This window comes from Carya illinoinensis, chromosome 13, assembly GCF_018687715.1.
Source record: "Carya illinoinensis cultivar Pawnee chromosome 13, C.illinoinensisPawnee_v1, whole genome shotgun sequence".
NCBI lineage: Eukaryota > Viridiplantae > Streptophyta > Magnoliopsida > Fagales > Juglandaceae > Carya > Carya illinoinensis.
In genome coordinates, this window is record NC_056764.1 from 26996675 (window position 1) to 27140853 (window position 144179).

At 36.9% G+C, this 144179-nt stretch overlaps 5 protein-coding genes and 1 long non-coding RNA gene across 10 annotated transcripts; 3 read left to right on the plus strand and 3 right to left on the minus strand.

Moving 5' to 3' along the window:
• Positions 1-19236: 19236 nt before the first annotated feature.
• Positions 19237-26299, plus strand: LOC122292059 (1-deoxyxylulose-5-phosphate synthase YajO). 4 transcript variants are annotated; one of them, XM_043100250.1, is made up of 11 exons: positions 19258-19374; positions 22018-22155; positions 23017-23360; positions 23588-23672; positions 23885-24001; positions 24698-24762; positions 24851-24939; positions 25037-25116; positions 25500-25611; positions 25794-25913; positions 26016-26299. In XM_043100250.1, the coding sequence occupies exons 3-11, from the start codon at positions 23051-23053 to the stop codon at positions 26199-26201; spliced, it is 1164 nt and encodes a 387-aa protein (XP_042956184.1). In that variant the 5' UTR covers positions 19258-19374; positions 22018-22155; positions 23017-23050; the 3' UTR covers positions 26202-26299. The 4 variants fall into 4 exon arrangements, with proteins under 4 accessions (XP_042956183.1, XP_042956186.1, XP_042956184.1 ...); XM_043100249.1 differs by lacking the exon at positions 22018-22155 and having other exon boundaries at positions 19237-19374; positions 23027-23360; XM_043100252.1 differs by lacking the exon at positions 22018-22155 and having other exon boundaries at positions 19243-19374.
• LOC122292057 lies at positions 19238-21606 on the plus strand. The gene is made up of 2 exons (XM_043100248.1): positions 19238-19374; positions 20088-21606. The coding sequence occupies exon 2, from the start codon at positions 20159-20161 to the stop codon at positions 21377-21379; it is 1221 nt and encodes a 406-aa protein (XP_042956182.1). The 5' UTR covers positions 19238-19374; positions 20088-20158; the 3' UTR covers positions 21380-21606.
• A 311-nt stretch (positions 26300-26610) lies between the features above and the next one.
• Positions 26611-88041, minus strand: LOC122292056 (DNA polymerase epsilon catalytic subunit A-like). The gene is made up of 41 exons (XM_043100247.1): positions 87511-88041; positions 86916-86981; positions 86747-86806; positions 86543-86638; positions 85420-85580; positions 85105-85193; positions 84745-84962; positions 83756-83842; positions 77764-77898; positions 73676-73798; positions 70426-70509; positions 69319-69483; positions 69029-69205; positions 68062-68175; positions 67654-67758; positions 66555-66673; positions 66313-66454; positions 66142-66236; positions 65454-65559; positions 65287-65366; positions 65006-65182; positions 64696-64783; positions 64478-64558; positions 64247-64390; positions 63291-63386; positions 58414-58614; positions 56526-56580; positions 56294-56436; positions 55738-56210; positions 54943-55090; positions 54663-54860; positions 54473-54547; positions 46648-47804; positions 46521-46569; positions 46108-46268; positions 45966-46032; positions 29685-29795; positions 29339-29509; positions 29031-29243; positions 27718-27824; positions 26611-27156 (listed from the first exon to the last, which is right to left on the minus strand). The coding sequence occupies exons 1-41, from the start codon at positions 87667-87669 to the stop codon at positions 26796-26798; spliced, it is 6657 nt and encodes a 2218-aa protein (XP_042956181.1). The 5' UTR covers positions 87670-88041; the 3' UTR covers positions 26611-26795.
• A 13467-nt stretch (positions 88042-101508) lies between these two features.
• On the plus strand, positions 101509-103487 carry LOC122292937 (60S acidic ribosomal protein P2-like). 2 transcript variants are annotated; one of them, XM_043101502.1, is made up of 4 exons: positions 101509-101670; positions 101775-101864; positions 102817-103040; positions 103203-103487. In XM_043101502.1, the coding sequence occupies exons 2-4, from the start codon at positions 101777-101779 to the stop codon at positions 103227-103229; spliced, it is 339 nt and encodes a 112-aa protein (XP_042957436.1). In that variant the 5' UTR covers positions 101509-101670; positions 101775-101776; the 3' UTR covers positions 103230-103487. The 2 variants fall into 2 exon arrangements, with proteins under 2 accessions (XP_042957436.1, XP_042957437.1); XM_043101503.1 differs by having other exon boundaries at positions 101510-101670; positions 101772-101864.
• A 12599-nt stretch (positions 103488-116086) lies between these two features.
• Positions 116087-120076, minus strand: LOC122290839 (histidine-containing phosphotransfer protein 1-like). The gene is made up of 6 exons (XM_043098506.1): positions 118808-120076; positions 118146-118276; positions 117974-118042; positions 117053-117124; positions 116777-116849; positions 116087-116363 (listed from the first exon to the last, which is right to left on the minus strand). The coding sequence occupies exons 1-6, from the start codon at positions 118865-118867 to the stop codon at positions 116316-116318; spliced, it is 453 nt and encodes a 150-aa protein (XP_042954440.1). The 5' UTR covers positions 118868-120076; the 3' UTR covers positions 116087-116315.
• Positions 120077-120435: 359 nt separating this feature from the next.
• Positions 120436-127717, minus strand: LOC122290840. The gene is made up of 4 exons (XR_006236566.1): positions 127486-127717; positions 127137-127222; positions 125468-125527; positions 120436-125321 (listed from the first exon to the last, which is right to left on the minus strand). It is a non-coding gene; the product is annotated as an uncharacterized LOC122290840 (long non-coding RNA).
• Positions 127718-144179: the final 16462 nt, after the last annotated feature.

A 144179-nucleotide genomic window follows, 5' to 3' on the forward strand; every position in this document is an offset into this window, starting at 1 on the left:
TATATTTTTACAGTAGCCGATTATATATAGTGTTAATCCTACTATACTAGCTAGCCAGAGAGAACAAGCAAAAAAGATCACCATGATTCCAGCATTCTACCGTTACAAAATCAAGATGATGCTCCTCATGCCATATATAACTCAAATTTTTAGTTGTACAGAATATATGTATTTATTACATGATTTGATATAATCTCTTATATATATATATATATATATTCATGTGTATAAGAAACTATCAATATAAATGAAATGGTTCTATAACTTTAAGTTCCAATACCTTGTTCAAAGGGGCAGCAAGACAGATCTTCTGCAAATAAAGGATCAATGCATCCACTCAGCTTTAACAAAAAGAATGAACTCCTTTAAAGTCTTAAAAGAAAATGAAAATGATTACATCAAACCCTAAATAATATACTGGGAGCAAACACTTTCATGGAAACATAAATAACTCAAAGATACAAGAATAGGTTCTTTAGCAATCCACTCATCTCACAAAAATCGGTTCTAGAATGGGTTTTCCTTGGAGAGAAAGAGGATAGAGAGAAAGTTAGGGGTGTAAAAAAACTGATAAACCGGACTGGCCCGGACCAGACCGACTGGGCCGATTTTGGACCAGTTCGGTCTTGAACCGGTTTCTATAAATGGAAAACTAGCCAGAACCGGTCCGGTTTCGGTTCCAGTTAGTTTTGGCCCGGACCAAAGTGGACCGGATCGGTCTTGTTTATATATTAATATTATATATAATATATTTTATATTATATATAGTTTTTATATAGAATATATATAATAATATAAATTATAATTATATATAAGATAATGTTGTTATAATTTATAAAATAAATGTTTAATCTTAAACATAAAAATTTAATTCATTATATGCTTTAAATATATAATATTATAAATATATATATTACTTATTAATAACATTTTATCATAAGAAGTAAGAACCAAGAAGAAAAAAAAAATTACTCAAATATTATTACCAAATTTTGATGGCCTAATAAACTTAAAACTTTCAATATTTTTTTTTATAAGTACATAAGGCATTAGTAGATAAATATAAATTATATATATTATTATATAATTTATACTTATACAATTTACATTTTATGACCTAATACTAAATACCAATAATCTAATACTATATTACTAATTTACTATTAGTATTATACTTTAAGTCTATGTATAAATTAGTATATAAATCATTATACTAAATAATCACATATATAATAATGATATAGTAACACTAATACTAAATTAATATATATACTAATACTATCAATATAGTCTATCAATAATATAGTTATAATAAAATAAACTCACTATAAAAATTAACAAATATTAATATATAGTTAATAGTTATTCTAATCACTATAATGAATACTAATATTTATAATGATACTAATAGTCTAATATAATATTATACTATTAGTAATATACTTTAAGTCTATTTATAAAGTAGTATATAAATCATTATACTAAATAATCACATATATACTAATACTAATATTTTAAGAGTAATGCTACATACAGTCATTTTTGCGCACTCCCTGCGCACTCCACTAATATGATTGGCTGGATTAATTTTTTTTTAATACATAACCAATCATATCACTGGAGTGCACAAAGGAGTCCGCAAAAATGACTGCACATAGAATTTTCCATATTTTAATTTAGACTATAGTTATACTCATTCTAATATAGTTATACTAAATCACCATAACTAATACTAATATATAGCTATACTAACAGTCTAATATTAATACTATTATATTGTCTAATATATTATATAGCTATAACTAATACTAATATATATATATACTAATACTAATCGTCTAGCAGATTTTTTTTACACTAGATTTCTTATTTTAGTTTTTATTTTATAGCAGTTTTTATATAGCAGAATGTTATTTATATAGCAGATTTTTTTATAAAACATATTTTTTATAACATAATGTTTTTACATAGCAAATTTTTTTTATAAAGTAGATTTTTTATAGCAGAATTTTTTTACATAGCAGAATTTTTTTGTAAAGAAAATATTTGTAAATAGTAATAGATTTTTAATAAAACATAATTTTTATGACAAATTTGTATGTCATTAAAACCAAAGAACAAGACCAAACCGAACCGGAAATCGGTAAAACCGGAGTACCGATTTAAGAAGAAAACCAGTGTGTAATCGGTTTTGAAAAATGAAAAACCGGTGCCTACTAGTTCAGTCCTAAATTTTGTCCAAAACTGGACCGAACCGGACCGGTTACACCCCTAGAGAGAGCAAGGGAGTTAGGGTGGAGCTAGGGCTCAACGAGAGGGAATGAGGGAGGGAGTGGGTGGGACTCGAGCTTGACGGGAGGGAGGGAGTGGGTGGGCTCAGGCTCGATGGGAGGGAAGGAGGGGGTGGGGCTTGGGCTTGAGGGAATGGTTCTTGAGAGAGAGACGAGAAAGAGAGGGAGAGAGATAGAAAATGGAGTGTTCAATCCTCTATAGTGTGGCCACAGGGTTGGTAAATAGAGTGTCTACGTGTTACATTCCTATTGGAGGTAGCTTTTTAGGGGAGAGCAGTTTTGCCGTGGGAAGTTATTATCTTATTTTTAATACGAAAATATAATAAATGAGCATTAGTAGTGGTCTAGTCAAAGTCAAATTTTGGCCAAACTATAGTTAAGTTGCTTGAAGATTTCCTACACTAAACTCAACAAATGTAAAGTAAATTTAGCCTTTCCCTTTTTCACTAAAAAAATACATCAATACACTAAAAATTATTTTCTTAATTATTAAATAAAAAAATTAAAAATAATGAGCGGTACATTTGAGTGGTACAATGCGGACGATAGCGTAGTGTTTTCCATATTATAAAGGTCATGTGGTTGTGTCTTATGAATGGGTGTAAATATCATATAAAAAATATATAAAATGATTAATTTATAATTCTTTTATAATTGTATTGTATTTTTTTAATTAAATAAAAAACTTTTAAAATAAAATTTATTTTTAGTGGAAAGACATATTTGCATTAGTTGATTGGGTGTAAAAGAATTGCTATTGCATTATTGCTTCGTATTGTTAGCACAGAGCTAGTCTTGTTGGTCAGCTTTGGAGGGTGGTTTTTTTTTTTTTTTTTTTTTTTTACTGAATTGAACTGAGACTGACCAAATGTGTAATTATATAAGTTAATTATGTAATTTTCATCCAAAAGATTACCATTGACTATATATAAAACAAAATTATTTAATATTCATTAACCATATATAAAATGTTAAAAGAGATCACTTAATTTTAATTTTACTAATTTAATTAATTTTTTTGTATTAATTTTTCTTTAAAAAAGAGAAAAAAAATGTCAATGGATCGACCGGACCGATAGCTAACTGTTCGACTCGGCAAAATGATGGACTAAAATCTTTCATCCGTGACTCTTCGGATTGGACCAATTACACACTTAATTATGCAGGTGAATAATATATTTTGTTTTGGATGGTGTCATGGGTATCGATTATCAAATTGATAGCACATTTTAACTTTTTTTTTAATATTAAAAAAGATAAAATATTACATCGTTAAGATGCAGCGGTTCCCTCAGCATTTTCCTTTTATTTTTGTTGTGAATAGCTTTTAACTATAAGTGCTGCTAAAGTGCCGCCAATAGTGACAATTAGATGTGTCCTTAAACAAAATTTATTTTTTAATTTATTTTATTCATTTTTTATATTATTTAAACATTTTTAGAAAATATAAAAAAAGAAAAAAAGCTACACAGCATCCACTATTCGACTGCATCCAATATACACATGACATGGAGACCGGTTCACTAACACCACTGAACCAACCGGTCCGTTCCATTTCTTAGCCCTCATTCCTTTCGTTGTATCATTCTCTCCCCTACCAAACACCCCCCGAGCTCTCTCTCTTGCCATCGAAGCCAGCCAAGCATAGCTTTCCCCACCACGATCTCAGCCTTCTCCCACCACGACCTTAGCCCTCCCCACCTATTTGTTAAGCCCTACACACCACGAGCTCAGCCCTCCCATCAGCACCAAGCTGGCAGTCCCTCAGTCCACCATCGAAGCCCTAATACACGTATCAACAACTCATGCTTTCTTCTTTGTCGTCCATCCGATCTCAAATTCTCATCATTTTGATACCTAGGGCAAAATAAAATCTTGCTTCCTGGACCATCTTTCAGAGACTTCCACTCGAGCATATTTCGGTAAATAATTCTTTGCCCTTTCTCCTGGTTTTGGATTTTCGGATTTCGCAATTAATTTGGTTTTCGTGGGGAGAATAGGGTTGCAATTCTTGGGTTTATTTTGCTGCTTTCATGTACATGTGTTCATAGTTGAGTTTGTGGGTGGATTTTGTTACAAGCTTCGAGAATTTTTAATTTTTGGGCTATTTGCTTTACCATGTGGGGTCAGTGATTGGCAATTACAAACTACGGATTAGTATTGATTTTAAGATTAATAGGGTTTCAATTCCAATAATTAAATAAAAGGCTTGAATTTTATCAACCTTAATGTGATCCAATAGCTTAGACGTATTGATTGTTTACGTAAGGTTGGAAGATGCCAAATTGTGAGCCTTTAAAAAAACAAAATCTAATTGAAAAGATGTTTTACTAAGATTGCTTCTTTTTTGTGGTAAGCATAATTGGTCAAACATAATCAAGGACTAACACCATTCATATACAAATATACTTTAGAAAGATTTTCAGCTTTGTCAATTGGGTGTGGCTCTTATTCTAATTCATGTATCATCCTCTTTCTGTAGTTTGAACTTAAATTTTGCATCCCTAATCTAAGCTCAAATCCATGACTTTGGATATCTGAGCAGTAATGCCAACCATTGTAGTAATATTTTCACCTTGTTTTCATTTGAATTTTTGCATCCAAATAATTATTCCCTTATTTCCACCACTCTTACCAACTGTTCTACCACCATAATCAAACTTGGACTTTCTTTTCAATCAATCAATTCAAACAAGTTTGCTTCTGCTTATAGTGAAACTTGGAAAGCAATCCAAACATGGAGAATTCTCACATGGAAATGAGTTTGTTATTGAAAGGGAAATGGTTGACCAAGCTGACATGTTAACATTTTGGACTTTCCAATTCAAATACTGATTCTAGTTTTAGGTATTTTCAGATTGAATCATGTAAAAAGTATGTATAGGTGGGCCTATATATTTCTATCAATTGTTGATACAACTTTTATCGCTCGTGAGAAAAGATGAACCAAAACTAATATGTCATTGAAGTTTCAAATCCTACCTGTTAAGGGTGATAATCAGCCGGTCCGGACTGGCAAAACTATCCGCACCAGCCACTTCAAATCAGATCAGTACTGGTCCCGGTTGGTCTTGGTTTGAATTTTATTGGACCAAAGTCATTCAGTCCGGTTCACGGTCTAGGAGTTTTTCACCCGGATTAGACCTAACCGAACCGAATGAAATTTAATTTTTTTTTATTTTATAATTTATATATATTGATTATATAATAATTTTATATAATTTTGATTTAATCTAATTCTATCACTAACTCGCCATTAAGTAATTATTAACTAATACTATTATTTATAATTTTATACTAATATTAATACTTATACTAAATTACTAATACTAATTGAGTAATAGTCTAGACTCTAGACTCTAATATGGTATAAAAATAAAATAAATACTAATAGTCTAATGCAGACTATAGTTATACAACTTATACTAATAATTAATATAGTTATAACTTATACTAAATCACTAATACACTAATACACTATAACTAATATTACTAATATATAGCGATACTATATTACTAGTAGTCTAATACTAATACAGTAATACTATTATATAGTTATACTAATTATAATAAATAATCACTATAAGTCTATAACTATATATATTTAGTATTAAAGTATTATTATATTCTTTAATGTATTACTAATACTATTAAGTATTAAGAGTTATGGTCTAAATTATAATATATGTATAATTTTATAATATGTAATATATATTCCATAATGTATTTGTATCAATGTATAATATCTAATAACACTATAGTAGTATAATTAATAATATATAGTATTAGTATATATTATAAGAGTTAAAGGATTATAGCATAATATAATTAATATTATATATATGTATAATAGTATAGTATTAATATCACTATAACTATATATAATTAATAAGCTTATAGGCTAATACAATGATTTATTAATCATTTACCTAATACAATGATTTATTAATGATACTAAATATACAAAATGTAAAAACTTAAAAGTTTAATATATTGAAAATTTGAAAATTTTCATAGATTCATAGAATCATAAAATATAATACATTGAGTCATTGACATACTCTAAGTTAGTAACAAATTAGCAATTAACATTTAACATCATGAAATGTAGGTTGTGTTTAGAGGCATGTAGCCACACCAATAGGCTCACATGGAGGAACCAGAAAAGCTTATGGGTGATTTGTCCTAAAATCAGTAAACTTCTCTGATCACACACACATCTTCTATTTTTTTTTAAATAATTAATGATTTGAAAAGAAATAAATTGAGCAATATTGTGAATCTGTGATGTACAAATCTGTTTATGTTTCTTTTTTTTTTTTTTTAATTTCTACCTATTATCATTATGAGACAACAAATCTGTTTTTTCTTGTTTTTCCTGTGAATTTAAGTTAAATATCTCTATTTTTCTAGATGGAGTCTTCTACAAATGATGTGCAAGAGTCAACACAAGACATGCCTCCACCTCCACTCCTATCCAATATAAGTAATAGATCGGTTGGTGGGTCACAAAGTGGTAGAGTTAAGTCAATGGTTTGAGATCACTTTATACCAAAAGGTGATCTCACTAAATTTAGGGCTGCTTGCAATTATTGTGGTGTTTCGTATGTATGTGATACAAAGACATACGGTATGATATCTATGAAGTATCACATTGAGAAGTAATGTAAAAAATGTTCGTTTAAGAACGATAATTCCCATACGACTCTAAGTTGGAAGGTAGAGGGAGGAATTAGTAGTGGGGGGCTTGTGCCCATTTCATTTTGTGTTGAGGCTTGCCGACAAGCCTAGTAGAGATGATTATTCTTTAGAAGTTGCCTTTTAGGCATGCTAAAGGGGAGGGTTTCAAAAAGTTTATGCTTGTGGTTTGCCTTAAGTGGATAGGGATTCATCTCGTATGATGGTTATCAAGTACTGCTTTAGTTTATTTTTGAAGAAAAATAAAAGTTGAAAAATGCTCTTTGAGGGCAACGTATTTCTCTCATCACGGATACATGGGCATCCATGAAAAACTTAAACTATATGTGTTTGACAGCACACTTTATTGATTATGACTGAAAATTATACAAGAGGATTCTTTCCTTTTCTTTGGTTGAAAATCACAAGGGTGGATACACTTGGTAAGGGTATAGAGATATGTTTGCATGATTGGGGGCGACCAAAAATACTTGCAATCACTCTTGATAATGCAAATTCTAATAATGAGACCGTTTCCTTTTTGAAAAAAAAAAAATCAAGTATAAGAGAGACACGGTTTGGGAACATGAATTCTTACATATTCGATGTTGTGTCCACGTTTTGAATTTAATTGTTCGTGATGAGTTGAAAGAATATGATGAGTCTATTGTGAAGGTAAGAGGTGTTGTGAAATATGTTAAATCCTCCCCTCAAAAGTGGAGTATATTTAAGAAATGTCTGGGTTTGGAAGATATTCAATCCAAAAGCCAAGTTTGTTTAGATGTACCGACTAGGTGGAACTCCACCTATCTTATGTTGGAGAAGGCTTCAAAATTTAGAAAGATTTTGATCAATTGGAAGAAGAAGATCCATGTTTCCTTGGTAGTATTCAAGATAATGATGATGACGATGTTGAAGATGAAGATGTGGTGAATAGAAGAAAGTCAATGAAGTTAGGGCCTCCCAATGCATCCGATTGGGAGAAGATAAAGTTATTTGTGAGGTTTTTTCAATTATTTCATGATGCAACGTAACGCTTCTCAATAGGTGAGTAGGTAACTTGTAATATTTTTTTTCCAGAGTTGGTTAGTATTAAATATGCTATTAACATGGAGCGTGAATAAAGAAGACCTGTGGTGGGATTAATGGCCACAAATATGTTGAAAAAGTTTGAAAAGTATTGGGACAATTTGGAAAATTAGAATACGTTGTTGTATGTTGGGGTTCTTCTTGATCCTTGCTTCAAGATGCGATATCTTGATTTTGGATTGGGACAAATGTATGAACATGATCCTACAAAAAAATTGATTTCAGTTGGAGGGTGAGAAATGTATTTATCCATATGTACAAGGCATATAGGGAAAATGAAGAAGAGATTTCTCCTCAGCGCACAAGTTCCCCATATGAAAATATAGGTCCTTTAGCTGACAAAAATGAGAATAAAAATGCACAATTGATGGCATAATTTAATCAACAGTTACAGTCAGAAGATAGTTTGGAAAGTAAGTCAGAGGTTGATATATATCTAGTTGAAAGATGTGAGGATCAAGATGATAATTTTGACATTCTAAATTGGTGGAAGGTGAAGTCAATTAGATATCATGTACTTTCAAAGGTTGCACGCGATATACTTGCAATACAGGTATCTACTGTGGCTTTTGAATCTACATTTAGCACTGCTGATCGTGTGCTTGACCCTTTCAGAAGTAGTTTAAATCCGGTAATTGTTAAGGATCTCATATGTGCACAAAATTAACTTCGTTCTTCTTCTACTCCAATAAGCCTTAGGACTTTAATAGATGAAGTGGAGGAATTTGAGAAGCAGTTGGATATGGGTATGTAATGCATTTATCTTGTTGTTTATTTTGTTTTATAATATATGTTGTGTAACTTTATTTAACTTGTTTTGTTTTAAACTTTTAGAAAAATTTTCTAATTTTGTGGAGGTATCAAATTCAATGCCTACTGGCCCAAATTCCAATGCTAATTAAAGACTAAAGGTGTGAGAAGATTATTGGTTATAGTTTTTCTTAAAGGCTTTGTTCATGTGGGCCATTGTCATAAATTTATTTTTTAATGTTTGAACTTTAAAACTGCTTATGTTTTTAATTATTTTTGTAATAAAGTGGCTGATGTTGCATTTATATGCCATGTATCAAATGCATCATTAAATTAATTATATGCTTTATTATATTGATGTATATTTTTGACATTGCAAATGCAATATATATATATATATGTGTGTGTGTGTGTGTGTGTGCGCATAATAATACTTGGATTATTATACATTTAATTTGAGGTTTGTTTGGCACTTTGGTGAATGGTGTGTATTTTTTTAGTTGTTCCAGACTTCCAGTAATGAAATCACATGGGTCTAATACTATTAGACACCTAAATGATTAGTTTGAACTCTATTTTTTTAAGCAACTTGAAAGCTCTTCATGTAAATATATATGTTTTTTGCTAACATAATATTTATTGTATCTGATTATTATAATTATTTTTTATTTTTTATAAGGGTAAGAGACCATAACATATTTTGGTTGCTCATAACTTGTATGATCAAACTCTCACTATAAGTGGCATGTATAATCTATAGTACATCAGTAGCAAGAAGTAGCAGCTTTGTGGCAGTAGCAGGGAAGTAGCAGCAACGCTGGAAGCCTGGAGGCAGCAACTTTGTGGCTTTGATTTTATTATGTGTTTTGTTATTTTGTAGCAATAGGTTGTAGTAGGGAAGGAACTTCATTTGGTTGCTAGTCTAGATATATTTATATATATATTTGTGTTTTGTATTGATGTAAATCAGTAACTATGATAGGCTAAGAGCCTAAGAAAGTGACAACTGTGTATTTATGTAATTGTTACTTGTATTTTTTTTTTTTATCTTTTTTCTATTCACACTTTTTAACATAGAATAAATTTAATACTTATATTAGTTATAACTTATTACTTATTAAGGATTTTACTGATTAGGGATTGTTTTTAATTTCTTTATTTCTATTTTTTTTAATTTTATTACTATGAATGATGGATAATCTTGTTTAAATTGTTTGCAATGGATGGAATTAGAGAAACCAGGACTTCTCTCAAAGGCAAAGGAAATAGGAGACCTTTCTACACTAACATGAAATCATGGATATAGAAAATTTATATTCTTTTGTAAGTAAATCCTTTTATTCAAATTTATTGTATATAGATGATCTTTTTTAATGATTTTTTTTTTTTTATTTTCCCTTCAAGATCTTTTTTTTTTTTTTTGGGACTTAAAATTAGATAAAATGTTTAGTGGGTCGAAAAAATTAAACATAGGATACAGGGATTGGGACTGGGGTGAATCAACCAGATCGACCTCCCTGAATGGGACCGAGAGACCAATCGGACTGGCCTGTCCCGAATGGGACCAAACCGAAGTGGTCCTTATTCATTTCGGTTTGATCCAGGGTGGAAAAATCCTAGGCCGAATAGGTCTGGTTCGGTCCACAAAACCTCCTCCAGATTGACCGAACCGGACCGAAATCACCCCTACTACCCATGTTTCATTACTGTCAAAGCTTTTGGTGCAAGAGGTAGCTATAGTTACTCACTTACTCACAAATTGTATTTGAATTTGAATTTGTCTTTAGTTTTGTAGAAGTAGCCATGGCATCATCCCAGTCATCATCTTTAGTTAATGATTTTGTGATGGAGCCACCAACTTGTTGGTGTGGTTTGAAAACACCACTAAAGATGTCCCACACTAACAAAAATCCTAGAAGGAGATTTTTTGCCTGCCCAAATTATAATACAGTTACAACCATTTATTTGTGATATTTGCATATCAATTTGCTGCTTGCAGGGGTATATTTTATCATGTTCATTAGGAGTTCGCACTGTGTGCAGGGAGATGCGAGGTGTGCATTTTTGGTATAGGAGTATATACTTCATCTGCTAGAAGAGAATTTTCATGCAAGAGAGAATAAGCTTTCGAAGACATGAGATGATGTACTACAACGCGAGTACTTTATTCGAAAAAGGGAAGCTAAAGCAAGAGAGATAGCGAAGAACTTGAAAAAAGAAATGCAACAATTGTTGTGTTTGTACTGAGTTCTCACATTTGTAATAGTGTTTGCTTGGTTCAGATAGATGTCATATAAAAAGCACATAGTATCGATTAGATGGATTAGATTTTGGAAACAGCTTGTTAACACCATATTTTGAAAACCATGTAAATTGTATATTGCTAAATCAACTTTTTGTAGGATTTTGTATGTTTTGAAAACCATGTAAATTGCAATGAAAACAAATTGTGCTCTTATTCTAATTCAATGAACTTTGTAAACTTTAGATGTCCGATATTGCTATTGCTTTCCAATTTCCATTCAGATTGTAAAATCCATTTTGAAGGGAAATGAAATCTATCCAGAAAAAAGATATTAAATAACAAAGGTTGTAACTATTATCTTATTCGTTCTTTGTTTATTTTAATGTGGGAGATAATAGCATAATCACTGCTTTATGCCAAATCCATGCCAAATACATTCTTTTATGTTGTGCTTGTCATAATCAAGCAAATGAAAAATACTACATCTACTTGCATCGGCAATTATGTAGTCCTATATGGAATGGACGAATTAATATTTTCCTCCTAATGAAGCCAAGAATAAATAAGCATATATAAATTGCATTAAATCATTTTTCCATTAATATAACATGAATAAACTGCATTATAAATACTGCATTATATCAATGCATGAATAGACTGCATTATATCAATTTTTAGTTGAAATAAACGGCAACCTAATCTTCATTTATAGTCTTCATGCAATATTAGCACATAAGTTTTGAAGCCTTCATGGTTTCATCAACATTTTCTGACATACACAACAACTTCCTTCACATTGAAATAGGGGAATAGCCTGACCACAACTCAGTCTAAAAAAATTCAAAAAATACAGTTTTTCATGAAGGGAACTAATTCTACTTTGTTTGAAGTATGAACATACACTTATACAAACTACATCAGGAGTACAAAAAATTCACCCCCTGCCCCCCCACATTTACAAACTACACCAAGAGTACAAAAAATTTACTCTACCCACATCCACAAACTACACCATACCCTCTCTAAGAGTTTCAAAACATGTTTCTTCTCATCACCATGGAATTACAAGTGTGCATCAATAGGGTCACACATCTGAAAGAAAACATCTATAATTAAAATAACTATAATAAAAAATGATATAATTAAAAGACACATTTAACCTCATTTCCTAGTGGAGTTGATTGTATAAGAATGCTAGTTTGTGTTCCAAGAGCAATCCCATTATCAAGTTGGTGTTGTTGAGATTTCGGTATATCACCCAATCATGTTTCATCTATCAAGATTTTCTTGTAAGTCTAAGTTCCAAAACAAAAATAGACATATATTAGATTTGTAATACTAAATATTTAAGAAGTAATAATTTCAATTTTCTTACCAGTTTCTTTCTCTTTGTTGCCATCTTTTTTACGAGTGGAATCTTCCTCTTACTTGGAGGTTTCCCTTTCCCTCAAACCACGTTGGGGCTTAATATTTTCTTACCCTTATCCGTACCCACTTTTGGTTTGGTCTTCATTTGTGGGAATGTCGACTCTAGTGTTGAACCTTCACATTTTCTCTCAAACTCGTCAACAACATGCATGAATGCACTAAAATTTTCATTATTTGAGGATATTTTGGTTGCTAATTGGAGACATCTTTTAACCATAAGCTCATAATTTTGTGCGTCTGATCTATCTCGCTGGTCATCGTAACTACTTCTGAGTAATGTGTATCTTCTCTTTAAATCATTTCTCCAACGATCCAAGATGTATACATTTGGCAACACATTAATCTTTTTCAACTAATAAACTTGAAGTGTATGCCTACATAGAATCCCCCTAGTCTCAAACAGTGCACACGTGCATTTTACCTCCACCTCATCTTCGTTATAGTAAACTGAGAAATTGACTGTTTTGATGTGGTCATCAGTAGATATTTCATCCAACACATAGTATTTTAAAATGCCCCTTTGTGTGCTTACCAACGAACAATTACAATACATTAGGCTCAACAACTTTTTTTTGAACCTCTTTGAACTTTGTATTTGTATATATGCTTTGAAATTGCTTCTCAATGTTAAAGTGAGACACGTGGGGAATAGTTTGATTGATAGAATTAAAATCAAGATTATTAAATTGGTCAACAAATTCCTTCAACGTCATTCCGGAATGGACATACCTGTCGAAAAATGAATTCATACTTTCCGACCTTTGGTTCGTGCTCATACCAGCTCAAAATACACTTTTCAAGTAAGTTGGAACCCAAAAAGACTTTTCCTCGTATAAGGATTGAAGCCATTTAGTGTCGACCAAATCATACTTGGCAAGTAGTTCACCCTAGCTCTCCTCAAGTTCTATAGTGGTCTATGAGTCATATAATGCAATCTGAATGTCAGTTTTCAATCCCGCATTGAATTTTGCATGAGATCCTAACTTCTCTGAAAGTTTGTGCATTATGTGCCGTAAACAATATCTATGATGCGTTTAGGGGAATACAATGGAAATAGTACACTTCATTCCCGATCTTGGTAAGTTATGATAGCTTTCAGCGCCCGACTATTCATGCAATCCAACCACATTTAGAACAACTACACAAAAGTATTTGTGTCCTCACTTGAAAGCAATCCCGCCCTAATAATATGGATTGCCCATGATGGTTAATACCAACGAATAAAGCAAAAGACATTCTGCACCTATTTGTTAGGTATGTTATATCGAAGATTACAACGTTGCTGAAATACTCATAGGCCGCTCGACTCCGAGCATCAGCCCAAAACACATTTTGTAACCTTCCATCATCATCCATGTCAATGTTAGAACCGAAACCAAATCTCTCATTTTTTTGAAATATTGATTAAGTGCATCGCCACCTCCTTTACCTAACCGTAAATGTCTAGCTTTGTAAATGAAATTCCAACAATCAAAGATTCTTAAACGCCCCGCATCAACAGCATGTTCATTCATATACTAGCTCGATCATTCAGGTCGAGGATCCTCTAACTATATTCATCGAGATACTTGTGAGATCGTAAGAGTCTTGTCTTCTTAGGGCTCACAGTTACGTAATTGTGTACATTTTCAATAGTGGTGAGAACCACTTGTCATTCTTGCTCAATGTCTCATTTACTCTCGCCTTACAATCCATTCTAGTTGTTGGTCGTGGCTTTGAGATATTACTGTTCTTAGGTTGGTACTTTCCGCCACGGGTACAACCAACGGTCATATACACGGGCCTTCCATCATCATCTCTCTTAGTGCTCTGTATCTGTACATCAAAACCCTCTTACTTTGCATATTGCTTATAGTAGGTTGTCAGCTCTTTCACACTTTCAAATTTCATACCAAATCTTGGTGCTTTAAATCGTACCTCATCATTTTGGACAACAGTGGTATCATCTAAATCTTCATTTATATCGAAGACCATTTCTACATTTATTCACATATGGATGGATTAGCATGAAAACAATATTACATAAACTATAATCAAGACAAAGAAAACTATAATACCATTAGCGTCATGAATACTTTCATCACTCATCCGTGACGTACTTCCAATATTTTGTTCAAATTCAGTAGCAATTGGCATAGTTGACACGGGGGGCAGTTTTTGCCTCAGATCCTCCAAATTACTCAATGGAGGGTAAGGCATATAAGGTGGCATCTACTAAAAAATACATGTTGTTAGGTAAAATAGAAGTTCTCACTAAACAAAACAAATTAACATGTTAATTTATGGAATTTAAATTTTCAAACAAATATATCTTAAATGAATTATTAAATGGGATAAAGTCTACCGGACTTCTCGGCGAAGGGTAGCCCATATTTACATCAAAAGGATGCTGCAATTATGCACTTAGTTAGAATAATAGGCATGTCAAACAAACTTTATTAAAAAGTGTTGAACCCAAGATTTCAAGTTTTGTGTAATTATATATTTATACATGGATTTTGATGATAACAAATGAATTCAAAGAATAAAGATGTTTCAAGCTTAAGTTGTCTACAAAATGGAGTCAAGCACATCAAAAAAACAAGCATGAGCAAGAAGGAAACAAGTTCACATTAAAATTATAGAGTAATGTTGTAAATCTCTTCAAAATTCGAAATTAGGATTAATGCTCAAAATTAATATTTTATCATAAAGTATTAAAATACATTTTTCACATGTGCATGAATATTTTTGAAAATTAAATTTGAAAATTTTGAAAGATAATTGATTGTCATCTTTTACATGTGCATGCCTTGATTAAAGGGTTGAACTTTGAAAATATTAAAGATGATTGATTGTCATCTTTCACATGTGCATATTTTATTTGAATATTTTCAAAAGTGATTGATGCTTTTTTAGACTTATACAAAAGGTAGATGATTTTGTTTGAAAAATTTGAAAAGTAAAGTGTGCTCCTTTTGTCATATACAAAAAGTAAAAGATTAGGTTTGAATTTTTTGAAAAGGAAAGTGTGTTCTTTTTGTCATATGCAAAAAGTAAAAGATTAGGTTTGAATTTTTTAAAAATGAAAGTGTGCTCCTTTTGTCATATGCCAAAAGTAAAATATTAGATTTAATTTTTTTTGAAAAAGTGAATGATGTTGTCTTTGACAATTGAAAAATAAGAACATTTTATTTGAATTTTTTGAAAAAGTGAATGATGTTGTTTTTGACATGTGAATCTTTTTTAATTTGAATATGAAGTCTCATATGCCTATAAATAGATCATTTGAGAGCTTCACATACACAACACCAAGAGCATACAACATTCATTCAAAGCTTTCATTCTCTCTTCTCTAAGTATTGAGCCTTGATCCTTATTCATTTTGAAAGATATAGTTTGCGCTGTATTGTTCTTATTTCACTCATTGAGGAGTGTTTTCTGATATCCTACCCACTATCAGCTCTTGTATCAGTAAAAAGATGTATATAACCCTTGTGTGTGTAGAAAGTGTTCTACACAGGGAATAGTTAAATCACCACGTGTAAGGTGATTGCAAGTGTAGAGGGTGATCTACACGGATCCTTTGTAGCGGTGTTGTTCAAAGGTGTAATAGGTTTCTATCTCCACCTGAATGAGGTTAAATAGTGAATTTGGGGATCCTCAAGGGGTAGCTTGAGGCGAGGACGTAGGCAGTAGGGCCGAACCTCGTTAACATACTGAGTTTGCTTCTCTCTTACCCTTACTCTTTATATTTATTACTGTTTCGTATTTTGTTTGTATTTTATATTGTATATTTGATTTATAATTGTTATTTTTTTTAAATAAAACTCAATTCACCCCCCTCTTGTGTTAGTCATCTGGGCAACAAAAAATAAATTTGATCTCAACATCACAATAATGCTGCAATTATGGGATTAGTTAGATCCATGAGCACGTCAAACAATCGTTATTAAAAACTTGGGTAGGTCCAACTTAAATGAGAGGATCAATCAAATGAATGAAAGATGAATAAATGTTTATTTTAAACAAAAAATTACATGAAAGGAATTGATGCCTTGGTGACTACCAATGAACCTATAGGATTCCAAGTAAGATCTTTTGCTGAAAACTATTTGACTGATGAACTCAACATCCCATAGCGTAGACTAGTTGCTCTGGCTATGGCTGTGGTTGATGAACGGCCATATATGGTTACTTTTTTCATTTCTATACTTGTTTGATCAAGTTGGTTTGTTAATTTCAAATTTACATGGCCTTGATATAAACTTGGATTTTTTTTTTTTTTTTTTGGATTCTAACTACTTGCAGCTTGATGGTTATGCATGTTAGTTATAACAAAAGTGAATTGAAAAGCATAGAAGATATTAACAAATAAAAGTAAAATAAAAATTATGCAAAATATTTATGCATAGTAATTAAGTAGGACAGAACCATATTCTTGTAATAATTAGATTGGAAGAATGTGAACTGTCAACCTATAAAAAAAACATATATATGACCACTTAGTTAGTGATTGAAGTATTTACACACCAAGACCTAGTGGCATTCGTCTCTTCAAGAGAAATAAATGAATGATCATTAAGACTTTTTTCTGTTAAAGGTTGACCCTATCCTCCCCCTAGGTGTTGTTGCTGTGGAAAATATTAAATAAAGCACTGAAAAACTCATGTTCAATATTGGCATTGGATTACATCTTTGCTCAATTTGATTTCTTCTTAAGCATAGTTAATCTTTCATTAAACCATAGACCAGTAGAAATGGAACACATTTAAATGTCCATACTAAATATTCATTGTGCAGTTGTCATGGACTTTTGACAAGGAATGCACAACACTAGAATGGCGGTGGAAATGTCAATTGTTACCTAATAGTAAGGAAACTACGGCAGGGATATTGGACTTTCTCATGGATGCAAATATAAGGCTAATTGTATCATTGTACATTTTGTTTCGCTACTTTATAGAGACTCAGTGAAGTTTCCATATTTACTTTTTGTTGAGATTAGGATAACTATCAAATACTGCAAAACTATTAAAAAGAACGCAAGCAATTTACATGTTTATCTCAATGCGAAGTATTTCTACCAGTGGAGACAAATCCATGAACCAAAAACAGAGGGCAAGATGATGGTTAAGGAAAATCTCTCAAAACCAATATGAGATCGATCTTGTTCAACAAATCCTAAGTGTATTATTAAATTACTTGCCACTTTTATTTTATTATATTTTATTTCTAAGGTATTTTTCTGGAATTGAGATATATTTTATTTCTAAGGTATTCCAAAAGCATTATGTGTACAATCAACAAAGAGTCATTCATGAATTATCTATCTTATAACATGGTCTATCATTAATCCCAAGAAGAAACATGCATGCACTCCTACTAGTACTTAATTTATAAGCAAAATTAAGGAGCTGGATGATAATATACTAGCTAGTATATATTGCCATGTATCATAATAGAAGAAAGAAAATGTATTGTAAGAAAGTAAACAGAAAAACAGAGTCTTGGATTGGAAAATGATCAAAAACTTATATTGTATTTTTTGTATATCTTTACATGAATTAGACCTCTATTTATACACATACATTGATAGCTAACTAACATAACTGACTTGTACACGTGTAACTCTACTAACCTGTATCATTTTTTACTTATATTTTAACACCATGATACAAATCATGAAACACGTACACACACAACCACACCCATTTATTTAGATTTTATTTTTCATTGCAGCAAGAGAAGGATCATTATCAAAATCCATGTAAGAATGAATTTCAAAATTTAAGCTATTAAATAACAACCATCTTAAATATTTAACCTCACTGCTCTTATATAACAACCACGCTAAATATTTAATCTCAATGCTCATATACGTATGTACATTGTTGGTAGAAAAAGCTAAGTATTGCATTCCTCCATATTCAAAACTAATAGAAACGAAGCAAAAGTTGATATTTTTATATTACAATCCACAATCATTCAAGCCTAACAGAAGCCAAGCAAAAGCTGAGATTTTTCTCCATGCCCTAAGCTACCATACCAATCTTAAAAAACAAAGAAGTCAAATCTTGATGTACACATGAAGAACATAATGTTATGGATGGGGAAAATAGTAAAATATTTACCTACGAAACTTCTCAATCCATTTGCCGAAATAGAGCTATTGGAACTTAGCTCATTTGGTCTATTAAATCAACTCATGGAGAGTGGCGGTGCTGGGTAGACATAGGAGACTCGAGAGGTGGCGTTGAATAGAGTCACCGTCGCAAGGTGGTGCTGGGAAGAGGAAAAAGACGCGGGTTCTTGGTGAGGAAGGGTGATGGGTTTCGGGGGATGTTGACCTGGTTTGCTCCGCTCAACGAACTCGTGGAGAACGGCAGTGCTGGGCTGACGGAGAAGCGATGCAAAAGAAATGCATTGACGAGAGACATGTCATCGTCGGGAGGTGTTGGGTAGGTGAAGCAATCCACGGGTTGCTATAGAGGGAGGAGGGTGATTCGCAAACTGATTTCGAATAGGGATGAAAAATGAAACAATATTTCAAATTGATTCAAAACGATACGTTTTGATTTTTATTTATTTTTTAAATAGAAGAAGCCACGAAGTGAGTCCACTACTACATTGGCTTCTATATAGAAGAACTCATAAAAAAATCAATGTACTAATAATCATTTTCTCAATCAGTAAATAAAAAGGAAAAAATTAAAAAAAAAAATTTAAATACGGTTAAAATGAGAGGGAAAATAGCATTGTTTATTTAATATCTTTATTTACTAATTTTGAGATCCTACCGTTTGCTTATCTTTTCAGTTCCACAGCATTCATATCTTTCAGGCTTTCGACTTCTCTCCACTTCATTTCAGTCCGTTTGTCTTCACGCCGAGCACCACCAACGCCTTGCCACAGGTAATTTCTCTCTCTCTCTCTCTCTCTCTCTCTCTCTCTCTCTCTCTCTCTAAGATCTAACTTGTCTCCATGTTTCATTCTGAGTCATTGACTCTCTTGAACGTTTCGTTCCGTTGATTTTTGCTATATTTCTGTTTGATGATATTTGCCATTGGGAGTTGCTATTTTTCTTTGGGGCATATTGCATGCACAATTATGGGAAAAAAAAAAAAAAAACCGCCCGCTCTGGGCGGCTGGGGGCGGTTTCGATTGCTGGATTAGGGCTGATTACGGTCGACCTTTTCTCTGACAGCGTACTGCACTGTTCAGTTACTTCACAACCATGCTTTTCAAACCCTTTACTGGTAGCAACAGTTGTCCACTTTTTACCGTTTTGTCCAGCATAATTAGAACACTGCTGATACTTATCTAATTTAAAACTATCCAAGTAGCTTTAGATGCTCCTTAAATGCCAATGATTTAGCTCAAACATGGCCTGCTCATATATTATTTGAGCCCAATTTGAGTTCAAACATGCCCCAGCATATCCAAGCCGAACTTGAAAATCCTGAATAGTTGGCTCGGATGGTTTTCACCTCTAGGCACAAACTATTCTATACAGACATTTGACATGGTAGAATGACACTGTCTTAGCACTATAGAACACATAAATGATAAAACAATAACAGAAACTAGTTTCTACCAAAGCAAGATTAAACCCAGGCTTATTTCAGACAACAATTGCAAGATCAGAGACACAAACTGAGTTCAAGGAAGTAAGCGAGAGCTAGATTGTATTCGAGAAATGGAATTTGCCATGTGCTCTGCTATGGGTATGAAATACAGAAGCATCTCCCCAAAAAATCTCACCAGGCATTATGGACACAAATTCTCTCCTACTGCTCCCAGAAATGGAACGGTTGTAGCAGCAAGCCGGCCCTCCTCCTCCTCCACCTCCTTTGGTCTGACTACCAATGGGCATGTCTATGAGGTGAGCAGCAGCAGCTCCCAAATTACTTCCAATAATGGTAGGTTTTATAGGAGGCAAGATTCCTGTTTGGTGATTGCTCCACCCAGTGGTACAAAGCCACGTGCAATTATCAAGTTCCTGGGCGGTGCATTCATTGGAGCTGTTCCTGAAGTCACCTACAGCTACCTAATCGAGCAATTGGCACAGGAAGGGTTTCTCATCATTTTGGTACCTTACAATGTAACTTTCGACCACGCCCAGGCTGCTGCACAGGTTTACGAGAGGTTCAATGCCTGCTTGGACTCGGTGCTCGCTTCTGGATTGCCTCATGCCAATTTAACACCTGCCCAACTTGCTGGCCTTCCTCTTTTTTCTGTCGGCCATAGCAATGGTGCGCTTCTCCAGGTACTTGTGGGAAGCTATTTCTCTGAGAAAGTACCAAAGGCAAATGTCATAATCTCGTACAACAACAAGCCAGCAACAGAGGCAGTGCCTTACTTTGAGCAGCTGGGTCCTTTGGTTCGTCAAATCATGCCAGTTGTTGAAGCATCTCCCGTTTATGCGATGACTAGGAGTGCCTCGGAAGATGCATGGAAGATGCTACTTGATGTAGCTGGAGCAATGATTCCTGAAGGTGATCGGGAATCCTTAGTTTCACTAAACAAATTTGTTGATCAGTTGCCATCGGTACTAAATCAGGTCACTCAAGGGATATCAGAGTTCAGGCCAAATCCATCTGAGAATCGTGATCGTTGCAAGAGCTCATACAATGTCCAACACACCCTGTTGGTAAAGTTCAGCTTTGACACCATAGATGAGACGGACCTTCTGGAGGAGGCATTGAAGTCTCGTGTGGAGTTCATGGGTGGGACACTGGAAAAGGTTCAATTGAGTGGTAATCACATCACGCCATGTGCACAGGAACCAAAGTGGCAAGTGGGTTATGTGTATACTCCAGCAGATGCCATTGCTCAGGGGCTTAAAACTCTTTCCTTGAATGAGACTAGACAACTTGCTAGAACCATAACCAACTGGTTGGGTCGTTTTGAAGACTAAAGTGTCGAAGTTTCTATTACAAATGATAAAGTGTATTTTGTGTACAAAAGTTGAGTTACGTAGCAAAAACAAGTTAGTAGAACTGAGCTTGTTTCTGTGTAAGGGTAGCTGGACAAAAAGTATTACTTGATAAGCATGATTGTGATGATCCATAGAGTTAGAACCCAATTGTTATATAATTTTGAACTTATCAAATGGCCATATATTAGAGTAGAACTTTTCCATCCCTTGATTGAGTGGCTATCCTTTTCTTTTTGGCATTTTGGTTTCCATATTCTTCTCAATATGCTTCTATGCATAGGGCTGTCAATGGTTAAAATTTGGATCCAAATGTGATTGAATCTGTCCTTATCAATTTGAAGCTTCCGCTGCTCAAGTTACAAACTACTGCATTTGAATTTTATTCTACTGCACTGAATAGAGATAGATCTGATTCTATTAGAATCCAGGTTTGATTGATTTTATTCCATATATAAGGTACATATAAAAGAATTGTATATATACATGTTGCGAGGATATCAAAGGAAGTTATGAGAAACAATGTTTATCTGTTACCCAGCCAATGAACTAAAAATGCAATACTTACAGAGGAATAGAATTCTCAGAATCCCATCACATAAATCAACTCCTTTGAGCAGGTGTGAGGCAAAGTCTGGTCAAATGAGAGGTGACGGTGGGCCCAACACCAGATCATCACCAACCAGAATAGTCTCCTCCATAGCAGGCTGTGAATCCACTGGAGTCCAAAAACACAATAACAAATCTTAGTTATACCGGTAGTTAAATATTAATTTTCACCTAACTATTTTGTCTGGCATTAGTTTTGGTGTTGAAAGATGGCAACTTATTTTCATCAGATGTTTAGGGGTCGATCTTATTATGTGATGAAAGTTTCCTGTGCCATCCATGATTGTTTTCTTATTACCCTATTACAGAGACCCAAGGGTTCAATTAAATCACAAGTGGTTGAAACCTGGAAACTACCAGACACACAACACATGAACACAGAATAAGAAGAAACTCAAGAATTTTTTTTTTTTTTTAATAATTAACTCTAAGAAAATATCTTCAGTTAAGTTTCTGGCGATGTACTAGTTTTTCCTACTCACATGCTCCAGTCACTTTCACCGGCATTCTCTCTCTCTCTCTCTCTCTCTCTCTCTCTCTCTCTCTCTCTCTCTCTCTCTCTCTCTCTCTCTCTCTCTCTCTCTCTCTCTGTGTCTGTGCCACATGGGGTCTTAATTTACACTATGTTGATCCGCAGTCACATTGAAAACCTGTAGAAACAGCTTCATTTCAAAGCATATAGGATTGGAATTCTATGGCTTGGTTTTCTTGAATCATGATGCGGTACTCCAAACTGGGTTTAAGCTATGCCATTTATCTGTTAATTGCTTCAATATTAGAGACCGGACTATAGGATCGGAATTTTATGGCTTGGTTTTCTTGAATTGTGATGCAGTTCTCTAAACTTGGTTTACGCTATGCCGTTTATTTGTTAAATAAATTGCTTCAATAACTCTTTGTTTAGAAGAAAACTAAAACAGGTTATTAGAGACCCAAATATGCAACCCCCCCCCGCGGGTGCCATCCTTGTATTTTCTTGAGTTTCTTCTTATTCAGTGTTGTGTGTTTAGTTGTTTCCAGGTTTCAACTGCCCCACTTGTGCGGATGGCAATGGCAGTGACCCTACACCCAACTATCTTCACCAATATCACCCATCTCAAATCCACCACTACCAGGGCGAAGACCGCAACTCGTCGTAAGTCGCAAGCAAACTCGGTGAGGTGCTTTGAGGGAACCGTGGAGGCCCAGCGAGTCACTGTCCAGAACGGGAATGATTCGCTGGATATATGCCGAGTCCTGAATGGGATGTGGCAGACTAGTGGTGGTTGGGGCCGAATTGATCGAGATGACGCTGTCGAGGCCATGCTCCGATACGCTGATGCAGGCCTCTCCACCTTCGACATGGCTGATCACTGTAAGTGGAGGGTCTCTATGTATGCTGCTCACTGCTGCTCTCTCAGGCAAAAATGGTCGAAGTTCTTGCCTCACCTTTTTTTTAGTTTACATGGGAGATTTTGATTGGGCCATATCCAACTTTCTGTGACAGATTGTTGCCTAAATAACCAGACCACATGGCCTCTCGTTTGTCACTGCTTGACCAAGAATTAGGGTTTGTCTCTAATTGTTATTATGATATTGTAGATGGGCCTGCTGAAGACTTATATGGCATCTTTATCAATCGAGTTCGTCGAGAGCGCCCGCCAGAGTTTTTGGATAAGGTCAGAGGGTGAGTTACTACCAGTATATTGGACATAGATATTACATGCCATCATTATCCTGTAATTATATTTATTGGAGCAACATCAATCCAGTTTACATCGTTTGTTGCATAGAAAGAAGTTAAAGCCTTTTGATTCATTATTCTGCATGTTGTGGACAATGTAGAAATGAAACTTTACAGTATGTTTGCCTCATTGTCTGTTCTATTATGTGATGCAGTCTTACAAAATGGGTGCCACCACCAGTTAAGATGACAAGTAGCTATGTGAGGGAGAGCATCAATGTTTCGCGGAAGAGAATGGACGTGGCTTCCTTGGATATGCTTCAGTTTCATTGGTACCCACACACACATATTCCATTCCTAGCATATCTTTTTAAGTTGATTGATATGGTAGCATGGTTTTTCTAGTGATGCAATTACTCAATTACCCAATATCATGTTTTGTTGTCTAGTTTGAAAATGATTCCAAACCAACCATTATTATTTATAGCTGCGAAATTACAAACGTAGACTAAGTAATAATGCTTATCTCAGCTATGCATGACAGGGTAATAATTTTTATTGGAGTGCCCATGCTACAAAACCTACAAGTGTTCTAAATTGCGCCTACAAAAAATAAGCATTCAGAAGGGCAGTATCTGTTAACTTCAAGCCCTACAAACCTCAACAGGATTTGATAATGACATAAATTTCCTACACAATTATGGTGAAACTAACTTATACACGAAGGTAAATCTAAATAATGATTTCAAAAAATCCCACTAGTATCTAGTTTGATGTAGAATGGAATACTCTGCCATGTATAAGTCACCATCACTCTGTAGATTGTCATTCATGATTTGTTTTGCTTGGTGCTATCCTGCCCCATACAACTTAGTTTATTTGTGTTCTTTGATTTGATTAACTCAAAAAAAGACAATTTATGGCTTTTTACTTGCATTCCAACGTATATGAAATAATAGACAGCGAAGAGTAAGCTAGTTTCTTTCCAGTGTATTGTCTGATAGTAGTCTTCTGTATTTCTGAAATAGGTGGGACTATTCAAATCCTGGTTACCTCGATGCACTAAAACACCTTGCAGATCTGAAAGCAGAAGGTAGTGTCATTTCTCTCATTAATTTGCAATTAATACCAGAGATCGCATTCCTCGACTTGATTAGATTATTTCAGCAAGTGGTTTACAGGTAAAATCAAGACAGTTGCTTTAACAAATTTTGATACAGAAAGATTGCAAATAATCCTTGAAAATGAAATTCCCATTGTAAGCAATCAGGTAATACTAGATATATTGTTTCTTTTCTTAAATATGTTTTCATAATTCCTTGTGTTGCATTTTATATTCTAATGCATTATTAATACAATCTTTTTAGGTGCAACATTCAATTGTTGACATGCGTCCTCAACAGAAAATGGCAGAGCTTTGTCAGCTTACAGGAGTCAAACTTATAACGTTTCTCTCTCTCTCTTTCTCTCTCTCTCTCTCTCTCTCACACACACACACACACACACACACACAAATGCATATGCGCACACAACAATATTATCTAGTCAATCATCCCCAACCCCCCCCCCCCCCCCCCCCCCCTCCCCTTCTGCAGTAGGTTCAAATCAAGACAATCCTATAATTAAAAATGAATGACAGTAGGTTCAAATCAAGACAATCCTATAATTTAAACATAAGTCATTCATCTTGGTTTGATGACCAAAATATAGCCCTTTAGGGGGATGCCCAACTTAGATGTTCAGATTGATGTAGGGTTTTTTTATATTGTCCCTGCTAGACAACTAAACATTCCTTCACATTTCTCTTTCTGTAATGTAATATTAATGCAGGTATGGAACAGTAATGGGCGGTCTGTTATCTGAGAAGTTTCTTGACACCAACTTAGCAATCCCTTTTGCTGGCCCTCCATTAAACACACCCTCCCTCCAGAAGTACAAAAGGGTATAAAGTCTTTTAACACAACTACCCAGTCATAGCGATTCTGAAAATTGTAAAACTCTGTTAGGTAATGCAAATTTTGTAAAATTATTTTGGGGAGGGGGGAATGGGTTAGTGGAATTTGAATTTTGTGCATGATGTTGATATATCCAAATCTTTGTTTAAAACTTTGCAATATATGGCAGATGGTTGATGCCTGGGGAGGATGGAGCCTGTTCCAAGCCCTGCTTCAAACGCTTAAAAAAGTAGCATCTAAACACAAGGTTTCGATCCCAACTGTTGCAGTGAAATATATTCTAGATCAGGTAAAATCAGTTTCCACATTTTTTTATTTTTCCCCTTTTTTTGGATAGGCCACATTGAGAAGTACCCCCGTTTTTATTTTTATTTGCTTTCGGATATGGCAGCCCACAGTGGCAGGATCAATGATTGGCGTTAGACTTGGGCTGTCAGAACACATCAACGACGCAAATGCTATCTTTTCTCTTGATCTCGACGAGGACGATATAAACAGCATACAAGAAGTCACAAAAAAAGGGAAAGATCTCCTTCGTGTAATTGGTGACTGTGGAGATGAATATAGGCGTATATGAGACTAGACAGTGTAGACTTACATGTTCTTCTCACTTTAATTGCCTTTATTCGAGTATAAAAAAATAAAAATAAAATACTTCGCTCATTTTTGTGTTAACGTGTGTTGTAAATCTTACTTGAATTTGTTCGTTGTACTTTCCTTTTTGGTTCTACCCAGAATTTTGTTTTTTTTTTTTATTTTTTTTGGTTAAAAAAAATTATAGACGTAATGTTTGGGGCACAATATTATTCAGTGGAATATGGTAAATTGTTTACTATATTTTCTTCAGCCTTCACTTCGAAGCATTGTTTCGTCAGTTCAACTTTAAAACATTATTAATTTCAAAAACTGAATAAATCCCCTCTACTTTTCTGCTCTATTACATCATACGAAATATACAAAAAATAAAAGTTGTAGCGACAACAATCTTTAACCAACTACCTCACCGTTTTCATTTTGCCTTGATTTTCAATATTACTTAAAATTATTCCTCAGTACTTTGGTATCCAACAATTCTACACTCCGCCATTCCAGTTTTAATTTCTTTATTGTAACTGCCAACCTTGATCAATCATATATAAGAATTCACAAGGGCAAAGGCAAACACGAAGAGCTAACGAAGTTCTAAAATCCATGAGGTACACTCTTGGAGAAGTTGAAATTTCTGATGAATAGCAATGTTCAAGAAAATCTGCATTTTACTACGGAAGTCATTCAAATCTTCCTTGCATCTAAATGAGCCAGCACATGCGCATTGCTCAGCTAAATGTGCAGCTTTCACCTGTTGGCACCTAAGGCACACCAGATCCTGCAAGTGGTAGATGCGTTCTCTTTGTCGTACAATTTGAAGAAGAGCGTTCTCCATGACCTCACGATCATAAGGCTGGCCACATTGTGGCACGGCACAGCGCCACTCCTGATCCACTAAAACTGAGTCACGGCATAAGTCTAGGTCTCTGCAGTCATTGCAGTAGCTGCAAGAAAAATGATCAATAATCAGCAATTTCTTCAAAGTTGAGAAGAGGTTAAATGTGAAAATTTGATACAAGGATTTAAAAGAGAGTGAAGGAAAGAATAACTTGTTTTTTTTTACTCTTATCAAACAAGGATTAAGCACGTCTGAGCTTAAATTCAAGAAGCCCCCAAATAAATTGAGCATAATTCACATAATCCAACCATCCACAGTTCCTCCTGCCACAATACTTCCTCTAGTTTTGCCATGATTCAGAGTCACACAAGTCTCTTAAGGAAATGTCTCCTGTCTATTAATAATGATAAACTGAATTGTTGAATTTATTCGAGGCTCGTTCAAATGTAGTTTAACAAATTTCACTCTTTTCCCATAAATTTTCTCCAGGAGTACTTGTACCAACAATACAGTTTTAGTATCTGGAGCATATATTACTTGGATTACTGTGGCAATGCAACAATAAACATGAGCGAGTTGTGTATATTTCCATTAGTATAATTAGCCCAAAACTTAGGAAACGAAAAAACACTTCTATTCTTCAGAATCCTTTTAAGAAAAATCTAACCTGCATATGACATTTGGCAAGATGAAGGATGGGCAAGGATCATGAAACTCAGCTTCTGGAGCAAACTCCCTCACATGAATGTATTTTAATAGATTCTTTCTCATCACCTGTAGAATAGGGGCAGATCATCAAAATATCACTTCAGAGCCCAAGCAGACTCAAATAGAACATTTCAACTCGTTCCAATTGTCAGAAAGAGCTGATATTCTGAAGATGGGGGAAGTCCAGAAGATTTCAGTTGCAAATAATATATAACTTAGAAGCTGAAGAGGCAAAAATCTGAAAGTTGCATGAGAAAAGAAAACTCCATCAGTCCAACATCACATGCACACTGATTCATAAATAAAGTTTTGTCCTTGGTATATATGAACTACTCTGGTTACCTTGATCCTATTCCTCAATCTTTCAATTTCTAGAGCCGTCTCTAAGTCAATTGCCAACCAGTCAGCCTACAAAAGCCCTTACTGTGTATCTGGGGTTTACTCCCCAGGATGGGTCTGAAGGACCATACCTTAGTGAGGTTCCAGGTCAGTTAAAAAGGAGGAATGCTACACATCATCCCACACCACACTTTATATATTAAAATATTATTTTTTATTTTTTTTATTTTATTCTTATTAAACTAATTAAATTATTCTATTTATCATCCACATACTACATATTTATTATAGAAAAAATGAAAAAAAAAATTAAAATAAATGTAGTGTGTGAAGTGTGAGGATGACAAGAAGATTTTTCCGTTAAAAAAAGACTTTGGAGGTGCATTAATTGTCCAAGAACAACCTTGCCACAGCCAGAATTCCAGATAAGATATTTTGGTCCTCAATACTGGCTATAAAAATCATATGATTCTAAAATTAAAATAAATTCAATAATTCGATATAAGAAAATCTCCAAGTAATTAAAAACCTCGAGTGAAGCAGATAAGATTGAGCAAGTACTACATATGTGTGTTTTAGTCTGTGTGTGTACCTTCGGTCATAGACCCAAGGAAAAGCCAAAGAAATCAAATAGGCGTGCATTATACTAAAAAACTATTAGGTACCACTTAAACCTTTTCTAATGAGCAATTACTACTAGAAGTAGGATTGCCGTTCGGAGCAATAATAACAATGAAAAAGGTTGAAAATAATAGCAAACGGTAAACCCACTAATCACTGGATGAAACATCTATTTACAACGTTTCTCTGCAAATGCGAAGATGTGAAGCATACAGCACAAATGTTCCTATGAGTCAAAATTATATTAAATTGAAATACTGACTGAATTTGATTTTTACAATATAATGACTTGATCAGTAGAACAAGTATTACCAGAACATCGTGTTGGACATTTTCATCCAGGGCCAGAACAGCACACACATGCTTAATGAACTCCAGCCCAGCATCCCCTTTGTGGGTTTTATCAGTGAATTGTTGAAGGCCAGAAGACGTATGCAGGTCATTTTCAGCATTGCTCACTCCCTTCATATGAAGAATGGTATCACGAAGGGTACCCAGAAGTTTGTCTGTGAAGTAAGAGCTGATCTGCAGAATTTTAATGATAAAAAACAATTACTATATACACACAAAGAGGAATCAAAGGGCGTCCAACCTCTGGATATTAGCATTCCCATTTGTACCTGCTCTCTAAGATATTCTGTCATATGTGATTCAAAAGTGTCATTAGCTGCAACAGTTACAGATGGTGTGCAGGAGTTGCCATCCCGCAAAGAGGCTCTTATTGCAACTTGCTTTTGTGCATAACTCCAAGGAATATACAAGAACTGTGAGACAATGAAAACAAAATGATCCTGCAGGAAGAACAGAATAACTACTCAGCATGGGAAGAAGATGAATCCCCCAAAATCAATTGTATGGTAAGTATCACATTTAACTGATAGAACTAAAGCACAGTATATTACTTTACTGGGAAGTTCATCAAGGTTGCATCCCGTTGGACCGCAAAAATATTATAGAGAAGCTTACCTGGATTTTCTTGGGCAAATATTCAGCGATATTCCAGCATGACACAATATCCACTTGAGAATCATCATGTATGATATCATCAGCTTTGGCCGGAATTCCACCATAGTTATACTATAAAATTAAAACAACCAAATATTTTAGGTCTATATGCATTGATGGACGATGGACATGATCAAGGTGAACAAAGAAAATGAGAATAATCTTAATAGCCAAGGCATAACAGCTCCAAGTCACAAATATCCTAATGCTTTGTTTTTGTCGTTACTCCTCTCAATTTTCACACCAAGTTGGAAGATTTTGTCAGTAAGGCATTGATGCTTAAGTTATATCAACTGAGGAAGGATGATAATATAAACAATTTATTTTACTCAGTTTTTCACTCCAGTTAAACAAAAAGACAAGACATGTCTTCTTTATTATTAAGATGCATACTCCAGCATAAGGATCTTAAAAGTCAATTCTAGAAACATACAGGACTGACCCATCCCCAAACAGATACAGATATCCGGGCATGACTGTAGCAGCTAGTATTTAGCTCTGGGTCACGCAACCTAAAGCCTAAACAACCCTAAAAATTTAAAATGATAAATTACACCAAAATTTATGGTATTCCATATTTATGAAGTGCAAAATATAGGGTGAACTATAAAGTGAGATGGATACAGATATAATATATTAGAAAAACTCAAAGGTAAGGATCCATGCAAGGTACACTGTATCCATTGCACATTGTCACTAATAACCATGGTAAATACTTGGCCATTCACGAGTATGATAGAGGTGGGATAAGGGGCTAATAGCCATACCAGAAGGTCCCGCATGTAAGGGGTGGATAACCTTAGAGGAAACAGGGTGGCAAATTCTTTTGTAAATGCGGTTTGCTTTGGGTAAGCAAAACGTTTCAGCCTTGGCTTCACACTTTGTGCTAAAGCGTGCTTTTATCAATGCTGATTGTATGGAGAATTAAAACAGGGAGTAGGAGCAGCCCCAAGGGTTCTAGGTCTAGTTCTCCCGACTCAAGATACAATGGAGAAGAATAGAAAATCTCCAGCCTTCAGCAACAATGGTAGAGGGAATGTGGGTCAGAAAATGCCAACAACCCTCTATCAATGCTCTATTTGTGCAGAGGAAGTAATGCTCAAAGTTGAGGAAGCCAAAGCCAACCTCTCTATGGATCTCAATGAATACTGAAAAGGAGGTTATGCCAAGGATCATAAGCATAGAACCAGAGAACATCTCTGAGGGGAATGAGTGTGATGGGGCATCTGAAGGCAGGCATGACAGTTGATATGAAAGGGGTAGGTTGTGAGAGTCAAACACAAAGTGCCAAACAGAGATATCTTTTGTTGGGGTTGGGGGGGGGGGGGGGGGGGGGGGGGGTCTTTTCGGCCCCCCTGGGGGGCGGGGCCAGGGATTGTAACCAGTGTTGGTGGTCCCGAGATTTGATGGGCATGGGATGTGTAATGAAGTAACTGAATGGAAAATTAGAATGGGGGAAAGGCAGCAGCTGGGGAAGGTAGTTCCAGAAAATCTCAAAGAGCTGGCTGTGTTAAAAGATCGCAGAAAACAAACATCCTCCTCTGCTGATTTGATTCCTATCGATGAGAATGAGAAGAATTTCTATGAGCCATTAAACCCTCTGAGCCCACGAGCCCAGGTTCCTCAGTCTGGCTGTTGCAAAAGGGACAGTATCTTTGAGATGGAATAAAGATTGGTGAGGTGGAAGCGGCTTTACCTGTCAAAAGGAGGCCAGATCACATTTATCAAGAGCATCCTCTCTAACCTTCCTGCATATTTGTTGTACCTTTTTCCCCATCCCAAAGATGTGATCAAACAGTTTGAGAAAACGTCAACGAGATTTCATTTGTGGTGGTGTAGATGGCAAGTACAACTACCATCTACTTAATTGGCGTACTTGGTTGTGTTTGATCGAGCATTACTAGGCAAATAGTTGTCACAGTTTGCAACAGAGAGGGAGCACATGTGGTGATCGGTGGTGGAAATATTTTTTTATAGGCAATTAAAAGTTTTATTGAGACAAGTAAATAGGCATAGCTCAACATGCAACAAGTATACAAATACAGTAACCTCGTTACAAGTCAAGAACTAAAAAAAGAAACAAGGAAATCATGGACACTAGTTCCATTGAATACAATGGCTGAAGCCCAAAAAAATAAGGTGTTAAAAAAGAAACATCCATGTTCATCCACTAAGCGGTATTTATCTTCAAAACAATTGAACCAAATAAACCACACAAGACAAAGGGAACATGTTCAAAACAGCGGCAATTTGAGAGTTATCCCTAAGACCTTCCCAACAAGCGAAAAGATCAACCCAGACACCACCCACACCACTCCAATCCTATTAAAGACCTCATACCATAACACCCTCGCCATCACAATGAAGTAACGAATGATCCACTGATTCGCCACATTTGTCCACATGTAGTACCAATCCATAACAATTAATCCATGCTTCCTAAGATTGTCCAGCGTCAGAATTTTCCCAACAGAAGCAGTCCAACAAAGAAATCAACCTTTGAAGGCACCTTACTGCTCCATACACACTCCCAAGGAAAAGAGTGCACAACATTCTGGGTAGACAACAGATTGTACATAAAGCGTATTGTGAACTTCTTATTTCCGGTATGAATCCAAACCGTCTTGTCTGTCTCAGCCCAACCAATACTTGTATCATACAAAAAATTCAAACAGATCATAAATTGCATCCATTTTCCAATCATTCGCTGCTCTAGAAAAATGTGCATTCCATTGAGGGGAAACCACTCGAGCAATCCAAAACATCTGCCACTAAAGCATCCTGATTCTGAGTGATCCCCAGAAGACTTGGAAAAGCAACCTTAAGGTCCCCTACCACCACACCATGAATCATGCCAAAAACTAATCCTAGAACCAACACCAACTACAAAACTAACATATTTGGCAAAATCTCTCCAACCACTCCTAATATTTTTCCACACCCCCACACCATGTGCACCTCTAACCTCATTATAGCACCTCTCATTTAGAATTCACTTTGGCATGATGTATGGGAGGAGATCAAGTGTTGGAGGAAATATATTCAAAACTATTCAAAATATCTAGTAGGGAGGCCTTAGTGGCTGATGTCTACCGAGTTAATAATCACAGTCAACATTGGAGACTATTACAAGACCAATACAAGATTGGTAAGTGGAATCAGTCTATCCAATTCTCAATCTCCTAACTTCTTTAAAAGTAAAGCAAAACTGAAAGGGCCAATTGTAACGACCCGGCCCAATAATTCTAATTCGGAATATTGATAATTTTTATTGGGCCTAAATTATATCAAATGGGCCATATTGGATAAGCCCAAGAGTGATAAATTATTGAGGTTGATTAAGAGTTTTAATTAAGCTCAATAACTAAGTTAAATCTCATTTATTATTTATTGAATGAGTTAAACTCCTTTTAGAATTCGGCCATTCGAAATTTATTTCAATTAAAAATCATCACTGATTGAAGTCTCCTACGCAGTGTCAATCATCGCTAATCCTACATTGAATGAACTACTAGATCATGTTTTTAAATTCAAACTCGCTTCTTGAATGATCGTGACCGAGTCCAACTCGAACTCGAACTCAAACTCGTCGACATCCTATTCCAACAGAGATACAACTCTACAAGCCATCTTCATGTTAAAACTCTTTAACCAACTGCCTTCTCAAACTCTAAGCCATGCACGTCTCCACCTTCCACTAGGATTCATGCCCCAATAGAACTCTTGTACAATTCTACAAATCATCTTCCAATTAAAACTCTTAAACCAACTCCTTATGTACATACAATCAGCCCCATGCACTTTACATATATCTCATTCTTCTTCAAGCCTGAGTGTAGTTTCTGCTTACCCAAAATCACGCAAAGCACCTCTAGTCCACCAGCATCCCTCACGTTTTCAATTCCATTATGGAAATATTGGATTAACGCTGCGAGGTAAGTAGCATGATCATACCCTTACACGTATGTACGGTAAACGGCATGCATTTTATAAAAATATTATGCATGTACGCCCTACATTGGAAGCTCCTTTTTATGTACCCCAATCATAAATATCATTATTTTTTATGCATAAGTTTCGTGTTAGTTGCAAGACATGCATTAAGTATTTTATTAAAATTCATGATTTATGTGAAGATTTATGTATTAAATTATTTATGAAAATTCATAGTTTTATGAAAGGAGTTGTGCATCAAAATATTTATGAAAAATCATGATTTTATGTGAGGAACATGTGTCACGACATTTTATGACAGAATGCGATTTCACTTGAAATCTATGATATGACAAGAATGCAAGTATGATTATGATGAAGTATGAATGATAAAATATGTAATGGCCTATGTTATGGTATGAAGACAGTACCATATATTATCAGCATATTGCATTGCCAGGTTGTATATGTTGGTAGTGTACCCAATGTGTCTTCCTTATGTATGGATTCCACAACCCATGGCCATTGGCAAAATCAGAATCTACTTAGATTCGCTAGCCCTAACTCACGGGGGCCAACAATGGGTACCGACCTATGACCAATGAAAGATAAGTTCATGTTCTTGTCATTTACGTATGTATTATTGAGTATGCATATTTTCAAGAAAACCCTATGTTTATTATGTTTTTTGGATACGTAAGAAGTAAATTATATTGATATTGTTAGAATATATTGTCTATAATGTGTTTGTATAGGGGTATATGTGTCTCTTGCTTTTAGGGTATATATATGTGCTTGTGTGTACACTGTGGATATAATAAAGTGAATATTGTTTTCTCCCCATTTCATCTACATGGTATCAGAGCCGATTCTCACGAATCCGAGTTCTGAATGGGTTGAGAGTGTTTTCGAGTGTAGTTTGTGAGCTCATCGTGTTCTCCGGCGTGTTTCTGTGTGGTATTTGTGCTCGCCGGCGCCGTGTGGTGGTTGAAGTGTTTTCCGGCCAATTTCCGGCATCATCTCGGGTACTGGACACCAGGGGTGAGCTCGCCGGCCGAGTCTGTTGTCCCCGAGCTTGGTTGCCGTCGTCTCCAGCCGCCGGAAGGGGTTACCGTCCGCCGATCCAGTTCCGTTTGGTTGCAGGTAAACTCGTATTCCAGTTCTGGAGTAGGAATACTCCTGAACCTGTGTAGAGATTTATTCCGGGTTGGAATAAAACGTGTTTGGTAACACGGATAGATTAAACCTATCCTCGGTTAGGATAGGCTTATCCGACGCAGCCCAAACAAGCCAGACCCGGACCCGATCCGAGACCGACCCGGACCCGATCCGAGTCCGACCCGGACCCGATCCGAGACAGTGCATATCGGCCTTATACTGGGTCCGATCCGAGACAGGCACATATCGGCCATATACCGGCCGAAACAAGCCCGATACCGGCCGAAACAGAGCCGATTTCGGCCGATACAGTCCGGTTCCGGCCACTTTCAGGCCGATACATACCGGTTCCGAACCGGTACAACGCTTTTTTGACCGGTTCAGACTTATTTCACCTGATACAGGCTCGGGATTTGGGTTTTTAATCTGGATTTCTACGTTTCCAGATTGTTTTTTTCCAGTTTTGGTCCACGTTTCATGATTTTTATGTGAAATCTTTGTTTCTAAGTGGATTGTTGTGATATATTGGTATATTTCCCATGGCAAACAAATTTGAGTCAATGTCACTTGCACCAAATATTAGTATGCCTATGACTTCGGTGAAGTTAAATGGAAAGAATTACATGTTGTGGTCAAGATCCGTTGAGATGTTTTTAAAAGGCAAGGGTCTTCGTCGTACTCATCTGATTGATCCTATTCCTGCTTCGACTAGTCCTACATTTGCTCAATGGGAGCAGGAAGATGCTCAAATATTATCTCTGATGTTGACTAGTATTGAACCTAGTATCTGCTCAAGTTTAATACATTTTGACACTGCTCAAGAGGTGTGGGGGCATCTTAAACAGATGTATTCAGGTGCTGGAAACATAACTCGTATTTATGAGTTGTGTAAACAATTCTTCGCGTTGGAACAAAATGCTTTGGGCCTGGAAGAATATTATTCTCAAGTGATGGGCATATGTGAAGAACTCAAAGTGTATCAACCCGTCACTTCTGATGTTCCAAGTATGCTAAAACAACGAGAAGATTTTAATATTGTTCGCTTTCTTGTTGGCTTAAAACCGGAATATGAGTCAGTGCGTTCTCAGATTTTGGCAAGTCCACAGCTTCCGTCATTTCCTGATGTATTCTCTCGACTTCAACGAGCTACATTATCTTCTGATCAGAGTAACGAGAGATCTGCTTTAACTGCTTCCTATGTTGCTCCTGCTGGACGTGGAGGTCAGAGTGGAAGAGGTGCACGTGGGGGTGCACGTGGGGGAAGAGATAATCGCACTCGAGGTCGTGAATTTCATAAGTGCACCCATTGTGGTCGCACTAACCACTCAGTGGATTATTGTTGGGATCTACATGGTAGACCATCTGGGTCTGCTAATCGGAATCTACATGGTAGACCATCTGGGTCTGCTAATCAAGCCACTGTTCAAGATGATCCACAGTCAACGAGCTCCAACAGATCTTCAGATATGATCAGTATATCAAAGGATGAGTATGAGCGGTTTTTGGGTCACACATGGGCTTCATCTTCCACAGCTACTCTTACCCACTCAGGTATAGCATCTGCATGTCTTGTCTCACCCACTCAAGGTCCATGGATCATTGATTCAGGAGCTAACGAACATTTAACTGGTTTGTCTTCTGTCCTGTCTAAGTTAAATACTGTACCATCTGTAAAAAGTGTCACTCTTGCTAATGGTTCTCTTGCTAAAGTTACAGGCATTGGATCCACTAAACTCACTGATTCCATATCCTTGTCATCTGTCCTACATGCTCCGAGTTTTCCTTTTAGTTTGTTGTCTATTAGTAGGATTACTCAAAGTCTACAATGTTCAGTGACTTTTTATCCCTCTTCATTTGTTTTTTAGGATCTCAAGACGGGGAACAAGATTGGTACGGGGCATGAAGCTGGTGGTCTGTATTATCTTGATGTTCAACAGTCACCCACTCGAGCTCTTACAACCCCCTCATCATCTGCTTTTGAATGGCACTGTCGCCTGGGTCATCCCTCACTTTCTCTTTTGAAGTGTCAAATTAAGAACTTGGGGAGTGTGTCTCCCTTTTCTTGTGAAGCGTGTCAACTTAGTAAACACCATCGTGTGTCTTTTGTTCCTCATATTGATAAACGTGCATGGAGTCCTTTTGAATTGGTTCACTCTGATATATGGGGACCAATCAACATTGAATCAAACAAGTTTCAATATTTTGTTACATTTGTTGATGACTACTCTCGTGTGACATGGTTGTTTTTGATAAAGGCTAGATCTGAACTTCTTTCCATATTTCAAATGTTCTGGAAACAAATTAAAACTAAGTTTAATAAAAAGGTTCAGATTTTGCATTCTGCTAATGGTAGAGAATATCTATCTGGTGCCTTTGCCACTTACCTAAGTGACAAAGGAATTGTTCATCAAACATCATGTTCATATACACCCCAACAGAATGGGGTGGCAGAACGCAAAAATCGGCATTTGTTAGATGTAACCCGAGCACTATTGCTACATATGCATGTTCCTAAACGTTTTTGGAGTGATGGTGTTCTTACTGCTTGTCATCTTATTAATCGTCTGCCTTCATGTTCTTAATTGTTCATCTCCCTTCTCCGTCTTGTTTCCGTCATCTTCACCTTTTTCTCTTCCACCAAAAATCTTTGGATGTGTTTGCTTTGTTCATAACCTTGGTCCAGGCTTTGATAAACTTGACCCCCGTTCTACCAAGTGTCTCTTTGTTGGTTATTCTCGGACTCAAAAAGGATATCGCTGCTATAGTCCTACTCTTAGACGCTATTTCACAAGTGCTGATGTTACCTTCTTTGAGTCCATACCTTTTTTTTCAAATACATCTTTGAGTGTTGAGTGTGACCCTCTACCATTACCTACTCTTACATTATCTCCCTCACAATCTCCCTCACAACCGCAGGTTTACTCACGTCGCTTGCGGCCGCCGGCTCCCATGCCCCAACCAGTCGTGCCTCCATCTTCAGATCTTGAGTTGCCCCAACCAGTTGTGCCTCCATCTTCAGATCTTGAGTTGCCCCAACCAGTCGTGCCTCCATCTTCCGATCTTGAGTTACCCAGTACTTCAGACTCTCTACCTATTGCTCTTCGCAAAGGTAGTCGTTCTTGTGTTACTCAACATCCTATTAGTCAATTTGTTTCATATCATGCCTTATCCCCTTCATTCTCATGTTTTACATCTCAAGTTTCAAAACTCTCTATTCCTAAGACACTTCAGGATGCATTATCTGATCCGAGATAAAGGACAGCTATGGAAAGTGAAATGGATGCTCTTCATCATAATGGCACATGGGATCTTGTTCCACTACCACCTAGTAAACAACCTGTTGGCTGTAAATGGGTATACACTATCAAATTTCATCCTAATGGTTCTGTGGAACGTCTGAAAGCCCGCCTGGTTGCAAAGGGCTATACTCAAACCTATGGCATTGACTACGAAGAGACATTCTCTCCAGTTGCCAAAATCTCTTCTGTCCGACTGCTAATCTCTCTGGCTGCTAATTTAGACTGGCTCTTATTTCAGCTGGATGTAAAAAATGCATTCCTCCATGGCGACTTGCATGAGGAAGTTTATATGGAGCAACCACCTGGGTTTGTTGCTCAGGGGGAGTATCGAGGTACTGTATGCAGGTTGAAAAAGGCATTATACGGCTTGAAACAATCTCCTCGAGCATGGTTTGGAAGGTTCTCTGATGCTGTATTGAACAGTGGCTTGATTAGCAGACCCAGATGGTCTACCATGTAGATTCCGATTAGCAGACCCAGATGGTCTACCATGTAGATCCCAACAATAATCCACTGAGTGGTTAGTGCGACCACAATGGGTGCACTTACGAAATTCACGACCTCGGGTGCTGTATGCAGGTTGAAAAAGGCATTATACGGCTTGAAACAATCTCCTCGAGCATGGTTTGGAAGGTTCTCTGATGCTGTATTGAACTTTGGTCTTCACAGATGCCAAACAGACCACTCGGTATTTCACTTGCATAGTGATGCAGGTCACATTTTATTGGTTGTATACGTGGATGATATTGTAATTACTGGGAGTGACTCTGCTGGAATTATTAGACTAAAGCAATTTTTACATGATCAGTTTCAGACGAAAGACTTGGGCAAGCTTAGATATTTCCTTGGAATTGAAGTCAGTAGATCTAAAGAGGGCATCAACCTATCTCAGAGGAAATATGTACTTGATTTGTTAGAAGAAACCGGCATGTTGGGTGCACGACCTATTGACACCCCTATGGATCCCAATCGTAAATTCTTGAAAGAAGAAGGGGAGCTGTTTAAAGATCCAAGTATGTATCAAAGACTTGTTGGGAAATTGAACTATCTTACCATCACTAGACCAGACATCTCTTATGCAGTGAGTGACTGAGTCAATTTTTACAAACGCCTAGGATCTCACATTGGGATGCTGTAGTTCATATTCTTCGTTATCTCAAGCGAGCACCTGGTCTTGGAATACTATATCGACCCAATGGACATCTTAGAGTTGAAGCATTTTCAGATGCTGATTGGGCAGGATCTCCTTCAGATAGAAGATCTACTACTGGATATTGTACCTTTGTAGGAGGTAACTTGGTTACATGGAAGAGTAAGAAACAAACAATAGTAGCTCGTTCTAGTGCGGAAGCAGAATACAGGGCAATGGCACATACTACTAGTGAGCTGACATGGTTACAAAACTTTCTTCAAGAGATTGAGTTTCCAGCTCCTATCCCTCTCCAGCTATTTTGTGATAATCAAGCTGCACTGCATATTGCCTCTAACCCGGTATTTCATGAGAGGACTAAACATATAGAGATTGATTGTCACTTCATTCGAGATAAGATACTAAGTGGTGACATTGCTACGCCTTTTGTGAAGTCCGCAGATCAACTCGCAGATGTGTTTACTAAATCCTTGTGTTGGAGTCGATTAAAACCTATTTGTTTCAAACTGGGTTTATATGATGTATATGCCCCAGCTTGAGGGGGTGTGTTAGAATATATTGTCTATAATGTGTTTGTATAGGGGTATATGTGTCTCTTGCTTTTAGGGTATATATATGTGCTTGTGTGTACACTGTGGATATAATAAAGTGAATATTGTTTTCTCCCCATTTCATCTACAGATATGAATGAAATAGGCATAGCCCATGTACACAGGAAGTATACAGAAGAACACCTAAATACATTCTAAATTAAAGACAAAAAGTCATGAACATTGTTTCCGTCAAGTACAATGGCTGAAAACCAAAGCATTAAACTGTGCATAAAAAAGTTCTCAAATTCCACCATAGTGCGTTCCCTATCTTCAAAGCATCGCTCTTTTCTTTCCAACCAAGTACACCACATGATACACAATGGGATCATCTTCCACACTTTTGCCACTTGAGGATAGCCTTGAATTTCCTTCCAGCAGGCCAATAAATCCACTACTCGGCATCACCCAAGCAACATCCACCCTTTTGAAAATCTCATTCCATAGCCCCCTTGTCACCTCATAATGCAAGAGTAGATGATCCACGGATTCTCCTTGCTTTTTACACAAATAGCACCAATCCATCACAATGAGTCCCCTTTTTTTTAGATTGTCCGTGATCAAAATCTTCCCAATAGCAGCAGTCCATACAAAGAAAACTACCTTGGAAGGCACACGAGACCTCCAAATCCTCTTCCAAGGGAATGAAACATGGTCTTGTGCTGTCAAGATCTTGTAGTATCCTCTTAACTATACATTTCTTGCTACCATTGGCCCTCCACTGTATCGTATCCTCCTGCGGCGTAGTGTTCCCCAAGGAGTATAGTAACCTGAAAAATTCTGATACAATGTGCAATTCCTAGTCGTGAATGTCCCTGTTGAAGAGAACATTCCACTGGTAAGAGCCATGGGAAAAAACCCGCATCTCTGCCATTGAAGCCTCACGGTTAGTTGCAATACGATACAAAGCTGGAAATGCCTTGTGAAGAGCGTAATCACCGCACCAAACATCATTCCAAAACCTGACTCATGTTCCCTCACCTACCACAAACCGGATTTGATCCTTGAAACTCTGCCATCCCTGCTGAGTAAATTTCCAAAGACCCACACCATATCCCACCCTCACTACATTAGAACACCAACCCCCCTAGGCACTTCCATATCTAGCATTAAGAATCACCCTCCATAGCGAGTCTTCCTCTAAATGATACCTCCATAACCATTTTCCGAACAAAGTTTTATTGAAAGTCCTCAAATTGCAAACACCCAAGCCCCCATAAGGTATCGGGAAACAAACTTTGCTCCAATTAACAAGGTGAAATTTCGTTTCCTACACCATTCCTCCCCACAAGAAAAGTTCGACATAATTTTTCAATCCTATTCACCACCCCTGCAGGCAGTGGAAATAGAGAAAGAAAATATGTAGCAAGATTGGTTAAAGTACTCTTGATCAAAGTGAGTCTTCCTCCTTTCGATAAATACATCCGTTTCCAACCAACAATCATTTTCTCTACTTTTTCCACGACCTCGTCCCAAATAGCTTGAGCCTTAAAAGTCGCCCCCAAAGGAAGTCCCAAATATTTCATAGGCAGAGACGACACTTTGAAATCTAAGGGGTGTGCCAAGCAAGTGATATTAGGCACCACACCCACCGCCACCATCTCGGATTTTTCAAGGTTCACCTTAAGCCCCGAAACTGCTTCAAAACATAACAGCATGGCATGCAACACTTGAATCTGCCCATGATCCGCTTTGCAGAAGAGGAGAGTGTCATCTTCCAAAGAGAGGTGTGAGAGCGAAATAGATCCATTAGTGCCATTACCCACCAAGAAACTAGACATGAACCCTCCTCCAACAGCTGCCTTCACCAACCGCCCAAGTACTTCCATAATAATAACAAAGAGAAGCGGAGACAGAGGGTTGTCTTGTCTCAAACTGTGTGAGCTGTTAAAAAAACCAGCTGGAGTACCATTTACTAACACCAAAAAGTGTGCAGTAGAGACACAATGTCAAATCTAGGAAATCCACGTATTCCCAAAGCCACACCTCCCCAACAAGTAAAAGAGAGAATCTCAGTTCACATGGTCATAAGTCTTTTCCATGTCAAGCTTGCATAGAATACCAGGCACACCTTCCCGCAACTGATGATCTACGCATTGGTTGGCAATAAGAACCGAGTTAAGAATTTGTCTCCCCCGAATAATGCATTTTGTGGCTTGGAAATAATATGTTCCAGAACCGGGCTAACACAGTTAGCAAGAAGCTTCGCAATGATCTTATATACTATGCTCTCAAGACTTAGGAGACGAAAATCCTCAATGGTTGTAACCCCATGTTTCTTCAAGATAAGTGTGATGAAGGTCGCATTAAGGCTTTTCTCAAACTTCATGAAAGAGTAGAATTCCAAGAAAACTTGCATAACATCACCTTTCACATTATCCCAACAAGTTTGAAAGAATCCCATCGAGAAGCCATCTGGACCTGGAGCTTTACCCTTGGCCATGCCACAAATTACCTTATAAATCTCATCTTCAGCAAACGGTCGTTCCAACCAACTCACACTCTGTGAATCAATAGTTTCAAACAACAAACGATCAAGCTTCGGCCTCCAGCCGGTTGGATCCGAGGAGGTTCTCATAGTAGTGCACAATATGATTGTCTAAATCAGTAGGGGAAGATAGCACATGAGTACCTGACTAAAGAACTTCGATAGCATTGGAATCTATGAGAATTGGCCACTTTATGGAAGAACTTCGTACATTTATCGCCTTCTTTTAGCCAAAGGGCCCTGGATTTTTGTCATCATGACATCCCTTCCATCAATAACACTCTCCAATTCAGTCCCAAATAAATTCTTCCTCAATATGGTCTCCTCCGAAGTGTCTCCCAACAATTCCTTTTCCTTTAACTCCTGTAGTTCCTCCATAAGAGAAGTTTTCCGATTATCAATGCTACCGAACACTTACCAATTTCACTTCTTGAGGGCTTGCTTCAACGCCTTAAGTTTACAGGCTAGAATAAAACTGGGAGTACCTGTGAACTGAAAGGAAAGCCACCAAGTGCACACCTTCTCTACAAAACCATCAGTTGCTAACCACATTTTCGAATTTGAAGTGTCAGCGTCCCCCATGAATACCTCCACAATCTAGCACAATAAGAAAGTGATCGGAGCATATCTAAGGCAAACACCGCTGTGACAGCTCAGGAAAGAGGGCTTTCCATGATGAAGAAACAAGGAACCTATCCAATTTCGACCATCCCCGGCTATTTGACCAGGTGAACTCACCCCCAGAGAGGGGGAGATCCATAAGGTCCAAATCAAAAATGAACTCAAAGAATTCTTCCATGGCTGACAAGTTGCGATAGTTCCCCAACCGCTCACTAGGAAAACAAACAATGTTGAAATCCCCACCTAAACACCGCGACACCTCCCATTAATAATATAGACCCGCCAACTCCTCCCAAAGTCCTCTTCTATCTCTATCCAAGTTTGGGCCATAAATGCCCGCAAAGGCTCATTCCCCACCATCTAGAAGATGCTTGAATAAACAAGCAACTGAAAAATTCCCCACACAATCCTCAACTGCCTCCACCACCCTTTTATCCCACATTAAAAGCACACCACCCGATGCGCCCAAAGAGGCCAAGACAAACCAGACCAATACGGACACCCCCACAAGCTACGAATGATTCTTCTATCAATAACCCGTAATTTGGTTTCTTGAAAGCAAACCACATCCACCCCCCATGACTGCAATAAGGTTTTTCTATAGAGACACTTATTGTGATCGTTAAGCCCCCGCACATTCCAAGAAAGGATCTTACGCTTCATAAGTACACAACGTGCCCCTCCCCTTCAGTCTATCCCTTCCACCGCCCCCCTCCTTCGCTTCCTTTGCATCATAATTTATTGAACAGGTAAGCCTTTTGAGTTTTCCATCACGTTTTGTTGCCTTTTGAGTTCTCCATCACGTTTTCAATAGCAATAATGAGAGCTCTAAACTATTCTTCAAAACCAACACAAGAAATACCAAAGCAAGCTTGAAGTTCCACCACTTTCTTGAAGAGCCAATCTGAATCTACCTCCTATGGGTGAATGATACATAATGGAGTAGGGTCCACAATCCCCCACTCGATTGTTCATTTTGGGAAAAAGGCACTACAATCCCTGAATCTCCCATGTCCCTCTCCACTTGACTGTCCATCTCCTCTGTAACCCAAGAAATCACCCCACCCAAGGGCAGAACAAAACCCATCAGGAACTCTACTGATAAAACACCACTTTCCAGCAGGCTAGCTGATTCCATTGATGCAGCCGAACCTTTGGCACCCACAGTTGAGCTGGTCTATGTTTGACCCACCACGACGAGGGCGAGGGAAGTGCACAGAGTTGCCAAACTCAACTCCGGTCCCACCACAATGGGTGTCGCCTGAGCCGTTAAGGGTTTTGATGTCCTCATCAGCACCATCTGGCACTTCGTCGGCATAGCTGACTGTGACCTATCATCGTCGATGGTGGCACGGGAGGCTAGTTCACACTTCCTCCAAACAACCCTGTTTGTTGCAACCCGTGAACCGTTTAGATTGACCCGTGAGGTTTGGGTCCAATGACCTAGATTCTGGCCCTTAAGCCCACACGCAGGCCAATTAGCTGTCCCCCTTAAGCCCAATGACCCAGCTTTGTTGACTGGCCCTAGAGAAGGCCCGATGCTGGGCTATTTACCTCTGGAAGAAGAGGCCTCACCTGGGCCAGGGCTTAGGCCCACCCCCAACCCTCTATCTTTCTCAACCATGCGTCTAAGCCAATTTAAGTTAGATTGCAGCTCCCCCATTTGTTTCTGCACGTCGATCATTACCCAAAGGATAATTTCCTTTTGGAGGCCAGCAACTTCCTCAAGTCCCTAAGTGCATGCAGAAACGGCGCTTGCTATAGCACTGATATCCTGCCAGTCACATTGACGAGACGAGTCCAAGCCTCTCCTAAGTTGAAGAGCTTCCATGTATGCTTAAATCTTTGTATGAATGGTCAACCATCCACAACACTACTATATTCTCTTCTTTTGTGGACTTTAAACTCTCATTCTCTTTCCCCCTCTTAGATAGGCATTCTCCAATGTATACTTCTAGTGTACTTGGTAGCACCCTTCCGCGCTCCTCATGAAATTCTATATTGTTACTTATAAAAAATTTTTGGCATGATGTATGGTGCGGCGACGGGGCACTCAAAGAAGTTTATCCACAAGTTTATGGCTTAGCAAGAATGAAAGAAGCCTCAATTGTAGATCTATCAATCATCACCAATGGTATTCCCTAGTGGAATGTTACATTCCTCAGAGATGAACAAGATTGGGAAATTGATGCTTTTTCGGCATTCTTTGACCTTGTGTATTCCACCTGTTTGTTTAGGGGAAGCTGAAGACAAGATCTTTGGTGCCCCTCTAAGAAAGAGACATTCATAGTCTACTCTTTCTACCAAACCATGACCACACACAACACGAATCCATTCCCATGGAAGAGCATTTGGAAGACGACACCTCCAAAGGCAGCATTTTTTATATGGATGGCTTCTTTGGGGAAGATTCTCACTCTAGGCAACTTGAGGAAACGTTGAATCATACTCACGGATTGGTGTTATATGTGTAAGAAGAGCGGAGAGCATCATCTATGACTTCATTGTGAGATTGTCATGACTTTGTGGAATTAAGTCTTTGATCAATTGGGACTAGCTTGGACAATGCCGAGAAGGGTAAGCGACCTCCTAGCTTCTTGGAGAGGCATTGGAGTCAACTCTCAAATTGCATTAATATGGAAGATGGTCCCAATATGCCTATGGTGGTACGTTTAGAGGGAGAGGAATGAAAGAAGTTTTGAAGACAGAGTGGTCAATCGATGAGATTAGAGATTTATTTTTTAATACTTTACTCCATTGGTCAATTGTAATTGATTTTCATGGCATGAGCTTTCATGAATTCCTTGTACCACTAAACTAGCATGCTTAGGTGTTGCTCTTGTATATGTCCTATATACTTGGGATCTTGCCTACACTTTTGATTAATAAAAAATTGTTTACAAATAAAAAAAAAAACTTATTAAAATAAAAGATAATAAAAAAAAACTCAAAAAATCGAATTTAGCACAAACTAAGTTACAAACAAGGCGAAGGTGACAAAACCTGATCCATGAAAAGCAGGGAATGCCAGAAATTCAGCGGCTCAAACTCAATCCACTCGAATAGGTCTCTGTAAACGAAGATAAAAAATTATGGGGTTGACGAAAATTGCTATAATCTAGTTAAAATTCTTGTGGAGACCTACCTAGTTTTCAGAGTTTTAAGCAAGCTATCACAGTAAGCCTTGGCAGCAGAGAGATCAAATTTGCCCGTGTCTATAATAATCTTTGAGAAGTTTGCAAAAACAATTTTGGCACCCAATTTGCGAAATTCTGCCAATAATAGTGCAAACACTTTCCGCATCACCTGTAGGTGTTAAGAAGAATCAAAAGCAGTCATAAATCATTTGCACTCCTACTTTTAGATGTAGGACAGAATCTAAATCATTGTAATCATTCTTTTGATTGCTTCTCTGTAAGAGGAATATGAGACATTTTGTCAAGAGAATGAAAAAGTACAAGGAAAAAAAAAGCCTAGTGAGCAACCTTATAGTCTGTGCACCCTAGAACATTTTTCATGTCACAAGGAAACACCCTGTGTAATCCAACAAGTACTTACCTTGTGAAGAATGCGGTGAAGAGCTGGGTCGTGAAGTTTTGATTGAGGGCTGCAATATAAAAGAGAAAGAGGTAATTACTTGAACCAAAAACAAGAACCATTCAAATCAAAGTTAAGATACTGCAACCTGCAGAGCCATCGATATAGATGTTGCAATATTGCATCAGCATATACATTTCCAAATGTGACTGCATCCGCAAGGCACCTTTGGATCAACTGTTTTAGGATACGAAATGCAGGTGCACATGCAGTATCCTCATCAAAGCCACCTTGTTCATTCAGAATATGTACTCCAGAAGTCATGTCCTGGTCATATCCTAACAAAGCACCGCCTTCCATTTCATTCACTTGGTTACTTTTTAAAAGACCATTTACAGCCAGGTGATGAATCTTTAGCTCTACTGTTATTTTTCTATATGCGCCAGGGTATGTAATAACAGGTTGATGGACCTCATCAACAAAACAGGTCTCTTCTTCATTAATGCCTCCTAGATCCGGAACACCATCATCAGATATCCAAAGTACCTGTTGCTGATCATGTAGTGCTCTTGAAAAGAAAATATCTGCTGTAAAGATAAGCCAGTCGAGTTCAAAATTCCCTACTGGTACATGGGCATATTTCGAGAGAGAAATTCTCTCATTCAACCACTGGGATGATGCTGCACACCGTTGCATCCCAATTTTTGCAGCCACTTGTTGCCACCCAAGAACTTGATAGTGACTATCACGAGCATTGGAAGGAATGTTCACACATGGGAAATCATCTAGAGCTCGGATACCTGACTTCATTGATTGAGGATGTGGGCATTCAATAACAGCAATTGTAGGCCCAGGGTGCTGATGTCTGTGCTCATTGATTGCCCTTTGCAAAATCTTTTCAGCATCCTTAACATATCCAACATAGTCCAACTTGATAACAACACCATTACTTGAAGGCTGCTTATCAATAGACACAGCTTGGCAAGCTTCACGGAATTGTTTTTCAAGAAATAATGGTGATAAATCTTTATTTTGGTAAGGATTAACCACCACAACAAATATTGTTCTTGATGCAGGAAAATACCCAATGCATATAGCCCGCCTTTCTGAGATGCTGTGATACAAGTAAAAGAAAGAGATGGAATGTTCCAGATAAGCGCATTCCGTTGTAGTCTTCATGTGAAGTTCACTTAGACTCCAGCCATCCTGAACGTTTCGTTTCTTGGCTGTTTTTTCCACCTTACAGACACAACCAATCTGGAGGATAGCATTGAACTCCAATGGAACCTTCGTCTCATATATCCCCTGACAAAGGATTGCATTGTAATCAAACTAATATATGCAATTAAACCACTCAAATAGATATTTCAAATGAGCACTCCAATTGGTAGCACATAAGTTATTCTAGCCCTACTCATAAGAAGTTCAAAATCTCAATATACTAACCTTAAAGTTGAATCTTCTAAAAAATATTACTTCCTTTGTCCTCATAAAAATTTTCATTTCTTTAAAAATGCTTGAAAATTATGACATGAATATGTGGAAGCTTTAAGCACATAAATAGCACAGATATAGGTTTTACCAGCATTTGGAGGAAAAATGATGATGTGCAGAAGCTTTTAAGGCTGAAAAATATTTTTTATTGGCATATGTGACTCAATGGTCCTTGGGTTACCCCCATGTGGTTTGGCATGTACTAGTTCCTGAGTTCAAATCCGAAAATGGATTTGCCTTAGACCGTTAGTATTAGTCACCTAGGGATTCATGAATGTCCCAGTAGGGCTAGGATTTGGGCTATAGCTCAAACCCGACTTCAATGAGCCCTATGGCTTCTCATCATCTAGGCCTCTCCTATCTGGTTCCGAGCAAGTAGGGTGCTACCATGGCCACGCTTTGCTAGAGAGGTTGCCTCTGGTTTCCCCTCCAACCCTTTATTATTCATAAAAATAAATAAAAAGTTAAGGCCCAAGCCCCAATTGGACGTATACTCAAATTCACCACCCTTCTATATTCAATCTTAAGCATTACAATCCCTTCCCTTTAAATCCCTAGTGCTTTCTTTAGACCATTCCAAATTCTGGGAAAAAAAAAAAAGGCTCAAAAACCAAAGATAGGTGGCATAATTGAAGTCCCACACTTCTACTAGGACTAGCTTTGATACCATCAGCAACAAACTAAGAAAATTCAAAGTCACATTTGGGTTTATACTCCAATAGGACTAGTTAAGGTTGCAATTGGAGCCCTTTTGAATCATTATAAACCACAATAATGTCTCCTGACTCCCGCATAGGCAATGTAGGATTTCTATTCACCTTCATCATATACTCAATCTGAGATAGTTGTTTTTAAAAGTTAACCTGAGATATTACAAGCTATCATGTTTTAATCTCACTTACAAGCAACTTGAGAACAAAAGATGGAACCCATAATAAAAATGCACTCACCTTGCAAATGTGTTGGTAGGAGTATTTATCTAAGACTCCATCCCTTGCCAAAAATGTTACAGTAAGAACACTAGTTGGGAATGCACATTCTACAGCAACTTAGAATGCATGAAAAAATGTTTCGACCAAAAAGTTCACCCAAGGTTTCTAAAGTCTAAGATAAAATTTAAGAATCCCTTAAAAATTAGCATTGGGGGTGGAGATTTTATATTACATATAACCTCTCATCTCTAAAGCTTCCACAAATAAATTGTCCTAAATTAGAATTTTAAACAAATGCATATAATGCTTCTATCGGGCCGTAATCCTATGTCCACTTAAACTAAGGTTGGTGGAACTTTCCCTTAAAAAAACCAGTTGGTGGAACTTGCCACATCCTTGGTGGCTTGTTATGCATTGCAATTTAATCATGCAGTCAAGAGTTGTACTCAAAAGTCTATTTTCTTTTCTTTTCTTTTCTTTTCTTTTTCTTTCTTCTTCTTCTTCTTTAATCATGGAGGAAGAATATATCTCAATATACATATGATTCAAAATCTCCCTCCCTCCCTTTTCTTTCTTCTTCTTTAATCATGGAGGAAGAATATATCTCAATATACATATGATTCAAAAGGAAGAATATATCTCAATATACATACGATTCAAAATCTCCCTCAATATACATATGAGTCAAAATCTCCCTCCCTCCCTCCCTCCCTCCCTCCCTCTCTCTCTCTGTGTGACTATGTCCTTTCATATTCTATTTTCAGCACTTCTCGCAAGAAATAATCGTTAATCTTTTTCTGCTTTTTACATATTTTCATCGTTACTCTTCAGTTATTATTCCTTAGTTTTGAGATGAGATGGAGGGTTGTTTTTGGATTGAAGCCAAGTTTTTTGATGTCAGTAGTAAGGGCGGTCATTTTTTCTGTATCTCTGAGAAGAGTAGGAAGAGTACAGAGACTCTTTCTCTCAATGGAGATATGATTCTCTGAATGGCTAAAGTGGTGGACTGTTTGAGACAAGTGGGAAGTATGGAACCTTACTAGACTAGAAGGTAAGGTAACAAAGTCCTCTTGGTCCAAAGATGTCGAAACTCCTATGGTAGTTTTGTGAAGTTGGTAGAGTTTGCCAAGGGTAACGGGCAGGGTATACTAGTGATCCCTGAAGGTAAGAAAGGGAGTGAGTGGGAAGTCTGTGAGGATAATGAGAGAGCTGATGGGCTCGAATTCCACTGGTTCAATCAAGGTGGGAAGTAAGGTGTTGAATAATAACGCCAAAGAGAGGAATGCAACCTCTTCTTCTAGAGTAGAAAATACTTCTCGGGAAGTTTTGTATCTTGATGCAGTTTTGAATACTGAGAGGAAACCAGTTTCTCAACAGTCTGAAGAAGATAACATCTCTTGAAAATAAAATCAGCGGTCGGTGAAAAGGAACAGGGAGGAGCGTTGGCCTTCCACAGTGTTGCAGAGGTTTGGAGAAGTTGAAGGGTCACTTTGGCATATTCGGACAAAGCTCTTAGGATGGTATCTAAAGGTTGCATCTTTGTTGAAGTCTGTGGATGGGGGGGCCTACACTTATTGATGGGCTTGGGCCAGGATTTATTGGGCACTAACGACAAGAAGGAAGTGGGATGGGTAATAATAGTTATGGACCCATGGGAAATAACAGGAATGGTCTGGGACAAGGCCCAGATTCGAAGTCAGTTCAATGGAGAAGAAAGAACTATGATGGGCCGCGACAATCTAGAAGCCCAACAGTTGAGGAGGCCCAGCCAAAGGCTTCGGCGGTTCCTCTACCAAGACGTCAGGCGATGCAACAGCTGAGGAGTTGGATAGGAAGGGGTGGTTGCTGAACTGAAAAAGATCACATTAATGGAGGAGATTTCATGGAGGCAAAAATCTAGGGTTTGATGATTGGAAGAAGGTGACAGGTGTACAAAATTTTTTCAACAAATGGCGAACCTCATATGTAGGATCAAGAGGCCATCAAGGAACATGCTGTCAATTTTTATAAAAAGTATTTCAAGGAAGAATATTCATGGAGAACAAAGCTAGATGGTTTGTCTTTTGATGCAATTGATCAAGAAAGTGCAGCATGGATGGAGAGTGTTTCTGAAGAAGTGCTTGATGTCGTCAAAGGAATGGCTAAAGACAAGACTCCGGGTCGGAACAGGTTTTCTAAAGCTTTTTCCAAGCATGTTGGGACATTGCGAAGGAAGACATTATGAAGGTATTTCTGGAATTTCATGCTTTTATGAAATTCAAGAAAAGTATCAATTTTACTTTTATAGCTTTGATTCCTAAAAAGGTGGAGGCAGCAACTATGCAGGATTTCAGGCCAATTAGTTTGGTTAATGGGGTTTACAAGATAATTTCTAAGGTGCTGGCCAATTGGATGAGTGCAGTAATGGGAAGAATTATATTGAAGTCACAAAATGCTATTGTGAGAGGAAGACAAATATTAGATTCAGTTTTAACGGCTAATGAATGTTTGGATCACAGTTAAAATGGGCGAATCTGGAGTTTTGGTTCAATTGGATATGGAAAAGGTGTTTGATCATGTTTGCTGGAATTTTCTGTTGTATTTACTTGGTCGATATCGTTTCAATAAGAGGTGGTGTATGTGGAAAAAGATTTGAATTCTTTTTTTTTTTAATAAATAAGAAGTAAATTTTATTCATTCGAATGAAATAGACATAGTCTGTGTACATAGGAAGTATACAAAAGAACACCTAAATACATTCTAAATTAAGGAAAGAACATCATGAACATTGTTTCCATCAAGTACAATAGCATAGAACCAAAGCATCAAGGTGCGCATAAAAAAAATTTGAAGCTCCGCCATCATGCGTTCCCTATCCTCAAAGCAAATCTCTTTTCTTTCCAACCATGTACACCACATGATACACAACGGGATCATCTTCCACACTGCTGCCACTTAAGGGCAACCTTGAAGTTCCTTCTAACAGGCCAATAAATCCACCACTTTCGAAGGCATTACCCAAGCAATATCCATTCTTCTAAAGATCTCATCCCAAAGCCCCCTTGTAACCTCACAATGCAATAATAGGTGATCTACAGATTCTCCATGCTTTTTACACAGATAACACCAATCCATCACAATAAGTCCCCTCTTTCTCAGATTGTCCGTAGTCAAGATCTTCCCAAAAGCCACAGTCCAAACAAAGAAAGCTACTTTAGTAGGCACTCGGAACCTCCAAATTCTCTTCCATGGGAATGGAACATGACCTTGGCCTGACAAAATCTTATAGTATGTCCTGACTGAATGTTTTTTTACTGTCAATGGCCCTCCACTGTACCTTATCCTCCTGTGCCATGGTATTTCCCATAGAAAAAGCTTTGTATTTCTACATCAAGATTCTCCATTTTGGTGAATGGTAACCTGGTTGGTTTCTTTAATAGTTCACGTGGTTTGAGACAAGAAGATCCAATATCTCCTTTTCTCTTTATTCTTGTCATGGATGCATTGAGTATAATGATTGAAGCAGTAGTGGGAGGTAACTTTTTGTCAGGTTTTGAAGTGGGCTGTGATTCTCGGAGTAGTGTGATTGTTTCTCACCTACTTTTCGCCGACGACACATTAATTTTCAGTGAAGCTAATCAAGACCAACTTCAGTCCTTAAGAGCTCTTTGGCTATGTTTTTAAGCCGTGTCAGGATTCAGAATTAACTTTACCAAGTCTGAAATAGTTCCGGTGGGCTCAGCGTCAAATATCTCAGATATGGATAATATTTAGGGGTGTAAAATATCATCGCTGCCTATGACGTATCTTGGTCTTCCCCTGGGTGCCTCACATAAATCTGTTTCGATTTGGGAAGGAGTGATTGAGAAGATTGAGAGAAGGTTAGCAAGTTGGAAAAAATTATATTTGTCTAAAGGGGGTAGAATCACTTTAATCAAGAGTACACTGTCCAATCTTCCAACATATTTCCTTTCTCTCTTTCCTTTACCAATTGTGGTTTCTATGAAAATTGAAAAGATCTATAGGAATTTCTTGTGAGGAGGTAAAGGGGAGGATAAGAAATATCATTTGATGAGTTGGGATAAGGTATGTCAACCGATTTCTGATGGTGGCTTGGGTGTGTGTAACTTGAGGCTTTTTAATAAAGCTCTTTGTGGGAAATAATTATGGAGATATCATTTTAGAAAGAGATGCATTATGGACAAATGTGATATATGTTAAATATGGGGGTATGTCGGGTAGTTGGTGTTCAAATGAAGTAAAAGGAGCTTATGGGATGGGATTATGAGGTCAATTCGAATGGGTTGGGAGGAGTTTGTTAAACATATCAAATTTGAGGTGGAGGATGGATCAAGAATTCACTTTTGGCAGGATAATTGGTGCAGAGAGTTAACTCTCAAGAATGAAATTCCTTCACTTTTGCAGATTGCAAGGCAGCAAGATGCAACTGTGGCTGATTCATTTTCTTTTTCGAATAATAGCATTCAATGAACTGTGGACTTCGTGAGAAATGTAAGTGATTGGGATGTTAATGTTATTTCAGATTTTCTCAGCAGATTATATGAATTGAAGATTGTCCAAGGTGTAGACAGACTGTTGTGGATTCATGAAAGAAATTCCAGATTCTCAGTAAATTCCTTTTATAATGCTTTAACCTGCCAAGGTGTATGTGATTACCCCTGGAAAAGTATTCGGAAAGTTAAAGTGCCGAGTATGGTAGCTTTCTTCTGTTGGTGGGTGTCTCATGATAAAATTCTGACTTCAGAAAATCTATGAAAGCATGGTCTTTGTATTGTTGATTGGTGTTCTATGTGCAAGAAAGATGGCGAGTCAGTTAATCACTTGTTCTCCATTGTGAGGTGGCTAATAGTTTGTGGAATGTCATTTTTGGAAGGATGGGTATTTCTTGGGTGATGCCAAAGCGTTTGGTGAATTTACTAGCTTGTTGGAGGTATGCTGGGCAGAGTCTACCTATTGCAGCCATTTCATAAATGATTCCTTCGTGCTTGATGTGGTGTTTATGGCTAGAAAGGAATGGGAGATGTTTTGAAGACAAAGAACGATCGATGGAAGAAATTAGGGAATTTTTCTTTGAAAATCTATGTCTACGGGCTAAGGCTAATGTAATGAATGGTGATGATGTGTTGGAGTTAATCTAGTTTTTTAACTTGACAAAAAAAAAAAAAAAAAAGGTTAATCTAGTTTTTTATCTTTTTAGTCACTGTGTATAGGTATTTCCTCTTGTGTACTTCCTATGTAATCGGGCTATGCCTATTCATGGTAATAAAATTCTTATTAATTATTAAATATAATACCCCTCATTACTGTCAATGCACAATAAGAAAACACTGAACTAAAAACCATAAAATAGATTTGCTAAAAATGTCATAGTGATTCATGCCATCATGACAAATGCATGCAGAAATACCATGAAAGAAGTCCAAGAAACTTGTAACATTTACCATAAATGATGACCAGTAATATGAACGAGGTACACAAGCAAGAATCAAATATTATTATTTTTTTTTTTAATGAAATGATTAATGTACTTGGTTACCGAGTGCTAACCTCAACTTCCGGGTCTGCCAGGAGGGCTGCAAGTTTTTTACTATATTTTCTAAATTGATCTTCATCGATTGTAACCTATTAAAATCCATTAAAGCAGAAGAAAATAAAAAACTCAGGCCTTGAATGCGAAAAATAAAATCAGATGAAAGGACCATTATAAAAACTATAAAAGCCACAACACCAGGCATACCTCGTATAAGTTATAGCTATGCCTTCCATGTGGAAGAATCTTGTTAACACGCCTTCCCAGAAACTCTTCAGTTACAGGTGCTTTTGAGTTGAGGTAAAATACTCTGGGAACAGTTACAGGAATCTTATGCATGAATCCTTCTACAACAACCCAAGCAAAAAATTGGCCATTCTCTGAACTCCGAACTAGCTGTACAACCTGAACCGTAGAAAGAAGAGATCAAGCTTTCACATACTAATCATTCAGCCCAAACATTTAAAAGGAATTAAAGTCATATTACCTGCCAGTGGCAGCGCGTCAGGGCTATTTCATGCCTCCTAAAATATGAACTGACACCAGATTTTTCCAGAGTATCTTTCTGATTTATCACACCACCCAGCAGTTCAGAAACACCAGTACCATAGTCTCGAGTCTTTGAGTTGCTCAATCTGTCAAAGCCAGTGCCATAACATAATGTAGTAGATTATTACTACCATAGGGTAAAACATATCTAAGCTCACAATAAGGAGGCACACAAACAAATCAGTCATCCAGATCTGCATCCAATTGGTGAGTAGAACCACATATTTGATCAATCCAAAATAAATTATCAAGCTTGTGTTTGTTTTCCCCTGAAATTTGGATGGTAATACTGACATACAACCTAAACAACATCAACCATCTTGAAGTCATTGACAATAGTTGATGATATGGATTGAGTTTAATAAATTATGGAAGTTCCTTATTTTTTTTATGTTCATGCTATCCACTTTTGAATTGTCACTAGTCATGATAGATTTTTTCACAAGAGCATACCACCTAGCATCCTTTGAAGCTAATAAGGATGATCAACCCCTCTGAACTTTCAGATGGAGCACAAATAAGTGTGGCCTTTTAGATAAATATTTAAACCTAACTATAAATCACATCCCATTCTATAAACAATTATATGTAAACTCTGGTTCTCAGAATGAAGGTTGTACTAGAAAAATCTCTGAATCTGTAGAACAACATTTTGTACCATATCTCAATCTGCATGGAAACTTCCAAGCCATCAAAATGGGCCTTCATATGTAGGCAACAAAGAACAGCATACCTTTGCCTCTTCCTTCTCTCTAGAGTATCTTTCCACTTTCTTTTCTTCAGTTCAAGCCATCCCTGGTAATCCACATTCCTGTCAATATTTTCAGAAGAGAGAGAATTTTGGTGCAATTGTGGAGAGTCTTGAAGCACATGTTCACTATGACCAGTTTTGTTTTGCACAGAGTGTACTTGTCCATTTTTCTTGACCAAATTCTGTTCATCATTAACTTTATAGCTACGAACAATCGGTCTGAGTCCATTTACAGAACTGCTGCTTTTGTTTCGAAAGTCTTCCAAATCTTCAACAATTTCTTCATTCCTCACAGCATTGGTGCCAACAGGATCACTGTTCTTTCTTAACAGATCATCTCTGTTCAATGAGTAGAAGATGTCAACTAATTTACGTTGTCGAAACTTGTCCTCCTTCTCACGAACCTTCTTATACAGCCAATCGGGATGTACAACCCTAGGGACAGGATTTGCAACCTGAAGAACTCAAATAATATTACACGAGGCATGCAAAAGAGAAAGGGAGGTAAATAACCTCAACAAAGAAAAAGCAACAAAACCTTTTGCATTGCTGCCGGAATGGTGATAATTTTCTGAATTGCTGAACTAAGCCTTTGCTTGTAATAAGACCAGTCAATAATGGATCGAATGCCAACATCCGATGAGATCTTGCACCATTTTCTTACATAAAACTTCATTATTTCTGCAAATTTGAACATTTTACCCCCTTTCTTCAATAAACAAACAAACAAACAGAAAATGAAGTTCAAGAAAACAATGGAAGAACTTTACCAGCATCAGTTTCAAATATTGCAACAGGAACAGCACGCTCACTTACAGGTGTCCCCTACTCAGCCAACATAAAAAATATTTCAATCAAAATGCCCCCAAGAAAAGCAAAAGAAAAAGGGAAAGGAAACTGAACATAACCATGCCATTTATTAGAATAACAGTTTCTGAGATAGCAAATAGAGATGAAACTTTGCATACCAGTGATCCATAATACTGAGGAAAAACAAAAAAAGGTAATGACATCACATCATGAGTAGTACTCCATAAATTTAGGAAGTGATATGCAAAAACAAATGGCTTAATTAAAAGACACTGAGAAAAAATGTTTCCATATGTGAACTTACAATTACTTATCAAAAAAATTGCGAACTTACAATTATAAGGCATATAAAATCTCTCTGAGAAGTTGCAGAGAAGAATAAAGAAAAGCATTGAGAGGAAAGAGAGAAGAATCCACAATGACTATCAGGCTAAGTAGTGATGTAGGAATTTTGAAGGCATCGTTTTCTAATTACCAAGAAGAAGACGAGGAGCTGAAATTTTCTGTCAAATGATTAGATAGTGGATGTGTTATTGAGCAAAGACTGACTAACCTTGACAGAGTAAACCTTTTACACAATAGGGTTCACCAGTGTAATAGCAAAAGAGCAACTTAAATCAAGGAGAGTTCCATATAATTTTAGCTGGGGTCAAGGCATGGATGAAGTGAGTCAAAAAGGCTGATGAAATTACCAAGGCAAAGAAGTATTTTTGCGACAAATAACAATGTCTCCGATGGTGACATTGTCACCAAAATAAACATGATGCAATTGAACATGTTGGCTTTGCTGCCACTATTGCTTATTATTCACAAGGTCCAGAAGAGAATAAAATTGCTCTTTCTTTCCTTATGACATTTAGAACAACTTTCCCATTGCATCTTATCTCAGTAGTGCATATTAGATCAGTAATCCATTTTGGGTGAAAGACAACAAAAAGAACAAAACGCAAAATCTACTATCACAACACCCTTTCAGGTCAATCAAAGAGTATATATAACTAACCACCCCTACAGAACTCATGTCAATGTAACACTGATAATATTAATGTATATAGAGCTGCAATATTGCCCATGATAATTCACCTAAACACTGCAGAAATAAGAATGTGACACAGCCTTCCCTCCGTTTTTCACTGCCAGTGAGGAGTTTTCAGCCATGAACTCCAAACTACAATTATATAGACCGGCTTCAGTACAAAAATAAATGCTTGTACACTTAACTTGCAATGTTATGCCAACAAAATCCTGAATCCAACCAGTACTGTTGGCCACTTTAACCTGTTCCCAACGACATAAACTTATCTCTCTTTCAGGATAAATAGCACTTTCCTTCCCTTGAACTATCATCCCTTTTTCACTTACACCCAAAGACTTTTATTCAGTGCAACTTCAACCCTATGCCGTAGTTTTTGGTGACATTTTACCTCATTATATAAAACAATAATTAACTCAAATGAAACACCTGAGAAAAGATCATTCTTAAAGGACTTGCTTTTAATTTAGGGGCATTTTTGTCTTTTTGACATATTTCTGTCCAGATTAATGTCGGTTAATACTTGATAAAGGGGCCAAATTGAGACAGAAATTACTAGTGGGGGGTCCAAGTCGCTCTTAATGGAAGTTTAAGGTGTAAGAAAAAGATGGTAGATAGCTCATGAGGGAAGTATCATGTACCCTCTCATTACGTACGGATCCCTATTATCAATACAGTAACCTATTTCTGATTGTTCCCTTGATTTGCCACTGAAAATTCCTAATGAATATCAGATGATAAGAAACTGCATATGCCAAGTAAAACATGAAAAGACCCATCATGACAGATTCACAGCCTTAGAATGAAGAACGTACCTTAGGTTCACATGCAACTATATACTGGCAACGAAGTCCTTTATCTTTAACCATTGTATCACCAAGAAAATCAGCAAGGCGTTTTGCAGTAGTTACTGCACATGACTTTTGTACACCATAGTCAGCTAATGACTTGCTCATAGTGCTTGACTCTGATATGTAATCAAGTAGCTCACTGTCCACAATATCTTTTCCTTGATTCTGACAGAAGAAATGAAAGAAAAGGGCATAAAAACTGAGCAATCCTGACTGACTTGAAGATATCCAATTGCCAATAAAATAAAAAGAGAGAGAAAAAAAGAGTTCCACAACAAATCCCAGTGCTATACTTTAAGCAAAGAAATACGCGATACTAAATGCAATTCATTAATGTTAGAATATATTGTCTATAATGTGTTTGTATAAGGGTATATGTGTCTCTTGCTTTTAGTGTATATATTGTCAGATTTGGCTGAATAATCCATTTGAGGTGCTTCCTTCTCATTATATAGAAATAATTACAAAGATAAGATTGAGAATTCAAATTTGAATCTCAACAAACTACATCTTTATCTCTATCTAATCTCAACAAACTAAATCTTTATCTCTATCTAAACTAATCTGATTTTATCCTATCTAAATATGTACAAGTTGAATTTAAATACAAGATAACTATTAGAAAACATATCCTATTAGGAGACTGCCACATCTTAAGAAAAGAAAACCCTAGTTTCCTTTGATATATATATACTTGTGTGTACACTGTGGATGTAATAAAGTGAGTAATATTTTCTCTCAATCTCGTCTACATGGTATTAGAGACGATTCTCACGAATCCGAGTTCTATAAATGGGTTGAGAGTGTTTTTCAGGTGTAGTTTGTGAGCTCACCGTGTTCCCCGGCGTGTTTCCGTGTGGTTTCCGTGTGGTATTTGTGCTCGCCGGCGCCGTGTGGTGGTTGAAGCGTTTTTCGGCCACTTTCCAGCATCATCTCGGGTACTGGACACCAAGGGTGAACTCGCCAGCAGATTCTGTTGTTCCCGAGCTTGGTTGCCGTCGTCTCCAGCCGCCGGAAGGGGTCACTGTCGCCGATCCAGTTCCGTTTGGTTGCAGGTAAACTCGTATTCCAGTTCTGGAGTAGGAATACTCCTGAACCTGTATAGGGTTTTATTCCGGGTTGGAATAAAACGTGTTTGGTAACACGGATAGCTTAAACCTATCCTGGGTTAGGATAGGCTTATCCGAGACAGACCCAAACGAGCCAGACCCGGACCCGATCCAAGACCGACCCGGATCCGATCCGAGTCCGACCCGGGCCCAATCCGAGACAGTGCATATCGGCCATATACCGGATCCGATCCGATACACGCCCATATCGGCCATATACCGGCCGAAACAGACCCGATACCGGCCGAAACAGACCCGATTTCGGCCGATACAGTCCGGTTCCTGCCACTTTCAGGCCGATACATACCGGTTCTGAACCGGTACAACACATTTTTGACCGGTTCAGACTTATTTCATCCGATACAGGCCCGGGATTTGGGTTTTTAATCTGGATTTCTACGTTTCCAGATTGTATTTTCCAGTTCTTGGTCCATGTTTCATGATTTTTATGTGAAATCTTTGTTTCTAAGTGGATTGTTATAATATATTGGTATATTTTCCATGGCAACTAAATTTGAGTCAATGTCACTTGCACCAAATATTAGTATGCCTATGACTTCGGTGAAGTTAAATGGAAAGAATTACATGTTGTGGTCAAGATCCGTTGAAATGTTTTTGAAAGGCAAGGGTCTTCGTCGTACTCATCTGATTGATCCAATTCCTGATTCGACTAGTTCTACATTTGCTCAATGGGAGCAGGAAGATGCTCAAATATTATCTCTGATGTTGACTAGTATTGAACCTAGTATCTGCTCAAATTTAATACATTTTGACACTGCTCAAGAGCTGTGGGGGCATCTCAAACAGATGTATTCAAGTGCTGGAAACATAACTCGTATTTATGAGTTGTGTAAACAATTCTTCGTGTTGGAACAGAATGCTTTGGGCCTAGAAGAATATTATTCTCAAGTGATGGGCATATGTGAAGTGTCAAATTAGGAACTTGGGAAGTGTGTCTCCCTTTTCTTGTGAAGCGTGTCAACTTAGTAAACACCATCGTGTGTCTTTTGTTCCTCGTATTGATAAACGTGCATCGAGTCCTTTTGAATTGGTTCACTCTGATATATGGGGACCAATCAACATTGAATCAAATAAGTTTCAATATTTTGTTACACTTGTTGGTGACTACTCTCGTGTGACATGGTTGTTTTTGATAAAGGCCAGATCTGAACTTCTTTCCATATTTCAAATGTTCTGGAAACAAATTAAAACTCAGTTTAACAAAAAGGTTCAGATTTTGCATTCTGATAATGGTAGAGAATATCTATCTGGTGCCTTTGCTACTTACCTAAGTGACAAAGGAATTGTTCATCAAACATCATGTTCATATACACCCCAACAGAATGCGGTAGCTGAACGCAAAAACCAGCATTTGTTAGATGTAACCCGAGCACTATTGCTACATATGTATGTTCCTAAACGGTTTTGGAGTGATGGTGTTCTTACTGCTTGTCATCTTATTAATCGTATGCCTTCATCAGTTCTTAATGGTTCATCTCCCTTCTCCGTCTTGTTTCCATCATCTCCACCTTTTTCTCTTCCACCAAAAATCTTTGGATGTGTTTGCTTTGTTCATAACCTTGGTCCAGGCTTTGATAAACTTGACCTCCGTTCTACCAAGGGTCTCTTTGTTGGTTATTCTCGGACTCAAAAAGGATATCGCTGCTATAGTCCTACTCTTAGATGCTATTTCACGAGTGCTGATGTTACCTTCTTTGAGTCCATACCTTTTTTTTCAAATACATCTTCGAGTGTTGAGTGTGACCCTCTACCATTACCTACTCTTACATTATCTCCCTCACAATCTCCCTCACAACCGAAGGTTTACTCACGTCGCTTGCGGCCGCCAGCTCCCATGCTCCAACCAGTCGTGCCTCCATCTTCAGATCTTGAGTTGCCCAGTACTTCAGACTCTCTACCTATTGCTCTTCGCAAAGGTAATCGTTCTTGTATTATTCAACATCCTATTAGTCAATTTGTTTCATATCATGCCTTATCCCCTTCATTCTCATGTTTTACATCTCAAGTTTCAAAACTCTCTATTCCTAAGACACTTCAAGATGCATTATCTGATCCGGGATGGAGGACAGCTATGGAAAGTGAAATGGATACTCTTCATCATAATGGCACATGGGATCTTGTTCCACTACCACCTAGTAAACAACCTGTTGGCTGTAAATGGGTATACACTATCAAATTTCATCCTAATGGTTCTGTAGAACGTCTGAAAGCCCGCCTGATTGCAAAGGGCTACACTCAAACCTATGGCATTGACTACGAAGAGACATTCTCTCTAGTTGCCAAAATCTCTTCTGTACGAGTGCTAATCTCTCTTGCTGCTAATTTAGACTGGCCCTTATTTCAGCTGGATGTAAAAAATGCATTCCTCCATGGCGACTTGCATGAGGAAGTTTATATGGAGCAACCACCTGGGTTTATTGCTCAGGGGGAGTATCGAGGTACTGTATGCAGGTTGAAAAAGGCATTATACGGCTTGAAACAATCTCCTCGAGCATGGTTTGGAAGGTTCTCTGATGCTGTATGGAACTTTGGTCTTCACAGATGCCAAACAAACCACTCGGTATTTCACTTGCATAGTGATGCAGGTCACATTTTGTTGGTTGTATACGTGGATGATATTATAATTACTGGGAGTGACTCTGCTGGAATTATTAGACTAAAGCAATTTTTACATGATCAGTTTCAGACGAAAGACTTGGGCAAGCTTAGATATTTCCTTGGAATTGAAATCAGTAGATCTAAAGAGGGCATCAACCTATCTCAGAGGAAATATGTACTTGATCTTTTAGAAGAAACCGGCATGTTGGGTGCACGACCTATTGACACCCCTATGGATTCCAATCGTAAATTCTTGAAAGAAGAAGGGGAGTTGTTTAGAAATCCAGGTATGTATCAAAGACTTGTTGGGAAATTGAACTATCTTACCATCACTAGACCAGACATCTCTTATGCAGTGAGTGTACTGAGTCAATTTTTACAAACGCCTAGGATCTCACATTGGGATGTTGTAGTTCATATTCTTCGTTATCTCAAGCGAGCACCTGGTCTTGGAATACTATATCGACCAAATGGACATCTTAGAGTTGAAGCATTTTCAGATGCTGATTGGCCAGGATCTCCTTCAGATAGAAGATCTACTACTGGATATTGTACCTTTGTAGGAGGTAACTTGGTTACATGGAAGAGTAAGAAACAAACAGTAGTAGCTCGTTCTAGTGCAGAAGCTGAATACAGGGCAATGGCACATACTATTAGTGAGCTGACATGGTTACAACACTTTCTTCAAGAGATTGGGTTTCCAGCTCCTATCCCTCTCCAGCTATTTTGTGATAATCAAGCTGCACTGCATATTGCCTCTAACCCTGTATTTCATGAGAGGACTAAACATATAGAGATTGATTGTCACTTCATTCGAGATAAGATACTAAGTGGTGACATTGCTACGCCTTTTGTGAAGTCCGCAGATCAACTCGCATATGTGTTTACTAAATCCTTGTGTTGGAGTCGATTAAAACCTATTTGTTTCAAACTGGGTTTATATGATGTATATGCCCCAGCTTGAGGGGGAGTGTTAGAATATATTGTCTATAATGTGTTTGTATAAGGGTATATGTGTCTCTTGCTTTTAGTGTATATATATACTTGTGTGTACACTGTGGATGTAATAAAGTGAGTAATATTTTCTCCCAATCTCGTCTACAATTAACATACATCAAGAAGATCAAGCCAACGGTTTGCAACAGAAGCTACAGCTGAATAACACTCCTCTAAGGTGGATCCATGGAGGAACTTATCGAAGAGCTCAGCCTGCAAAAAAAGATTTTTTTTTTTATATAAGTAAAAAGAAATATACTAATCCACGTAATTAGGCATAACCCAAGTACGCAGCAAGCATACAAGAGAAAACACCTAATTCCAAGCTAAGAAATAGAAAAAGCAACATAGAAATCATGAAAACAGGTCGCATCCAATACAAAAGCCGATGCCCACAGTAATAACTTACAGAAGAAAAAATCTCTAATCCCTCCCAATGAACACTCTGTAGCCAATGCCCGAAGCAAAAAAGAGATTATTATATGCATTGAAGAAGACAATCTGGAAAAACATATTAACAGATTCATCTAAAGCAACTGCAAAAATGAACGTAGAATTTCTTTTCCAGTTTCCTCAGAAGGAAAAGTTGGTTCCATAAAGCAACGACATGAGTCTTTGAAAAAAAAAAAAAAGTTGGTAGGGTAACAAAGGTCTATCAAATTTTATTTTTTTTTCTAAAGTAAAAATTTATTAATATTAATAGGTGTAACCAAGTACACTAGGTGTATACAAGAGAGAACACCTAGCCCTTATTAATAGAGAACCCTTAATGACCAGTAACTCCATCCAATGTACACCAAATCCGATTGGGACAAAACTCTCCTCCCCACAGCAAAGCAAATCACTGTAACTACCCCAAACCCTTTTTTCCACAAAACTAAGACACCACCCGAAACTCCCTTAGAAGCAACATTCTACATGCTACACCCAAAACTAATGCTACACCCCTTCCTACAAGGATGGAGGAAGGCTTCATAATACAACAGATCTCGCAAAATATACCACTGGCAAGAAGAAAAAAGACCAATTATATAGCAGGTAACAAACAGCTGAATATCCAAATAAGAGGTTACCTGGAAAACTTTGATGAGCTTCAGTTCACCTCTTCGTTTGATCTCAAAACCTTTAAGCTCAGCAAGGGTTCCATCATCATTAAAAACAGCATATCGCTTCTTAATAAGGATCCCTTCTTCCTTAGAGGCAGGAAGAATCATTGCCTACATGGATTAGTGATGATAAGGGTAATGCAAAGACAATGAAGAACAAATAAGTTGTTAAAATCCAATCATAACTATCAACATTACCTTGTATGGACCATCCACTTCAAATTCAATTGAGCATTCACTATGAGTTATATACGTTTTATTGATAGAATCTGTCAGCGTCTGTAAAACACAGTAGTTAGAACTTCAAGAAATGTCGCAGTTAGCATACTCAGCATGAGTACAAGTATATACAATTATGCAGAATGGAACAAAATACATCAGGAAGTACACACTCTAGAAAAAGATCCCATGCTGACCTGGTATTGATCATTTGTATTGTTTCTAGCCACATCAACATTAAGCATAACACATGGATATGAGATTGTCAGCTTCTTCTTGAGGTCTCTGAAATGTGTTCCCATATGATGTAGTCAGTGTCTTTAGATACCCAACAACCATATTTTCACAAATCAAGATGAAACATTGGATAACACCATTAAATTTGAATATGTACAAGTAATGCATATCAAAATATCAATGAATGCCATATAAGTGATAAGGACTTTGACACCTGCTGTAGTTAATAGATACCAATGACTACTTAAACCATGAAGAGCCAGATCATACTTGGTTTTGAAAGTAAAGTTCTCTGGAAAAGACCCAGGAAGCACACACCAGATACCATCTGTGTCTAATTCAAGTGGTTTTCCAATTTTATCAACCAATAACCGAGCATTCTGAATTATTTTTGCTCCTGTATACGTAACTACTCCAGCCATTTCCATTGAGTACCATCTTGCACCCCTGAAAGAAAAATAACTTTGAAGATAAGACCAGCATAGAAGCCACTGTAACAGCAGACTGAATATAATAAGAATTTCAAACAAAATGGAAGTCCCCAAACTCACTTGCGCATGACATATCCATAGAACGAATTAAGAATACACTTATGAGCAAGTTGTAATGAATCATAAAGCACTACCATATCCTGCAATAACAATACAAGACTTGTAACTTGTCATTACTAAAATGGCTATTTTCCAATTACTCTACAAGCTGAAGAATAATTCCATACTTGTGCTTCCTGGATTTTTATAGAATTTCCACTGGCCTTGGCTTCTGACAACTTCCCTTTCCAAACCTTGTTAAGTCCTTTGTATTCATACCTTCGATCCCGAAAGCTTGAGCAGGAACAAAAGCAATATAAGTGGAAAAGAGAGAAAGAGAGAGAGAGAAAAGAAGTAACAAAAGTAATTCTGGAATGCAGGTGTACACAAACGATTCATCTTATCTGTCAACCTCATGTCTATCAAATGCATATCCAAGTGAGCATTCACTTCCAGTGCTTTGTTATTATCTTTCTTAATAAGATTGAGACCTCGTTTGGTTACACAGTTCAGATGAGATGAGATGAGATGAGATGAGATATTTTGTTAAACGTTGAACAAAATCTTGTTATAATATAATTTTTCAATATTAGTTTTGTTTTGGAATTTGAAAAAGTTGAATTTTTTATTATATTTTGTGTGGAAATTTGTGAAAGTTGTAATGATTTTATATGAAATGAGATGAGATAGTTTGGGTTTGGGTATCCAAACCAACCCTGAGAATAAGCATAGCCCAAGTACACAGGATATATACAAGACAAGACACCTAGTCACCTTCACTGTTTCATCACCATTATCTACACTTACATAGTAAAGATTATCTTTTTCAATATATAGTATACAAAACTTATGACATAACAAATTTTAACCGCTCACCTACGAACAGTGTCAACATAAAATGGGTTTTCCCGCATGCAGATTCCTGCTTCTCGGAGTTCAGTGACTGGCTTTTCAAGTACCCTTTTATATGCCTGCAGAAGAAAGTAAAGTTTAATCTCTTGGGCATCAGTTAAGCAAACATATCTACCAAGACAGTGAGAAATATACCTTCTGACTGTATTTTTTTAGACGTTCTTTTAGCCTTGACTGTTGTTCTGTCTTAGGAAGGTCAAGAAAAGATTTTTTCAACTGACCATCGGCACCATCAACAAACTCAGACTCAATTTGCCTCTTCAAATGGTAATAGTCACTGAAGTTATTCAAGGTGATGTCCAGGCAAAATCATCAGTTAGTCTTTTTATGGATACAGCCTATAGATATATTGGAAGATCTAAACACAGAAATGATACCTTTTCTTTGCCATAAATGTCTCTCCCCGCCAAACCCATTCAAGTTTTCGTAGACAAGTTTTGCCTGGACGGTTGAAATCACATGCAGTGCACACCTCATCTGTAACTATTGATGGTGGCTAGAAATAAAACAAGGAGAAACCTTAATGTACATTGATGGTAAAGGTATAGGCAGAGGGGGCAGAGAGACAAAAACAACAATTTGAGGACACAAGTGGGCAAAAATTAAGGCATTTTGTAAAACAAAGAATAAATCAGCTACAATTTGACAGGAAGAAACTGTAAAATATGCCGATCAGGAGACAACTCAATTAAAAGTAAAAGCCACTAACAGCCCTTGCTTTAAGTGGCAATAAAGTTTTGTGTTCATTCTCTTTATTACACACGGAGAGAGCCAATTTGACTAATGTTCCCTTGGAATTACAGGTGTTCCTCAGGAGGTTTCCTTTTTCATTTGAACAGCTGCATTGGGGAAGATCTTGATAAGAGACAATCTTTATAAAAGGGAAGCTGTCATAGTTGATAGGTGTTACACGTGTAAAACCAATGGAGAGCCTGTTGATGACCTATTACTCCATTGTTTGGCATCAACGGAGACCAGTTCACTTGTCAGTACTCTTTCTAGGGTTATATGAGCAATGCCAAGGAATGTGATCTAATTACAGGCTTTCAAGGGAAGCATCTTTTATGTAGAAGCAGACAAGAGAATATGGAAAGCTACTCCAGCATGCCTATAGACAATTTAGAGAGAAAAATAACCTGATGGTTTTGAGCTACATAGAGCATCCATTTCCACGTCTTTTTAGAATTTCTTAGCTTTTGGACTTAGAATGAAGTATTTTTGGAGCAATGAAGTGTTTTAGGAGCATTTCTTGTATATTTCGGTTATTTCAGCCTTCTGCTTTGATATATGATTATTTTTCACATTATTGTGATAAAACAACGCCTTAAAGATATTCTCCAGTTACACTGTCATATACTTCATACTATAGTCTAACGCACTGCACCCTTGCAACATATTTTATAAGTGAATGTCAAATAAACCCCAAAAAAAGGGGGGGTTGATCATAATTGATTAAAGCATTTATTACCAGCGTACCTGAAGCCTGTTTGTTAAAATAATATTTGGATACATTGCAGCCACATCGAGATGATATATTAGGGGGCCTTCTTCGCGTATAGGTTCATCTCGCAATCTCACAAGCTGCAGATGAGTGAATAAAAGAAAAACAGTTCTTCCAGAAATCACTTTTAAGGTTCAGATGTTAATGTCATGGAAAAACTTCTTTTTATAAGCATTTAGGTCAAAAAGTATTTGATAAAAAATAATATTAAGAATGTATCGCAGGCTTTGTAGATGCAACAAAAGCTTTAAATATTAACAGAAAAATGAAGCATTATGGACACTAATGCCCCTTTGTAAAGAAATTAGCTGAACACATTTGGATGAGTCCAAGCCCTATAATTAGAGATGAGCTTATATGCTTGAAAGAGAAATAATCAGCACCTTTCCCATTATAGAATCCTTCACTTCATCATAATTAGACACCGATTCCAATTCCATCTTACCCTCTACCCTTATAGCATATTGTAAATCCCGGTCAAGGTTGTTGATCAGTTGCTGCAATTCAAAATAGCATATTCACGAAGCATGAACAACAAACTAAATAATTATTCCAAAATCGTGATTGAGTAGCATCTAATTAGACCCAGAAAGTTCTTTTTCTCAAAGGAAAATGATTGCAAATATTTCAGTAAAGCAGCTTCCATGGAATCTTACAAAAGGAATGGATCAATCTTGAAGGAAGTTGTTGGAAAGAAATGTCTAAAAGTAGAAAGTATAGCATCAAAAGTGAAGTGATTAGCAACTTAAACAGTATCTCAACGACGTACACCTCAGTAATACCAAGACCATAAGGTTAAAGAACATCTAGTTTGTTAGCACTTGTATGCACATACAAATTGCTTTTTTGGTGTACATCAAAATATTTTGACTTTGAATAATTATACAGTAGAAATTTTTTTTTCATATGTAATCAAAAATTTTATTCATAAGAGAAAAGGGCACAGCCCAAGTACACAGGAAGTATAAATGAGAGTGCCTAACTATGGTTTACAACCGAAAGTAGAAAATCGTGGACATTTAGTCCATTGAAATCAATGACCCCCGTGCAACAACACATACATATAGGGGACCATTGGAAATAAAAGAACCATTAGAGTTGCTTGGAAAACCCGTCACACAAAATAGAAAAAATTTGCCAGACAATGGCCTATGAATGTTGCAGACAGAAAAACAATAAAAAGGTACAAGTATCTGGATAGATGTGTACCAGGTTTTATCAATTTTTGGTAAAGACTGGCTCAAGCCAAACTAGGATAGCAGACAATGTAGAGATATAGGATGAGCACTTCTTGAAACCAGAACTATCAGTCATTTTCAAGTTATATAAACAAATAAAGAAACTGCATACCTCATAAGCAGATGGATCAAGCTTAAAACTGGTAGGAATATCGGATCTAAAAACCCCACTCTCAAGGCATTCCACATGGCCACCTATATAAGTCTCACTCTCAAGAAGGTGATGATTATAAAACTTCTCTGGATCAGATTGGTGTTTGTTAGGACAGATAACATTAGCCTTGTATGCCTGTAAAGGTAGCAAAACTACAAATGAGACTTGGAGAACCATAATTGTTTAGTGGTGGAGAACTTGCTTTGCAAAGTGTAAAAGCCTCAGAATGCATGTGCACAAGAACTCACCTGAACCATTAGAAGCATTTCACAAAGGGTCCCACTACCTTTGCGTAAAACCTCATCAGGTGACATGGGTATGATAGTAGCAAGAGAGAATATGAAGGGATGAACATAGGTCATATATAGGTAGTAAGTAGCAACAGCATCAGAAACAGAATAGGAGGCCATCATCTGTAACACCATTTTCAACAACAGACTAAAAGTATTAGCAATGTTCCCCAGAAGGCAACGTACAAAAGAAAGAAAGAAAAAGAGGCTAAAAATAAACACGTTTAAACTTTAAAAAAAAAAAATAACTAACAGGAATTAGCAGGCACAATGCATAAGAAAATAGTTTGACATTGCTGACTGCCAAGCATAAGAGTTATCGTATATACCCTTCCTAGTTCCTATGCACCAAAACATTAACACTTGGGATGGAGCATCTAATACGTTGGCAGCCAGCAACTTCCATAAACACATGTATGTGTATCGAAATAAGAGGAAGGCAGGGCAGCTGGTGGTGTTTCTTGCATTTGTTGGCTTATAAATTGCTAAAAAAAGACAGGCAGTCCAAGTGCAAGGGTATTTTATAGCAGGATTACACTCAGCCCCCATCAGCCTGATGTCATATACCGTTTGTAATAGAACCAAGCACATGACAATTCCCTACTTGCCATTGAGTCATAACTAGCAGCTGGTCCCTCTAGAATATCAACGAATTATCATTGGATCACATCAGTAAAACTTTGTAAAAGTCAAAGATTTGCTTATGCATCTGCTTCTCTATAACCCTATATATACTTGCTGAAAGACACTGAGTTCAACCAAGTAACCATATCACTTACTCCAAAAGACCAACAAAGAAGTAAATTTCACACCTAATGCACATGGTGGAAGCACCCACTTTCTACAGATGTAAATGGCCGATCATACGATTTGCACTCGAAGCAACCCCCCCCCCCCCCCAAAAAGAAAAAACAACAAAAAAAAGGGCAAAAATCTACAGGACTTCATATAGCGATCCTTTTACCTTCATCATCATTTTCATATAACATTATCCTCATGTTCTATTACAAAACCCCAGTAAACCTGCCACTGCTACATCAGAAAGACTATTTCAGTCTGTCATACCTGAGGCTTTTCCTTCGCAAAGCAAACCATATCCTCAGGATTCACCTCCAGCGGATCATAACCCAACTTTGCTTTAGTAACAGCCTGACATCAGTTCAAGGAAATGGAAACGCATAAGCTTTCATATTGTAAGGGAAAAACATGGATATTTGAAACTAAAAATAATGAAACAAAGAATTGTATCACAACCATTACAAACTCAGGTAGAGAAATGTACTGTATTGGTGACGGAAGAACCTGAATATGGCAATCAAGCTGAACTTGTGTTTATATGTTAATCGAGCAATAATTACTTGTCATTTAGATTCGTCATGGTAACTCCCATCTTGTTATATTAAAATTTTAATTGAGCAGAGCCTACTCAAGTACTATATAAATAGACAACCAAGCCATAAATACACATTAATACATTATGAAGAAGCACTAGGTGAACCTATGATATCACTTTTGGTTTTGTAATATTCTCTAGGATTTTATCTGAGTGGTCTAGGATAGGGTATAAAAAACTGTCAGGCATCCAGCATCTGGCAAAACATGACATAAAATTCTGAGTGCCTTCATTCAATAAAACTGTTAACTTTCCTGATCCTAATAAAGATACAAAAGCCAACAAGAATAAAGCTTAGTAAAAAGTCCTCTACATTAGTTGAAATGATAATTGCTCTTGCAATATGCAATTTCCTTTTTTTTTTCTATATTCAGTCAACAACAAGAATTACACCTAAAAGCCCTCCCAAGCCCCACCCCTATAATTGCCATTAACACTGCACTATGGCAGCTTTGGCATTAAACTTAGAAGGCATTCATTCAAGAATCTCAAGAACACAAGCGTGTTCAAACTGTGAGAGCCACAAAAAGTTCAACCTCACATGAGAACCCATTCCAATGGGTGTTGGCAATTTTTAAAATAGATTCCAACTGGCAACTAGTCACTGACAAACTGGTACAAGCAAATCTAGTGTTACAAGGACAGCTAAAATTTTGTTCTAGGAGTGTAGCGACCCAAAAAACCAAGTCACATCTGGGCTTTTATACCCCAAAAGTAGTCATAGTTACAATTGGAGCCTCTTATAATTATTATAAGAGGCAATAACTTCTTCCCCAAGCAATGTGTCATCCCATTCACCACCCTCTTATACTCCATCCCGGGTATCACAATCCCTCCCTTTAAATCCATGGCATTCTCAAAGTCATTCCATCGTAGGTGGCATAGCTAAAGACCCACACTGGCTGCGATGTGGAGGATGATCCCTTTGTGTTTACTGTGGTGCCCATGGATGGAAAGAAATGAGAGATGCTTCAACAACAAGGAGAGAACAGTGGGGGAAATCTGGAATTTTTTTGTATTTTCTTTGGTCCAATGGTTTTCGGCTATTGCACTAAAGGGAGGGGATGTTCATGAGTTTTTGATTTCCTCTCAGCTTGCTAGAGTGTAATTAGGTGTCTCTTTTGTATGCCCCTTGTGTACATGGGCTTTGCCTAGTTGCATTTGATCAATAAGTTTATTACTTATCAAAAAAAAAAAGACCCACACTTCTAATTAATGTTCACTTTGATACCATTTTAAAAACCTAAGAGAAGTCCAAGCCACATCTAAGTTTATACTCCAAAATAACTTGTCACTGTAACTATTGGAGCTCCTCACATCATTATAAAGGACAGGAACTTCTCCCTGAAGCAAGTAGGATCTCATTCACCACCCTCCATTACTCAATCTTGGATATTTACTACAAGGGAGCCGAACTAGACTGAATTTTGTCTTGGGGCGCCACTAATAAAATATTAAAAGTCACGAATAATTCAATTTTGAATTTTGAGGGCCGAAAGATTTCTTTTCCCCCAGATTTTGGGGGCACCTGAGATTTGTCCCTAATGTCCAGTCCCATTTTTGGAACATCACGTAAAGCTAGATGCCAGAAACTCAAAAATAAATATATTACATATCACTAGCATGCAATACGTCTATTAGTCATTTCAGACCTCAAAAATAGATAGTACAAAAATAATATTAAATATATTTGTTTCTTATGTCTACCAATAGTAATCAGGATGAAAAGAATTTTTTTTATAAGAAAATAATCAGAATGAAGATATTTATATGTCAAAACATATAAATGTGTGGCTGGGAGACACGGTCCTGAAGGATGCTTATCCTAATATTTTCAGAATTGCTCGGGATAAAGAAGTTGTGGTGGCTAATTTGAGGGTAATAATCAATGACACACAGGAGTGGAACATAAGTCTTACTTAGGATGCACATGATTGGGAAGTTATTGAGATGGTGGAGTTTCTCAGCTTGCTGTACAACACTGTTATTGATGCCATAAATGAAGATAAGATGGTATGGAGACCTTCTAGGAAAGGAGATTTTTGCGTGTGCTCCTTTTATGATACAATTACTATGCATCAAAGACACAATAATTTTCCTTGGAATAACATTTGGAGGAGCAAAGCATCTACTAAGGTTGCATTCTTTGTATGGACAGCAACTTAGGGAAGATTCTCACTATGGACAACCTAAGAAGGCGAGGCCTTATCATAACAGAATGGTGCTGTATGTGCAGAAAGAATGGTGAATCGGTGGACCATCTATTTTTACATTGTGAGTTTGCTCAGGAAATCGGGAATTATTTCTTCAGCAGAATGGGTATAGCATGGGTCATGCCGGGAAGAGTGGTAGAACTACTAGCAAGCTGGAGAGGAATTGCGGGGACATCACAGATCGCAGCCATATGGAAGATGGCTCCTCTTTGTATTCTTTGGTGTATTTGGAGTGAAAGAAACGGTAGACTTTTTGAGGATCAGGCATGCTCCCTGGAAGAGTTTAGGAGGTTTTTTTAGAAGACTTTATTTATGCAGGTCATCGCTTTAGAGTTGAATGGTCCCAGCTTCCATGATTTCCTTGTATCAGTTAGTAGATCCTAAATAGGTGTATTCACATGTATACTTCCAGTGTACCTAAACTATGCTTATCAATAAAATTTCTTATTATTTATCCAAAAAACAAATAAAAGCTCATTAACCATGAGAAACCCTCTCGTGATATACATTTTTTTTTATACATATTCTATCTAAGAGGACTTTTTTAGTGGGAAAAGAAAAGAAATAAGAGCACTTATAACAAACACAAGCAGAACTAATAAGAAACAAATTCCTGTTTTTTAGCTTAGTAAATAAAATTAAATTAAATTAAATTTAAAAAAAAAAAAAAAAAAAAAAAAAAAAAAAAACCCAAGATGGAAGTTTGTACCTTTAGGCCCTGGCTTCCTTGTGGGAGATAACTATCACGTTTGACCCAAGCAAAACAATCCAGATGACAAGCAAATTTAGCACGACATTCCCCTTGATTCTTGTCACATTGAAATCCTAACTCCTGCATGACCAAAAAGAAAAACAAAGTTTAGATTGAGAGGGAAGAAAGCAATAACTTTCTTTTTTATAGGTAAATCAATAACTTTTTACAAGTAGCATGAGCTTAAATAAAGAAACCCATTGACAACTGAAAAGAGAGTATCTCCAAAATCCAGCATATATAAGAACAAGATTAATCTAATACTATACTTATAAGAAGAATAATGTCAAACTCACATCAAGCCAAAAAGCATTGAGGTCCAATGAAACAAAAGATATTGAATTGTCATGACCTACTTCAAAATACTACCCTGTAGTTTTTTATATGATATTAATACAAAACCATAAGTTCAAAGTATAATTCTTGCTATTCAAAATACCAACAGTCAAAAAAATTCATGTGTGTCAAATGCAATTAAATGCTCAAAAAGCTAAGCATAAAAATAAATAAATAAATAAAGCACCACATATCTGAAAATCCTAGGCATAATCTAGACAACTAAAGTAACACAAATTTTTTTTTTTTTGATAAGTAATAAGAAATTCTATTAATATGCATAGTCCAGGTACACTGGAAGTATACATGTGAATACATCTATTTAGGATCTAGTAACTGATACAAGGAAATCTTGGAAACTGAGACCATTCAGCTCTAAAGTAACACAAATTTATAGGAAAAACAGATGCAGGCAGAAACATGGACAACAATATGGAGCCAGGTCCTTTTTCTTTTGGTAGAATGATTCCTGAAATCTTCTTCTACAAGCTAGAAGTCATAGGCAATGGTCACTTACTATGATGATACTATTTACAGTTGATTATGTTTACATACTACGAATTGTGCAGTACTATTTACAGCCATTGATCATAGGGGGACCTATGGAGTGGGGCTATGGAAGTACATACGGAAAGGCTGGTGCTCCTTTGCTAGTAATACTCGGTTGTGTGTGGAGGATGGTAGTAGGATCAGCTTCTGGAAGGATGTGTGGGTGGGAGACACGGCCTTGAAGGATGTTTACCCCACAATTTTCAGTATTGCAAGGGAAAAAGAAGCTATGGTGGCTGATTTGCGGGTAATCAATCAAGGTTCTCAGTAGTGGAACATTAGTCTTAATAGGGATGCCCATGATTGGGAAGTGACTGTTTTGGTGGAGTTTTTGAACTTGCTGTACAACACTCCTATTGCTGCCACAACTGAAAACTTGCTAGAATGGAGATCCTCTAGGAAAGGGAAGTTCTCAGTACACTCCTTTTATGACTATTACTATGCAACAAAAGCACAACTTCCCTTGGAAGAACGTATGGAGGAGTAAAGCACCAACCAATGCTGCATTCTTTGTCTGGACAGCAGCTCTAGGGAAGATTATGACCATAAACAATCTTAGACGACGTGGCCTTATAATCACAGATTGGTGTTGTTTGTGTAAAAATAGTGGTGAAACGGCAGACCATCTACATTTACATTGTGTTGTTACTCGAGACATTTGGAACTACTTTTTCAGCAAAATGGGAAAAGCATGGGTAATGCCGAGCAGAGTGGTTGAACTGTTAGCCAGCTGGAGAGGAATCATTGAGACACCACATATCGCAACTGTGTGAAAAATGGCTCCTATATGTATTTTTTGTTGTATGTGGTGTGAAAGAAATGGGAGGCTTTTTGAGGATAATGAGCATTCCTTGGATGAGTTTAGGAGTTTTTTCTAGAAGACTTTGTTTTTGTGGGCCATTGCTTTAGATTTGAATGGTCTCAGCTTCCATGATTTCCTTGTAACTGTTTCTAATTCCTAAATAGGTGTATTCACATGTATACTTCCAGTGTACCTAGGCTATGCCTATCTTTATATCAATGAAATAACTTATTACTTATCAAAAACACAAAAGGTGGTAAAAATTATGAGCAGTACAAAGCACCAGGCCCAAATGGTTTTACAATGGCTTTCTTTCAAGCTTGCAAGGATGTGATTAAAGACAACATTATGCAGGAATTCCAGAATTTTCAAACAAGTTTGAAAAAAGTGTTGATGGCATTTTCTCAACTCTCATTTCTAGAAAGCTGGGGTAATGGGTTTTAAAGATAACCAACCAATTAGGTTGTGAAGAGAATGTACAAGCTAATTGTCGAAGTCCAGGCTAATCGGTTGAGTATGCTTATTGAGAAGATTCTTTCAAAACCAGAGCATGCATTTGTCAAAGGTAAACAAATTTTATACTCAGTGCTTATAGATAAGACATTCTTGGATAGTAGGCTTAGCTCAAGTGAGCCAAGGGTACTTTGGAATTAGATATTGAGAAGGCCTACAATCATGTTAACTGCGAGTTTCTTTATTATTTACTTGGCACATATGATTTCTTTCTATTTTGATTGGTAAGTCTTGGGAGATAAGATTTTGGGAGCAATGACTGTCTTGGATAGTGTAATGTATCCACTCAGTGCGCTTTATGTATTGGTTAATGGTATTCCCTCTTAGATTTTTCAATAGCTCTTGCCTCTCGTGGTCTAAGACCGGTGAGCTCTTGTCTTTGTTACTGATTGTTCATTTCATGAAGGCCTCAGCAAAATGTTGTCAACAACTGTTGATGAAGGCTTTCTCTAAGGACTGATATGGGGGATAGCAATTTTGTTGTACTCAACATTTCCCATCAATTGTTTGCAAATGATACCTTGAGATTTTGTAGGGCAAACCCATGCCACCTTTGCCCTTTGAGGGCACTTTTTTTGTACTTCAAAGATGTTTCTATGTTGAAAGTGAAATTGGGATGTGGGTAATGTTTCTAAAGTGGATAGTCTAGCTAGCATGTTAGGTTGCAAGGTATCCTCTTTGCCTATGAAATATCTTCGCCTCCCCTTGGGAGCCTCTTAAAAAGCCAAGTCCATTTCGAGTGGTGTGATAGAGAAGACTAAGCATTGATTGGCCAATGGAATTAAAAAGTTATAGCAAGATTTTTTATTGAGAAAGATAGGTGAAGAGTTCAAATTTCGCTTATCAAATTAGGCAAAGATAAGTTCCCCGATTTCCAAGTGAGGTTTGGTAGTTCAAAATTTGTTCTTGGTCAATCAAGTTCTTCTTGGATAGTGGCTTTGGCGTTACTAACATGAGGAAGGCCTTGTGTAAAATTGTAGCGGCTTCTCGATTTGGTTGTACTTAAGGTGAGCATTCTAATGAGAGGCACATGGATTGTATGAGAGGTTGTGAAAAAATCTCAAAAGAGGGGGAGTTTTCTCCTGTCACACTAGACTTGAGGTGGGTGATGGCTCTAAGATTAGATTTTGGCATGACATAAGGTACATAGACAAGGCCTGCATGCATGTGCATAAGGCTTCGGTAGCTAATTTATTGTAGTTCTCCAGTGTCTCACCTCAATAGAATGTTAGTTTTATCAGAGTGGCTCGTGAATGGAAATTTGATATCATCACGGAATTTTTCAATCTTTTGTACTCCACTAGATTATGTCTTGGAGGTCAAAGTTAAAACTCTTTCATCCCTTCCAAGAAAGGGAGTTCACTGTTAGATCTTTTATTGGGTCCTTATGGCCCCAAGACAGTAACTCTTCCTATGAGGGCATTTGGCAGACTAAGGCACCTCTAAGAACAACTTTTTTCACTTTGAAAGGAATTTGAAGGATGATGAGTGGATGTTGAAGGAGCTTAAACTTTTCTTTTCCAATCCTTTGTTTCTTTGGTCAGCCACCATAGATTTTAGCGGGCTGAATTCCCATGATCTTCTTGTATCTTTTTCTATTTCTAATTAGGAACCAATTTCATAGACCTCCAATGTACTTGAGCTATACTTTTCACATTTTTTAATAAAATCTTCAATTATTTAAAAGAAATACTACAAATAAAAGAATGTTATAGAATAACATAGAGAAAGTAAACCTTATGCAGGCAGCTAATAATAACTATGTTTTTTCCTTCTCAATAATTCAAAGAGCTAAAATTTTAAGATGATGATGTTGAAATTCAATTAACAGAAATAAACAACGCACTTCACTCATTTTAATGCCATGATAGACTGCTCTGCTTTCCAGGAATGGCCAGTCAAAAAAATCACCATTGTATGTGACATAAATACCGGGCTTGAGCTCTTGCATATGGGCAAACCACTGTCTAAGAAGCTCTACCTGCAAGCAGTACCAGATAACAAAACTTGACTTGTATATAAGCACCGTAATTGATGTAAATACATATGCGTGTATACATGGTGAATTTTTTTTTTTTTATAAGTAAAAGATAGATATTATTGATATGTGTACACCGGAAGTATACAGAAAAAGACCTAAATACATTCTAACTATGCTGAATTAAAGACAAAAAATCATGAACATTGTCCCCATTTAGTACAATAGCAGAAAACCAAAGCATTAAAGTGTGGAGAAAAATATTCTTCAGCTCCTCCCTTGTACGTTCCTTATCATAAAAAACAACGCGCATTCCTTTCTGACCAAATACACCACATGATGCATAGCGGAATCATCTTCCACACCGTAGCCACTTGAGATCGACCTTGTAGCTTCGTCTAGCATCCCAACAAATCCACCACCCTTTTGGGCATCACCCAAGAAACATCCACCCTTCGAAAGGTCTCCCTCCCACAACCCCCTTGCTACCTCACAATGCAATAGAAGATGGTCTACAGTTTCTCCATTCTTTTTGCACATATAGCACTAATCTACCACAACACAACCCATCTTCCTCAAATTATCCAAAGTCAAGATCTTCCCAAGAGCCGCATTCCATACAAAGAAAGCAACTTTCGATGGTACCCTAGACCTCCATATATTTTTCCAAGGGAACAGAGCATGATCTTGTGATGTCAAGATTTTGTAATATTCCTTAACCATGCATTTCTTATTATTAGCCCTCCACTTCAATCTATCCCTTTGTGTCGAAAGCAACCCCCTGGAATATAGTAGGCTGAAAAACTCTGCAACAATGGTTAGTTCCCAATCATGAAAGTTCCTACTAAAAAGAATATTCCAATGGTGGGAACCATTCGAGAAGAGACGCATGTCTGCCATAGAAGCCTCTTTATTCACAGCAATACTATAGAGAACCGGAAATGCCCTTTTCAATGCATGGTTTCCACACCACACGTCCCGCCAAAAACTGATGCAATTGCCCTCACCTGCTACAAAACAAATCTGGTTTTCAAAACATGGCCACCCCCCCCCCTTTATAAACTTCCATAAGCCCACTCCATACCCCCCTCTCACTTCATTAGAGCACCACCCACCCCAAGCTGTCCCATATCTAGCGTCGATAATTGCTTTCCACAAAGATCCCCCCTCCGCATAATATCTCCACAACCATTTCCCCAATAACGCTTTATTAAAAGTTCTCAAATCACGCACTCCCAATCCCCCATGTACCACAGGATCACACACTGTCTTCCATTTAACCAGATGAAATTTCTTCTCCTCCCCCATACCCCCCCATAAGAACGCCTTAAATATCTTCTCGATCCTATTCACCACCCCTACCGGCATAGGAAATAAGGATAAAAAATATGTAGGGAGATTAGAGAGTGTACTCTTAATAAGAGTGAGACGACCCCCTTTCGATAAATACATCCGTTTCCACCCACCCAACCTTTTCTCTATCTTCTCCACCACCCCATCCCAAATAGCTCTTGCTTTAAAAGTTGCACCCAATGATAGGCCCAGATACTTCATTGGCAAAGAGGATACCTTACACTCCAACATGCTTGCTAAGCTGTGAATATTAAAGACCGCACCCACTGGAACCATCTCAGACTTCCCAAGATTCATCTTGAGTCCCGACGCAGCTTCAAAACAACGTAAGAGTGCCCGTAGAGTTTGAATCTGGCTAGTATCCGCATCACAAAAGAGAAGAGTGTCATCTGCAAATAAAAGATGTGAAATGGTAATGGATTCACCAGTGCCATTACCCACCTAGTAACCAGATAAAAGACCCCCCTCCACTGCAGCCTTTACCATCCTACTAAAAGCCTCCATGACTATAACAAACAAGAGAGGAGATAATGGATCTCCTTGTTGCAAACCCCGAGAGCTACTAAAGAAACCAACAGGTGTGCCATTAACAAGCACTGAGAACCTTGCAGTAAAGATACAATGCCTCATCCATGAGATCCACCTCTCACCAAATCCACACCTTCCAAGCAGATATAATAAGAAATTCCAATTCACATGATCATAAGCCTTTTCCATGTCTAGCTTACATAATAAACCAGGATCTCCCTCCCTCAATCTGTGGTCTAAACACTCATTTGCAATGAGCACAGAATCAAGGATTTGTCTCCCATGAATAAATGCATTTTGTGACTTGGAGATAATCTGTTCCATCACAGGACGAAACCGATTTGCTAGCACTTTCGAAATTATTTTGTAAATACCACTCACCAGGCTTATAGGATGAAAATCCTCAATAATCGATGCCCCAGGTTTCTTGGGAATAGGAGCAATAAAAGTCGCATTAAGAGATCTTTCAAACTTTTGAAAAGAGTGAAATTCACTAAATACCTGCATCACATCACCTTTCACTATGTCCCAACAAGTTTGGAAGAAACCCATAGAGAATCCATCTGGTCCCGGTGCTTTATCCTTTGCCATCCCAGAAATAACCTTGTAGATTTCATCTTCATCAAAATGTCTCTCCAGCTCACTCACCCTCTGAGAGTCAATAGTCTCAAAAGACAGGCCATCAAGTTTCGATCTCCAATCAACCGATTCAGTGAGAAGGGATTCATAATATTGCACAATATGGTTCTCTATAATAGTTGGTGAAGTCATTACCTCCGGACCAGAATGTAACACCTCAATAGCATTACTACGCCGATGAGAGTTTGCCACTTTATGAAAATACTTCGTGCACCTATCCCCCCCTTTCAACCAAAGAGCCCTAGATTTTTTACGCCAAGAGATCTCCTCCGCCAACAAAACTCTCTCCAGATTTGACATAACCATGCCCTTTCTCAGCTGCCCCTCCTCTAAGATATCTCCCTGTAACTCCTATTCCTCTAACCTTTGCAATTCCTCCAGTAGGGCTGACTTCTGATTGTCAATGTGACCATAGACTTCCAAATTCCACCTCTTCAAATTTTGTTTTAGAGCCTTTAGCTTTCCTGCAAGAATGAAACTTGGAGTACCCAAGAACTGGTACGAAGACCACCTCTCCCTCACCAACTCAACAAACCCCTCCGCTGTAAGCCACATATTTTCAAATTTGAAGTGCCAGCGACCATTATGGATGCCCCCACAGTCTAGAAGAATAGGGAAATGATCAGAGCTGACTCGAGGTAACTGTTTCTGACATACCCCAGGAAAGTGGGCTTCCCATTCAGGAGAGACAAGAAATCTGTCCAATTTTGACCAAACTCGACCGTTTGACCAAGTGTACTCGCCCCCTACCAGCGGGAGATCCATGAGATTCAAATCAAAAATAAAATCTGAAAACTCCTCCATGGCCATAGTATGTCTATACTGCCCTGAGCGCTCACTCTGAAAACGGATAATGTTAAAATCACCCCCCATGCACCACGACACCTCCCATAAAGAATAAAAACCCGCCAATTCCTCCCACAACCTTCTTCGATCCCTGTCCACATTAGGACCGTAAGTACCTACAAATGCCCAAACCCATCCATCCTCCACATTTTTAAATTTAGTTGCTACCGAGAAGTCACCAATACACTCTTCTAACACCTCCACCGCTCTTTTATCCCACATAAGTAAAACCCCTCCTAAAGCTCCCACTGAAGCCAAATAAGCCCAACCCACATAAGAACATCCCCATAAACTACGAACAATGCTTCTATCAATACTTTGCAATTTTGTTTCTTGCAAACACACCACATCACCCTTCCACATCCTCAATAAAGCTTTGATTTGAAGCCGTTTATTGCTCTCATTAAGCCCCCGCACATTCCATGATATAATCTTAGGATGCATGTAAACTTAAATTGCCCCTCCCTTTCAATTTCTCCCTTCCACCACTTCCTTCATAATTAATTGAACAAGTTAGCCTTTTCAGTTCTCTATCCCTCTTTACTGCAGATTTTGAGTGGCTTTCTTCCAAAGCCACTAAAAGAGCCTCAAATTGTTCCTCCTTTCCTGCACAAGAGATCCCAATTACCGCTTGGATCTCTTTCACTTTCTTCAAAACCCATGACGAGTAGCAACTCCCCACTTTAGGACTGGGAGGGAGTGCACACAGAGGTGTTAGGACAGCCCCCTCTCCCCCATCATAATCATCAACAAACAAGGCCACTTGCAAATCAGCCTCAACACAAGCCGCCTCCCCCAAAGACCCCCTCATTTCTGAAGGACAAGATGCTACTGAAATCCCAACTAATTCCTTCCCCAAATTGTTCCCGTTGGCACCCCCCTCCTCCTGTGTAACAAGACTTTTCGGAGACCCCAAGACCACAAACCCACTTTCCAATGTTTCAACAAGTACAGAAGAGATCTCCGTGCATCCTCCCAACTCCGGCGACCCTTTCTGTGCCAAGATTTTCGCCGGGATGAGCCTCTCCTCACTCCCCACCGTCGGAACTATGTCTCTGGACAATGTCAGCCCACTAGCCTTTTCAACAGACCTCGCCGGCAAACCCATCTCTGTCGTCAGCGTCCCCTGCTCCGTTACCGACGATGAAGAAAGAGACCCACTCAACGGAACAGAAAAAATCTCACTAAGCTCACTCAGACTGTGCTCTGCTGGCGTGTATTCCGGCACCCCTGACCTCTCGACGTTGTCACCACCTTCGGTGGTGGCCTCTGATCCAACGCCGGCGGTGGGAGTTGAGATCCACCCACCAACGAAGGAGTATCGAGGGTCTCCGTTGAAATCCTCTACAACCCGTAACCATCAGGCTTCAATGGCTGGGTTGGCTCGATGGATGGGTGGGCAGGCCAGATGGGTGAGTGGGCTTGCGTGAAAGAACTCTGGGTCCCTTTAAGCCCAGCACACGCCGGGCCCTTGCCTTTCTCTTCATACCCCACAAGATGAGGCTGCAAATCCCCATCTAACTTAAAGCCTTCTAACTGACCCAGGCCCACATCCCTCATCACACCCTCTTGAACGCATCGTTTAACTAATGCCATATTATCTTGCAACTCTACCACCTGCTTTTCCATTGCCACCAACGCATGCAGTAGAGTTTCTAAATTCAACCCCGACACGCTCCTGCCCCCTTCTACGCAAATCAGGCTCTTCATCAAAGAGGAAAGATCTCCTGTCTTCTCTACCATTTTTGGAGCTCGAGATAGGAACTCTTTATACGATAGGGACTGCTGCCCCTACGATGGCGAAGGAGGCTTCCATGGGAGGTTGCCTCTGTATTCCCCTCCCGGAGCATAACCCATTGAAACTAACTCCTGTAGCAAGTCCCCGAGATTCCTCCAACGTACTCCTTTCCTCCCTTCCGGAATTACTAACAGCCCACTTCTTCTATGTTGTCCGAACTCTGAAAGAGAGAAAAATCTCCCATGGGAGTTATGTTTTCTCTGCAACACCAGAACCTGAGACCCACTTCTCCGTGTTCTATGAAACTCAACTAGCCCCCCCTGAACTGCACCTTCATTTACCATGGACGCCAACCACCCCAAAGAGGCTTGATCAATGGAGACGTGATTCACTGCTCGACAACTGCTCTCTGTAACTCTCCACCATCTCTCATTAACCTTCCTAAACTCAAAGCACTTCTGGTCAATGATAACGTTCCTAATCGACCCCATCTCACATAAACAACTCCTAAAAAATCAGTAAAACAACTATACTAAACTCCACTGTTTACACTCAAAATCAACCACTAAGATCCATCGCACTGAACCATTGTATTTTCTCAGGAATGTACGGAGAGAAAATACTATAAGTGACATTAATTACATGGTGAAATTATGCATACATAAAAGACGTAAGTGAACATATGCCTAGATAAATACATAAATACACATACTTAAATTGATATGTATATATGTGTGTGAGTTTGTGTGTCATTACCTCATTTTTAACATTTGTCACTTTAAAATACCCTTCAAATTCTGGTTTCGGAGTGTACTCTAGGTCCTCTATATCATCTCCAACACACTGGATATAAACAACAGAAATGATGGATATTTATAACAATTGCCAATGAAGAAATCAAGTCTATGATCACATCCAATTAAATCTCAACTAAGAGATCAATTGATACTGGGCAAAGGCAATAATGAGGCCTACATGGATACAAAACAAATAAATGATCATTAAGCCCCATCAGTCATTTGAGAAGAAAATCAACAGACAGAGTAATTAATTCCAAAAAGCACTTGCAACAACCATATACCGGCCATAATCAATTCTACCATCAACTTGGGTTAATTAAATAGAAATACAAACATACCATTGTATCACAAATTGTCTAAAAACATAAGTTTATTGTAACTAAAAGAGTACATCTTGGACGTTGCAAAAAGGCCGTCTTCAAAGCTTATAAGCAAACTTAATCCATGGTATCAGAATGTTAATTTTTCAACACACATGGAAGAGCTCTAGATATCATTCACTAGAAATGGTCATACAAAGAGTCTTACAGAGACTTCTTTATATAATATCTCCGATTACAAAATTAGTAGTAAAACCAGAAAATCACTATCTGAGAGTTTATTCCTATGCCCTTATCATCTCAACTTCATCCAGCACTAAAACCCCACCCCCCAACCTTAGATGTTAAACAGGCATTTATGAGAGGAATCAACTTTTACCAATAAATCTCAAACTTCAGAATCAAAACGCAGATTATAGTCATTCAATACATTTTAGAATGATCACAGTTATACAGAAAACAGATGCAAGATTAAGTTCAAGCATGTATGCCATAAAATGCTAGTTAGAACGTTATGCAACTCTTACGTCTGAACATATGCTGCAGACTAGGAATCACAAGATCTTGTTAAGGAACAAGTGAAGAAATACTGAAAATGCATTAAGCTTAAGCCTATCATATGTACCTCTCTGTTAATGATCAGGTACCCTTGTCCATCAACCATGTATGAGATCATCATTATCAAATCATATTCAGCATCAGGAAATTTCAAAGGAAGCTTTGTGGTCTCAATATCAAATGCACAAACATGCACTTCAGCACGTTGCAAAAGATCTGTTCTCTTCTCTAGCATAAGACCAGTACTAGATACAGTAACATTGTACCACTGCCCACATCGTACATCTGAATCATATGAAATTCTCAATGTCTCAAAAAAAAGATATGCAAATAAAACATAACTTCTTAATCTTCATAAAAATTCTTATCAAAATCTTCATAAAAAGTAAGTAGAATCTCAAAACCAGCATCAAGAGATAAGAATCACCTTTGTCAATGGCAAATCTAACATGGTAAGGAACATCATACTCACGGAGGTCAAAAATGCAATCTAGAAAATCTTGAGGTCTTTGATCTCTGCAAATGGTCTTGAAATCATCAAAGAGATAACACTTATGATGAGAGGAAAAGGTCAGGTGCTCGATCCAGAAAGAGAAGCAACGGAAACAGCAGTTACAAGGTAGAACAGCAGAAAGAAAAACAATAAACTTTTCCACCAAAGTAACAACTAATATTAATTATTTTGCAAAACAATGGCTGTTCCAATGCTAATAGAACCTGAACCTGGAGAATAGAGCCTTACTTTTTTCCCGTTATTATGGACTCGTATGCTTCTGCAGCATCAAATTTTTCCTGGTTTCTTTCAACAACTTGCAATAGGTCACTCTTCACATTCATTAATTGTTGAACAGTGTCAAAAGATAGCTTTAAATAAGGTTTGCGCAAACCCGATAAATGGTTTTTCTGTCAAGGAGCATACAATGATATCAGAATGCATTTAAAGGGAAAAATATTAGCAAACAGTTCCACCAACTGAAGAGAAAAGAAAGACATTGCGGAAACGGGAGGTCATCATAGTAGACTGGTATTATATGTGCAAGAAAAGTGGCGAGACTGTGGATCATCTTCTACTGCATTGTGAGGTTGCTAGAGTGATATGGGATGATGTGTTCTGTAGGTTAGAGCTAGCTTGGGTTGTTGAGTTCTTGGTTAGTTGGACAAATCTAGGAGGTGCTCCACAAATCAGAGCTGTGGAAAATGGTGCCTATATGTGTCCTATGGTGCTTATGGCAAGAGTGAAATGAACGGACGTTTGAAGACAAGGAATGCTCTCTAGGGGAAATTAGATCACTCTTTGTTAGAACATTATTTCTATGGGTCATAGTCGTAGATTTTAATAGCCTTGGTTTTCATAACTTTCTTGTTTCCTTTTCTTCTTCCTACATAGGTGTTACCTCATATATACCATCTTGTGTACTTGGATAATGCCTATTCTTGTTAATACAATCATTTACTTATAAAAAATAAAAATAAATAAAAAAAACCAAGTAATTTCTAAAATCCCTACTATTATATATCTACTTCCAAATTTATATGCAGTGTCGGCATCGATAATGAATATTATTTATCAAAAAATATATATATCTACTTCCAAATCACTTGTCATAAAAATAAATATCCACTTCCAAATCTATTTTAAATGATGCAATATGATTAAATATAACTCAACAGTGCACAATTATATTAATCTAGCTTTGCCCAAAACAACATGAGCTTCTACAATTGGATAAACACTTAAATGGATAGAACCTAGAAATATATGAAGGTAAGAGAAAAGAAAGAAGTGAAAGTATCAAAGAATTCTCGTATTTTTAAGGAAGCAAAAAAATTAAAAGAGTAGTTGGACCAAAAGCATAGTTGCTCACTAGATCAAGGTCTTCTTTCTCCATGATTTCAATATCAGCAATTTGTCTTTCATAGCGTCGTCTCAAATAAGCTTCAACATCGGTTTCCATTTTTTCCTAAAATATTCACATCATCAATGCAACAACATCATGGAAACTATTGACCAATAACAACATTAAATTTTTAATCGGCAATAATAACATTTAAATATAGAAAGCATATACCTTTGTGGCAACATAAAAATAAGGTCGGAACTCGTATTTTGACTTGAAAGTAGAACCATCCTACAATCAAACTAAAAAGAGTTATATAATCAACCAAGTCAATTAGCAAGCCCGCAAGAAAGAAAGTATTACAGCAGGCAACCTCCTGAATTATTCAATAAAAGTTTACCTGTGACACAAAATAAAGGTCAACACAACTATAGACTTGCTGGGTGTCTTGATCCTCCCAAGATGACTGCAAAATTACAAGTAGGCCTTTAGAAATGTCTACATGACAAAATTTCAGGAACTTGAATTCAAAATTTACCGTGTCTGGATATGAAATCTCATGCATATGAAACAAAACTCAACTTTGTGAATCCCATATTAGAAGAAATTAGTTTTCATTCGTAAGAGTAGAGTTGCTAAATTATTTGGCCCTCGAGATGATTCATCTAATTCCAATATAAGTTGCAAGGGTAGAAATTAGTGAATATTGCAACAATTACTTAGTTACTAGGCTGAGTTTCTGAAAAAAAGAAAAAAAAAGCCACGCACTCCATTTTTCAATTTCTTGTTTTCTCATCAAATAAACCAAACTTAAAGATGAGATAGTTAATGATACAAACCAAATTGATACATATATATAAATAGATATATATATATATATATATATATATATATATATATATATGATTATGCAAAAAATAAAGACAGAAAATGCGTGCATTTAGGAGAAATAGAAGTGCAGTGGTGCAAAATTGATTATTGCATAATTTACTTACGGAAGCGAATGTAAGCAACCATCCTAGCCGCTTTTCACCTTCGGAAAAGAGATCGAACCCTAGCTTGGACTCGAGATCCTCCTCGGCGTTGCGTATTAACTTCAGCTTCTTCGAGCTCCGAGGGTTTTGGCGGTCCCGCCTTCGTCCTTCGCCATTCATGGTTCGTTACCTGATTGAAGGTCTCTCGGTCAGAGAGGGGGGATTTCAAAACTCTTCCGAAGTTCTGATATTTTAACTTTTAAGTGAGAAGCCGATGGAGTGGGGAGAGCCTAGGGACTTGGCGAGCGGAGTGAATTTCCCGCGCTTTTGTGTTCACACACTGCTGGACAAATAAAAAAATAAAAATAAAATTAAGCACCGTTTTGCAACACCGCACGACTCTTTTGTGTAAAACCGCCCTGCGGCCACATTGCGGCATCGCATCCAACGGGGTAAAAATTAAAAACGTCGTCGTATCTAACACACTGCATTTTTCTTTCAGTAAATTCTTTCGTCTCCCCATTTCGCCCCAGATTTTCTCTCTCTTTCTTCCATCTTCTTCTTCTTCTTCTTCTCCCTTCTGTCACGAGAAAGCCGCTTCTTTTAATTAGCAAATGATTTCAATTTTTTTCAACTTCTTTTAATGGTGTATTATGGGTCCCTTTTCTTTCCCTGGAAGCAGGTCCTCAACAAATTATTTCAGCTCAGCTTTAAAAAAATGAGTTAATAATAAATCTGCTATCTCCATTAATGCTATAAAAGTAACAATATGATAACTTGTTATTACCCGGTGCTCCGAATGATTTTCACTGAGATGATGGCCTGAACCAGATCCACCCACGAACTCTGCAGTGCTCGTGTCAAAGTACCCAACAACCTGTTCAATACAAAAGCCACTCATTGACAAAAATTTTAAAATGAAATTTGATTAATGTCTGAAGAATTTGTTTGCTGAAGAAATTCACTCCGAATGTTCGGAGGGTGCATCAAGCAGCTATTTTTTGTAGGATGTGATGCGGAATGAACGACGGCGACCAAAGATGCACGACGGCAAAGGCGGATCCAACGCACGACGGAGACCTCTCTGGTTTCGCTTTCTGGTTTCCCTCTACAGCGTCCAATCCAAAGCAGCTTTTTGGATTCGATTTCCCTCCAACGCACGACGGCCCTGCAAGACGCATCCAAAGCACGACAGAGACCTCTTTCAGTTTTGATCTCCCCCTCACTGGTTTCCCTTTGGTTTCGCGCTACAAAATCCTATCTTTCTTCCGCTTTTTTTTTTTTTTGAAAACTCTACTTGCCGAATGGGGTAACCGTGGCACAGTCGTCTACGTGTAATAAATGAAACGGTTCGTTTCATTCAAAATAATAAACGATGTGTTTTTATTTTCGAAAAAATCTAGTTATAAGTATAATTATATATTAATATATACACTAATATATTATAATTAGTCAAAAATTAGATTTTATTAAAAACAGTGCTAATTTAAATTTTAAGTATGAAGTAATAAGTATTGATATGCAGATTAGTATGCGACTTTACTTGTATGTAGTAAAATCTACTATGTAAGGCTTATCTTCTTCCGTGATCCCCCAACTCTATAAGGCCTGATCTTAGGTCACGTCAAAATCCAAAATAGAATACACAAAAAAGGAAAAGTCTAAACGTCCCCAGGGTGCGTCTCCATTGCGTCCCCGGGGCCTACGTGGCAACATAATGTAAACGACGCCGTTTACATTGAAGGTCAAACTAAAGCTTTCCCTTCCCGTGGTCTGTGTTTTCTCTCATCTCTCTCTTCTCTCTCGTCCCTCTCACCCATCTCTTCTCTCAACCCTCTCATCTCACACGAACCCGAACCCTAACCCTCTCATCTCCCTCTCATCTCTCCTTTATCATCATCCCAATCTAACCCACACGAACCCTAACCCACACAAACCCTAACCGAACCGAACCCTAACCCACACAAACCCTAAAACCCACTCGCCCTCCCTCTCCTCCTCGTCCTCCCAGAGAACCCACTCAGTCTTCACCCCGTGCTCTCCCCCAAACCTCCATCCCTGTCGTCTTGACCCCTAAGATCGTGACGGGACACAAACCCCCGACCCTCAAGGCACGAATCTGGGCTGGAGATCTTATAAGGCACGAATTTTTGCATTTCTTTCAAATGGTTTTAGTTTGTTTTAACGTTTTTGTATTTATTTATTTTCTGCTCGGTTGGGTTTGATTGCTGATGAGTTTTGGGTATTATTGGCAGACTGGGATCTTATAAGCTGATGTAGCTCTGTTTGGTTGGTTGTAGCTCTATTTATTTATTTTCTACTCGGTTGGGTTTGATTGCTGATGAATTTTGGGTATTATTGGAGGACTGGGATCTTATAAGCTGCTGTAGCTCTGTTTGGTTGGTTGTAGCTCTATTTATTTATTTTCTGCTCGGTTGGGTTTGATTTCTTCGAGTCTAATGTTTTTGTTTTTATGGGTTGTTCGCAGTAATTTTATTGAATATTATCTCGTTTATTTGTTATGTTTAAGATGAGTGGTTTTAATACTTAATGCATATGGCTGCTTGGAAAATTTGGGGAAAATGACGTTACATTAGTCCAAAAAAAATAAAGAAGTGAAGGAATTAAGGGTAGTGAATATTCTATAATATAAGAATAGAGACACTTAATAGAGATATGGTTTGGCTATCAAGTATCATAGCTGCACCACATAGTGACTTTTTTTATGGTGTACTGCCTTCAACATTAGGTAAACCGATTGACTTACATTTATAAAATACTACTCTTGATACACTAATGAACATTGTAAGTAAACTACTCTCAAGCCTGTCATTTTCAATCATAATACTATTAATGTAAGTAAACTATTAATATACCAAAGTGGCTATCAAGTCTAAGGATGTAGGAGGTTTCACCTTCCATTTACAGAGAGTCTCTATTAATATTCTAGTAGATCGAAATCATTTCTACCTATGGAGATTATTATCATTATCTCTTCATTTCGATTCTCAGGCTTTAGGCAATAACTAACAAATATCAAAGTATCATAACTCTACCTTGAATCGAATTACGTTTACTAACAATTCAAGATTAGGTAAATGTGCACTTGAATGGTCGTTCAGTTGTTGGTTTTTCCTTAGTTGCACTTCAAGGCTTCAAGGTTGTTGATTGGATTGTTTATCCTTAGTTTTCCTGTTTAGTGATTATTGAATCTCAATTATAAATGTGCACTTGAATAGTTGTTCAGTTGTTGGTTTTTCCTTAGTTGCACTTCAATGCTTCAAGGTTGTTAATTGGATTGTTTATCCTTAATTTTCCTGTTTAGTGATTATTGAATCTCAATTATAAATGTGCACTTGAATGGTCGTTCAGTTGTTGGTGAGATGTACATGAATTTTTACCAAAAAAAACAACTATGTTCAACAACCAAGTATTTCCAGTCATACCACCTGGGTCTTTTATGTATTTCTGAAATTAAATTTGGGCCTCCAATGTGTTTGCTTGGTTAGTCAAATCCTGCCAAAAACATATAAGATTTTGGCAATGTGTATACTTAATATTTGTCTCGGGTGCCTAAACTCTCAAAGAGAACAAAAAATTATGTAAATGTACAATAATTATGACAATGTGTATACAAAATTGGTCTACATTAGTGCTCATAGCAGGTTCTTCTTTTATCGTCATGATGTAGAACTATAATCCTCTTTCATTAACTTCCCTTCATTAAAAAAAGTTGAAAATTAAAAACTAATTATATTATCAATAATACTTTCTAAACCTGCTGCTCTTCATTAATCTGTCAAAACTTTCCGCTCTTCATTAATTATTCCATCATTATTCAACTATTATTCAATTGTTTTATGGGGGTTCATCTTAGAATGTCAAAATCATCTTCATCAATATCTTCATCATCTTTTCCCAAATGTAGTTTGGAAAAAGAATTGTGCTTTTGCGAGCTGGAAGCTACGTTGAAATGGTCAACTACTACAAAAAACCCAAGAAGACCCTTCTTAGGGTGTGCAAAGTATAATACCCAGGTAACTACATTATTTGTTGCCTAAAATATTTTGGATATATAAGCATTAATAAACTGTACAATTCGTCTTTTCTAATATATGTATGAAATGAGCAGGGCTTACCATATTGCAAGTTCTTCAAGTGGTTGGATGGTAATGAAGTGATTGAGCTACAAGTTCAAGAAAGAATTGATGAACTGTTAAAGAAAGAGAGATGTAGAGAACATACTTCAGATGCTGGAAAAGAGGGAGACTGAGCTCCATAAGATAGTGGATCGCCTCGAGAGGGTAAGCATGGTGTTGTCCAATAAAAGCGACGAGGTTACGCAAAAGGAATTGGTTCTTAATGCACAAGAAGCTAGAAGAAGGGGGTTGTGCACGCTATTTTGGATTTACTGTTGTTTTGTATTTGTACATGCATTTTACCTAGAGTTATATAAGTGAATTTGGGATTGTTGTTAACTAGTGTTTTGTATTTTGTGGAATATTATCCTAGTTATGTAACTCTGATTTGATGAATGTAATTTAAGACTGCTGGGTACTTGTTTCTGTGGCAAAGAATAGAAAATGTTCTTTTTGGTACAAATGCTTGGTTGGAATGAAATTGATGGAGGGAAAGGTTATTTATATATGGTGTTAATGTATCATTATTTCTTATATTTTGTGATGGAAATTATAGGTCTTTTCTGATGTTCTTTGAAGTTTACCACAACAGGTGTACCTCATTGTCCCTTAAAAAATTGCTGCACGTAAATGACTCCCATTTTGCACGTAAATGGACTCATTTCAAGGATACATACGGCTAACTAATTAGCCAATTTAAGTGTTAGTCAGAATTGATTTGTACTGTAGAACCAAATCAAAGAGAATACGTAAATGTCTCGGTAATTAACAAATGCACATAAAAATATCATTCATCAATTCGCGTTCTCCATTCCTCCGCCCATAAAGCCTCCTCCATTCCCACCCTAATCAAGATCTAATATATCGTATAGGCTCATCCCAGTGCCACTCAAAATTTTCAATAAAATATCCAACACTCTTGCCTCATTTAGAACATCATGATAGAGGGAAAAGTGAACAATAAAATAAAGCAAAACAGCAAAAAACTTGGGCACCACATTCTACATCTCGTACTAAATATAATCCAGAACACATTCTTCCTTCTTGAAAAAGAAAAACAAAACAGAAAAAATTCTACATCAATAAATTAAGAGGCAAAAGAAATTTTATCTTTAAAAGAAACTTTCTTAGCTTAAGCACCAACTTCATTGGGCACTTCATACACCAGCTTACAGAAGTGGAATATCCAACATATATTTAATAACTTTTTTGAGGTATCCAACATATAATTAATAACTTGACAAACAAGCTTGAATAAAAAGTTGCCAATAGAATAGAGAACTCTAAACCTGGAATATATTGATATCCACCATAAAATGTTTCTCTGGGTGTTTATTCTTGAAGATCCATTGAATTAAACCAGCCATATTGGCAACAAATCTAATTTTGGTCACTAGCAAGTGAGAGCAATTGCATCATTACCTTAAGCTTTTGGAGATATCCATCAAGCTCACTGCCAATAACATCTCTTATTGATCTGCTTTCAGAAGAATCCAAGCTGCTCTTCACCTGAGCCCTCATGAACCAAAGCTTGCTGAAGGAATAAAACAAAGAACTCCCATTTTGCAACTATCAAGAAATGAACACGGCAGTCTTTTTCTAAATAACCAGACGGTTGTAACTCCTTCACAAACAAAAAACAAAGACACAACAAATGACTAAATTCAAACTCCTTAATACACAATAATGTCTAAATCCACAAATGGTCGTGCACAACAAAGTGCCTCAAGTCATATATGGTCTGCAACTCTATATCCACAACCGGAATAGCCTCAATTACACAAAATACATTAAATCCAAATACAAATATTCAATACAAATCTACAATATTCTCATGGTAACGATTGTGAGCAGTCCAACCCAAAGTGCACCAATTGTGATCCATTCAACTCAACTTGCATCTGTAAATAATAACAAACATATTATTAAGTATACTAATAAATATAAGTATAAAAGTCGGGGATAAAGTGCACAAATCCACTTACGCTTTCTTGACTCTGCATCACTATTTCTCGGGCCTGTGTTGTAGCAATGTCTATACTCACACCCGAAATAGCCTCCTGCAAATCAATGGTAAATATACAACCACCTTTTTAAACTTATTAATAAATAATTACTAATTAATATACCTGGATGTGTCCAACATTAGAGAGATCGATCTTAGAAGGGCCAAATAAACTCCTGCATACTTCTGCAACATGTGTATCTCCTTTATCCACGGACTGGGTATCTCCTCCATCCCGCTAATTAACAAACAAATCTACATTATTAAATCTTTATATTTAATAAAATGACTGGAAGACTCAAATAACCTAAAATATTTTCACCTCTTTACGCTTCCCCTTTGCCGGTTGTTTCTTTGTCTTTGCTTTTGCTTTCCGCATGTCTATCTCCATCCTAGATGCTCTTCTTAGAGATGGAGGTCTGCCTTTGCCTCGCACAACATGTGGACTGTGTACTTCCCCAGAACACTCAACCATAGTGTCATTTGCCGTATCATTAGCATTAGAACCAATTTGAGTGAAAGATGGGGGTTCTTCATTGGCACGATACAGCTCAATCATCGCATATAACTTACTTCTCGCATCCTCAGTATGCTTTCTCGAACCAGCTGCATGAGTAATCATCTGATAACAAATACTTAAAAGACTTAAATATCTATTAGCATCTGGCCGTTGGTCCCCTTCATCATAGCTACTGTGGATTAATGTGTATCGCCTTTTAATATCCTTCCTCCATTGATCTAAAATGTATATTTTCGGCAAATATCTAATATCGTTACATCTGAATACAGCCAAAATGTGCCGACATAATATTCCCCTCATCTCAAATAATCCACAAGAGCACTTTGCAACTACATCATCTCCACTAAAGTCCACAAAATACATAACCAAATTAGTGAACTCCTCCAAAGCTACTTCATCCTCAACCATATATGTCTTTATTGCACCATCACTTTTATGTAATTTCAGATTCAAGTCAATGATACTGTTGACTTGCTGCTGAACTTCCTTGAACTTAGCAATCGTGTACAACTCTTGGAACCTCTTTTCAATCGGAGATCTAGATATGCAGGGGATTGTGACATTAACTGACTGGAAGTCTGCGAGATTTTCATTCTCAATCTTTTTTTTTCAATACGTTATCGAATTGGTCTACAAACTCCTTTAAGTTTGTTTTAGAATGTACATAATCGTCAAAGAATGCATTCATGCTCTTGCTTCGCTGCTTTGTACTCATTCCAGCCCAAAAACACTCATTCAAAAATGCTGGTACCCAATGTTCACGCTCAACGTATAGGCTCTGCAACCACGCATTCTCATGCAAGTTGTAAGTGGTAAGCAACTCATTCCAAGACTTCTCAAACTCATCAACACGTTGGATGTCATATACACATTTCATCAAGGCATTTTTCATCCCAGTTTTGTAGGAACCATATGAGCTAAGTTTCTCAGGAACTTTCTTAAGTATATGCCAAAGACAAAATTTATGTCTTGTATTTGGAAAGACAATTTTGATTGCATTTTTCATCGCCCTATCTTGATCAGTGATAATCGCTTTCGGAGCGATACCATCCATACATTGCAACCATATCTCGAATAACCACACAAATGTCTCAGTATCCTCACTAGAAATCAAGCCAGCTCACAACAGAATTGATTGCCCATGGTAGTTTACACCAACAAAGGGTGCAAAGGGCATCCCATATCAATTCGTTAAGTATGTGGTGTCGAATGTCACCACATCGCCGAAATATTGATATGCAGCTCTATTACGGGGGTCTGCCCAAAAGACGTTCTTTAACCTCCCGTCATCATCTATATCCATCATATAAAAAAAATCCAAAATTTTTGTATTGCATCCGTAAAAAATACTGTCGGAGCTCTCCAACACCACCTGCACCAAGTCGTAGATGTTTTGCCTTGTCAATATAATTGCGACAATCTTTTTCGAGAAATGGGAGATTCTCGAATCCACTCGCGCCAACAACGAGAGAACCGTAACTCGTACTCGCTCGGATGCCAGCCAAATCATTGGTATCTAGGACCCTTTTTACAGCATCGCTAACTTCTCTATTACATCGAAAGAAACGAGATTTCTTTGGACTGAGGCCATGGTTATGGATATTATGTACTGTCGTCAACCTCAGCACTCCATCTTGCCTTAAGGCATTAATTCTTGCCTTACATTCTGTCTTTCCTGTTGGACGTGGGTTGGCAACATTCAACGTCCTATTCCGGGCCTTCCCACCACGAGCACAACAAAGAGTGACGTATCTAACAAAGTCATTTTCTTCCATATCAGTCCATTTTGTCATCAACCTAAACCCGTATTTTTTACCATATTCCTTATAATAACACAATAGCTCTTCAAGGGAATTAAACTCCATTCCCGACTTTGTCTCCTCAATCATATCATCGTCAACCACTTGGACATTATGAGATTTCAAGGGATTGCCACTATTAGATTCTGTAAGATTTGGCCGTTCCTCAATACGTTCTTCAACTAGAGGAGATCCAAGTGGCGCTTCAAATTCTCCACCATCAGCTCTATTATCGAGCTCTGAACCAACTATTTTGCTCGTGGCAGAGCTTGTATTGCTGATATGAGTGGGAGGTTCCATGATATGCTGAAAAGAGTAACCGGCATTCTGCAACAAATTATAAAAGGTCATCGATTAAACTGTTGCAATTAAGCCACCTTATTTTTTTACTAGTGTTGCAAAAAAGTTAATTACAATCCAATAAATCGAGCTACCACTTATCACTACCTGTATGTTGATTGGATATTGGTGACCAGTCGGATATGATAGAAAAGTTGGTGACCACATAGGCACTGGTCCCAAGTAACCAGGCATGTAAGTTGGAATGTTTTGAGTAGTTGATGGTATGGCCTAACATGTTATTAGATAAAGTTATTGATATATATTTTGAAAAAGATATATCAACAGTACCAATGTTATTGAAGTGCACAATTATATAACATACATACCTCCAATCCTGGATTTGAGCTAGATGATGTTTGCATAGTTGGCTGGTCTTTCTCGTTTCCCATGCTGGGAAAATATAATAGAACTGCCACAAATTAAGTAATTCAAGATAAATATGAAATCTTAAATACTTTTTAAAGGCATTTAATCAAATGAACACATAGTATTAATTACAACATCAAGTAACAACCAAAGAGAATAAATAAGGAATGACACCAAATGGACTCTATTCATATGGAATGAACTCCATGGAAGTTGACAAGCTGGGATCCACAATATCTATGGTAGTTCAACAAAAATTAGACTATCAATCAAATCAAAGCTACGGCAGTTTCTTTCACTCCATATGCACCATGCACCTCATTTCTTCTACACATGCAACACAGGTTGACAATTAAATCCAGGGTAAGGATTTTCCTTGGATTTAATTGTCATAGCATGATTAAAAACGGTCAACCTCCCAATTAATAGCGTCCCTAGTGAACATGACACCCCCTTCATGCTAGAGATTCTATAAAGGATTGGAAAAGAACTTCTCAAGGATTGTGCACCACACCAAACATTATTATTCAAATGCGTATCTTTGAGCCATCCCCACCATAAATCCATCCAGTATACCAAGAGAACTCACTCCACCCATTGTAATATATATTTTCTACATACATCTCCTATTTAACTAATTAAATTGATTTTACTTATCAAATCAATAAATAAGTACTGACATTTATGTCATATGCTCCTCTCACAAACTTAAAATATATAAAAACATATGTGAAAATAGTAACATTAATAACTAAACCCCATTTCTTTCTACTTACAAGCAGTTACAAAGCAGATCAAATACCAAGCTACTGAAAATACCAACAACCCAGATCAAATGTGTAATAGAAAATACCAAGCTACTGAAAATAAATCCACCCATAAGCAATAGCAAATACCCAAAAAAAAAAAAGGTAAAACAAAGAAAGAAACGAGAAAATGTGTAACAACAACCCAAATCAAACGTTTAAAGAAAAACTCAGTTAAAACCATAGTCTTACCAACAAATGCAGATGAAAAAACAAGCTAAAAGCCAGTTAAAGCTCCTCGGCAACGTCTCTATTTTCGATTTTTATTTTCTGCAGAGTTTTCCTCACTACTCTTCAAAATCAACCGTTCTCTTACTCACGGGGAAAGATTAAAGCACAGAAAAACCAACCTCAATCTCGTCGGCTATGGGAGGCTCTGTTTTCAGCTCTCTGCGAGGTCAAAATCTAATGTAAACACTACTCCCGTGTTCAACTATGCTTCTTTCTGCCTTTTTCATTTTTTTTAATACTTTTTTATTACTGGCTAACGTGGCAACTGCCACTTCAGTCACAGGGACGCGGCGGGGTTACTTCCTCAGGGGTATGTAGCAGTTCTGCACAAAAAAACTCTATTGTTTCTGGCTCTCTTTTTTTACCATCTTTAATATGGAGTTGGGAGCCCTAGCGTTCATGCTTTCCAGTTCTACAATTTCTAGTAACCTGTTCTCTCCCGTTGTTCACTTTTATTCCATTGCTTTGAATTCGAAAATTGAGATTTCAATCACCATATGTTTTTTCTTTTGTCTTGTTTGTAGGGTTTGGAGCAACGAGTTGGGGTGATTCTTGGGACACGAAGACCAATGAATCAACTACAGAAAATGGGTCAACTGCAGTTGGGTTAAATCTTGAGCTTGAACATGGGTCTGATCATAGCACAGAATCGTGTGGCTTCAACGTTCTTCAGTTGTAGGAGTTGCAAGTTCAAGCACTTATCTACAAGTACATGGAAGCTGCGCTTCTTGAAGATTTTCAACCATTGGATGCAAAGTCTAATATTGGAAGGGTTCCGTTGGACTGACAAGGAAAGAAAGGTGCTTTTGAAGTGTCAGGATCAGACTGGACACACCAGAGTAGCCAGCCAGTCAATTAGAGCATGCACAAAGGATCGTTGAGAAGTGATCCATGACTCAAAACAGACATGCCAATTCCAGAGTTCTGTATCAAGATTAACAGTTGAATGGACCAGTCTATGAGGCTTAGTTAATGACATGTAATAGTATTTTTTCGCATATAATTTAGAAGGCATTCCTGCTAGTAAAAGCTTGGCTTCGTCTAATGTCTGCTTCTATGACTGACGACACTCTACCATTACTTTCCACATCCTTGCCAACCTAAAATTTACCGATATCAATAATGCTAGGGACAACCGTCAGATATCCTTGGCGCTGTCTCGTGGTTGATGTAGATAATATTATATTAAAAAAAAGAAAAAAGAAGAAGACGAAAGCAAGAACCAAAACGAGGGGAGAGGGAAAACCATTTTGAAGAACCAAGACCCATGAACCCAGCAAAACCAGATTTTGAAGAACTTGATCGCCCTCGCTAAAGTGCCGTTATCTTCCGTCGTTGTTGACTTCCGGTTGCTGCGATCGCCTTCATCTGGATTCCTTTTGGGTCTTTATCCATCGGCCTTTTTTTTTAACGGCATTTATTACTTAAAAAAAGAGTAATATCATTCATCTGGATTCGTGGGTCTCGGTTCTTCAAAATGATTTTCCCTCCCCCCTGGTATTTTGTTTCTACTTTTACATCTTTGTTTTTTTTCTTTTCTAATATTATCCACATCAGCCACAAGGCCACGTCGAGGATATGGGACAGTTGTCCCTAGCATTATTGTTTTTAAAATGTCAATATGAATCCAAAGGAAAGAGAAATAAAAATTGAAATTGACTGTGGGTAAGAAAAAGAACAAGTATCACTCTTAAGGGTGAAAATATTGATCACTATTAGGCCTCAATGATGCGGTCCCTTCAGGTCACACAAGCTGTAAGTATCCCAAGTCCTCTCCTTTTAGTCACGGGGATGACATTCTACATGGGCTTCAAGGCTTACAAGATTTTGTTCTGGATATCCCTAATCTTCTTCAATTTGCTTATTGTCCTTGAGATATGATTTGGGTTTGTTTGCTTCATGATTTCCTACCTCAAGTGTTGGGGTCTAGCCCCATGCCTTGTAACTATAGAAGTAGCATGGATTTCGAGCCAGATTTACAAAAGTTTTGAAGATTGTCTAGATTCGCATTATCTCTTCCTTTGTAAATTTATCAACGTCGCTTGTCCATATTTGTACAATTTTCTTCAAAAATAATCCTCTGTATTCTAGTTTCATCCTGGACCTTCTTGTTGGGGATATCAACAACCTAGACTTGATCTTTGTTGCTACAAACAAGGAAACAAAGACACTCACCTACGAAGACAACGACTTCTACTCTACGTTTCTCTTCTATTTCTATTTTGATCATCTCTTCTTTTATTTTTATTTTTTATAATAACTCGGCTAGCGTGGCATAGACAACTTCTCGGTAGTTGCATCTCCCAATTGTCCCTAGAAGATTATTTTTTAAATATTATTTGCCACGTCTGCTGCGAGTATATGGGACGGTTGTCCCTAGCAGCGCTGGGGCTAATATGCAATTCTAAATAAAATTTTTATCTGATTAGAAAATAAATAAATAAATTCTTTAGAAAAATCATCTCATCAGCTATTTGGCAGAGGCCAACTCACACCTTATGTGGGAAGTCAATCAGCATAAAATGCAAGCCAAAGTTCAAACAGAGCAAAAACATGCCAGCCTAACTTTTTTAAAATAGAAATATAATCTCAAACTCATCTTCACTTCATTTGATTAACAATAACATCTGATCATTCCTTAATGTTAAAAGATCATCTTCGCATTGTCCAAATTCAAAGTTCAAACTCCTTGCCTTCGTTTCCCGATTTGAAAACTTATTGTCCTATTATTTCTCTGCTTTAAGAATATTTTCAACATGGTTAAAGCTTGCTGTCCTATTATTTCCTTGCCTTCATTTTCTGATTTCAAAACTCTTCTGTGTTGAAAACATTGTTAATAAAGCAGGAAACGGGCCAAATCCGTCGTAGAGAAATAAGCTGCAAAAGCTTTGCAGCTTTGCTCTGTTGTAGCTTTGATCAAAAATACTAGCAGAACAAGCAACATGAGGGTGGAGTGGGGCTTATACGTGCGGTGTACAGTGGGTGGAGTATGGAGTTGGACGTCTACTTGCGAAGAAGGGCTTCGACGGAGTAACAGGATCTGCAAAGGCGTGGACAACACGAGGCTGATCTGTGGCAGTGTGGAAGTGGCATTGGTGTTGATTGTCAGGGTGAAGTATAGGGGTGTAAGAATAAACCGACAAACCGGTTTTCGACCAGTTCGGTTTGGAATTTGTTTTTTCATTTTAAAAACCGTTCAAATCCAATTCGGAATCACTTTTATGTTTTTCAACACCGGATCGGACCGGACCGGTTCACGATTATATATATATATTTTTAATTTTTAATATTATATATAATTATGTATGAAATAATATATTATAATTTATAACATAACATTTTAATCTTAAACATGAATATTTATTTGATCATATGTTTTAAATATAAAATATATATATTAAATACATTTTATTGCCTAATAAATTCTCAATATATTTTTTTTTATAAATATATTAGTAATACTAATATACTCAATATATTAAAACTGAAAAACTGGATCGGACTAGACTGAAACGATAAAATTCGACATACCGGTTTAGGAAACTAACCGGTGCATCAGTTTTTAAAAATATAAAATCGTTACATACTAGTTTGGTCTTAAATTTTATTTAAAATTGGATTGAACCGGACTAATAAGTGAGTGGAGAAGAGAAAATGCGGAGGAAGATTTTAGAAGGATGGGAAGAAGTAAACCGTTAAATTACGAATTTGTCCCTCATTTTTAAAGACATTTACGAAAATAGCTAAAGTAACCGCTCCATAGTTTGTGTATAGAATTTTCTAATTGAAAAAATATAATATGAACGGCCACGATCCAATCAAACTGACCCGTATCGGAATCAGCTCGAACCCTAGCTATATAAACCCCTTATACACTGCGAAAACTTCGCGTTCCACCAGAACAAACCCTCGGCGCCACCCCTGAAACTCCATCGATTACCAACGCAGTCTCTGCATCCGAATCTCCACCCAAGTACTCTATTTCTCTAGCCCCTCTCTCTCTGTATTTCTTTACGTATGTTCGTGTGTATAAGTCCGTTGCTGATTTGCTGCATATGTTTGTGGTTGGTTTAGCAGAGATGAAGGTTGTCGCTTCGTACTTGTTGGCTGTTTTGGGAGGCAATACCACCCCTTCCGCCGATGATTTGAAGCATATCCTCGGATCAGGTACTCCTTTCTTGTCTGATAGTTTTACCAGCGATTTTTATGATAGACAAATCATTAGAGTTTCACATGTTTATGTGTGTAAGAAATCGTTATGTGTTTTGAATTTGTGTGTGTAATGTTTCTGGGTCCAATTAGTTCATCAGAAGCATAACATGGTATGTGAGTTTATGGCTTATAGTTGATTTGCATATGTTTCAAACTGTTTTTCGTCTTGTTCGTAGAACATTCTTTTAAATCAAATAAAGATATCACAAATCGTTTTGGTACTGTTTCTTTACCGATCTATTTTAAATGACCTTGTATGTGCTAAATATCAACATTTCCGATGTTCTGATATGTATATATTTTTTCTTTGGATTTATTTTGTTCCATATAAGTTTCTTGGTACAATTATTTGGTTGATGCATAATTTTGGGGACAGTTTGATACAATCCATGATTCTCCTTTTCCTATTGAAATGACTTTAATGAGTATTGTTTTGTTGATTATAAATTATGCGAGTTGAGCTTGCATTTAAAATAATCAGAAGCACCATGCACAATCTTCACTCCGTTGGTTTGTTTTATTTGATTCTTGTGCAACTCTATATGAAATACAACTCTTAGGGTTTATTAGTTGAATTATATGCAATTTTTTTTGTTATTATATGTTATTTATATCTGAGTTGTAGACACTCCTGCGTTTTGGCAACTATTACATTGAAAGATGTGCTTTGAAGCAATTTGTAAGCCTTTCTTTCTGCTTTCTGTTGAAAGATGGGAAACCTGCTTTGAAAACATGATTATATGGATAAAAGATTTTCTAGAACAGGAACAACAATTAAAGTGCCACAATCCAGATCTTTAGTGTTTTTGAATTGATGGTTAGACAAATGCTATTCAAAATAAAAATGCTATTTAAAGGATATAGATTTTGAACTTACGCTAAAGGATATGAATTTCATGGGTTACAGTTGGAGCTGACTGTGATGACGATAAGATTGAGTTGCTCTTGTCTGAAGTCAAGGGAAAAGATATCACAGAACTGATTGCAGCTGGAAGGGAGAAGCTGGCATCAGTCCCATCTGGTGGTGGGGGTATTGCTGTTGCTGCACCTGCCGGTGGTGGTGCTCCTGCTGCTGCTGCAGCTGAGCCAAAGAAAGAGGAGAAAGTGGAAGAGAAAGAGGAGTCTGACGATGTAAGATTTTGCAGAAAAGAATTTATATGGGTTTTTATTGCCACTTTCCACAACCCTGCCACATTCATGTTTGCACGCAATTATCTCTTCTTTTATCACTATTCTATATTTTAAGTGGGGAAGGGGTTTATTTTTCTAACTTGTGGATTTGTTTTGCTGCAGGATATGGGTTTTAGCCTCTTTGACTAAGAGATTGAAGCCTGGTGGTTTGTTTGCATTAAGACTCTTATCTTGCTAGTGTTTTTAGTAGAATTTTAAAGTTTTTTGAGTCTCTAGTTGGATGTGGTTTTAGCTAAATTGCCAAAATTTTGGATTTCCGTCAAGACATTTGAGTTGAAAGTTTCAACTGCAAATGAACAGAGTTGCTCATGAACAATTCGGGATCGACTCGTATAAACTCGACTCGGATTCGGTTTATTTAATAAATGAGTTGTTCGTGAACATTAATATTGGTTCGAATATTAAACGAGCAAAACTCGTATAATCTCGAATCGATTCGGTTTAGGCTCGTGAACAATATTCGTATAAACTCGATTCGACTCGTTTTGAACTCGTCACAATACTCGTAATATATATATATATATATATATATATATTTACATATATACTTATATGTATTCTTTTATTATATATATTTTATATGCTATGTATATTATTTTTTATACTTTGTATAAGTAATATATATAAACAATAATATATGTTGTTATTTTAAGTTTATGTATAAGTAACATGTTTTATTATTTTACAATAATAATTTATCTAGTTCATAAAAGAATTATTGAGTCAAATATAAAAATTTTATAAAAATAAACAACTCTAATTGATTGCGATACTTTTTTAACTAATCATATTTTGATTATTTGGCCATATTTAATATTATATCAATGATAATCGAATATTTAATATTAAATTAATAATTTAATTATGTAATTTTTTAAATGACTTTAATGTATTAGGCATTCTTGATGCCATATGTATTGGAAAGTGACAATGAATTAATGTTATATTGATATCTAGTTAAAATTTATTAAAATAAATAATCTCATTTATTTATAAAAAAAAAAAAAATCTCATTTGTGCTTCAGCCAACCAAAACTAAAATAAAATTGTGGATCAGATTTTAACCGAGTTCGAGTCGAGCTACTTGAGCTCGTATAAACTCGTATTTTTTTGTACTTGAGTTCGAGTCGAGTTTGATCATCATTTATTTTATACGAACCGAGCTCGATCAGAAATTTTCAATATTTTTCGAGCTCGAGTCGAGTTCGAGCGGATATATATGCTAAACGAGCTCTTGACCTCCTGCTCGAATTCGACTCGATTCGGTTCGTTTGCAACTCTAGTTGAAACTATTAAATTTTGCATTTTAGTTAATTTGAACGTTGAATTCAATTACTATAGAAGTTCATATAGCTTGAGGCTATTTGGGAGTGTATAATATGCTTGTGCATCTGCAATCTATGCAATCTATACTCTTTGGAATTGAACTTTTACTACACCCATGACCTTTCTCAGTAAGTTCGTCACATCTGGGTTCAATTGGTGTTATAAATCAATTATTTAGAAGAGATGCATGTGACTTAGGTTGTGGATGGCATGATTTATGTCTATTGATGCATTTGTTCCTCTCGGCTCTCCAAATGTGGATTCCCACGCAATAAAAGGTCTAGAAAAGAGTTTTGCTTGCCTTTGCATGACAAATATATCGATCTTCATGCGAGTCGCGATATAAATTAGGGATAACCTTAGGACTGGCCGGGCTGTAAATGAGTGAAAAACAGCCAGCCAATAAAAACCCAACACGTAAGCCTTCCACCGAGACGGACATAGACCTGTATTGCATGTGAGTATAATTTGGGGCACTTGAAATCAGAAACATGAAACGGGAGGCGTTTTCTCTCCTCAAGCCCTAACATTCCAGATCACGTCGGGCTGTAAATCGATTCCTCCATTCCTCCACCAAGCTCGATTTTCTCATCCGTGGGTTGTTTTCTCCACCAATCGCACGTTGGTTGTGGCTCGATTTCTCCAGCAAACTACCTGACTGTCAGCCATGAAAAATCAGGAGGTGATAACAGTGGCAGAGGGGCAGCGTCGTCGGCCTCGGCGTCGAGTTCAGATTGATAAGGTGTAGATTTCTCGTCGTCTACACTCTCGGCGTCGTGTTGAGCTGCGGACGGAGCTGCGGATGGGCCGTGAGATGCGTTGGTCCGTCGCCGTTGTGCTGGGAGGCGTCCGTCGGCCTCGCCGTCGCCTTCAGACTGGGAAGGTGCTGAGCTCTTCATGTCGATTTCTCCCATTCGGCTTCACATCGATTTCTCCCACTCTGTCTTCTACACTTTCGGGGTCCGTCGGCGTTGTGCTGTGAGGCGTCTGTCGGCGTCGTGCTGAGATGGGGCGTCCGGGAGAAGGGCTATGCGAGATGGGGTGTCCGGGAGAAGGCAGAAACAGACGGATTACATGTGATGAATTGATGATTTCCTGTGGTTGACCTCATTTGTCTACAGACTGCTTTTTCCTACGTGGCATTACATGAATGGAGGGCTGTTTTCACTCATTTACAGCCTGACCGGTCCTAAGCGTTTCTGTATAAATTATACGCATGACCGGGGGAATTCAGTCATGATATAAATAAATATGTTATTAGTTAATATTTGAAGTATATATTTCAATTTGCAGTCAAATAAATAGTAGGAATAACCTTTAAAACTGAACGAGTGTAAAGCCTTAGCTTTACATCACTTAATAACTCTTTGTTTTGCTTAGTATGAAATGTGAGGTAGGAGGCAACCTTTGTCAAATGCGTCGGGTTATTTGGGTCAATTTTGAGTCAATTCAAATCCAATAGGAATAATTAAGGTGCTGTTTGGATAGTCGAAAATTGTAATGGTAAAATGAGATTAAATATTATTACTATTCAAATGGACTTTAAGATTGCGTTTGGGTATTTTCAAAATTTCTTATTACTATTTATTATTTAATTATTATTATTTATTTATTTTTATTATTATTTATTATTATTTTTTATCTATTTTTTATTGATATTCACAACTCTTCTCAATGCTTAAACTCACCTAAATGTGTTAAATGTTTTGACTTAAATTTGTTAAGAATTTAAACTTTCTAAACTCAAAACTGCGAATTCACAAAACTTAACAAGAGGTGACTTGTGTTTATCAAATAAAAAAAAGGGGGGTGACTTGTAAATGAAGATGCCACTCCCTTATTGCCTCTAGAAGTACTTAGAGCAAGTGGGAAACCCCCTTTACCCTTTATCTAATAACAGGCCAATGAAATTGATGCGAGCTGCCCATGAACTGAACCCCAATGCTCTCACCTATAAACGTCGCTGAATCAATGATCAGCGGTGTTATTGGAGAAGGTGAAAAAAGTGTCGTCCTTGATAATACATGGAGAGCTATAAATTAGAGAATATTAGGAAATACAAGTGTTGCATTGATTTTCAAGTTGACCAAGAGTCACTCGGCCATCGTCGTGTAACCTTATTTTCCAAGTCTGTAACAAGGATCATGTCATAGGGCCTAGAATATGAAAAAGATAAACATGAAATATATCATATAGTTGTCCGAATGAACTCATTGACATAATTAAATGCACAATAAATTATATATAGTTTACTTTATGTGTTTATCTTTGTTCACTAAAAATCCTAAAATTCGGTCAATAACTTTAAAGAATCTAAATTCATTCTTCCACAAACTACCTCATAATTGAGCTTTGAAATATAAGGTTGATGGGATCACTTCTCATTCTTGACTCAGAAAGTGTGACTAGTTAGAGGCACTCTATAGGTCAAACCATATCGATAATGTTAATGCCTAAAATTTGCATAATAGATCAAAACAGAGGAAAGAATTATCCCTGACCCGCAATACTGATTCGAACTTCAGTATAGTTCTTTTCATGTTTATCCATAAAACAAATAGAAAATAATCAAATATAAATAAATAAGAAGAGGCGCAGAAATTTAAGTGATTCGGCATAAAAACCTATATCAACGGGTTTTTTAGAGGAAAAGTTCACTATGATTGGTGATTTTACAATCTCTCATGGCCTCACATATCGCTCAATACAATAAAAGAATTTAGTTTAGGCATAGAAAAGTCTTCCCTAGAGAAAAATCTGGTGGAGGCGCTATATGTAGTGGAGTTTTGTACATAAGGAGTCTTTTTATAAACATTTATTTTCTTCCCTAGAGCAAGTCTGACTTGCCTTATGAAGCTTTTTTCTTTTAAGAGTCTGAGCTAACTTCTTTTAGTTTATCTCTTCCTTACCTTATTTATTCCCTTATTATTAGTGATAAGTTTTCAAATGGCTGAAACTAATCAATTTAGTCCCTACCAGATGCCCGTGATTTTTAATGTTGACTAGTTTATCAAGAAGGTCTTTAAAATCTTCAAGTTAATCATGATATAGGTAACCTGTAAAAACTATAGAAAAAACGATTCTGGGTACTAATCCATAGTTTGTCACTATTATGTAATGCAATAGCGATCTCCATGAGTGGTCCTCTAGAAGAACTCGCAAAATTTGTAGTAACGACTTTTGAGAGGATAGGCTTTTGTATAGTTTGTTTGTAAGAACGTTTACGTGATAATTGAATATACTGGTGATTGCATGTGATTGTTTATCATTAGTAAAGTGCACGTATTTCCTTGCTTGGTGATCATTTTTGGTTTTCGGTGGCATAAGTGGATTTTGTCCCGTGCTGCAATTTTTTGTTGATGTTTAATGTTTCTGTTTTGATGTAGATGTAAAAATTTATTTATAATAACCTGTGCTTAAGTGGTTAGAGAGCCCATCGAACCAATCCCAAAGGACACCTGCGTGGTTGTGGAGGTCAGAGGCTCCATGTCATGTAGGTGATCCCCAACAAAGTATATAAGTGGGGTGTACGACCACTTGGTTTGTTGTGGGACCTTGAGGATCTTTGTGGGGAAAAATCTTCCAAAAATTAAATTTATTAGAAAAAGTAAAATTAAAATAGTCAGTTTGAGACAAACCAGAGCAATTTAGCTATTGCTTTCGATTCTTCGGGACTCCTACTTGACATGCGATGAGGTGCACTGTTCATTAAATATTTTATCTTCAATTGAATCATTTGATTCATAGGCATTCTGTACAAATGCGTTGCTCATGGCAGAGTTGAGTGTGGCGGTTCAAGTTGTGTGCTTCTCGGTGGTAATTTTTTCTTCACTGGTTGTGACTTAGAGCAAAGCTCGATAGAGACGTTGGCTTGGTTGCTTAGTGGAGAGGTGCTCGCCAAGGGACGTTGCCGTAAGTTGTTGCCAAACATGCAAGGTTGCTCGTCGTGTAAACTGCTCGGTGTTGTCTCCGTGGGTGAGGGAGTTTCTGTGGGCTAGCATTGTGAGGAACTAGAACTTTGGTGGTAAGGGAATTTTGGTGGCTAGGACTGGTGGCGAGGAACTTAGTGGCGAGCACTAGAACTTCAATGACGAGCACTGGTGGCAAGAAACTTAGTGGCCAGTATTGGAACTTCGATGGTGGTCATTCAGCGAGAAGAAACTGGCCAACAACTCTTCGTCATTGGTCTTGTCGACGCACAAAAACTTTGCTTCTCAGCCTTTGACAGCGTGCATGGTGTAGTTAAGCTCGCCGACTGCTTGTGGAGTTTTGGGGAACTAAGGGGTAGAGGACTCCTGTGCTAGTGACAAAGGCCAATGGCAGTCACTAGCTTGTGTGTTGCCAACAGATGAAGCTACCCGCAACATGCATTGCGTATGAATCCTTTGCACACCTTCTTTCGTCGGATTCGGCCGTGCCAAATGGGAGGGAAGCACCTTGACGGCAACAAACAATGTCGGCGAGCCCAGTCATGGCTACAAGCGGTCTAAATAGCCCCTGGGTAACTAATGGGTGATCTCCCACTAGTTGTTGGGTTCCTGGCGGTGAGAGATCAACAGGGAAGCCCCCGTGGGCTCCATTTTGGTTCTCAGCCTAGTGGCCAAGATTGTGTTGCTCCACACACGAAGGAGGTGGGCAGCAAATCCACCATGCATGGCTTCCCTCGAAAGGGCCATGCAGGGGCACCGGGCCATGCATGAGCACATAAAGTGCATGGCATACATCGTCAAGTGCTTGGTGCACATTCAAAGTGCACACCCCATTTCACGGGTCTCTCCATATATATATAGATCCTATTCTAACAATACTGACAAAATAAAATAACAAGTGTAAGATTGAGGAACTTTTATGATATTTTTTGGAGAAGATCTCATGAGTAGGAGAATATCCTTCTCATAATTCTGGTGTAGAAGTTATCGTCGATCCTGCAAACGGCGCCAATTGTTAATGCTTAAAATTCACATAATGGACCGGAATGGACCGGAATAGAGGAAAGAATTATCCCCGACCCACGATGGTGGCTCGAACTTTGATATGGTTCTCTTCACGTTCATCAATGAGATAAATACAAAATAAATAAATAGAAATAAATAAAGAGAGACATAAAAATTTAAGTAGTTCGGCATAAAAACCTATATTCATGGATTATTTGGGGGCAAAATTCACAATAATTAGTGATTTTACAAACTCTCATAAAAACCTACACACAATACTTGCACACTCCACAACTGCAAATATCGTTTCTCTTTTTGAAAAATTAAGCTCGAAACATCTCCAAAGTACTAAGGTGACATCATGAGATAATCACCAAAGTATTAGAGATACATAAAGGTTGAAACAAGATATGTACTTTTATTTTTTCCTTTCTTGTTTTGGAATTGGTTAAATTAAGCATATATTGTACTTGAAGAACTCTACACAAAACCTTGTGTTATCATTTTTAAAAAGGTTTGAAGATAATATTGTTCCATAGCTCAAATGTAACGTGTGATGCGGATGATTTATATATAGACTTTGTACAATAACTAACCGGCTGTACTGATCCTATTACAAGGCTAACTATAAGAGTATTAATAAAGTTGACACAGATCTAGAACAACCTACAAGGGAAGATACTTAATCGAGATTCATGTGAATATTTTGTAATTAGTGCATAGATGGAAATCAAGTTCATACATTTTTTTTTTTTTTAATATTTGTTGTTCTATAACTGTTGTATATTCTAAGTCATAAAGTCTGAATATTTCCTAAGATAGGATTATTGCCTTGTATAAAAACTCTATAAAGATTCAATACAATAGTGTGGGGAAAGTTTCCATTGATAATATCTGCAGTATATTATATTCTATATTATATCAAGAGACCAGCACTCTATTGAGACCACGATCCTAATTTCTAATATGTCTTCCTCAACAAATCTAAACACCCAGCCTCTCTCTTCCACAGAAAACCCTCTAAATGTTTTTAACATTACTGCTTAGATCAATGAGAAACTTACACGCTCAACCTTTCCACAAGGGCATGGTCAATTTGAAGCACTTCTAATTGGTTACGATCTTATGGACTATATAAATGGTGTTCGCCTCTATCCTTTAGCCAATGACACTCCATAGTCTTCCTCACAAAAAAACCCACTGGGCTAGGCAAGACAAACTTATTCTAAGTGCTATTCTTGCATTTTCCTTTGTATTGTCCAGATGACTAACACAAAAGAGGGTAAATTGGATTGTATTTAAAAATTAAAAATTATAAATCAAATACACAATATAAAATATAAACAAAATACGATACAGTAATAAATATAAAGAATAAGGGTAAGAGAGAAGCAAACTTAGTATGTTAACGAGGTTTGATCCCACTGCTTATGTTCTCGCCTCAAGCTACATCTTGAAAATCTCCAAATTTACTATTCAACCTCCTTTAAGTGGAGATAAAAACCTATTACATCTTTGAATAACACCGCTATAAATGATCTGTGTAGAACACCCTCTATACTTGCAATCACCTTACACATAGTGATTCAACTATTCCCTGTGTAGAACATTTTCTACACGCATAAGGATTATACACACCATTTTACTGATACAAGAGCTGATAATGGGTAATTTATCAGAGAAACACTCCTCAATAAGTGAAATAAGAATAACACAGTGTAAACTATATCTCTCTCAAAATGAATAAGGATTAAAACTCAATACTTAGAAAAGAGAGATTGAAAGTTTTAAATGAATATTGCAAAACTTGCAATGATATGCGTATGCTCTTGGTATTGTAAATTTGAAACTTTCAAATGATCTATTTATAGGCATATGGAACTTCATATTCAAATTTAAAAAGATTCACATGTCAAAGACATCGTCATTAACTTTTCTAAAAAAATTCAAATAAAAGTTTCATCTTTTTTAATTGTCAAAGATAATATCATTCACTTTTCAAAAATTTCAAATCTAATCTTTTTATTTTTCGCATATGACAAAAGTAGTATTATTTACTTTTTAGATTTTTCAAACAAAATTATCTACCTTTTGCATAAGTTAAAAAGAGTATTAATCACTTTTGAAAATATTTAAATAAAGCATGCACATGTGAAATATAACAATCAATCATCTTTATTATTTTTAAAATTTAAACTTTTAATCATATCATGCACATGTGAAAAATGACAATAAATCTTCTTTCAAAATTTTAAATTTAATTTTTAAAATATTCACGCACATGTGAAAAATGTATTTTAATGATTTATGATAAAATATTAATTTTGAGTCTTAATCCTAATTTCGAATTTTTCAAGAGATGTACAACATTACTTTATGAGTTTTAATGTGAGTTTATTCTCTTTTTGCTCATGCTTGGTTCTTTAATGTGCTTGACTCCATTGTGTAGAAAACTTGAGGTTGAGACTCGTTTATACTTGAATTCATTTGTTATCATCAACATTTATGTGTAGATATATAATTACATGAAACTTAAAATTTTGTGTTTAATACTTTGATATTCTCAAAATCAAAATGCATACAAATGCATGGACCCAACCACAAACATGCTATAAATATCACGACACGTTACCTTTGATGAACTGCACAACCCATTCTCATCAAAAGGCCCACTGACTCAAGAAAGCCCATCTTAAAAACTACCCATTTCTTCGTGTTCTTCGCATAAACCATGTCATCATCTTCTCCAACCTGCGCCATCTACTCTAGTGCAAGAGTAAACTTTGGAAACTACTACCGCATCACCTCCAGGTGACATATTTTCCCTTCCTTCTCAAAACTTCACCCATTCACATGTTTCCCTAGGTTCTCTCAATTTAAATTCAAATTTTCAATCCACAAATTCAAATTTAAATTCATCATCATTGATTTCACATGCATCACCCCAAGTCTCTGCTCACATGAGTCATATTCAACCAGAAATTCTAACTTCCCGAACACATCAAATGACCACACGGTCCATGAACAACATATTCAAACTGAAACAAATTTACACAATGACCAAACATCCTCTCCCATCAATCCTTGAACCAACGTGTGTGAGTCAAGCTGTATCTCACCTCAATGGTGTGATGCTATGTCCAGTGAGCTCATTGCTCTTATGTGACATGGAACTTGAGATTTGGTTCCTTCACTTGAAAACTATAATCCAGTGGGATGTAAATGTGTGTTTAGAGTTAAAAGGAAAGTTGATGGCTCAATTGATCAGTTCAAAGTTAGACTTGTTGCTAAGGGGTATAATCAACGTCCTGGCCTTGATTATAAAGAAATGTTTAGCCTTGTGGTTAAACTGGCCACTATTCAGTTAGTGTTAACAATTGTTGTTATGAATGGATGTGCATTGAGACAAAATGGATGTTAATAATGCTTTTTTGCATGGGAAGTTGACTGAGACTGTGTATATGATGCAACCTCTTGGGTTCAAAGATATGTCCAAATTATTCATTATTTATATATCGACTTGATTCTATTATATGCTAATTTCTTGTTTATGTCGATGATCTTGTTATTACGGGAAGTGACCAAAATTTTGTGGCCTCGGTTATTGCCAAACTTGGTGACCAGTTTACCTTGAATGATAAGGGTTCTCTTCACTTCTTTTTTGGAGTGGAAGTCATTCCAACTTGTGAAAGTTTATTTTTATCACAACATAAAAATGTTCGTGATCTTCTAAAAAATACAAATATGATCGGTGCAAATGATGTTTCAACACCTTTTTCAACTACCACCTCTCTTCATTTGGTGGATGGTACTGCTGCAGTTGACAGTAATGAGTTTAGGCATGTAATTGATAGCCTGCAATATCTCCCATTGACTTGTTCTGACATCTCATTTGTGGTTAACAAGTCATCACAATTTATGCACGAAACAACATTCACACATTGGACAACAATCAAGAGGCTCCTTCAGTATCTAAAGCAAACAATCTTTCATGGTATTCAACTTAAAAAATCTGTAGCTCTATATTTAACAACTTATAGTGATGCCGACTGGGTTGGAAACATTGATGATCCCTCTACATCGACCTACATCACTTTTCTAGGCTCCAATCCAATCTCATGATTCTCATGAAGTTCCAATAAGCAACGAGCTGTTGCGTGTTCATCTACGGGAGCTAAAATATTGTGCCCTTGCCAATGCAGCGTCTAAACTATGTGGCTTCTAGCTCTCTTTCAAGAACTTGGATTTCCACTCAAGGAACCACCTTCACTTCTTTGTGATAATCTTGGAGCTAGTCATCTCAGGTTTAATTCTATTCAACATTCAATGATGAAACACATTCAAATTGATCTCACTTTGTGTGTGATCCAGTTAAAAAATGAACAATCAATGTCCGTCATGTACACACTCAAGATCAACTAGCAGATTTAATGACAAAACCCCTATCAAGGCAGCGTACAGAATTTTTGAGAAGCAAGATTGGTCTTGCCGATAGAAGCACAATCTTGTAGGGCATATTAAGGATGTTGACACGGATCAAGGACAACCTACAAGGGAAGATACTTAGCCGAGATTCATGTGAATATTTTGTAATTAGTGCATAGAAGGAAATCGAGTTCATACGTTTTTTTATATTTAGTGTTCTGTAACTGTTGTATATTCTAAGTCATAAAGTCTGAATATTTCCTAAGATAGCATTATTGCCTTGTATAAAAACTTTGTAAAGATTCAATACAATAGTGTGTGGAAAGTTTCCATTGATAATATCTGCAGTATCTTATATTCTATTAAAGAGTTCATTCCATATATAAACAATGAGATTGGTTTTGGTTTAGTCGACTTGATCAGCAGCTGTATCCTTCACAATTTCCATCATTTTTTTTTAAACCAAGAAGTTTTTCCTTTGTAATTATGCCTTCCCTTTGCTTCGTCCCGTCTACCTCTCTTTCCTTATATCCTCTCAACACCCACAGAGGATGAGAAAGGGAATAGGCGTAAACCATTGGAACTAGTATGCACTAAACATCAAGCAATAAGTGAGAAACCATGCTCACAAAAATAAAAAAATGAAAGAGGATTCGAGGGTCGAGCATGGCAATGCCATGCTCACAAAAATTAACTTTTGATTTATGATCTTGAATAATTTCAGAACATTCCAAAATAAATTCGGATTACAATGTAGCAGTAGAGGAATTTTCGCACACTTTTTTTTTAGGGAGGTGGTGGTGGAGGATGTTGTAGTTTCATTGTCAGAAAATGAATGGCAAGTTAGGGGTATATTTATGGAGAGGGAGTAATGTTACATATAGTCATTTTTGCGTACTTCTTGTATATTTACCGATATGATTGACTGTATTAATTTTTTTAATACCCAATTAATTATATCATTAGAGTACACAAAAAAATGCATAAAAATAACTGCATATAGAATTTATATTTGCAAGTCGGTATAAAAGACACACCTTGGTACCAATGATGTGTTGTGGTTTAATTTATAAGAAAATTTTAAGAATTAAAAGAAATTCCATCCCATCCCACGTGTATGTGTTTTAAGTAGTTGTATTGTAGACACCAAAAGATTCATAAAAGTTACTGTTTCTATTTAGATATTATAAGTTAAGATTAGTTGAATTATTTATGAATAGTAATGAGTTAAGATTGTAGAGTGATTTTGTGGGGCTCACCTAAGATGAGTCTAGATGTGTTTGGAAGTTAGATAAGTTTAAATATATTTATGAGAAGTTAAAAAAGGTTGTAGGTTTCACGTGTAAAGAGTTATTAAGTTGAAAAAAGTTGTGAGTCCCGTGTGTAAAGAAGTTTTGAGTTAAAATAAATTTAGTTATTTGAAAGTTTGATGTTTGGATATTAAACTTAATTTAAAATTAAATTGAACTGAGATCCAAGTCCCAAACGGGGCTTAACGTTAGAAGGTAAAAAAAAAGGCTTACAAGTTATAGAGCTATTTGTCCCTCTTCCACTCAAGCAAGTTCTCATTGCTAATATCGACAAAAAGGAAAGTAAGGTGATAAAAATTCAAAATGCTCAACCACATTTTGGTCCTTGGAGATCAATATTTTAACATTAATACTCTTTTAAAAGGTTTTATTTATTTATCATGTAACGAGTTAAATAACTAGTTATATATAGTATTAATTCATGAAATAAATTTAGCTATACCTCAGGCCTGTGATTAGTGGGGATTGAAACTTTGTACTAAGATTAAGGGGTTGTTTGGATAGTGAGATAAGATGAGATTATTTTAGATGAAAGTTGAATAAAATATTTTTAAAATATTATTTTTTAATATTATTATTGTTTTGAGATTTGATAAAGTGAAATTGTTTATTATATTTTATGTGATAATTTGAAAAAATTATAATGATAAGATAAATTAAGATGGTTTTTCAATCCAAACAGCTCTTGAAGATACGCTTATTTCCCAGGACCAAACCTGGTACTCAAACTGAAATGCAGCAGAGTTCTAATCCAACTTTGAAAAAGTTCGAAGAGGAACCAAAAACTGAGACAGTTTTTGCCGTATTAGTATTAGCCAACATGTATTATAGTATTCTGTCAATGCAGTTCCATATTCTAATGGCAGTGCTGCATTTAGCACACTGCTCTCTCATCTCAGCCTTTTGCATGCTCCTTATGTTTCAGATTCTTCTTTCGAGAACGAACTAAAGAGTTTTCCGGTGATAAGAAATCAGGTGGATTACACAGATGTAAAATAATTATCCAAACCTCTTATATAATAAGGTAAGGAAACAGTTTTATATTTTTATAACAGTAGCTGATACAGACAGCACTGATGAAAACAGATAACAGAACAAACAAGACACTTGACCACTCTCACACAGACACCATGCTCACATATAGTGAACTTATTACTTAAGGCTTAACAGAAAGTTCGATATTCAGTTGATGCGCTGACGGCACAAATACTACCAGATCTTCAGAAGATGCCCGTCATGGCATCATCAGTACGGATTGACCTCTCCATCTGCACATGATTATGAATAGAAAAAGTTATTAGAGGAAGTTTACAGTGCAAGGACCAAGAAGTAATACAACAGATATTGATAAAAGCAAATCAGAGATGACAAGGAAATAGATTTTTTCAAGTAGCTGGACTACTGGATCATTAAAGGGATCTAATTTATTTGAGGAATTGATGAATATAAATCCTTGTGCTTCAAGTACCCCAAGTATGAATCTGTTACACAAAATTTTATCTATCCAAGGATTCCAGAGACTCATGCTATAAAGATTTTAGGGTATTTTTCTTGTTTATTAACTTGAATCCATATCTATGTCTTGCACATTTTTTTAGCAGATCTATATGATATGATATCACTAGACGTATATAAAACATGTACACTAAACCCAACAGGTCATAGTTCATTTAAGTATTACCTTAGCTATGGCATTGAGATTGTCACGCACAGTGAAGAATTCACGTTTGATGTTGTTGACGGCTTCAACACACCTAAAAGCAGAAAGGTTAGCTTAAAAGAGGATAATAAAAGAAAAAAACGTTTCTAGCTAGATGTATAAAGATATAAGACGATGCCAGGAGAACTGAGAGTTGTGTTAAAAACACTTTGCATTGGTGCACTAAAGATTTCATAATGGAGTTAAGAGCAGGACAGATATAAAATGACCTCATCATCTTGAGAAGTGACTTCTTACCTTTCCTTCGTTTTGCTTTCAGTAGCTTTTCGAAGCTCACGACAGGCAAGGACAATCCGACAGCCACCGACGCTTCATTACATTACACCATATAAGATTGAGATACAATCAATATACAAATAAATATAACTATAGTATGGGAAGAAAGAAGCATCCACTTAGGCCTGTATAAATGGGATGAAATACTTGTAATCATATTTAATGCATCATATTCAAGCCGATTTATGAGAACACATCACGATAACAAGAGGAAGGCCATAACAAAGGTTGCTTAAGGCATTAATAGAATACAAGATTGGTTGTGATTCAACAAAGGATCCTCCCCAAGATAGAAGTGCTGCAAGAAAGAGTAGTTTGTCGCCTCTTCTACGTGTGTGTCAGAAATGATCAATTGAAGGGGAAAAAGAACTGAAGTAAATCTCACGCGCGGATATAAGCGCGTCCACATGCAATTTCTTTTATTTCTCGATTCAAGTTACTTCCAAATCTGGGTATGCATGACATGCCATGCTACATATATGCTGAATTGGAAAGACTATAAAAGATGATTGTTCTAGACTTTTACAGATTCGATCATATGTTAAATAAGAAAAAGGTCTAACTAATGATTGCTCCAACTGTTTGGGACATACCGTGTGCCAGCCGCATATGCTTCTTAGTTAATGATCTCTTTTGTATGTCTAAAAGGGAAAAATATTAACGAACTCACGATTCATACCGTTGTTAACACGTGTCAAGGCCTGCACTTCTGTCTATAGTGGAATGTTCTTGACTAACGCACGATCCGCCCCATGCAATGCACGTAAATTTCTTAACTTGAACTCTTTTAGATTTTTTATTAGATCTACATGAAATTCTACTAACTGATCGCATGCAAACAAGAGAAGGTGAACAGAGCTAGTTTTCAAAATGCTAGAGTACCTTGAGCTACTTCCCTTCAGTAGGTGGATAAAACCAGTCACCTTGGCATAGTCTACAACAGGCTCATCCCTGATTTTAGATCAAATGCACCAAAACTGATAAGAACATAGGGGGAAAAACATTTGCATGAAATAGGGCACCATTAGAAGATTTGGTATATAAAAAAAATTACACAGATTTGGTCATATCCTCTATGCAAATTTCTGCATCACGGCAGAATATGTCGATGATATCCAGAACAAAGTGAGGATTTTCTTCACCCTGCAAATTTTGCACATTCTCAAAATTGTGGTCCAATATACCCTGCAAGGAAAATGCTCGGTGATCAAATCAAAAGCTCACTTATCAACAACATTAGCAAATTATCTCAAACTTATTTCATACAGTCAACTATAACACACTCTCAAATTGACAGCCCCCCCTCCCCCCGGCCCTAAAAAATAAAAAAAACTAAACAGAAGGAGAAAGGATCTTTCTGGTGGAAGAGGGAAACAGCCTTCTTGTTTCCTTGACAAATTTTATTTCATTTTTAGACCAAGAAAATTCACTTTAGCAGCTCATTCAACTCCTTTTTCATGACTTAATCGAGTAGTTTCTTCTTTTTTCTTGTTCTCTCATGGGCTTTCAGCCAGCTTCCAAACAGAAATCAAGCAGCAAAGTTATTGATTTAAAGTAAAATCACAAGATTCAAACAAAATCCCACAATCTAATACCTTTAACTGATTCAAACTAATAGATTGACATTCAAACAAAAAACCTACCAAGCTTTTAAAAAATAAAAAATCAAAACCGAGGTCTTTAATCGAAAAGATTAAAAACCGGATTTGAGCACACCTGCTCATGCATGGTCTGGACGTAGTCCTTGATTTGTTTCCTGACATCAGTCTCCGCCATTTTCTTGCCCTGAGAGAAAACTTGAAGAAAGCAAGGAAAGCCAGAAGAAGGCAGTTGTGTGAAAGTTGAAGTGCCACACCCCTCTATTTATAGCAGCGACCCCTCCACACTCCTAAGCAATGTGTCAGTCTTCAGAGCAGTATCATTTGGGTTTGTTTCTGAGCAAGAGTAGCACAGGAGATAACGAGCGTTTCAGTTTGAAGGTGGCATTTCATTCTCATTGTCATGATTATCATGTTTCTAAACTGGCAGTTTCTTCCTGCTTTGGCAGTCAGGGCTGCCCTCTCCCATACATGGAAACACCTTTACTCCCAGCAGTTACGAAGACAACTCTGAAATACAACTTCACTGTTGTAATAGCCACGCGCTCGCATGTTTATCTGTGGCTTACAAAGAAAACGGCATAGCTATTTGTTCCAACAACAATTCCTTTTATATTTAATTCTATTCTATTAGACTAGAATCAGAATGTTTTGCTGGTTTTATGGAAGATTTATTTTTTAGTTTTCAAAATATGATAATGATTTCTTTATAATTATTTAATATAAACATTTTTTTATAATCTAGAAAAAAATAGAAATAATAAGTGAATTTCACGGTATTTAATTTTATTTGTGATTAATATACACCTCAATTTTAAAATGCTGTTTCTCTCTCTTTTAATTGGAAAAGTTACTCATTTAGTAAGAGATAAATAAAGCAAGAAATTATTCAAAAAATATTAATGCTCAATAAATACTACACAACTCAATTTATTACAATGCAATAAATTTCAATGAAAATGAAATGACTAGAACACCTCAAATTATTGTCAATCTTTAAAGAACACGCACACACATGAAAGATAACCTCTTGCACTTGTCTTCAACTTCATTAATAAATTACTGAGTTGGTAAATATGTTACTGAGTTGGTAAATATGTTATTAATTAAGTAGAACATTGGGTTAATGACATTATTACACAATGGCTTTAAATGAACTCCATTAATGAACTCTATTAATGAGAGAATATGGGATAAATGCACAAGTCATTAAAAGAAATTGCACCTGATAATAGTATTCTTGGGCTTCCATATGTGTTCTTAAGAAATAAAATGGAAGATTTACTCCATTAAGTACTTACTAAAACGGAGAGAGAGAGAAGAAAACCAATTCTATTTCATTGACATTGAGTGCTTAACACCATCTCCCTCCCAAATATCTATGCTTTTGTTGGCAGGGGCCCCGCCGGGGGGGGGGGGGGGGGGGGGGGGGGGGGGGGGGGGGGGTGTGGAGAAGGAGCATTTATTTAAAACTAATGTTGAAAGTCCAAGAATATTTAAAAAACAAAATTGCCCAAATTTGAATAAAAAATTAAATTCGAAATGCGTTTCTTGAAATTCAAAGCTAATACTCCAATTTCCAAAGAGAAGGTTTCAAATTTAGAACCGGTTTTCTAACCCAAAATCTTACCAACCTGCAAACAATTAGGGGTGCGTGTAGAAATTATACTCAACTAAGATTAACTCAGTTCAGTTTAATTTTAAATTGAGTCTAACATCCAAATACACAGCTCTCAAATTACTAAACTTATCTCAACTCAAAACTTCTTTACACATGATACCCATAACTTTTTTCAACTCAATATCTCTTTACACGCGGGACCCACAGCTCTTTTAAACTCCGTCTGGTTACAAGATTCAACTGAGATCAACTCAGTATAGTATATTTTTATTCTTAGTTTAGTAGCCAAACACCTAACTTTCAAATTACTAAACTTATCTCAATTCAAAACCTCTTTACGCATGAGATCCACAACATTTATTAACTCAACACCTCTTTATACGCAAGACCTACAACTTTTTTCAACTAACACATCTTTACATGCGGGACCCACAATCTTTTTCAACTTGTCATAAATATATCTAAACTCATTTAAAGCTCCTTTTGGCTACAAGACTCAACTGAGATCAACTCAGTACAATCTAATTTTAAGCTGAGTCTAGTAGCCAAACATCTAACTCTCAAATTACTAAACTCATCTCAACTCAAAACCTCCTTATACGTGGGACCCACAATCTTTTTCAACTTAACACATCTTTATATGTGGGACCCACAACCTTTTTCAAATTTTCATAAATAATACCTAAACTCATTTTAACATCCAAATATATTTAAATTCATTTTAGATGGGCTCCACATAACTCACTCTATCTACTCAACTCACTCCTATTAATAAAGAACTCATTTCAACTCAACATCCAAACGCAACCTTAACATTCAAAAAATCTAAACTCATCTTCGATGGGCCACACAAAACTCATTATACCATCCCAACTCACTACTATTCATTAAAAATTCAACTCATCTCAATTCAACTCTTACCATCCAAACAGGTATATTATTGGGTTTAGGGGTGTAATCGATACTGTTTGATTCGGTTTTGGATAAATTTCAAAACCAAACCGATATACACCAATTTTAAAAATTTAAAAACTAATACATATTGATTCATTACTGAAACAGGAACTTTTAACTTTTGATTTTTGGTTTATCGTTTACATGCGTCCACTACATAAGATAAGACTTGAGAGCTGATTCTTCTAATACTTGTTCTCCTCGAAAATAAGTTTATATTAATAACTTAATATTAATGTTTACATTTTAGATTAAAAATTTCTTATGTTATAAGATTAATAGAAATAAATAATAAGATTAAAACTTCATGTTATATTAATTAACAATTTAGAATATAATATAATATAAAAAAATTAAATATATATAATTCCGGTTCAATTTAAAATATGAAAACCAGTACTAAGCCGAACCCGTAAGTTCAACTGAATTTCTAATTCTTTTTACACCCCTAATTGGGTTAAAAGGTAAAATCAGCTCCCTTTTTTTACATGTTTTGTAAAAAGCTCTCAGAATTTTCGATTTTAGCATATTAATTCTTGATTTTAAAAAACTTTTTACAATTAACTCCATCGGACCATCCGTCCAACTCCAGTTAGAACCACAAAGGCATAATTATCACATTAACCAATATCAGGCACGGCACAAAATGGCACACCAACCACCTCATTAGAAAAAGTTGTAAAAAATTAAAAAGTATTTTAAAAATCCATAAATGATTTTAAAACTCTCGTATTCTTTTCTTTGAAAAAGGAAAGAAAAACTATAAACACGTTTACATAAACCAATTAAAATCCAAATATTTATTAACGAAAGGGGTGTAACCACCAGCCCCACCCTCCTCGGCACCCCCTTGGGATGGCGCTCTGGTGCAACCCTGGAGTTTAGTCTGATTAGCTCAAGCTACTCAATAATTGGCTTAATTTGAGAGTCCATGTTTCGTATTTTTCAATAATATTCATAATTTTTACATTTATAACACGAGTTATTCTATTTTTTTTTATCGGTCTAAATTGTATTTTATATAAAAAAGAAACATGAATCATTTTATTCTTAAGTCGAAATGTAAATCACATTATTTACATTATTTAAATAATAAAATTTAATTTATAAGATTTAAATTTTAAAATTTTTCTTCTAAATTAAATTATATCTTGTAAACATTTTATTATATATATATTTTTACACATCGACTTGAGAATAAAATTTTTCCGTGCCAAATTCTAATACAGGGTAACTGCAAAGTTAGTGAATTTGGTGATGGTTGGATGGGTGGAATAAATTACATAAAGTTTCAAAATGAAGGGTTAGAATGTTACTATTCCAAACACATAAAACCCTCTCTTTAACAAGGCCGCTAGCTATCTTTTTGCCATAAGTTGAATTTTAGTTAGTTAACGTGACATTAATGCCAAGTGATAAGCACATCGTGACTCGACAAGAATCCTTCCTATTTCAAGTGAAACATTTATATTCATTTAGTATAAAACATGAGCTACTTTAATCATTTCACATTAGGCTAACATGTAAAATGACCAAAATATCCCATGTTTTACATGTACAACATTTCACTTGAATTGAAGAGAAACCATCTTCCATGGTAAGTGGATCTATTGAGAGTTGGACCAAGGAATTAATTGCAAAGAATTTCAAACTCAAGATTAAAACCCTAAAATGGGATACTTCCCGAGCTTATTGTAAACGCGAACTGATTCTAAAAGTGACCAACCAAACACTCCTAATTCTTAAAAGTGAAACTTCATTGAGATACGCTACAAAAATCCATGAATGAATCTGAACACCCTCAATCTTTTCATATAAGAATTGGAAAGCAAAATGAATACAGGAAAATTTAAACTGATTTATCCGCAATCAGGACTACTTCACCCTTCAATAGAAAGCTAACACATCAGCTTTGTACCAAATGATAAAAAGTAAAGCCCAGACTTCATTAAATATACTAAAAATTAAAAGAACTAAAATTAAAACTTATAAAAAAGGCAAACCAGTGGTTTTCCACCTCAACAAGGGTTAATCTGCCCACCCTGACAAGTATGGTTACTGGCCACCCACCTGGCCTGGGGTGGCTGCAAACCACCCAAAATCCACCCTGTCAGGGTGGTCTACGGCCATCTCCTACTCAAGGTTGCTCCTACCACCCCAAGAGGCAGTAGGAGCTGTAATTTGAGGTGATCTTAGAAGTAATCAGGGTTAGGAATCTTAGGGGCTTAGGCTTTATATTTTAGAGATTTATTATAGGACTTCAAGAAAAAATGATGATCTCGTGTAGATTTTTCTAAAAAAGTAGAATCATTAGGTGTGGTTATTTGTTATTGAAGGGCGTAAAAGTAGTTTAAAACTGCATGTTGACAGCAGACAAATGAATTAGGTCGAATGTTCCAGCTAGAGAAACTACTCGTACATAGACAAATTCATAGGATCTACATTGAGCAAAAGATTTTCAGCTGTGACTACAAATTCAATAAATCAATCTCCATGCATTCCTTCATATGCAAAGCGTACCTGACAAAAAAGGAGTAAATCTACAGTGCGCTGTGGGTTGCAGATGATTGCTTACACGTCATCGAGTGCACCATACACAATAGAGAAAATGGGATTTTGATTCCCTAGAGTTCATATTTGGACTTTAGGGCCTAGAGTAGGAGAGAGATAAACACATAAAATAAGTTTCATAACATTTATTGCTGTCCAAATGAATTTCTTGGACAACATTAAATACTTAATAAATGGTGTGGGAGCTACTTTTTTGTGTCTATCTCTCTCCCACTCTAGGCCTTAGAGTTCATACAAAATCTCTAAAAAATCCAAATCCAAGAAAATGTGGGTTGTATGAACCAATTTTTATGTGTGAAATTATTTCTAGAATCAGAAATGATATTTACAGTCATGGCCCATGAGTTGCGTAAGTGCCACACACTCATTTTGAAAAAAAGAGTAAATATGGGACCCACATGAAAAAATTAATTTTTTAATGATGGACCTCACTTTTTTTCAAATGATGTGTGCAGTACTTGCACAAGCCATGACTGTATCTAGCATTACTCTTCTAAAATAATGGAATTAGATCTTCATGCAGGGACACTGGTATCAGCATATTTAAGGACCTTATGAGCAGTGAAGTTTCTTTCTACTTTGTTCCAATAGATGTTCCCCAATAAACACAGAACAAAACCTCATATATGCTCCAGGGTAACTGCCTAAAGAAGATAGATAAAACAATTACCAGAGGTATGCCCAAAGGTCAGCAATAAGGAACCACAAACCATATCTTGATTCTTAAGAGTCCAACCATTAGGAGGAAGAAGCTGAGTTGGGAACAGTCACATTCAGAAATTTCACATCTTAATATCACTTGTCAAATGTTTATTTTGTGTCTGTCAAGTAATAATGATGTGGTAAATAGCCAAACTTAACAATACCTGTAAGACATCCATTCCCTTAACTGTATGCTTCTTGTTCAGCCAAGAAGTAGTGACTGTGATAATAAAGAAAGAGATCCATTGGTGTTAAAGGCCAGCATTTCCCATTGACAAAAACAGCAAAAATACACATGATTCATCTTATGTAACTACCAATTAACATATATAATTAACCAAATAACAGTGATCAGATGCAGAAGCAAAAGGAAGTGTCAGTTCTTATCCACAAACTGATTGCCACTCATTTGGCACACTTGTAAACCAAACTTTATCTTCTTTAACATCAAAACTCTCTGAAGGTCCATTGGCGTTTGACCATTTTTGCGAATTATTGCCAAACATGGATTAGAGTGGAGCATCAACAAAGTAAAACAAAGCACAAGTAACTATAAGTGGTTTAGCCGAAAGCCTACCTCTGTATGCCAAGGCAAGTTAAAGATTTCGACAGAATGGAAAAATTACAGAAATGGTACCCAAATTTCAAACCTGAACACAGAAGATGAGACTCCCTTTACAGTATACAGTCTTATTTGTCCCGCCTTATTATTTTGAAGTATTGACACCATTCTCATGGTTGGAACTCCTCCAATATCTTGAATGCAGGTACAGGGCATAAAAGACTGTTGAAGTAGAAATGCAATACATATCATAATCTAGGGTCACTTTAAATGAATCCCTGGGGCAAAAATTTTATGGGACACACTCCATTGGTAAAAAGATATTGATGATTTAACAAAACGTGTGATGAGAACACATTACAACTTACACGGGTCTGAAATTTAAACTGGATTAAAGAAATGTTCCGTTTGCACATTCTCCGGGGTTCCTAATCATAAAAAATGATAGATAAAGCACCAAATAAGTCAACAAGAAGGATCTCTTTTCCTTTTATCTACTATGCAGCATCATATCTCAAGTTAACTATGTAACACCCCAAAGGAGGCCCAAGCCACATATGGGCCCAACTCCAAAACGACTAGTCAATAATACAATTGAAGCCCATTTGAATCATTATAAAGAGCAATAACTTCTCCCTCCCAAACAATGTGGGATCCCATACACCACCTATACTCATAAGTCAATATGGGGCATCACAAACTATAGGCTAAAACAAACTGTCCAAGTTACAACCCAAAATTCTGTACTGCCTCCCATTGTACTCATTCCTGTGAAGAAATAACCTTGGCCAAATTTCTTGATTATCTTCAATCATAAAAACCTGTAACTATAAAAACCTGTAACTAAGTACATAGGCAACAAATCTTTTCACATCCCATTACTTTTGACACTCATCCATCTCAACCACCTCACCTCAATTACACTCATACCATACAAGTGTCCTTGTTTTGTCTTGCCTACCAAACAACAATTTATTCAAAAGCATCTCCCAACGATTTTAATTTGTAACGCAATTAAAACAAAGTCCCTGACCCTAAGGTGCATATCCTTAGGGTCAAACACCACAGCCACCAAATAAAATTTGTTAAACAAAATGTTGTTGACACACCACTTCATGTGCAAACAAACTTAAACTTATACTACTTCACCAAATAGGATTTGTATTACTCCATTTCCACGTCACGTTAGAATACTACCGTGATTTTTTTTCTAGAAACTAATTGATGTACTAGTATAAGAAAAACAAAACCGGTTATATCTCTTAGATGAATAGGAAGTATGTGCCACAATGTGTGTTAATGAGGGTAGTTTGTGTTAGCTTGTGGGTTACACTTAAGTTTGCAGTGTTCTGTGTAGTTTATATGCATCTTGTGCTAGTAGAATACATAGGTAGTTTACCCGCCCGTGCATAGCCCAAGTGGTAAGGGCGAACTTATGTGCATGAGCCCCATGTCATAGATTCGAGTCCCCCTGGGATCAAACTGTGATTTAAGTGGGAGACCATAGCAATGGGTTGCTGTGCTAGTCTCTCTGGGGGTTTAGGTTCCATGGGTGAGTCCTAAGGGCTAAGTTGTGGGGTGGTTCCCCCGTCATCAAGAAACCAAAAAAAAAAAAAATACATAGGGGTTTCAAGTCAGAGGGTGCAAAATATGAAAGATTTCATAGTCATAAGCCCACTGATTATGCCCTAACTCTTCATTGTCACTAAGACCCATTGGCTATGCGCAAACTATATAACAATATCTCCTACAAAAATTGGAATTGGAAGTGTTTGCATAGGTGCTGCTCCTGTATGTGTTCCATGTACTTGGGTTATGCCCGTTGCTTTCATCAATAAAATGCATCTTTACCGGTTCAAGAAAAATAAATAGCGTGAGACCGAGAACCCCATTTCCTTCCAATGACTACGTAATTTTCTTTCTATGAAGCAAACAACTCATTAAAAATCTATACCAAGACTACACCTTAAATAACAAGTCCAGGTTGATTATTAGGGATTTATGAAGTAAAAAATAAAACGATAATTTTGGTTTTACCATCAGCGCTCCTCGTGATGAAAAAATCTGCCGAAGAGACGGCAACATGCGTAACCACGCCACCATGCATAAAACTTTTCTCATACCTGTAAAACCGAGCTTCAAGGATGAGAAATCGTCTATAATACCCACAAACTGTTATACCATAACTAAACAATCTTGCTTCAGAAAGCACAAAGCATTCTTACGCACTTGTATGGAACCCAAGTTTGTCCAACTAATAAAATTAAAACCTCGAATTGTAAAAATTTTGAAACTTAATTCATAATCACATAGCAAAAGCCTTAAACCCTAAGCAGATAATTCAAATCCAGCAAACCCAAAACGCTCAACAACACAGAGAATGTACCAATCCTACAAGTTAGCGGAGGGAAGCGCGTCGAGGTAGGATTACTCGGAACTGGAGAGGACGTTTGGACCGAGTTTACGGTGCCGTTTTGTGCTTCCTCCGTTATCTTGCTAGAGTTTCGAGTGTCTGCAGAAGAGGAAGAACGGAATGGAGCCTACGCATGTTTGGAATATATCAGACTTTTTCCCTCTTATCTCTGCCACTCAAACCCTAATCGCAAGTTATTATAAAATAAAAAAAAGAAAGTCCTTCTACATAGCAGCCACTCTAGTAGTGCACACATCGCACTCACTACATGGCTGTTTTTTTTTTTTTGGTTAACTAAACGTGCGTATTAAGCTTGATCATCTGGGTTTTAACTCAAAAATCCGGATAGGCTCAAACCAGAACCCGGATTTCAAATCCGGGCCGGAACCCGAATGAATTCGAATTTTGAAAAAATCGGATTCCGGGTTTCGGATTGAACCCGGATTGAAAAAACCCAGTGGATGATTGACCCTGCCGTGCATTGGTGCCCTCGATCAGAAGTCGATGGACAGATTGACCCCATGGCCACTCGGCCCGCCCACCCACATTGAAACACAACCAAAAAAGAACAACAAATCCAAAACCAACCCAAGTTTTTTTCACCAAATCCGCTGATCTCTCCAGAAAAAATCACAACCTTCTACTCCGATGAGACCACGACGAGATCGTGGGTTTGAGCAATGAGATAGTGGGTTTGAGCAAAGAACCGTGTGCAGATGAGATCGTGGGTTTGAGCAAAGAACCGTGTACAGATGAGATCGTGGGTCTCATAGTTGGCAATATGGGTTTGAGCAAAGAACCGTGTGCAACGAGATCGTGGGTTTGAGCAAAGAACCGTGTGCAGATGAGATTGTAGGTCTCATAGTCTGCTATGTGTTGAGAGAGTGAGAGAGAGAGGAGACGGAGACAGGAGACGAACGATCGAGACGGCTATCTGTTGAGAGAGTGAGAGAGACGATTGAGGGTTTCGTCTGTTGAGAGAGTGAGAGAGACGATCGAGAGACGGCTAAGGTTTCGTTTGTTGAGAGAGAGAGAGAGAGAGAGAGAGAGAGAGAGAGAGAGAGAGAGAGAGAGAGAGAGAGAGAGAGAGAGAGAGAGAGAGAGGAGACGGAGACGGGACAACTAGGGCTTTTTCAGTCCCTTATATACACAAACCCAGTTAATCGGGTTTTGAATATGGAATCCGGGTTTTAGACCCGGGTCCGGACCGGATAAATCCGGTTTTCATAATCACGGTTCCGACCCGGATTTATTCTGGGCCGGAACCAGGAACCGAATTCCGGTAAAACTGGATTTTGGACCGGGCCGGATTTTATCTGGTCCGGATGAACAGTCCTAGCGCGTACGTTGCTGTTGCTCAGATGACTAACACAAGAGGAAGGGGTGAATTGAGTTGTATTAAAAAAAATAATAATTATAAATCAAATATATAATATAAAATATAAACAAAATATGAAATAACAATAAATATAAAGAGTAAGGGTAAGAGAGAAACAAACTCAGTATGTTAACGAGGTTCGGCCCCACTGCCTACGTCCTCGCCTCAAGCTACCCCTTGAAGATTCCCAAATTCACTATTCAACCTCCTTCAAGTGGAGATAGAAACCTATTACACCTTTGAACAATACCGCTACAAAAGATCCGTGTAGAACACCCTCTACACTTGCAATCACCTTACACGTGGTGATTCAACTATTCCCCGTGTAGAATACTTTCTACACACATAAGGGTTATACACACCCTTTTTCTGATACAAGAGCTGATAGTGGGTAGGTTATCAGAAAACACTCCTCAATGAGTGAAATAAGAACAATACAGCGTAAACTATATCTCTCAAAATGAACAAGGATTAAGGCTCAATGCTTACAGAAGAGAGAATGAAAGCTTTGAATGAATGTTGTATGCTCTTGGTGTTGTAAATGTGAAGCTCTCAAATGATCTATTTATAGGTATATGAGACTTCATATTCAAATTTAAAAAGATTCACATGTCAAAGACAACATCATTCACTTTTTCAAAAAATTCAAATAAAAGGTTCTTCTTTTTCAATTGTTAAAGACAACATTATTCACTTTTTCAAAAAAATCAAACCTAATCTTTTACTTTTGGCATATGACAAAATGAGCACATTTTCCTTTTCAAAAAATTCAAACCTAATCTTTTACTTTTTGCATATGACAAAATGAGCACACTTTACTTTTCAAATTTTCAACAAAATCATATATCTTTTGTATAAGTTTAAAAAAGTATCAATCACTTTTGAAAATATTTAAATAAAACATGCACATGTGAAAGATGACAATCAATCATCTTTAATATTTTCAAAATTCAACCCTTTAATCAAGGCATGCATATGCAAAAGATGACAATCGATCATCTTTCAAAATTTTCAAATTTAATTTTCAAAAATATTCATGCACATGTGGAAATATATTTTAATGCTTTATGATAAAATATTAATTTTGAACATTAATCCTAATTTCGAATTTTAAGAGATTTACAATATTACTCTATGACTTTAATGTGAACTTGTTTCCTTCTTGCTCATGCTTGGTTCTTTGAAGTGCTTGATTCCATTATGTGAACAACTTGAGCTTGAAACTCCTTTATTATTTGAATTCATTTGTTATCATCAAAATCCATGTGTAGATTTATAATCACATGAAACTTGAAACCTTGGGTTCAACAATCTCCCCCTTTTTGATGATGACAAATACTTGATAGAACTTGAAACCTGTTTAATACTTAAGCTCCCCCTGAAAATATGCGTTAGTTTTTCAAGCAAAAGTATAAATATAATTCCAAGCATATATAACAAGTTTAGCAATTTAAACAGTGTTAATGTTCTAGTCTAACACTTCTCCCCCTTTTGACATCATTAAAAAGGATCCGCAACAAGTAAATAGACTGAAGAAAATGGTGCGTTAGTAGACACTATAGATAGTTGAAAAATGGAGCCGTCCGTGACCCGACAAGTGCTGCAAAGCCTCGAGGCCTAACTCTATGAATTTAATACGGCTGAAGATTTAAACAATCGTCTGATGTTGTTGACAAACGGAATTGAAGGCTCCGAGTTTCTATAAAAAAATGATCATTTTCATCTATCGGATGCCAAAAAAATAATCGCTTCTTGACCTGAGTTCTGTTTTTCCACAACGATAGAATGACTGAGCAATTCTCTTCCACTAATGTTCCAGACTTGAATCAGGAACCCTTGACGCATCAATCATCAATCTTCTCTCCTGAGGCCGTCAATACCATGATAGGAGCAGTGAACCATTTTTCTAGTAAGGCTGATTCTGAGATTATTGCAGAATCAAGAATGCTCAGTAGTCAATATGCTGCCTCTATTATGATCATGTCTCGGAGGTTAATGGCGAGGGTGAGTGAGATTGATCATCTTAACATGCAAATATTTGAGTTACGACAGAAGCTTGCTAATAAGGATAGTGAGAATAAAAGGATAAAGCAAGAAAACCAAGAGTTGAAAAAAATTTACAGATTGGTATGCTCATGATCTGCAACCACGAATAGAGGAGCTGGAACGAGAAAGGGTTCAGATACAAGGTCAACATCGGCAGATAACAGCAGAGGTTCATCGTTTACTAGAAAAATAGGGATAATCTACTGTTAATCTCGCTGGCTTAGTAAGAAAACTTTTGATAATGTGTGTCCAGCATATCTTGTATTTCTTTCGACTAAATAAGATTTGAAGAGAAAATAGTTTGTCTTATTCTTTATGCTATCTCTATAAAATCAGTCCTGAAGTTCATCCAATCCGCATCAAGTTTTCATCTCATCTCTATAACTCATCTGCATTCCTTCAGCATTCTCGTTTTAAGCCTTCTATTCTTTTCTCAATGGCTCATTCTTCTAATATTTCTCTAGATCCATCCATGAGGCATTCTGCATCTCAACCTCCTGTTCTTTCTGCAGCTACCATTGGTGCCATGTTGCAGCAAGAAAATAATAATCTGACTAATAAGTCAGATTCTGATGCTATTTATGACTTGGTGAGTCTTGGGACTCGCTACTCTTCCTCTATTGTTGTTTTTTCTCAGCGGCTACAAGCCAAAAATCATGAAGTTGAAAAGCTCAAAGAACAAATTGTTGTACTTCAACGAATTGTTCAAGAGTCTCACATAAGGGAAGGAATCATTCGGCAGAAGAATAAACAGTTGAAATCTTTATTAGATTCTTCCTTCCGCTTGCCGGTTCCCATGGATAAGAATGACATGATATTGTATGAAGAGAATGAGCGTCTCAAACATGAGGCTAAGAATCTCAAGTTTATGTAAAAGTATTTAAAAAATCTATCTCTATTTTTATTGACTCTAGTCTATCTTTTAAGAGATATTCATAGCATGCATCATACCAATTTGTCTTCTGATCATACATAATCTATCTTCTGGTAAAGGTTTTGTGAAAATATCTGCTAACTGATCGTGTGTGTTTGTGAATTCTAGTACTATATCTTCTGTTAAAGGTTTTGTGAAAATATCTATAACTGATCGTGTGTTTGTGAAAATATCTGCACATGATTTCGAAGAAAATGATATCTTATTTCAATATGCTTAGTTCTAGAATGTTGTATTGGGTTCTTTGAAAGATTTATAGCACTTGTATTATCACATTTGATTGGAATGTGATTATACTTGAGTTTAAAATCTTCAAGTTGTTGCTTCATGTAGAGAACTTGAGCACAACAACTACCCGCAGCAACATATTCTGCCTCAGCAGTAGATAGTGCAACAGAATTTTATTTTTTACTGAACCAGGAAACTAATGCATGACCTAAGAAATGGCATGCTCCACTAGTGCTTTTTCGATCTATTTTACAGCCAGCATAATCTGCATCTGTGTAGCTGATTAGATCGAAAGATGTGTGTTTAAGGTACCATAACCCTAGGTTAATTGTACCACTAAGATATCTAAGAATGCGCTTAACTGTAATTAAATGTGATTCTTTTGGAGATGATTGAAAGCGTGCACATAAGCACACACTAAACATAATATCTGGTCTACTAGCTGTTAAATATAATAAGCTACCAATCATACCTCGATATATCTTCGAGTCAACTGGCTTACTGAATTCATCTTTATCAAGTTTAGTTGATGGGCTCATTGGTGTTCCAATTTCCTTAGCATTTTCTATCCTAAACTTTTTTAGTAATTCCTTAATATATTTTGATTGATTGATAAATGTCCCACTTTTTGCTTACTTAAATTTCAATCCGAGAAAGAATGTAAGTTCTCCCATCATGCTCATCTCAAATTCTTCCTGCATAGTTTTAGCAAAAACTTGACACATATTTTCATTAGTAGCACCAAATATTATATCATCAACATAAATTTGAATCAAAAGAATATCATCATTTTCATATTTAATGAAAAGAGTTGTGTCGATTTTTCTTCTTGAAAAACCTTTTTCAATCAAGAAACCACTGAGTCTTTCGTACCAAGCTCTAGGAGCTTGTTTAAGTCCATATAGTGCTTTTGTGAGTTTGAAAACATGATTTGGAGAAATATGATTTTCAAAACCTGGAGGTTGCTCAACATATATCTCTTCATTTATAAAACCATTTAAGAAAGCACTTTTAACATCCATTTGAAAAAGTTTGAAATCTTTATAACAAGCATATGCAAGTAGCATTTGAATAGCTTCTAATCTTGCGACAGGTGCATATGTCTCATCATAATCGATTCCTTCTTCTTGATTAAAACCTTGGGCTACAAGTCGAATCTTATTTCTAATAATGAATCCGGACTCATCTTTCTTGTTTCTAAAAACCCATTTTGTTCCAATAATAGTATAATTTTTGGGTCTAGGAACAAGTGTCCAAACATCATTTCTTTCAAATTGATTCAACTCTTCTTGCATAACTAGAATCCAAGATTCATCAAGAAGTGCGTCATCAATATTTTTGGGTTCAATTTGAGATAGAAAAGCAGTATGATTACAAATATTTCTAAGAGATGATCGAGTACTTACACCTTGTGAAGGTTCTCCCAAAATTTGTTCCACTGGATGATCTTTCACAAATTTCCACTGTTTGGTTGCATCTTGTATTAAATTTTGATGATCTTTCCTGATGGCTCCATGTTGAATTTCCTCTATTGTTTTCTCTTTGTTGAGATTGAGACTTTCCGTATTATTTATACCTCCTGTTTCTTCATCAATAGATTTCTTGGAGAGTGAAGAATTAGATTCATCAAATACTACATGCATAGATTCTTGTACAGTTAAAGTCTTTTTATTGAATACTCTATAAGCTTTACTATTAGTAGAATACCCGAGAAAGATACCTTCATCAAATTTTGCATCAAATTTGCCTAAATTATTCCTGTCATTCAAAATAAAACATTTGCATCCAAATACATGAAAGTAACCAATGTTGGGTTTTTTCTCATTCCAAAGCTCATAGGGGGTTTTATCTAACTTAGACCTTAGCATAACTCTATTTATAATATAACATGCAGTACTTACCGTTTCGGCCCAAAAATAACTAGGCAAGTTGTTCTCATTGAGCATTGTTCTTGCCATCTCTTGAAGAGATCTATTTTTCATCTCTACTACCCCATTTTGTTGAGGAGTTCGAGGAGCAGAAAAATTATGCACAGAACCGTTTTCATCACAAAATGTTTCAATATTTTTATTAACAAACTCTTTTCCCCTATCACTTCGGATACTTGAAATAGTATAGCCCTTTTCATTTTGAATTCTCTTGCATAACTTGGTAAAAGCATTATGTGCCTCATCTTTATGAGCAAGAAAGATGACCCAAGTATATCTAGAGAAATCATCAACAATAACAAATGCATAATATTTTCCTCCTAGACTTGCAACTCTATTTGGTCCAAAAAGATCCATGTGTATCAGTTGCAATGGTCTAGTAGTGGAAATATGTTTTTTAGTTTTAAAAGAAGTTTTTGTTTGTTTACCAAATTGGCATGCATCACAAATTTTGTCTTTAAGAAAATTTGTTTTTGGTAAACCTCTCACAAGATCATTTTTTGAAAGTTTGGAAATAAGTTTCATATTGGCATGACCTAATCTTCTATGTCATAGCCAACTAGTTTCATTTTGAACTGAAAAGCAAATAACATCTTGTGAGGTAATTTCTTCAAAATCAATTGTATAAACATTATTGTTTCTAAAAGCAATAAAACAAATATTACAATCATGATCATTCAAAAATATGCATTTATCCATTTTAAAAGTAACTGTAAATCCTTTATCACATAATTGACTTATGCTCAAAAGATTATGTTTTAAACCTTCAACAAGTAGAACATTTTCAATTATGAGAGAAAATTCATTACCAATTTTACCTATTCCCACGATCTTCCCTTTCGAGTTGTCTCCAAATGTCACGTGTCCTTCTTTTTTAGATCTAAGATCAAAGAACTTAGTCTTGTCTTCCGTCATGTATCTTGAACATCCACTATCTAAAAACCATTTGTTTTTGCTTGTGGAAGACTTCATGCATACCTATAAAAACAATTAAAATGATTTTTCTTGGTACCCAAGTTCTTTGGGTCCTTTATTTATTAGTATTAGAAGAAACAAGATTTTTAGGTACCCATATAGCCCTAATAGTCATTGTATGATTTCTTCTAATAGGACAAGTATGATAATTATGACCATTTCTATTACAAAAATTGCAAATAGCATGTGACATATATGAAAAACTTGAATGATTATAATAATATCCTTTTTTGACAAAATTATTTTTATGAAAAGAATTTTGAATATTAGTCTTTGATGTAGAATGATTATCAAAGAAATTTTTATAAGGTTTGTATTTTTGTTTTGGCATATATCCCAAACCTGCCTTGTCAAAAACACATCTTTGACTACCAAAAGGTTTTTCAAAATTTCTTTTTCCATTCGTAAAGTTTTCAACAATATTTTCTAAATCGGTTTTCTTCTTATTCAATTCAAGATTTTCATCTTTCAAAATGATACTTTCTTTTCTTAAAATTTCAATTTCGTTTGTTAAAGAAGAATTTTTCTTTTTCAAAGCAGTATACTTGATTCCCAATTTTTCAAATTCCTCATATACCTCTTCTAAAACATTTTGCAACTCTTCATATGAAAAATCTTCAATATTATCAAGATTTGTTACCTCAATGTTATTTTTAGCCATAAGAGAAAGATTTGCTGATTCTCCATTGCTTGCTTCACTATCTGAACTACTTGAATCATCATCACATGTAGCTTTCATTGCTTTCTTGCCCTTGTTTTGATCTTTCTTTAGCAGAGAACAATCTGGTTTGATATCACCAGGTTTATTGCATTTATAACAAATTAAAGTGTCATTTTTACCTGAATCTTTCTTGGAAAACTTTTTGAAAGATTTCCTTGGAGGAGTTCTATTTTTCTTCAAGAACCTCTGAATTCTTCTTGTTATCATCGCAACTTCTTCATCTTTATCTTCATTTTCCTCATCTTCATCACTTTCACTTTCATGAGGAACAACTTTAAGTGCTAAGCTCTTATTTGGCTTTCCTTCTTCTTCTCCTCTTTTCAATGTGTACTCATGGGTGATAAGTGACCCGATGAGTTCATTGACTTCGAGCTTCTTGAGGTCTCTAACTTCAAGAATCGCTGTCACTTTTGATTCCCAGCGTTTTGGTAGAGAGTTGAGAATTTTTCTTACTATCTCCACCTTGGAATAAACTTTGCCAAGAGCTGTCAAGCTGTTTATGATGTTAGTAAAACGAGTGTGCATACTAGAAATAGATTTATCATCATTTATCTTAAACATTTCATATTCATGAGTAAAAATATAAATTTTTGATTCCTTGACTTGCGAAGTTCCTTCATAAGTAACTTCCAAGTTATCCCAAATTTCTTTTGCCGTAGCACAAGTCATTATTCTATTAAACTCATTTCCATTGAGAGCATTAAATAATAAATTCATAGCAGTTAAATTCAAAGTATAAAGTCTATCGTCTTCACGATCAAACTCTTCTTCTTCCTTTTTGACCTTTACTCCATCAACCACTTTTGTTGGAATATAAGGTCCATTTACAATACATTTCCAGATTTCTCGACCTTGAGTTTGAAGAAATATTCTCATTCTAACTTTCCAGAATGAGTAATTATCTCCACAAAAGAGTGGAGGCCGACTGCTAGATTGACCTTCACCAAACGAAGCTGAAATGTTAGCCATAAGATCTTAACTCAAAAGATAGTTAGTCTTATAATAGAGCTCTTAGCTCTGATACCAATTGTTGCCCAGATGACTAACACAAGAGGGGGGTGAATTGAGTTGTATTAAAAAAAATAATAATTATAAATCAAATATATAATATAAAATATAAACAAAATATGAAATAACAATAAATATAAAGGGTAAGGGTAAGAGAGAAGCAAACTCAGTATGTTAACGATGTTCGGCCCCACTGCTTACGTCCTCGCCTCAAGCTACCCCTTGAGGATTCCCAAATTCACTATTCAACCTCATTCAGGTGGAGATAGAAACCTATTACACCTTTGAACAATACCGCTACAAAGGATCCGTGTAGAACACCCTCTACACTTGCAATCACCTTACACGTGGTGATTCAACTATTCCCCGTGTAGAATACTTTCTACACACACAAGGGTTATACATACCCTTTTTCTGACACAAGAGCTGATAGTGGGTAGGTTATCAGAAAACACTCCTCAATGAGTGAAATAAGAACAATACAGCGCAAACTATATCTCTCAAAATGAACAAGGATTAAGGCTCAATGCTTACAGAAGAGAGAATGAAAGCTTTGAATGAATGTTGTATGCTCTTGGTGTTGTAAATGTGAAGCTCTCAAATGATCTATTTATAGGCATATGAGACTTCATATTCAAATTTAAAAAGATTCACATGTCAAAGACAACATCATTCACTTTTTCAAAAAATTCAAATAAAAGGTTCTTCTTTTTCAATTGTCAAAGACAACATTATTTACTTTTTCAAAAAAATCAAACCTAATCTTTTACTTTTGGCATATGACAAAATGAGCACATTTTCCTTTTCAAAAAATTCAAACCTAATCTTTTACTTTTTGCATATGACAAAATGAGCACACTTTACTTTTCAAATTTTTCAAACAAAATCATCTACTTTTTGTATAAGTCTAAAAAAGCATCAATCACTTTTGAAAATATTCAAATAAAACATGCACATGTGAAATATGACAATCAATCATCTTTAATATTTTCAAAGTTCAACCCTTTAATCAAGGCATGCACATGCAAAAGATGACAATCAATCATCTTTCAAAATTTTCAAATTTAATTTTCAAAAATATTCATGCACATGTGGAAAATGTATTTTAATGCTTTATGATAAAATATTAATTTTGAGCATTAATCCTAATTTCGAATTTTAAGAGATTTACAATATTACTCTATGACTTTAATGTGAACTTGTTTCCTTCTTGCTCATGCTTGGTTCTTTGATGTGCTTGATTCCATTGTGTGAACAACTTGAGCTTGAAACTCCTTTATTCTTTGAATTCGTTTGTTATCATCAAAATCCATGTGTAGATTTATAATAACATGAAACTTGAAACCTTGGGTTCAACAATCTTCCCATTTTTGATGATGACAAATACTTGATAGAACTTGAAACCTGTATTAATACTTAAGCTCCCCCTGAAAATATGCGTTAGTTTTTTAAGCAAAAGTATAAATATAATTCCAAGCATATATAACAAGTTTAGCAATTTAAACAGTGTTAATGTTCTAGTCTAACACTTCTCCCCCTTTTTGGCATCATTAAAAAGGATCCGCAACAAGTAAATAGACTGAAGAAAATGGTGCGTTAGTAGACACTATTGATAGTTGAAAAATGGAGCCGTCTGTGACCCGACAAGTGCTGCAAAGCCTCGAGGCCTAACTCTATGAATTTAATACGGCTGAAGATTTAAACAATCGCCTGATGTTGTTGAAAAACGGGATTGAAGGCTCCGAGTTTCTATAAAAAAATGATCATTTTCATCTATCGGATGCCAAAAAAATAATCGCTTCTTGACCCGAGTTCTGTTTTTCCACAACGATAGAATGGCTGAGCAATTCTCTTCCACTAATGTTCCAGACTTGAATCAGGAACCCTTGACGCATCAATTATCAATCTTCTCTCCTGAGGCCGTCAATACCATGATAGGAGCAGTGAACCGTTTTTCTAGTAAGGCTGATTCTGAGATTATTGCAGAATCAAGAATGCTCAGTAGTCAATATGTTGCCTCTGTTACGATCATGTCTCGGAGGTTAATGGCAAGGGTGAGTGAGATTGATCATCTTAACATGCAAATATTTGAGTTACGACAGAAGCTTGCTAATAAGGACATGGAGACCTTCAAGAGGGAGACCAATGTAAGCCTTGAGAGGCTTGAGAGGAGAATGAGGGAAACTAATGGGCAAAGGCCACCACCAAGTCCGAATAGGCAAGGGCATGAGGTCCTTGTGGATGGGGCCGAGACAAGTGTCACGGGGTCCTTACGTGAGCTACCACAAAATGAGTTTAGAAGGGGTGGTAGAATTGAAAACAATCGAGTTGTTGAGAGATAAAACCCCAATATTGACCAACCCACTAGAACCCATAGTGTGAGAGAAGAGTATCAAGATGTAAGGCTTGAGAGGCCACCAAGAGAAGAAGTTTTTGAGGGAGGATTTGAGCATGAGCATGGTTATGAGAGGCCTTATGGCCGTGGAGACAATTATGAGAGAAGAAGAGACCCTCATGAGAGAGGGTATGATGTTGACCACCATGAAGATAGAAGGGGAAACCGGGCTTATGACCGGGGACTTAGGAGGCCAAAGGTGGATTTTCCCAAGTTTAATGGGGGAGATCCATATGAATGGCTTGATAAGGTTGACCACTATTTCCATGTGTATGAGGTGCCTAGACATAAGAGGGTGTCAATGGCGTGTTTTTACTTGGAAGGAAAAGCAAGCAAGTGGTGGAGGTGAATCCGAGATCAATATGAGAAGGAGAGGAGAAGATTGGGTTGGATGGCTTTTGAAAAAGAGTTCCTCATGCAATTTGGGTCATCCCCTACCATTAACCACCATGGCCAACTTGCCAAGTTGAGGCAAGAAGGCAAAGTGCATAGTTACATTGAAGAGTTTAGACAACTACAAACTCTTGTGAGAGGGTGGTCCGAGGAGACCCTTGTGGGCACATTTGTGGATGAGTTGAAGCCTTGGATTGCCAAGAAGATCAAGTTGAAACAACCCACAAGGCTACAAGAAGTTATGAGGATGGCGGAGATCCTAGAAGAGAGCACTAATATGGAGAAACGTCAATCTAAGGAAATGGAGAGTAAGGTTACTACACCCTTGCAAACCAATGTTCCTTGGAAAGGCAAGGAGGAAATGGGGAGTGCTTCTAAATCTAAGCCACGTGAAGTGAAGAAGCTTTCAAGAGAAGAGGTCCAAGATAGAATAAAGAAGGGCCTTTGTTTTAAGTGTGGGGAGAAATGGGGCATAGGGCACAAATGTGGGTCAGGACAAGTGTACATGTTGGTTGATGAGAGAAGTGAGGAAGAGGATGGTGGTTATTTTGTGGAATCATCTAGCCAAGAGAACAACCAATAGGAGACCAAAATGAACAAAAATTATGAGGAGGCCGAGTTGTCCCTTAATACCTTGATGGGGGCCCAAAAACATACATCCATGAGGGTAATGGCATGGATAGGAACAATTGAAATCCCTTTGTTGGTAGATAGTGGCTCCACACACAACTTCATCAATTCCACCCTTGTTGCCAAGGTTGGGTTGAATCCAATTGCTATGAGCCATTTGAGGTAAAGATGGCTAGTGGGGACAAGATGAAATGTGAAGTGTTAGTTAAAGAAATAAAAATGAATGTGCAAGGAGTGAAAGTAGTGGTGGATTTACACATACTTCTTTGGTGGAACTTGATGTTGTATTGGGCAACCCATGGCTCAAGGGCCTTGGAAGGTAGTGCTTGACTACAACAAAAGGACCATGGAATTCAAGCTAGGGTCCAAGAAAAATGTATGGGTAACTTTAGAATCCAAGAAGGCCAAGTCGGGAGAGGTCTCAATGTTAGGAAAGATGGACAAAGGAGGGGCACATTGTTTTGCCATGGGGATGGCTAAGGAAGAGAATGAGGAGAGGGCATGGGTATTTTCACATTTAATCCTTGAGGGTAAGGATGTTCTTGAAGAGAGGGGGAATGATACAACCCCTAAAAAAGTCAACTTGGGACAAGCCTTGACACTGCCCATGGGAGGCAAGGACAGCACTGTGGCTAGCCCACAAGCATGCCTTGGCTCATGGGGCGACACGCACGAGGCAGCTAGCATGCATGCGCACCTTGGCCCGCGCGGTGGCACACACGGGGCGCCCAACATGTGGGCTAGGGGGCTAGTGAGAGCTTGCTTATGCGCACAACCTAGCGCCGCACGCCCATGCGAGTCGCAGTGTGCACGCCCATGCGAGTCGCAGTGTGCACGCCCATGCGCACCATGGTGGGCCGCGTGGCCCTTGCAAGCACCCATGCACCGCAAGGCCTTGCGCAGCACTTCCAGCCCACCCGGCCACACTTCAGCAGGGCTAGTGGCATGCCCACCAGGCATGCCATCCAACGCATGGCTCCAGCTCGTGCCTTGCAGAGCAAGTCAGTGGCATGCCCACCAGGCATGCCATCCAGCGCACGACTCCAACCCGTGCCTTGCAGAGCTGGTCAGTGGCATGCCCACCAGGCATGCCATCCAGTGCATGGCTCCAACCCATGCCTTGCAGACTCAGCGCCTAGGCCACCAGCCTAGGCCATGCCGCATGCACACATGGCTCACCACCAGTAGGCCTTGCATGGCACCATGCCATGCCCACCAGCAGGCCCTTGCATGGCACCATGCCATGCTCATCCGCAAGCTATGTTGTGCCACCTAGCCAGGGACCAGACCGAAGACCACCATGCACCATCCTAGCCCACCATGGGCTTATGCATACCTGGGCCAACTTGGCCCGCCACTATGTTATTTCTTTTCATTTATGTTATTTTTATTTTATTTATTTCCAAGGGGCCTTTTGGGGTTTCCAAGTTGTAACTCTTATATATAGGACCCTTAGCTCCTTCATTTCATATCTTTGGACAATTGGCTTAGGAGAGCTTGTTTTGAAGATCATCTATTTCGGTGCTTAGCACTTGGGCTATTTGGGGTGCAATTCGTGAATCCCTAAGGAGAGAATCATACTTTACAATTCGTGAATAAGTGTGATTCAATCTATCAATCATATTGTTCTTGTCATTCAATCTGTTTTCTTCCATTTACTTTCTATTGTTATTGTTAGTTTGTATGCATTGTTCTTCATTGTTCTTGAGCGTTCTTTGTTGTTCTTGAGTATTCTTCATATTATTCTTGAGTGTTCTTCATTGTTCTTGAGAGTCCTTTGTTGTTCTTGAGTGTTTATCTTTTTTTTCTTGAGTGTTATTCTTTGTTCTTGAGTGTTCATCATTTGTTCTTAGTGTTGATTCTTCGTTTGCCTCATTTGATCCACCCAAGCACTTAGTGCCACCCACTAAAGTGTTTGCCCATTTCCATCACTCCATACACTCATCTTTGCCCAAACACTTAACAACACCATACCCAAGCGGTCATCTTGACCACCATTGTTCAAGAACCAAGCAAGAGAGGAACAAGGATCCGGTCGTCACAAGACCACTATTGACGTGGGGGACTTATCTAGGGACTTGACCGGGGTCCCTAACAAACCCACGTAGCCATCGCCCCTCCTCTGTCAGCACCCTGTGTCGTCGTCAGCCCTTCTCTTGAGCCCAGAGTTGCTACTAGCATGTTGCGATCAATGGCTCTGAAAGTTGTGAGTGAAGAATCATGGCCCCATATTGTTCAGCGGTCTAGGCCACCATGTTACCTACATCCAAGGCCATTGTCTACGATCACCACGGTCCACTAGATTCTGTCACCAAGTCCACCAGTTCGAGCTTTTTTATTTTTTTTCCTGTTTTCATCAGTTCGTAAACTCTTTTCGAAAATGACACTTTTATGATGTGGGTGATTTTTGCTTGCGAAATTTCTAAAGTTCTTGGGCAAGTTCTGTGTTTTTTTTTTTTTTGGCTTTCACCTCGACGTATTATTCTATTTTTTACCTTATTTTTGCTCTCTTTTTTTTGGGTTCCATTTTGAAAATGTTGTACTTGTTTTGAGAGAATTTGCCGGTTTGAATGTGTTTGGGTGTGGAGAAGATCCTAGAAAAGAAAAGTATCAATCTATATTTTTTGAAAAATAATAGCAATTGTCGGTTTCTTCTATTTTCCTATATTATTATTTTTGGAGGTACCAAGACAATGCTGCCCTAATTCTTGTTTCTTAACCGGGATGCATTTCTTTTATTTTTTCCCCTCTTTTTTCTTTTTTAGGTTTTTTTCTTTTAAGGTTTCAACATAAACGAGAATTTCTTTTGGTAAGTGTGTCTGCATGCGTGAGAGTGAGAGGAAATTTTCTCCTTTTTATGTAATATTTTGTATGTTAATTTAGTGAGTAATTAAAAGAGATGCCCCAGGTGTGAGAGTGGTGTACTCACTTGAAGTTGCAAGGAGAAGTATTGCTCTTGCGGCTTGCGTGCAGTGTTATGTATTCTAGATAGAATTGTTCTGGCTGCATGGAAAAGAACACCCAAATTAAAAATTTGAAATCCTATTGTCATTTTGGTTCTTTCAGCTGTTGCATAGGTGCTCTTTCAACAATGGTTCATTGTAGTTTGTTCATTTGGTACCCAAGGGAAAAAGGCATGCTATGCCAGAAGGGAATTCCATCGCAATAGTACATAATGTTAGCTTATCTAAAAAACTAATCCCAATCCTTGATAAAGTGTTATCTCTGTGTTTTTATACTTGTAATATATTTTGGCTGGGTTTTGTGGCATCTGGTGGTTGAATCCATTTTCAGAAATATTATTTGCATTAGTATGTGAGATAGGAACAAATATAAAGTTTATTTTTGGTGGTTAGTGTATATTTGGGCAGAGTTCGGTTCTAATTTTATACAGATTACTATATGATTTTGGACAAATTACAATATAATTTTGAATAGATATCGTCATCATTATAATCAATCAACAAAATGCAATGTAAATGTTGAACCCAAAATTTCAAGTTTTGTGTAATTATATATTTACACATAGATTTTGATGATAACAAATGAATTCAAAGAATAAAGAAGTCTCAAGCTCAAGTTGTCTACACAATGGAGTCAAGCACATCAAGAAAACAAGCATGAGCAAGAAGGGAACAAGTTCACATTAAAATTATAGAGTAATGTTGTAAATCTCTTCAAAATTTGAAATTAGGATTAATGCTCAAAATTAATATTTTATCATAAAGCATTAAAATACATTTTTCACATGTGCATGAATATTTTTGAAAATTAAATTTAAAAATTTTGAAAGATGATTGATTGTGATCTTTTGCATGTGCATGCCTTGATTAAAGGGTTGAACTTTGAAAATATTAAAGATGATTGATTGTCATCTTTCACATGTGCATGTTTTATTTGAATATTTTCAAAAGTGATTGATGTTTTTTTAGACTTATATAAAAGGTAGATGATTTTGTTTGAAAAATTTGAAGAGTAAAGTGTGCTCCTTTTGTCATATAGAAAAAGTAAAAGATTAGGTTTGAATTTTT

Bases quoted from the DNA above. Each gene is read 5' to 3' on its own strand.
- LOC122290839 (XM_043098506.1), bottom strand. From the start codon at position 118,867: ATGGCGGAGACTGATGTCAGGAAACAAATCAAGGACTACGTCCAGACC. The intron at 118,043-118,145 runs GTAATTTTTTTT...ATCTAAAATCAG, and splicing joins GAGGATATGACCAAATCTGT to GGATGAGCCTGTTGTAGACT. The intron at 116,364-116,776 runs GTAATACTTAAA...AATCATGTGCAG, and splicing joins ATCTCAATGCCATAGCTAAG to ATGGAGAGGTCAATCCGTAC.
- LOC122292937 (XM_043101502.1), top strand. From the start codon at position 101,777: ATGAAGGTTGTCGCTTCGTACTTGTTGGCTGTTTTGGGAGGCAATACC. The intron at 101,865-102,816 runs GTACTCCTTTCT...CATGGGTTACAG, and splicing joins GAAGCATATCCTCGGATCAG to TTGGAGCTGACTGTGATGAC. The intron at 103,041-103,202 runs GTAAGATTTTGC...GTTTTGCTGCAG, and splicing joins AGAAAGAGGAGTCTGACGAT to GATATGGGTTTTAGCCTCTT.
- LOC122292056 (XM_043100247.1), bottom strand. From the start codon at position 87,669: ATGAATGGCGAAGGACGAAGGCGGGACCGCCAAAACCCTCGGAGCTCG. The intron at 64,559-64,695 runs GTCAGCATGGGA...TGTGTTTTACAG, and splicing joins ATACAAATGATCAATACCAG to ACGCTGACAGATTCTATCAA. The intron at 29,244-29,338 runs GTACAAATGGGA...AAAATTCTGCAG, and splicing joins CAGAATATCTTAGAGAGCAG to ATCAGCTCTTACTTCACAGA.
- LOC122292059 (XM_043100249.1), top strand. From the start codon at position 23,051: ATGGCAATGGCAGTGACCCTACACCCAACTATCTTCACCAATATCACC. The intron at 25,117-25,499 runs GTTTCTCTCTCT...ATATTAATGCAG, and splicing joins ACAGGAGTCAAACTTATAAC to GTATGGAACAGTAATGGGCG. The intron at 25,612-25,793 runs GTATAAAGTCTT...AATATATGGCAG, and splicing joins CCCTCCAGAAGTACAAAAGG to ATGGTTGATGCCTGGGGAGG.
- LOC122292057 (XM_043100248.1), top strand. From the start codon at position 20,159: ATGGAATTTGCCATGTGCTCTGCTATGGGTATGAAATACAGAAGCATC.